This window comes from Trematomus bernacchii, unplaced genomic scaffold (assembly GCF_902827165.1).
Source record: "Trematomus bernacchii unplaced genomic scaffold, fTreBer1.1, whole genome shotgun sequence".
NCBI lineage: Eukaryota > Metazoa > Chordata > Actinopteri > Perciformes > Nototheniidae > Trematomus > Trematomus bernacchii.
The window spans coordinates 17,314,667-17,423,833 of NW_022987564.1; the positions used below are offsets into that span (position 1 = coordinate 17,314,667).

The 109,167-nt window shown below is 40.0% G+C and overlaps 3 protein-coding genes across 3 annotated transcripts; 1 reads left to right on the top strand and 2 right to left on the bottom strand.

The window, feature by feature from the left end:
* Window positions 1-16,708: 16,708 nt before the first annotated feature.
* col11a2 (collagen, type XI, alpha 2) lies at window positions 16,709-66,984 on the top strand. The gene is given in 66 exon segments (XM_034125265.1): window positions 16,709-17,116; window positions 28,435-28,596; window positions 30,040-30,250; window positions 30,441-30,603; window positions 31,362-31,484; window positions 35,443-37,008; window positions 38,311-38,424; window positions 40,005-40,214; window positions 40,989-41,042; window positions 41,764-41,805; window positions 42,129-42,191; window positions 42,326-42,400; window positions 42,652-42,738; window positions 42,988-43,044; window positions 43,222-43,275; window positions 43,462-43,515; window positions 43,890-43,943; window positions 44,384-44,437; window positions 44,596-44,649; window positions 44,762-44,806; window positions 46,194-46,247; window positions 47,121-47,165; window positions 47,267-47,320; window positions 47,402-47,446; window positions 48,828-48,881; window positions 48,995-49,039; window positions 49,150-49,203; window positions 49,353-49,397; window positions 49,618-49,671; window positions 49,822-49,929; window positions 50,538-50,591; window positions 50,681-50,734; window positions 53,041-53,085; window positions 53,463-53,516; window positions 54,032-54,076; window positions 54,183-54,236; window positions 54,790-54,843; window positions 55,164-55,217; window positions 55,336-55,533; window positions 55,672-55,725; window positions 56,006-56,113; window positions 56,246-56,353; window positions 56,483-56,536; window positions 56,653-56,706; window positions 57,128-57,235; window positions 57,379-57,432; window positions 57,543-57,596; window positions 57,806-57,859; window positions 57,982-58,035; window positions 58,156-58,263; window positions 58,415-58,468; window positions 58,639-58,692; window positions 58,787-58,840; window positions 59,565-59,618; window positions 59,899-60,006; window positions 60,125-60,178; window positions 60,376-60,537; window positions 60,655-60,708; window positions 60,835-60,870; window positions 60,992-61,045; window positions 61,511-61,796; window positions 61,899-62,011; window positions 62,830-62,898; window positions 63,118-63,354; window positions 64,267-64,296; window positions 64,298-66,984. Coding segments are annotated over 66 exon segments (6,876 nt in total). The 5' UTR covers window positions 16,709-16,998; the 3' UTR covers window positions 64,415-66,984.
* A 1,634-nt stretch (window positions 66,985-68,618) lies between these two features.
* hsd17b8 (hydroxysteroid (17-beta) dehydrogenase 8) lies at window positions 68,619-73,274 on the bottom strand. The gene is made up of 9 exons (XM_034124173.1): window positions 72,860-73,274; window positions 71,709-71,911; window positions 71,468-71,584; window positions 70,372-70,467; window positions 69,916-70,001; window positions 69,731-69,815; window positions 69,270-69,312; window positions 68,925-68,999; window positions 68,619-68,837 (listed from the first exon to the last, which is right to left on the bottom strand). The coding sequence occupies exons 1-9, from the start codon at window positions 72,903-72,905 to the stop codon at window positions 68,818-68,820; spliced, it is 771 nt and encodes a 256-aa protein (XP_033980064.1). The 5' UTR covers window positions 72,906-73,274; the 3' UTR covers window positions 68,619-68,817.
* A 23,609-nt stretch (window positions 73,275-96,883) lies between these two features.
* brd2a (bromodomain containing 2a) lies at window positions 96,884-108,665 on the bottom strand. Its single transcript, XM_034124330.1, is given in 13 exon segments — window positions 96,884-98,924; window positions 99,498-99,626; window positions 100,995-101,314; window positions 101,604-101,866; window positions 101,976-102,164; window positions 102,312-102,440; window positions 102,606-103,058; window positions 103,060-103,101; window positions 103,195-103,394; window positions 103,561-103,702; window positions 103,883-104,020; window positions 104,276-104,582; window positions 106,841-108,665. Coding segments are annotated over 13 exon segments (2,475 nt in total). The 5' UTR covers window positions 106,873-108,665; the 3' UTR covers window positions 96,884-98,793.
* Between the last annotated feature and the right edge of the window lie 502 nt (window positions 108,666-109,167).

A 109,167-nucleotide genomic window follows, 5' to 3' on the forward strand; every position in this document is an offset into this window, starting at 1 on the left:
TCTTTCCCCCTCTAGAGGGAGCACTGACCCCTCCGTCCTCCAGGGTCTCCACCTCCTCCCTTGATAACAGCTGCTGGATGGTGAAATTGTCCTCCATGGCATCCACGCCTACTGAGCACACCTTGGCCAATGAGGAAGCAGCAGAGCTGAGATCAGTACATTTTAATAGGTACATTTCACCCTGAACCGGTGGCTCTATTCCCTCAACTGCTTATTTCAATGTTAAGAAAGACAGGAATGTGGGTATGAGCTTGCATCTGTGTGGCCATAGTTAGAAGCTGCTCTCTCTTTCTATATCTCTTTTTTTCTGGCCCCCCCTTTCACCACCTTCAGTATGTCCCCTCCCTCGTCTGTCACAGTCTGTCCTGATCAACTCTTCTTCCTGGTTGCCATGAGCTAGAACGTAAAGCCCTTGCTCAGCTTAGCTCACTATTTAAGGCCTGCATACATCTTAAGTTCCTAACTTTATTTAAGTTGTCTAGATCTTGATTTACTGTATCATCAAATGTAATTGATGTCATGTTTAAAGCCTGTTGTTAAAGTTCTGCTAACCCAGAATATGTAATGATTCAACCCCAGTTTTATCAGGCAGATGCTTGTAATGTCCATGGCTGTTTTTACTGACAGAATGAGAAAGGTTCTGAGTGTCATTTATTCTACAGAGGCTTTGTTAAACTTTGGTTTTAGGCCACAAAATAGATCCTTTTTTTAAAAGCCAAGCTGTGCTTCATGTTCAAATGAATCAGTCAATCTTCATATCTCAAAATGTCACCCTTTAAAACACACTTTTTGTCCAGTTTTGGTAAAACTGGATTTGGAAGACAGAACTTCATGCAGAATAAGCAGTACTTCCTCTGTGTTATGTGCGGTTGGTCGAGTAATAGAAACACCAGAGTCTTTTGGCCTCTCTTATTTTTGTGTTTTACTGAGCAGGCCAAATCTAACTTGAGTGTAAGGTTTAATTAGCTAAACTCTTGGTTAATCTTGTGCAAAATGGTGGTTAATTTGCTATAAAACATGCATTTGGTTACCATGGCTTGAATAAGTAGACTAAGTATAATGAGGTTGAGGTTAAGCATCACTTTCCATGTTTCAGATGTCTGAGCCAAGTGTGCCACTGTGGAAGCTGCTCCTGTAGTACCAGCAGCTGCCAACAGAGGGGGCAGGCACAATGAGTTTTCTGTTCAGCACCAGGATCAGCAGCATCAGTTTTAGAGGAGACTATAAAGCCAGACAGTAAGTTGCCCATTATGATTCAGGACAGTAATTGCCAACATAAGTTGTGTTAAGATTCCAAAATAAGATCATCAATAGTAAGATACTATTTCTCACAGGATCACTTGATGCTATGAAATGTAATGATTTAGCTGAACACCAGTTGATTATAGTTCATAATTTAGACACCTAGTGGTCTGTTTGAGTGCCCTCTTTGAACTGTATTCTGTCGTGCTTCTTAACATTTCTCAGGCCCTTAAACCTTTCTGCCCTTCTCTCTTCATTTCCCATCCTTCTTTTCCTGACTAATGTTTCCCTCATCACAATCTTGTCTCACCTTCTTGTAGGTCTCACTCTTCTCTTTCACTTTCAATTCTTCTCTCTTTGATTCTGTTAACCCTTCAATCCCTTTTTGCAGTGTCCTGCCCTCCTATCTCCCCAGTCTCCTTCTGGCTCTAACTCTTCCTCTCCTTCACTCCTGTTTCTTCACCCCACTCCCTCCCCTCCAGCGTGTGAGGGTGAGCCCTACAGAAAGACACCTTTTATCCCTGGGGTCAAATTCCTCTTCATTTCTGCTTCACCAATGTCAATTTTTACCGGGTGAATGTTATTACTGTGCACCGAAAAACAAGCCGTGTTTGAAGTCATTTGCCAGCATCGCTGTGGTGGATCCTGTTTGGCAGAAATACCCCACACATCGCGTTCATACCATAGACTGTATATATGGTTCACACACACACACACACACACACACACACACACGCACGCTTGCAAACTCTCTTGACAGGTAAAATACCAAAATGGAGGACAAGATGTCAGGTGTGTTGGATGCTCAGTTATTTTCTGTTCTAGGTAGGAAGATAGACCTCCACAGTTAAATAAATACTGTAACCCCCCCCCCTCTGAACTTCAGGGTTGCACAAGTTTCCTTGGCTGTGCAAAAGAGAACTTACAACTTCAAAAATGTGTTTTCTTTGTAAACTATCCGCAGTCTGCCAAATAAATTGGGAATTTGTACCCATAAGAAAAATACAGGTACCTTTAAAGAGGCCCTTTTATGCTTTTGGGGAGTTAAAATCCCAAAGTTTCTCTTCCACACACTAGCCCCCTGAAAACACCTCCATTGGACTCCTTTGTTATCTTCCGCGACATAGTGACATCACTATGTAACAGTTGCGCTTCTATTGGCTAGCGCTCTAACACATTGTACGTGATAGGCTAAGGTGCGGGACATCTCTAAGTGGTTGACCACACAACACCAATCACAACAGAGCCGGCCAACTAAACATTCAGACCAGACTGGGCTCTGGTTTCAGACAAGAAAAATAAAGCATGTAAACATGTCACAGTAGAAGCCCAATATACAAATATGAAACTGAAAATTAGCATAACAGAGCCCCTTCTGTTATGTAATTCACATTACAGTCAGATTTTTTAAGTAAAAAAAAAACAACAGCTAGCTTTCTGACTAAAATCATCCCCTACTAAGTGTGTAAAGCGATACAATAAAGACAATATTTCCATGTTTGCATGCATGTTGGATTAAAGGGTCACGTCTGTTGGTTGTCCAAATTTGGATCGAATTCACATAGTCATGTCTCCACGGTATATTTATCTTTTTATAAATGCCCGCTTAATTGTACAGCTTGTTTCCTCTGTAAGGTCCAGACTGTGGGGATGGGAAGAACCTTTGGAATGACTAGTGACAACATTTAGGGAAGCCAAATTACTGGTCAGCCAACTGTCCCCATGTTCTTTCAGCTGTAATGATATGCTCGGTTTGGGATATACACAGACCAGATCTGAGCCAGGGTACACTTAGACGACTGAGAGCGCCTCCTGAGCAGAGCTAAATCTGGGTAAAACTGAGAATGGGTCCCACACAAGGTATATCATTCTACATTTGCTTTTTAATCACAGGAACATGTCAGATGAAAATATGTCAGACTCAGATATTTGCGGAACAAAATGTTTCAGAAAGACATAATCATAGTGCCACACATAACGATACAGAACTTGAAAGCAGCTACATCTACTTGCATTTTGTGGTTCAAAGCTTCAAATGCATCGGCTTGAGCATATTGACATTTTGCATTTACAAATTAAGTGCACTAAAGTGTCAAAGCATATATTATTAAACCAACAGAAGATCCCAATTATATTAGACTCACACGATGAAGAAAAAGTTATTGTAGTCACACGTGTGGGAGAGTTAGAAAAATCTTTAATACCGACCCTGTCCAAATAGACAGATCAGAAAAGTTGGCGTTCAAAATATTTGTATTTGATTTTTCGATACTTTACAACTATCCTGCACATATTGCAATCAAACCTGTACTCTTTCTAATAGCCAGAAGTTGGCGACTCCACTTGTTGCAAAAAGAAGGCCAGATGAATAGAAGTCTATGAGAAAATGATTCTACATTTCACTTAATTAATTTCCTCAGTAAACATTGTCCTGTTGAGTTTATGGCCTCAATGGCTAGTTTCAAGTCTTCTTCATCACAGCATGATGTTCATTTAGTAAATGATGGTCCCACTTAATTTAATAGATGATAAAGTAGGGAAGGCTTTAGGGCGCGACAACCTTGTGATTAACAGGTCACCACACCATGATGTCCATTTTGGCTGCCTTTCAGAGTAGTTTTTTACTGCATCAAAGTTAATTGTAATTTTTGTCGCCTTCTGTTCAGCGTAAGGTTGTAATCCACAATTTTGTTACACTTCTCGATAAAAAATTACAAAATGGCGCCGGCCAAAATACTAATCTCCCTTCTTCTAAACCACAGTTGCAAAGCAAACACTGACATCATAGTTACTGACCCCCTGTCATTCAAACATCATATCATGAATTTAGCACCAAAAAAGTATTATGTTGTAGGGCAGGTCAGCATTTCACAACATTCAACAGCTTTAACAACAAGTCTTTTGTGCGTGAGCATAGCATAGTGCCACCTCTTGATTTCACTGTCATGACAGGAGAGACTGGGCAGTCAGTGTGTGTTGATTGCAGAGCTTTTGTCTGTGTGCCAGGAGTGAACGTGAGAGCGCCCAAATGTGTCAGCAAGAGGAAAACTGTAGAGAGGAAAGAGACGTAGATAGGAAGACAGAGAAAGGAAGAGGGAGGGTAGTATTTTCATTCTGCATCACAGTTATTTATCCTGCCATCTTGGCATGGGCATGATTTGTTCGTGCAGTAATTGCCCGGATGAGACTGAACAGAGATGAAAAGCCCTTTAAAGGCTCATCAGAGGAAAGACAGACTGGAACGAGCTGATGGCCAAAACAGCTCCAATTGTTTCCCCTCACCTCATTAACACTACTGCAGGCCTGCATGTTCAGCTCCTGTTTTGGGATACAATAATTAGCTTTTATGTTCTTGATCTTTTTCTTTGAGCTTCCGTCCCTGGGACAGCCTAACCTCACCCCCACTCAGGGTCTTCACATCCTCCTTCTCACTCCTTTCATTTTCTTCCCTTTTGAACCTCTTCCACTATTATTGTTTGTCTTTTAAAAAATATTTGTTTTGTTCTATATTTATTTATTTATTGAATTATCCTCGGACATTTTTCAGGAATGCTCTGTTCCCACACGCAGTTAGACCCATTTAGACATGGAAGCTTCCGAGTACACAGTCAGATCCATTGGTCACTGAGCAGCTTTAACTGGAGCATTAGGGGTTCGACTTGCTAAAGGGAACTTCAGATGTGTTTGAAAGGGCCAGCGCTGATCTTGCACTTTCTCCAGCCAGATGTATCCTGCCCCTACCAGTCCGGGAATACAACTGGCTACTTGCCACTCAAATGCCTCACCACACCTAGTTGCTGCATGGATATAGATACACATTTAATTCAGTGTATTTATGAAACAACTCAACAAAGATCAACAAACTTCACCAACACAATTAAAACTGTAGGCGGTTAATGCTTTCTCTTGATTATTTGATGTATTGTTTATGCAATTGAGGGCTAAAGGTTACCCTTCACTTAGGTTGTTATTACACTTCTTTATATTGAAACACAGTTTTTGAACACAGTTGCTCTACACATAATTCCACAGACCTAATATCAAACCAATCCAAAGTGTTTGAAAGGCTCCGATACCAACCCCTCAATACTGTCTATGTGAAAGATAACCTTTTGGGCACTCAATTTAAATGTTTCCACTCCTACAGCATATTGGTTCCCATCCTACAACGAGCATCTTGTTCCATCACTCAGCCCTCTTTCTACCACCTCCCAGGTGTCTTCTTCTCTTACATGTCCTGAGCGCTCTTTCCTCCTCATTCCACTTCGTCTTCATCCCTCAGTCCCATCTTCCTCATATCCCAGGCTTCTCTCTGCTGCACTACTGTACCCAGAGAGAGGGCCCTGGTCTCAGCAGCTTCCTGTCTCACAAAAGACCCCTCTGTTTTCCCCCTCTGTGTTTCCTCCGCTGCCACCCCACCCCCTTCCTCAACACCCCTGTGGTACATTCCCTCCCTCTCCCCTGGTGCATTCCTTATTGACCTCGGCCGGCTGAGGAGTCCCTCTGTCAGTGTGAGAGTGGAGCTGAGCCTCTACTCATCTGTGGAGGCATGAGTCTACGCCTTTAAAAAGGAGTTCACCTTATTCCCATTACAACTTTCTTTAGAGAGTTGATAACAGGACACAAACACAAAGTTCAACACAGTATTTTAATAAAAACATCATATACATAAAAGCATTTTTAAGAGTACCATATGATCATTTTTCATTGCACACCCAAAAGTGTCACATGACAAAATCAACTAAGAAACTAGTCTTTAATGAAATTCAGCTTATGTGTGTCCACTGTTAGAACACACATGAGAGCATATAGCTGCAATGTTATACACCGCAATTAATATGGCGGTTAAGCTCTTGAGCAGCTGTTTGCTTGATGTATTACAGGATAAGATTTTATGTCATTGAAAGTGTACATGTATACACACTTCAAATGTGTATAAAAAAGGTACATATGTTAAAACAGGAGTAGATATATCGTATTTATTTTGTATCTATTTCCAAGCTTATGATATTTTATTTACTCATCCCACAGATACAGAAGTAACGCTGTGTTAGATCAACTCAAACTACACCCCCCAACAATGTTACATCATACCAAGTATAACACAGAATATAGTTTTATAGCACAACATTTCTATCCTATGTGTATTTGAATGATTGTATGTGTTGCTTCTGACTGAGCACTGTCTGCAGTCACGCTTGTATCAGCTAATCTAACATCAGCACAAACATTATAATCCGACAGTTCTTTATTGTGCACTGCTATTACCCTATTACACTGCTATTACCCTATTACACTGCATGTTGCTGTGGCTTCCACAGCCCCAAAGCATAATGCTCTAGTTATTCTATTTCTTGCCTCTGTACTGTTGATATATCCCTCACAGTGGACAGACAGAAGCAGTACTACTACCAGAGCTCAGTTGGGCAGCATGGTGTGAAAAAGGTTGTGGCGGCTGCTCTGTTTCCTCCACACTTCTTTGTAATGGTCAGGTATAGCACGGTATCACTCTATCGGCAAAAGGACCCAGCTGACCTCCGCCTCGACCTTACAGTGTCCAGCTGACTAGTCTAGGTCACAGCCAGGCTTCACTGCCCTCTGTCCCTTCACTGTTTCACCAAGTGAATGCTTTTAATGCTTCACATACCTGCTGCTTCTCCTCTTTCATCCCTTACAATGAACACACAACACACACTGGTTCTTAGTCAGAACCTTCTCTTCCTAAAAATACCTCTCGTTTTACTTACACACTTTCAACATGAGCATGTGTGGTGGATTGAATTGCCTGACTGTTAGGATATGTTCTGTGATGGAGCAGTGTCTCTCCAAGAGGAAGTTGATTGTATACTAACAACCACATCCAATTACTCAGAAAATAAATATGTGATAACTAACCCACTAACATAATGTTGTATAATAATGCAGCAATCTTAAGACATTCTGACATCTAGTCAGCCAGTTATGTGTTATTCTTTTTAAAGTTGCATTTTCGTGCTTAAGGATTTTTAAAAGTGGCCTTCCACTTAGGATTCTGGATAGGCTTGAACTTTCCCGACTAGATGGAAAGTCCATTTATGTCAGCTTCTGACAGTCAAACCACAACACTGACTCACTGACTCACTGACTCACTCACTGACTCACTGACTCACTGACTCACTGACTCACTGACTCACTGACTCCAAGTGGATAAGTCGCGGGAGTCCTGATGAGACAAACCATTATCCTGATTAAAGCTTTGAATTTCTCTTGGTTTAAAATGGTTGGTAACATTTGGGATAATCTTATAACATAACTCAACAAATTATCTAACATAGGTCTATATTTCTTATTATTTTTTACATTTGAATGTGGAAATGTTCCATGTGATACTTTTAAATTAGTTAATATGACTCGAATGACTTATTTTAGTTTAGAATTGAAAATAAATTAGATAAAAACTGGAACAAGATACGTTTTCAGATTTTAAGATTTCTTATCGCAACTGTCATCCCCATTTAATAGATATAATAGCACAGGTGTAGGGGGAAAAAACTGTTTTATCACAGCCATCATTTCATTATTAGCAGTTATATTAGAGTCAGCTGATGCCGCCCATGAATGGATGGAATATTTGTATCTGCCCCCATGTTCCAGGTGTGTCATCAAAACAGTGTTGACCCATATAAGGAAGAGAAAACCACATTAATGTAATCTAATATAGTCTTTGAACAATATAACCAACACAGAAAAGGCGTTGTTCATGTGAACTTCATTTAAACTGAGGTAACCTTTGCTCAGTCCTTCTGAGGGAAGTCTGCTGTGAACTTACTGTAGCCCACTGTGTGCAGGGACAGCTGTTCAAGTGACTTCATTTGTGGAAAAAGCTGCGACATTTAAGATACAAGTATGTGGCTGTATTAAAGACTCCAAAGTCCCACCCTGTGTTAAAGTCAGTAGGTCAGTAACGATTCTTCTGTCCATCCACCTTTTCCCTCCCCACCTCAGTTTCTTTTTCAGGAATCTCCATGTGTAAATACCGTTTGATCCCTCCTCCCTCCCTTTTGCTCTCTCTCTCTCTTTCTCCCTCCCCTCACCCCCGTCCTCTCGCCCCTTCTTTATCAATGGCCCTCATTCATTCCCTCTCACCCTCTGCATGCCTCTGTGCCCCCCACCACCACCACCACCAGTTCTCTGCCCACCCATCCTTCCCCCCCCTCCCATCCCCTCTCTCTCTATTCATTCCTGTGATTTTTCCTGCCTGTACCTTTCCACGGCCCGAACGACCCCTCCCTGGCAGCCGTTTATTCAAACCTCCAATCATATCTCCTCCATCTTTGGTTTCATTTTGTGGATTTTGGTATTTAAATACAGATCCAGATGTGGTTATATCATGCCTAAATGATATTTATCGGCATTTATGATTTAAACAAAATGAATTGCCAGTACTTGTAGGCACTCTTCTTATACGAGCTTCCCTGCTTTAAGTATAGCGAATGTATGTTTTGAACACATAAATATAGTATAAATGATCTTTGCTACATATATACGTTCCATTATGTTGACATTGTGGCTCAGTCTAGCTTCTCTTTCTGTCCATGCCCCTTCACCAGTCATTCAAATTGCCTTTTATTAGTACAACAATTATAGCCATCTGGGCAAATTACCTTTTAACAGTGAGTAATTGTGCTCAATTGTGCAAATCACCCATTGCTATATTTAACAACAAAGGGAAAGGAAGCTGTCTTCAAACTCTCCAGAAAAAGAATTGCTACGAGTTGAAATCCACTAATTAAATGTACACAAGAAAAATGCTGAGAATGTAAAATAGCACTTTGCGTTTTGTTCTAACTTTGTTCAAAAAGACTGGTACATTTTGTGAAGATATAATGTGTGCTCATAAACTCTCGCACAAACACACATTGTTTTTAAATCAGTTGGCATGCAAAGTTCAGAGCTCACCCCACAGAGAAACACACACCCATAGGTGCACCCTTGCTATGCCTCCCCCTCCCTCACGTTGCCCCTTAGTCACCCCTTGTCCTCCCTCCTCCTCCTCTTCCCCCCTCCTCCTCCCCCCCCCCCCCCCCCCCTCCTCCTCCTCCTCCTCCTGCCTATTTCGAGGTATGTGGTTAGCTGGGTGTGTTCGGTGGCCAGATTCAAAATCACTGAGCCATTCTCTTTCTAAATTCCCTTCTTTACCTGGCTCCGCTCACCTCCAGCAGCTTCCCCAGGAGGCCAAGCAGAGTGTGTAGTCCCCCCCACACATGTGCACACACAGTCTTTGACCCAACTGTTGGAGTGTATAAGCCCACTCCCTTTCTCCGTTTCCTCCCAGCCGAGCCCCTGCTCTGATCTATTTCAGTGTGTTGTGGCTAGCAGGGTGTGTGTGCACTTGCAGCCCTGCCCAGTAAAATACAGACTTTTCAAGGAAGTCAGCAATATAATATGGCCGCTTTATTGTAATTACAAGGTTCTCCTTTTGGAAATAGCGCACCCAGAGAGCTGCCCACAGGCACTCGCTGAGTCCGTCTCCGAGAGCTATGCCATCTCTTGCTATGCTTCTTCTACGCCCTTCTCTCTGCGTCCTTGAATACTCCATGCTTGCATCGACCCAGATGTTCCCCCACCAGGCGGCTTTATCAGCTGCACACCCCCCCTCCCCTCTTTAACATTGCTGCCCTTTGAGATACCATTGGACTGGATGCAGTGTGGGGAATCAGTTTGCCGGGTGGCCCTGCTGATGGAGCATCCCTCAGGGAAACCTTGTGGTCCTGGGGTTCTTATAACCCTCAAATTACATCCAAGCTAATTATAAGGCTTTATTAATTCAAATATGGCTGACATTGAGCCTTAATGGTGTAATTAAAGGGTTCACATTGACCTGTAACACCGTTTTTTGCACCTGTCTTCTCATGTCAGGATATTTCGCCTCGTCGTAACATCTCAACACCTTCACCTCTTGGTAAAGTGGTCACTGGGATGTGCCTTAAGTCTGTTTGAGGATGTTGAAGTCATGCTGTTGGTGGGGGCATACATTCAATTCCTCTACTTTGGAATTTGCGGTACCTTCATAATGTGGATGCTCAGCAGATGTGAGGATTACACTGTTGCTAGGGCAGGGTTCGCTTTGTGCCGTATTAGGTTAAGGGTGTGGGAACTGTGGATGAAACATATTGGAAACTATAACTGTGCTAGACAAGATTTAAAAGCTTAGTACATCCATTTCAAATGCTTTTACAGAAAAGTAATAATCACCATAGTAATCCAGCTACTGTAATATTGTGACTCTATGGCAGTGTATATATTTTAAGTACTAAATCAAAAGTCTACTTGCGAATATATACACAAACTAATTCCTCCTTGTGGTGCTTATTTTACCTGGAAAATGAGAATTACTTCAGGATCTGAAGAAACTATCCCTTGTGCCGTCAAAGGTATGTTACAAGACTAGATAGAATTTGACGTCACTCAGACAGTATTTGTAGGTGACTGAATGTCTGTGGATGCAGGACTCATGATAGGTCATACTACATGACACTACTTTTAGCAGTCATTTTTGGAATTAAATAACTATTTGAACCCAACCCCAGTATTATCTTTCTGCAAATAAATATGATGCGCCAGTTAGAGCATCAATGAGGTTCTTGGAAATACTACTTGGTTCCTGCTGTCTGTGTTTTTATGTTTTTTCCAGCTTGCTCTCCCAACGTTTAGTCCTGTCACCTTCAAGGATGCACAACACGCCAAAGGAAATGGAAGCAAGCCACAGGATCAGAGGGAGAACAAGTAGGCACCTGCTAAAGCACCTGTTGTGAACCTCTTAAGATAGAAAAACACATAGAGTCTTAGTTTGGATGTCAGAGTAAGCAAGACTGGATGATTGTAAAGATGATACCGTTTTGTAGAGAGATCAAAGCAAGAGTAAAATACCTATACTTTCATTAATAATCCTATTTTTATTACATATACAACCATTGAATAACAACATAGAAGCATGACCATATTTATATTTTATCATCTGATTATTTTCCTTGTGAAATCCATGGAGCTTTTTTATCCCAATTAAAGGACTTATGGCCAAAAATTGAAAGACAAATAAGACACCTTGGACAAAGCCATTCCAAATGTTATATGAAAGGTAGGCAATCTTTTAAACTTTCGATTCAGTGGTAATAGTTATATAGCCAATAAAGTCACATAGAGGTTTTTTTACACCCACATGACGTTTAATGATGTATACATTTTAATTAGACGCTTAAACTTCCTATTGAAAATCCCACATATAAAACTCTTTGGAGCAAAACACCTGCTCATTATTGTTTTGGTGGAACTATTCCCTTCTTCAGTGATAATAAAAAACGTATTTATATTGCATGATTAATGCATAAGAGAAAACACAAAGTGCTTTTTCATAAATGCAAATAATCATTCTAGGTATAATAAATTCAAGATGTGCGTGCACACACATGCAACGTTTAGCACAAACACACACCGCAGATGTCTCTTGGGGTGTCTCTTTTTACAACATGTGGCATTTGCTTTCAGAGCACTAGGAGGCCAGAACCAAACAGTGTGTTTTCCAAAAAACACTCGATCCACTGTGTCAAGAAAGCAAAAATAAAAAACCCAGAAATGCCACAGTGAGAGAGCATTTCCTGGACTTTCTGATTTATTACAGAAAGTGAAAATAACAGTGTAGTGAAGCTACAGTGTTTACAGAAGGAGGAACATGGCTCCAAACTAGGCATTCAGGTACAATAAGGGTTCTTACGGTCATTAAAAACCTGGAAAAGTCATGGAAATTCAAAATGCTAATTCCAGGCCCTGGAAAAGTTATGGAAAACAATATTTTTCCCAAAGTCATGGAAATGTAACTAAAGTTGCATCAAATCAAATCAAATCAAGTTTTATTTATATAGCACATTTTTAAACTATTTTTGGTCGAGCCAAAGTGCTGTACATATAATAAAAATACCCTACAGTAAAGACACTTTACAGCAAATACAACAGCACAGTTTGTTCAGAATATCAGTATGAGAAAAACGACACCCTCTGTCCTTGGACCCTCACATGAGGGTGTGTATAAATATAATTTATATTTTATCTAATCGCCGAAATAGTAATACTATAATGATAATAAATACTGTATCGTATAGTAATGAAACGTAAAATGACATTTAACTGACGAGGTGTTTTGCTGGTGAGAGATTTTAGTTGCTTTAGCCTGTAGAAGCTAGTAAGCCTACTATTTGATTTTTTTAGATAGGCACAACATGTTTTATACCTTATTTTCCTGTTCCATGTTAAAATAAACCATTTTCAGTGGTATCGCTGAGAGAGTAATTTTTTTGGTCAAGGGAAATTAGGTAAAGGTCATGGAGAAGTCATGGAAAAGTAATTGAAAATAAGATAAGATAAGATAAGATGGTGAAAATGTGAACCCTGTACAATAAATGACAACTTCTGAGTTTAAAATTGTTGATACTACATTTTATTGCATTAAATGCTCATTCATTTGGTTCGTTACTCTCAGATTTCTGATATTTTTAGCATTCCTGCTGCTCCGTGACCCCTATCCTTTTTTCATTATTTTAACTTCCCATCAAAGAAATACGCTGAGTTTTTTTTTACATCTGAGAACGAGATTCTATATATTCCTTAGGGCTTTCATATAGTTATATATAGGCGTAGAAACTGCCCTGTGTTCCTTACAATTCCTGATAATTGCTATATGCAGCAGCTTAGTTGATGGTTTTCGATAATGATCACACAACAGCCGCTCCTTCTCATTCTAGTGGATCAAAGCTCACCCATATAGTTCCTTATGAGAAAGTACTATACAATTTTCTTCTTTTGGCAGCATTGAATGCAAACTCATAGGCCGCACATTACCGCTAAACAGAGGTAAAACATGGCTATGGTACTTTAAGCATGTCCCTTTTCTGATTCTCTGGAGTTTAGTATGGAGAGGACATTTATTTTGGGTAAAGAGATGGTGGAGTCAGGCAGCTTATGAGCCTATTGGTCCAAAAATAATCCCACAACATATACAAAGAAAAGAAGGCAGCGCCTGCAGAAACCTGGAGAGGGTCTGTATCTGGGTTTATGGTAAATATAGCACCGTATTTCAACCAATGTACAATATAATGCTGTCTGTGGCAGGACATCAAGCTGATATCCTTACATTTAGCCCTTTACAAAAAATACAAATGTTTCACCAATTCTTATCAAAGCCTGCAAAACTGAATGTAGAAAATAAAACTTGCCACTCGTAAAAATAATGAAATCGTTAAATTAGACACCCAATTTTAGGCAAACCAAAATATGATTAAACTGTTGTATTGAGTAAAACGAAATGTTTGTTTTTTTAACTTCTGATGACAACATTTAATTACAGGTCTGAATCTGTTAAATCCAATTAATAAAAGCTACTGTATCTAGCCTTTCAGTCGACTTGTTCATTTACATTTACACAACTTTATCCACCTGGTTTTACTATTTGTGTCACTTCATTCTAAAATAATAGGTTATAGTGTTAAAGCCACTGATGATGCTTAGTTAATGTCTTACCAGATGTTCCCTGTCACTGTAACACTCAACGACTGCCACAGTAATGCTACAGTGACACAAATGTTTACATTTTAATGTCTACTTGGAGCATGTTTAAGTTTAGTCTACTACCTTGTCAACTCCAAGTGAGGTCCTGTTTCGATTTCTCTCCTAGCAGGTCTCTTGCAGTTACCCGAATACATTATTGGACTTCTGTTTTGGCCTGACACTGATGATGCATTCAAAAAAACGATTAGATTGAATGTGCTTGGAAGACACACTTCTAAAATAACACACTGATTTCATAATAGTAAAGCAATTCAATACTTTTAGTGAACAGTTTGCATTCATAAAATACTCTTTCAACCTTTCAAATGTGAGTACTTCAATTATGTATCTAACCTTATAGTAGTTTACCTGGTGTTGGAGAGGTGCCGTGTCACAGCTGAGTGTCTCATAAGAATGCTGTTGCTGCAAAGCCACTAAAGTCTTTATCGCTGAGGGTCAGTGTAGATAAGACTTTGATTGAATAACTCCAATGTAAATGTAAAGAACAATTCTAAAAGTTTTAAGAGGAGCAACCAGTCTGTTGCATGTCATGTGATCTATATCAATTATATGAAAATAAGATTAATTTAATGTACATCAATTGGACACACATAATATGTTTAGCTTATCATATTGCAAGTCTGTTTTGTTCAAATCATACGCAAGCCACATAAGGCTAGGTAAATAGGAAATATATTTTCGGCCCTTCAAAATCTTTAGGGATATATTTTCTATGTTATGGAAAATAGCTACAGAACAAGTCTCTGTCTGTAATCTCATCAGAATATATTATATTTGTATATAATGTAAGGTAATAGTTCCTTCACAGTATCTATTGCTACTCAGCACTAAGAATGAATGATACTCAGGGGAGTTATCATGTAAATACCACAGAATGCAAACAAATCACCCCCCTTTCCCCTCAGAGACCCAGACAGAAATAGGGGGAATGGAGGGTGGTAGAAAGAGTGGATGCTATAGACAGAGCATCAGGGGATAATTATGGTTAATTGCTACTCTCTGCATGTGGAGTCTGCATTCAAAGAAAGTGACTAACTATGGGCTTTGTGACTATAGAAACATTTAGAAGGCAGACGGCTGGGCACAGGGGAACGCTTTGAAATATAGGAGATGCTATTGAGTGTTTATGACAGGTAGGGATATGAAAGTGGCTTTGAAATTATGAAAGGAATGTCTCTTCTAAAGGAGGTTTGAAGTTTATGTGACAGTGGTTTGATATCTTCTCAGTGGCAAGAAGAATCAGGGGCTTGAAATTGAAAATGAAACCTTACTTGTCATAAATGTGTTGTTCATATTGTTTGTTAACCTTCAGGTTATCTCTTACTGACAAAAGCATGTTTCATACAGTGCAATAGGAAAATATTGCGATAAACTCATAATCCTGCTAATACAATGCAGTACAATAATATGACAGTCAATACTGCTTTTGTATCTTCTAATGTTCAGCTATTGGGTCCGGTATATCCTAGCCAAGAAAGATGCCAGATGATCTATTTTGGGCTACTGTAGAAACATGACTCTTTTAAGAGGACCCTGCCTTATGTAGTGGTCATTCTAAACTACTAAAAACGTGATTATACACTGATAAAAAAAACATTGTTATGCATATTATATTCCATTTCTGCCAACGGATCCCCCTAAAAGTTTAACTTAGTTCATCTTAGTTCATTTTTAGTCAATCCAACTTTCAGTCACCATCCTGCTGCCTTTAAACAAGAACTACATTAGTATTAAAGCACAGCTCTCCATTTGCAGTGTTTTAAGTAGCATTTGCTAAAAAAAACACCAAGCTCAACTGTTGTGAAATCATTCAGCTTTTTTACCAGACAGTATATGTGTGGGTTGCTTTTAAATATGCATGCATAAAACAATCAGTAAGGTGCCATGTTTCCATCTGTAGGTCTACTAAATGTAAAAAGAATAAATATAGGAGAGAAATGATTGATAAAAGCTGACTTGGGGTTGGCATGCAAAAGTTGATTACACACTACACACTGATTTACAAATTACTCTTTACTCATGTCTGTTTTTCTTGAGCCTTTCATATCTCTCTCTCTCTCTCTCTCTCTCTCTCTCTCTCACACACACACACACACACACACACACACACACACACACACACACACACACACACACACACACACACACACACACACACACACACACACCTGAGCTGATGCTGCAAAACAAGGCCACGTGGGACTGACCAATCAGGACGAGATGAGAGCTTCTCAGATTAGATGAAAGGGGCGTGGCGAGAAGAGCGGACAGAAGCCTGATTGGCTGGCCGGACTCTCACTCTTCTCTGCTGTTTCAGCGAGGTGAGCGATCCTGTCTTTTCTACCCGAACTCCCCTTCATGGTTTATAAAACCTGGCTTTTCATGCCACAGATACTTATAAAGAAACAAAAGAAGGAAATAGACAAGGTAAATATTTTTTGTTCTGCAAGCCGTTTTTAGTGAATTCGGATTATTTAGACAGAGAAGCGTTATGACTGACTGCTGTACATCCAATGATTACCATTAAACCACCAACTCTCAGTTTAAAAGAAGGACGCAATTGTTGTTAGTGTGGGGTTGAAGTATTTGCATAGGCCTATCATTAAAAACGTGCAGTTCACACTCAGAGGCTCCTCCGTGCACGTATACGTACGTATGCCGAATGCGCAATTACGCACGCCCTTTCTCTCCCTCTCCTCCTTTGCCATTCACTCTCTCTCTCCACACACACACACACACACACGTTCTCACTCTTCGTGAGAGTAAGTGTGTAAGTAAAGAAGGAAAAGAGAGAGAAGGGGAGAGAGAGCGTGATTCCAGGTCTCTCTCTGCTGCTCTCTCCACTTTGGGTACTCGTACCCAGTCTGACTCAATGGGGCTTTAGCACTAAGGGGTTACACGTTAAAAATAAAATATATTTTCACCCCAAACCCCATTTAGTGTTTAGGTTTCGTGCATTTAGATAGTCAGACATAGGTAACTCATTAAGGAAAGTCTCCGGGAGAGAGGCAGCGACGTCTCCAGAGGCGTGCCTTTTTGTCTGTCGCCTGGCAGAAGGTTCAGTCGGGTCCCTCTCGTCGGCTGGTTTTCTGTGAGAGGATAACTTCCACCATATCCTACATTTACAGCTCAACCAAGCGGGCAAACTACTGCAACACTATGGATACTGGAGATTGTCCCTTCCGGAAGAAACGGAGACCATGGCGCATGGACTTCTCATCCTTTGCCTTGGTAACCGTGGTGCTCGTCGTATGCCAAACGACCGTGGCTCGTGCAGGTAAGACAGTTTCTATTAGAAAGATGTTTATAATGTGTTCTTAAAGACTTGCTTAAATTATTTGGTGACTTATAATGTTGTTTAATGTTCCAAACCTTGTCATTATTCGCTGTCTACTTGGATTTACCTTGCGTAATACCTCATCCATTATTGGCTATTTGCGCACCTGAGCTGTTTCTTTAGATTTTCCCCGAGAACTGTGGTAAACATTGGCCCAGAAGCAATGGCCCACAGTATTTCAGATATATTTTGCATGCACTTGCATGTTAAGAAGTTTATTTATTTTTCATGTTGGCACTCAATCAACTTCCTAAAGAAGTGTGACTTGTTTTCTTCACAGGTTCATAAAGGTTTTTATGAATGGACCATGCTAACGACCATTTGGAAATTGAGTGAAATTAGTTGAGACATAAGAATAAGTGATGCGAGGCACATCTAAGAGTCCAATAATGGGCCAATGGGCACTGCGTCTATCCCATTAAAACAAACGAAGAAAAATAGTTATATGAAAATATGTTGCTATTGCAAATTAAGCTTTTCTTTTAGGGAATGGTGACGGAGTAGGGTCGTTATAAAAGCATGTTAATTGCGTTTCTCTGTAGGAAAACGTAAGTGCGTAATTATGGTTTGAATTAAGTTTTTTATTTGGAAATCATTTCCTCGGGCGTCTCCCCTTTCTGCGTGCCCAGAGCTTGCTGACAGGTGTCATCGATTGTGCCCTCAGCTGATTTGTTTGGGTATCCAGGTGCTTTTTCTGTCATTTGTTGACTTTTCCCATTTATCTTAAACTAAAAACTCACTACTAAGAATCCCTTTCAGTTTTGAAATGACAGCTTATTTTACACCACACTGTGAATATCTGCTTCGGTTGCATTATTAGAAGTTCGGTCGAATTGAATATCCCGTAATGAAATAATATGTGTTTTGCAACTGAGTGTAAACGGGTCCACGGCAGCACTGTGTGAGGATGGCAGTGTTTACCAGCTCACCCTGTGCACCAGTCCATCCATCACTGCCTCTGCTGCAGGGAGGAGGGATTTCTTCACCAAGTTTAGGATGGCTCAATAAGCCCATGGAAAGTTGATTTTAAGTTGTTCTCCTACCTAGTAGAACAACATGTTATGTTTGTATTCGAGTCATACCGAGTATGACTTTAAGGAATGATCTGTATGTGCTGCAGTTCCCTGACGGACCTCTAGTTGTCTTTAGTTATTTTTACCACAGAGAATCCATTGATTCACCTGAGTCCAGATCAGTTCAGATCTGACAGGAGGCTTATAAAACGCAATGCCACACCATGTCAATGAATATTAAATAATGATCATTAGTACATTCATAGGTGCAGCCACAGATATGTGAACATTTCGTGTTTGATTATAAGGTGTGACGTTTTTGTTAACCTTTTATTAATTATGACTCTTTTGAATATCTTACAGAAGGGGAACTGAACGATTTTAACACTTGTTATATGATAATAGCTGGTTAAGTAGAAGCAACGGATGACTGCTTTCGCTGATAGAAACATGATGTCAGGTTTAACCGTTTAGGTTTTGAGAAGTAAATTTACTTCAGAAGTTTCAGTGGACAGATGGATCAATGGCTCTTTATTCCTCTTGTGGAGAGCTTGCGGGGACAGCTTACGGACCAAGGGGGCTTTTGTAACATAAATTGCCCCCCTCCAGTGTATTCTTTGGCCCCGTTTCCAATTTCAGATTGCGAGAGGCGATTGCACCTTCCCGTCGTCTCCCGTGTGTATTTTGGAGGCGGAAGTCTGAGACATTTTTGCTTTTTATGAATAGGTTATTATGCGGCGGAGCACCTCGGTCACAGGGCTTTGGGAGTGAAAGCGTCCAGTGTCTCCGTGTCTATGTGCGCTTTGTACAGTTCTGTTTGTGCATATGCGTCTGTGAGCTATGGATGTTTTTCCCAGTTCTGGGTGTGGAAATGTATGCCACATACATGTGAATGTGGCTCTGTGTCCAACACCTTGTGCAGGTTGTATTTCCCATCTTAAAGGATGCCTCTAGAGGCGCTGTGCTCGTTTGCTTATTGCTTGTATACTTAAATCATCGGACCTTGTGATAATATCAGAGTGACACAAATACACTCACGTGCCGCGTTTTGCACAATAGTTAATGCGCATTGGCTAGACGGGCTGAACCACTGCGCGCGGTGCGTCTGTGTGCGCGTTCCTGTGCGCGCAGTGCGGTGCGTGCAGTAGCCCAGATGTTAGTGTAAACTATAGCTGCGCCCCACCCTGCCAGTGAAAGACTGATTTAGAGAAGAAAGTGGTCAGGATCTTTCATGTTTATTCTGTGTTCGCTGGGAGAATGAGGACTAGAGAAAAGGAGGAGGGATGCATGAAGCACCCAGAGAGCAGAAGGCCCCAAAAGCCATGAAAGCAGAGTTTTGTTCAAAGGAGGAGAAAATCAGAGGGCAATATTGTCTTGACATGGATGTTCCTCAGCCTAATTTCAAAGCTGAGCCCTCCTCAAAGGGCAGTCTGTCTCAGTTGGCCAAACATAACTTAACCCTGCTCTGGTTCTCTCTGCTGAATAGAGTGTCTATGTGTGGCGGGGGAGCAGGCGTTTGACAGCTCATTCCTACTGTATGGAAGTGTGTGGTATTTCAGGCTTCTGTTGGTCATATGTGACCCAGTCTGGCAGCTTTAACCATGTCCCTCTTTATTTTTCCTTTGCTTTGTCATCATTTTCCCATGGGCCCTTGTGGCTCTGGTGATTTACGTCAATACTCTTCTCTTGCTTTTAGCACAGACCCTGTTGTCCAAGGTAGTGTCCAGTTTGATCATGTTGTGTACATATTTATTTTATATTTGACTTTCCCCTTCAAAATTAATTGTAGCTGCTGATCTTGCATAGCATTTTTTTGCCATCAGTTAAGTCTCCCAGGCAGAACTTACTCTCATTTGGCATTATAATTCTGCCTCCTTTTCCAAGATTGAGAAAAACCACAGCCATAGCTCAACCATAAATGTATCCATGTGTAATGTATTATGGCTACGTTGGAGGTGGACCTCCGCCAGGGAGAACAGGCTGCCTGGGACACTGAGTTCAGGGCAAAATCTCCACCATCTGAAAATGGCTTGGTTTTGTCTTAAAGTTGGTTAGCATGTCATTAATCTAATTCAGTTTAACTACTATAAACAGCTGATGGTTTCAATGAATTTAAATGAATTAGAAAAAGTACTTTTATTTTCACAGAGACTTCTTCGTGTGAAAGCTGGTTTGAATTCCACACAAAAAGTCCTTTTTAGAGCCACTTGTTAAAACTGTTAAATGGTTCAGGTATCCTTTCTTTAGGCAACTGTGACTGTACACTATCAGTCTCTTAATGGCCTTAACCAAAGCTAAATGACATAATTTGCATATAAGACCCAGACTGTGGTGTTAAAATTAAAACACACATAAGTCAAAGCTATGATACACATAAAAAACGTCTGAGGCCTCGGTTCTAAACCATGACATCCCCTCAAACTGGAAACTCGTAAAAAAAAACGTTCTCAGACAAAACCACTTTGGCACTGCAGACTTAAAGGAACAAAGTGAGTTGAAGATAGCTCTTCCTTATTTTCATAGGTGATGATTTAGTGGTTGGTGGGTGTGCGTCCTTCCTCCAAGGCATACTGTTCTAGCAGAAAGATGTACAAGGAGGGCAGGAGAGTGTGCCAGCTTTATAATGACAGGCTGTCTGCATAGGATGCTATTCCTAGTCACTGTTATTTCACCAGTGTAGGAGGGACCAGCTGTGTGCCTTTACATTTAATGTTAACGTACAACTCTACCAGATCTTAATACAGTCTATCCATTTGAAAATAGTTTAAATGTTAGGTAAAGATAGTTGTTTTCCTAGAATGGGATAAGGCGTAAGCATTACTCTTCAGTCTATATTATCTAGATATATATATAGAAGACAAAGGTAATTGATCACTGTAAAGCATGTACCTCTTTGCGCTATGTCATAACTTATGTGGGACTGTTCGAAGAGACCTTCTCCATAAATTCCCAATTAACTAATAATATAAGTAGCATACGACATCTTAGTTTTATTACCTGTTTCTTTCTGAATAAGCTCACATAATGTGGCCTTTCCCAGCATGCATTAGCAGGAGGGGAGGGAGACACCCTGGTGAATTAGGGGTGTACCATGAACAGTGCCCTTACTAAACTTAAGATATGGATAAATCATGCAATATATGACATGTGAATGAGTTAGTGCTGGAACAAAGACTGATATACATTACAAGGATAGCAGGATTTCTGTTATGAAATACCTGTGGGGTTTTTAAATTACACAATATAGTTGTAAGACATTGGATTTAAATATCTAGAAAAACATTAGGTTCATAATTAGTGTTGCGTTTTTGTAAGATGCACACACACACAACACATCACTCTGCTTTCAATCTTCTCAGACCTGTTTTTCTCCAGCCAAATAACATCTGTAAATCTCTCTGATGTGGGGATTTCCAGTCTGAAAGGTGTTGCTATAGACAGCGATGATGATTATTATGGGATGCTGACTCACTGCTCTCACTCTTGTCTTTATTATAAGTCTGACATCCGACTAGACTCTGAGATAAATGTATGTATTCAAAAATATTTTGTCAGTGCTAGTTAGATCTTTTATTTAATGATAACATATAGGTTGTGCCGTACACTGTTTCAAATATTAGTTTGATTAACTGTTATGATTAAACCAGTAGATCGGTGCATGGACATCGAGTAGTATCTTTAAGGTTAATAAAACATGTTGTGAAAAGTTTATTTTACTAGTTTTAAGCTATTATCTATAAATGATGTTGAATCATTAGCACTGCTTAGCTGTCCAAAGGCACATTTACATTTTCTGAACTGTTATGTACAGTATTCATGTTTTTAAAATCTCTACTTTTGGCAGTTTAAAATCCATTGTATTGGCAACAGTAACATTTAATATAAGTTGAATCTAAATAAAGTTACTATTTCTCTGTAAAATATTTAGAAAATCAAATTAATAATGTGTTCCTGTAAGGTTTTGTAAACTCATTGCAGTCAGAGCTCACTCACATGAATAGGATTAAGACAGGTTTCTCATTTGCCCCGGCCCTGAGGTCCCGTGCAGGGCCTTGTGGTGTCAGCATCCACCCTCAGGTCCAAACTAAGACTGTGGCCTCCATCCCTGAAACCACACCACCCCCAGAATGATACACGTAGCAGTATGAGCGCAGCACAGACTGGCACAGACCACATCATGGAACACAGGGGACAGTAGAGGACTCACCAGGGAATATAGAAGTAAATACACAGTCTCTGAACTAAAGTGACTCATAAACCTTATTCTGGTAAATTAGCGCTGATTAAAGCAGGTGTAAAAACCTAAAAGTCACACAAGAAACAAAAGCAAAACCAGGAATCTCATGATAGATGATTGAATGTATATTTGGTGTTTGAATACTTGGTGAATTAGCAGCGTGTTTAGTGTCACACTGAGATTTAACTCACAGACATCCAGCAAGACTTCTTAAAGTTAGTTAAGTTCTCAGTTCCTTAAGAAAGCACACCTGTAACCTGCTTTTCAGATTGCTGCGTGATGGAGGAGGTTGTTGTTAGAATTATTACAAATTGGGTGTTTGATAGTTTTTCCACTGAAATGAAATTCTCTTAACTTCTTCTCAATCGCTTTTCCCAGGGCACGAGGCCTTTACACAGCACAAATCAGTGCTGTCACCATATGGTGCTTACTTCAACATCTTCAATTTGGCAACGCAGACATTGTATTTCTCATCGTAAATCAAAAACCCCCATCAGTTATTCTGTTTAAATACGTTGCAGCTCATTTTCAGTTTGGACTGCAAAAGCTGTTAATGAATGAATGTGACTGACTGTAACTTCCCAATTAGTTTTAGAATTAAAAAATATCTTAAAATACTTGTCCTTCAGGTTTACATGGGGATGGTCTAAAACACCTGTGATGGCAGGATCTCCTGTAATTAATAGGTCAGGATTGCCCTACAATAAATTCATATATCATAAAAGATAGTTTGTATTTTCTTTCATTGTGCGATACTTCTATGATAATTAACCCCACAGTGACAAAGCAAACCCTCATTTGAATCCTTATAAATAATGTATGGGTACTCATAATGGATTTTCTGTCTGTGTGCACGAGGCATTATAAATAAATCGTAACTACAGAGCACCATGTTGAAAATTACAACCTGCAGCAGCTCGTACGCCTAGCAATCGTGGTCAGCTGGGAGGATGGGCACACAGCTGGTGAGTGAGGAACAACTGGTGCTTAGTTTACGCTTTTCAGGTTTTAAATAAATTCAACTTTCTGAAATATATGACCCCAAACATCCTGCCATCTTTGTTTATTCTTCAAAATGCCAGGAGACTCAAATATTGACACAAAAATTGGTGTTCAGATGAATTTGTGCAGCTGTGTGTGTTTGTGTGTGTGTTAATACGCAGGTCAATATTGCATGTCCCTCTTGCTCTGTGTGTCTAACAATGTGCTTGTTGTGTAGAGGTGAGAGGTGAGGGGTCAACGTGTCAGCTGGAGTGTGTGTCTGGTATTTGGCACAGCTGTACCAAAAGAGGAAAGGGCATACGTGCACACACATCTTTACATATCGTGCACACTGAAATTGTCCGTATGGCAGACAGTCTAGGGCAGAAAATACAGACTTTCTTCAAAAGTAAACTGAAAATCACAAAGCTGCCACCTCACACAGGTCTAGAGTGATAGGTCTGAATGTGTGTGTAATTTATTCAAGTTTCAACATAGAAAAAATTGCACAGTATTTTAATATATCACAGAAGAGTGTATTTTTCAAGCTCAAGGAATAAGAATATATAATATATTTATTAAATATATATGGAATATCATAATTATATGCTACCTTTAATGTGAATACCCTTTTCTTATTATTAATATGTGTTTTTTAAATGCTTCATGTGGTCTAAATGAGAAATGAAACAAGCTGAATAACCGTGTGAGCGTTATTGACCAGTTATTCTCATTGCTGAGTGTGTGTCCAGTGTGTGTGTGTCAAGCTGTTTGTATTCACACAGAAGAGGTGTGTGAGAGTTGTTTACCCTGTTAACTGACAGTATGTACAGCCTCTGCTTTATAGTCATTCATCCAGTAAGCATTTGCACCTCTCACTCATGTGAGGGTGTGACTTTGATTGCAATCAGTTTTAGCTCCATCTAGTGGTGATAGAGGGAAACTACAATCATGCAAACGAAAAGTCTTGCAGTTTAAGCATCACAAGCCCTTCTGCAGTGTGACTGCCACCCTGGGTATCACATGTGTTTTCTATCAGGTTGTGTTAGGCTGGTGGTCTGCATGTTTGCTCAGTTGTGGCTGTGTGGTTCTGAGTGGGTTAGAGTGTAACAATGATTGCATTGTTTCAGACCTGAGAGACACCTGTTGCAAACATACATGCAGTAAGTACAGTGCACCATTATACACCAACGGCATATCATTATTTTTGATTATATTTATATATATATATTTTCAGTGGTTTGCATACTACCTCAATGAGAGAATCAAACACTAAGAACATTTTTACTTTATTCAGGATGTACGAAAGTCACCCCTGGTGTTTCTGAGTTTCTTGAAATGTTGGTAAATTAGATATATGAGCTATATATTGACCATAAGCATTGATTTGAGCTTTTAAATACTGCAAAGAGTTGTTCAAACTTTAAAAAAATATACTGACACGATTTCAAATGTACATATGCCTGCACATTTCATCTCACAATCCCTTTTTTCAATTTTGAAGGTGTAGTTTAGTTTAGCTGTTTGCACTACACTAATACAATAAATGAAAATGTTTAGAAAGAAAAGTCTGTACAAGATTATTCCCCATATTTGAAAAAAAAATTCAATTAAATCTCAAAAACATCAGGTAGAAGTCATGAAGGCTCTGCATTAGTGTTATATAATCAGTGTCACATATACTTTACATGGTTTTGTATTTATTTTAGCAGCTGTCAGTGGGAATCACCGGCTACTGTAATCTCTGCCTACAGCACCTGCCTCCCGTGTTTCCTGTCTTAATGACTGCAGTGTAATTGTCCCGCGTTCACATCAAAAGAGTTTAGCCATCTGTGAGCGCTTATGGCAAGAGAGGCCGATGGAGCAGGCCGAGGGTGAAAAAGGAAAGTAGAGAGAGAGAGTTTGTTCCCCCTGACTTTCTGTTTTTCTACCTTGTTTCATATTTGCCTCTCCTCATCTCGTGAGGTGTGTCGCTGCAGTTTGTCCTGCCCCGGACAGTGTGAGTGTGCACCTCTGTGGCCCCGCGTGTTATTTTTGTGGGTGTGTTTTTGTCGTGATTGTGGTCCTCCGGGCAGGAAGGGCCCCGGCTGCAGATGTGAGCGGGGAACAGAGCGGCACATTGTACTGGGTGTACTGGTGGGGCTCGGGCTGCAATCTGATCCAGTATCCTGCCATCACAGAACCACGCTGTCTACTGTCACTCCCTGACCTCCCCCAAAACACACACACACACACTGCACCTTTGCCTGAACCTCTCTCTCCCTCCTTTCCTCCTTCGACCTCTTTCTCATTCCCAGCATTCCTGTGAAGATGTGCAAACGTTTTGAAAAAAGTGGAAAACAAATTCAGTGCCCTCTAAAAAAAAAGTCAGGAAAAACATGAAAAAAGTGTATTTCTTTTCTTCTGTCCTTTTATAAAGGTTCCTGTTTTGAATATTATAACATTTGATGGACTAACTAGACATTGACGCCTGGAAAAAAGCACAACTCTTGAACAATTCTCCCTTTTTTCTACCTTTAATAACTACTCATTTCTGCCTAAATCTACTGTTATTAGGGACGTGTGTGTTAAGGATGGTTAATGTAGCATCACAACACCACTCAATCCAACACACACTTTCTTTCCTCCTTGCATATTGCTTGCTCATACATCCATCTTCTCCCCATCCTCTTCCTCTTTCTGCCTCTGGTGTCGAGTGACGTTAATTGCCTGTGGTCTAGACACCATGAGAGTAATATGAACACACCGTTTGCTCTGTCTGAATACATATGACCATCTGTGGGTAACTGTTAACTCTGAGAAACTGGGTGTCACCTAAACACGAGCACCACTGATGCGATCAGTGTGAGTTTCAGGACAAACAAAAGAAAACTTCAAAATTGAACCCAATATAAAACATCCTCATTGGCTGAAAATTAAGTTAGTTGCCAGATTTATAAAAAAAATCATGCATGTTAGTTTCTGTTTTATTATAAAGTGCTGTGAGTCTTTGATTGTGGCTCTATATGTTGGTTTCTGATGACAGCTGTGCCTCCTGCTGACCTTTGCACTTTACAGCATTTCATGTACAAGTAGTTATTATAAAGTATGTAACAACAGTGGCCCAAGTGGTAATGGGCTCCCTGTGTCATGTATATGCCTTTATATGGTTTTATATGCACTTGTATGATTTTTCCATACCTGTAAATGACAGTTTATTAAAGTGGCTGCTGAATGAAAGCAAATCGGTAACTTCATAGGCCGCATCGCAGGAGGGCCCGGTTGTTATATTTTCTTTAGAGCTGTAGCCAATGCATCACTGCCACCATAAGTTTATTATGAGAAGGGCCATAGCAGGGCCGGCTGTAAATGAGTTTAATTGGCTGTTAACAGCAGAGTTCGCTCTCTGGAGCACCTCAAACTCAGGAAGGCTAGCCAAGAAGAGGGAGGCAGGATAACTGAGTTAGGGGAAATATGAATACTGGGTGATGTTTCAAACCATAGGGACCCATCAACATGTTCTAACTGTCTATGATGACTTTGAATTACATTTAGATTTGGGTTATCTGGCTGCAAAAAAAGAGTTTTAACAGTTTGCAAGCATTCTATTTTGAAATCTTGGCAGAAGTCATGCATATTTGTCATTCCATCCTGACAACAGGGTACATCTGCTCGGCAATTTGGGAGAAGTTACACCATAAAAATGTGCAGCATAAACAACCCATTTTTGAACAAATATCACAAAAAGCGTGATACTGAAATGTATAAAGCAACACACAACAAGACTGAGCAAAAGTGTTCGCAACGCATGTGACATCCATTGTTTTTAAAGATTTAACTCCTGTGAAATAAGTGCTGACAAGTATGTCAAACTAAATATATTATGTTTCAAATAATCAGTTCATTCAATTCAAAACAATAATAAAGACTTAAGAGGACTTTTTTTTAAATATATCTGCAAAATTAGTACCCGTGACTTTGATTTTCCTTCTTCCTCTGTAGTTTTGCTACTTTTTATTTCTATGTAATGTATAGTATCCCAGGAAATGAAATATAACATAAGAAACATGGCTGCTTTAATCCAACTTGTCTTACAGTTTCGTTTTCCTGCAGCCTTGGTGGTCATAAAGGAAATAAAACCCTACATTTCAGAAACTACAGCCATACATTTCAAACTGAAACACACAGACTGACGCAGTGCCTTTGAGCAATGTGAGAAAGCCATGGAGGTAAACCCCAGTGCAGACTGAGGGTGGAGAAACAGACCTCAGCGTGTGAGAGTGGAGACAGGATGTGAGGCTGGGCAGTTTGTGTGTGTATTTGTGTACACTGAATACCTGGAGTGTGTGTGCACGTTCTGTGTATGTCATGTGAGACTGTGAGATGCTTGTGTGTCCTCAAATATTCACCTGCCTCAGCACTATCACGTCAACAGCCACTTGTTGCTTGATAAAAGTGAGCAGAATAGAGGGAGCTGTCTGCGCTCAGACTTAAACTGAGCTGAACTGTATGTGGCTTGGACTCTGGCCAGCTTACTTTGACACAGTGCTTCCTTTCTTACGTTATACATATATACAGTGGTTTCCATTGTGGACATCCCCTGTACCTGCTCCTATATCGCATTAGAGCTGCAAGAACATTTAAGATGACTTGCAAGATTCACTTTTTTTTTTATCCTTTGGGCAAAGTTAGGCTTCTGCAGCTGCAAAATAATGGCTGCAATGACAGATGAAACTGACCTCAACAAAGCAAAAGTATAGGAGTACATTTAAAGGTGTTGAGGTTTACAGGATGGTGGGCCTTCTGAGGCTTTTGCAGAAAAAGTAGTACATATTGAATGATTAATGAGTAATAAATTGTGTTTTCAATCAATGTGTATATTCTGTATGTCCCCTCCACAACTACAGAAAGTGCTAATGGCCAGAAAAAGGTGTCAAAGTTAGATCCTGTATCGATGAATGCATGTAATCGACTGATGTTACTTTACTTAGGCTTTACGTTTTGAAATGTAAAACAACATTTAATGGCAGTATTTCTCTCTTCCTCAGACCCAGTGGATGTGTTGCGGGCTCTGCAGGTTCCCTCTCTCCCTGAGGGCGTGAAGAAAGTCCCCGGCTTCTGCGCGTCCCGCCGCTCCGGCACCCCCGACCATGCTTACCGCATCAGCAAGAAGGCCCAGATCTCTGCCCCCACCAAGCAGCTCTTCTCAGGTAGGCTGACAGTCCCGTATGGGGGGGATTAGATCGTTTGACTATATGGAAATACAGCATTTCCAACATATTGAAAACAAGTTGAAATCTTCATTTCAATATGACTGACTTAAAGGAGTACTTTATTTTTGCATTTTCATCATGTTGGAGGACTTCAAGGAGCTCCAATCAGAGCCACGGAGGACATCATTATATGTTTAACTGGCTGAATACTCCTGATTAGTAAACTAAATAATCCCTTTTGCTCCATTTGCTAATGTAATTATGCATTTATTTGACAGAATTGTTTTATTGGAGAGCAACTGAATGAATAGCTGGCTCTTTATTTGATTGTTCATTATTTTTGTTTCCTCTTTTTAACCTTCAAGTTCAAACGTAGCTTTATTGCCATGACTGAAATGAGGTACAATATTGCCAAAGCAGTAAGGTTTACAATATGAGAGCGAAGTATGTTCTCAAGGGAAAAAGAAGAGAACAAATGTTAGGCTATGCAGTTTACTCTGTATAATATAATACAAATAAAATCAAGCTATTAGAATGCAGTAATGTATTGTTTCCCTCAGGCTAGTGCGTGCTGTGATCATATCTTTAAGCCTCCCTTGAAATGTCATTGTACATTTTGTAGGTCTGATAGTGGCTCAAATATGTAACATATGTATTTTGTTTCTATAAAATGTTATTTAATGTTATTGTTTGTTTGTTTTAAACATTCATTCATGCATGTCTTTTAACAGACTTTTTGACTTTGTAGTAACAGTAAAAAAGGACAGGATAATCTTTATATTTCACATATTTACGATGAATTCCAGAGTGCAGAAACCTATCATTATAATTACAGGTTGCTACTTATGCATTGAGGTATTTTAAACTCAGCTCTCTTGGGTTTAGTGAGGCTTTGGTGCCCCGTGCTAGATTGCTCATGGATATAAAGCATAATTATGTGTTGCAGTGCAGGGGTTGAGTGAAGCCAAAACAAAGTAGCTTAAGGATACTGTCTGACACCCTGGAGTGAGGAGCAATAAAGAGAAAGTAGCACTTATGTGGTTGTGAATAAATCCTCAAAAGTCAATGTTGATTTCAACTCATTTTCTAAAGTTTAGTCTTCCATCTCTGCCCCCCTGTTATTATGTGTCTTTATCACCTATGCCCTGAGGGAATAACACTGATGTTCTGAAAGCACTTTCTCCTGACACAGATCCCCTTTAGGCTCATCACTCATGACCTTTTTCGCAACATACATGTATTATCTTGCACGACCATATTCCTACTTTAAACCATGATGAATAAATGTTCTGGTGCACTTCGGTCAGCTTTTCTTTCGGTTACTTTCTCTATCATTTGCCTCTTTCTTATTTTCTTCCTGTCCTAAAACACTCACCCCATGTTTATGATCTAACTCTCTCTTTCTTTCATTGCCTCTCTCCCCCCTTCCACCATCAATAGGTCGATTCCCGGAGAACTTCTCCATCATGGCCCTGGTTAAGGCCCAGTCTGGTCTCCAGGCCTTCCTCCTCTCCATCTACAGTGAGCAGGGCATCCAGCAGCTGGGTATTGAAATGGGACGCTCCCCTGTTTTCCTGTACGAGGACCAGAATGGCAAGCCAGCTCCTGAGGACTACCCGCTGTTCAGAGGCGTCAACCTGGCTGATGGCAAGTCAGTAACCAGCAACAACCGGCTTGTGACTGGTTGAGATGACATGTTTGGGGTTATTATAGGGGTGGGGCAGTATGTGTGAGAGTTGGAGTGTATAATGTGGTTTAAGGGTTGGTTTGAGACCTATCTAATGAGGCCTGTAGTCACAGTACAAATTTATTCGCCTTCGCTTCCTCCTCTTTGTCTCTAGGTGGCATCGCATCGCTATCTCTGTTTCCAAGAAAAATGTGACACTGCTGCTGGACTGCAAGAAGAAGATGACCCGCCCCCTTCCCCGCGGCAACCATGCAGAGGTGGACACCAACGGCATCACAGTGTTCGGAGCCCGCCTGCTCGATGAGGAGGTTTTCCAGGTAAGGCCATTTTTTTTTGGATAACCTGCGAGGTACGCTATTTATGGTTTAACTGATTGTTCTACGCATAAAAAGTACTATCTTTTAAGTAAAGGCAAGGCAAGTTTATTTATAGCACTTTTCAACACAAGGCAATTCAAAGTGCTTTACACAAATGAAAGACATTAAGAGCATAAAACACATTAGAAACATTAAAAAGCAAAGGTACCGCAGCATCCGGACTAAAACCACCAGACTCAGGAACAGCTTCATTCCACAGGCCAGAAGACTGTTAAACACCTGAACTTTGAAACAACATCCAGAACATTCATCTGGCTGCTACTTAGAAATTATTTATCTAATATATCATATTCCAATCACTTGTATATATACTCTTATTGCACTATTTCACTATTTCACTTTTTTACAATTTTTCTTTTTGTATTTACTATTTACTATTTACGTGCACTATTTGTTTCTGTTGTTCTGTTTTATTGTGTTGCACTGTTGGAGGAGCCTGTGACCTAAGATTCTCATCGTCATAACTACACTGTAGCTATGTTCGTATGACCAATAAAAGCCTTGAACCTTGAACCTTGATAATAAAACATGAATAACACAGGTACATGAATAAAAGTTATAGTGCAGTGTAAGATGTGAATAATGAAAAGTAAGTCAAAGTCAAATAAAACATTAATGTTATATTTTCCTCCATAGAAGTTTACATAATGCCCAGTAATAGATGATGCAGCTGGGAATCTGTTTGTTTTCTTCCATAGGGAGATATCCAGCAACTGCTGATCGCCTCCAACCCCCAGGCTGCCTATGACTACTGTGAGCACTACAGCCCTGACTGTGACTCCCCGATCCCCAAGACCCAGGCTCAGGACCCCAACACATACGTGAGTAACACAGCCACAACACAAGTCCATCCACAGACTTATGAAAAACAAAATGTGGTCGTTCACACGTATGAAACTCTTTTATCGGCGAGTTGATCTGAAAACGTTCCCACAGGCTACAAAAACTAGCCTCTACATTTTTTACTCACACACTTTCCCCTCTCATTGAGGTAACTGGAGAGGAGGTCTCTCAGTTGTTACATTAAATATTAATCCCATAGCTCTAACGAGACTACTTACTAGCATTTAATACCGATCTAATAACCTAATAGTGCTAAGCATTATGCTTACACAACTCATCCCTAAAGTTGTAGGCTCATCCGATAAAGCAGACCAAACATGATCTGTGGACTTTGTTTTCCTTTTCTGTGGCACGTTTCTCAATAATGATTCACTTGGAGAAAGATAACCTATTCACGGTGCTTAAATAATCTTAGTGTTGTCGTGTGTAGGAAAAATAGAAGATCAATTAGAAGAAGGCTCTCTAAATAATGTTCTAAAACATATTTGTATGTGGAATTAAGAGAGTTCATCCGACTTCTATCATCGATGTCACTATAGACATTTCTGTGTCACTTCTCTCAATTCCAAGGACCAAATAAGTGCAGTCTTTCAAAATGTGATTTGTGTTAGGAAAGCTATACTGCATGAGAAATGTGGTCTAGGAGTAAAAGAAAGGCCACACTAAACGCACCTGTCCTCTGAAAATGAAAGAAAAGTCCTCAGGTTCAGTTTGCTATCTGTTGATGTCATCAAAGTGCTGCTCTCTCTTTCTGTCTTCCTCACGCATCCCCATCGTTAGCAACAGTTTGTATCCATCCACTTTCCTCCTCACCTCCCTGGTCTGTGTGTCCCTGAGGTAAAGAAAGAAAAGTAGAGGTATGGTGATATCACACCTTTGGGCACATTTCCACCATCTTATTGGAGAAACATAAGCTTGTATTGTTACAGCAGTGGATTAAATGTTACTTTTTTCTGCTATGGAACACAGAAAGGTAGGGGAAAGAGGATGATACAAGCCAACGTGTCTTTCCCTCATTTGTTCCCCCATGGACTGAAAGAAAGAGTTCATAAAACAAGCGAACAAAGATACATTCTGATTGGTTCTCTGGTTACATTGAGACATATAGGCATATGACATGGAGATGGCTTAAGGTGGAGCCTCTTTGCTTACTGAGACTGGTTGTACACATTACATACGTCATAATCATGCAAGCTCTCTCCCTTTTTCTGTCAAAAACACACTGATATTTGGGATTCCCTGACACCAGCTGCGTCACATTAGCTAGAGTAGCATCCGCATTCATGCATCCAAAGTACATGATCTTTATTTTATAAGCCTGCATTACGGATCAGGCAATACAATAATTGTATCAGTCACTGTACAGAGCTCCAACACTTTGCGTCCCAAACCCTGTTGATGCGGTTGAAATGACTGCTTTCTGAATGAATATAAATCTGTGTGATTTTATTCATTGGCTTCACCCATTATGGTTTTCTCTTTCATCAAGGAGGTCTGTGCATTTTTTACTCCTTCTGATGAAGGGAAAATAAAAGCTTAGCATTTTATTTGTATCACCTTTGCTGTCTCTTGCTGTCTATCACCATGTTTTATTTGTTCCCGTCCCGCTGCTTTACCCTACACTCACCCCTATCCTTTTTACCTTCATTTATCTGGCGAACCCCTATACACCTCTGTGTGGAAATCCACCCCGCCACCTCTCCATGCATTCCTCTCCTTCCATCCCTCTTGCTTTTATGTCCCCCTCTGCTATCTCATTCTTCCCTCTATCCTTCCTCCATCTTTCAATCCTCCCCCATCTCTCTTAGTACTTTGATGAGGAGCAGGATGACCATGAATACCCCTATTATTATGAGGAAACAACAGGCATTCCCTCCTCCTCTGCGTCCCCCTCTCCCCAACTTGGGGCCCCCAGTCAACAGGTAAAGAGGGAGCACGAGAGAGGGAAAACACCAGCGGGGTTATGGAAGGGAAGGATAATGAGAGAGAGAGGTATTGAAGCAATAACTGAGGATTTATCAATAATATAGGTTTAGCTTGCCAAGTATTTGAGTATCAACCAAATTTGTATTACATCTTCCCTAAGATATTTGGTATAAAATCTACATTTTCACTTTTAGCATTTCATATGCCTCTCTCATCCCTCATCACTCCATACCTCCTTTGTTTTATTCACATTTCACCTTTTCTTTAATCCACATTGACACAATCACCTCGCTTCCACCGTCTCCGTCACACAGGATTACCTTTGCTCCTTGTGATTATTTTTGTCCTCATGTCATTTACATGTTGTCATATATGTATGTGTGTTCAGATGTGGCCAAGTGGGGGCACGAGGGGGGTGTAGGTGCAGCTGTGTTGTTACACACACATGCAAGCCTTTTCTCACATTCCTCCAGTCTGCACTCCTTCATTATATATCCTGTGTTTATGAACAGGTGTCACAAAATGTATTGGAATATACAAGTGCAAAGATAACAACAGAGCATAACATATATGACACATAAAGGGTCACCTTAAATAGGTCATTTGTTAATCAGATAAAAACAAAATGTATTTACCTGTTATTGAGATTACTTGATATGAATTTCTTAATTTTAATTTGTAGATCTGTTGAAATTATAATATCAAACTAATGGATTACATGATTATTGGGAGTCCCTTTTTTCTTAAACTGACCTTGGTCTTATAGCCTTTGTAAATAACTTGTGTTTTTATAAAATATGAATTGTACCTAACTTCGTCACACGATGGGTTTTAATTTGCTTATCACAGAAAGCATCAATAAATTGACTTGCTTTGTGACGGCAAGACACTTTTAGCATTCATTCGACTACACCCAGCTTTTCAACAGATACCTCAACACATGAGCACAAAAAGCACAGAAATATTTGCAATACGATTTGACCAGGGCATGTGTCTGTATTGTCTTGTTACTTGCATGATTTCTTAATTATCTTAAAGGATGTCACCGCATGCTTGTACTTCTGGGTCATCGGTTTCCATACACATTTTCCAGGCAACATGAGAATGTCAATGCACGTGTTTTTGTCTTGATATAAGAATTCATAATTGTACACCTTACCTCAGTATGGTATACAAATGACACACATGTAGCCAAAGTCTCTGTCTTTAAGAATGTTTGTGCTCTTGCATATTTAAGGTGTTTAACTCACAATGATGGACATTTCTCTCTGCATACTATATTAGTCGGGTGAACTTTTTGTAAATGAAATGTTCATTTGCATGTATTTTCATTATAACAGCATGACTGGTTCAGCAGGAATGAATCATGTACTGTTGTTTTCATTTTTTTGTGTTATGTTACTAACATGCATTTGCATGCTCCCCTGGCATCCATATTCCCTCTTGCATAGCTTAACAAGCTTCGTCCTGCAGTTTGACTTGTCAGTGCATTATACAGTGTGTGTATGTGTGCGTGTGTGTGAGTGTGTGTGTGTGTGTGCTTGTTTAGCACCAGCTTCACCTGACCAGTCACACCCTTAGTGCCTCTGCCAAACCACAGGCTACAGTTCATATTAGCGCAAATATGCTGCTTTTTAATTTAATATTGGGAATGGCATTACTGGAGAAATCAGCAAAAACCATAAACCTCTTAAAATGTGAATTTTGAATTTTCTTATCCAGCTGTATTTTTGTTTACTGTTTTAAAATGTGAATTAATCCTCAGCTGTATCCAGTAATGCCTGTACAGTCTCAGTAAATCATCCAAGCCTTGGCCATCTTAATGTCATTGTTTCTCAAAACATCCACTCTTGTCTTTCTCTCTCCTTCTGTCCATCCCTTGTTTGTGCTTTTGATCCCCCTCCCAACCCTTCCGTGTATCTTTGTCTTCCTCCACTCTCTCTTATCATTATACACTTTTACATACTAAACACCATCCCAACCAAAAAACAAAACAATCACGGATATTAGAAGAAGGTGATCAATGGAGAATCCGTCCCCACTAAATCCACTCCTGTCAAACCAAAACCAGCTCCTGCTAAGCCAGCCAAGACTGTTCCATCCAAACTTGTCGTCAAGTTGCCTATGCCTGCCAAAGCTCCCAAGACTGTTGCAGCCAAGGCAACCAAAGCTAAGCCCTCCGCAGTAGAGATCCTCTTGTCTAAGATAAAACCAACAGCAGCAGCTAAATCTAAGCCCGTAGCTGCTCCAGCTAAGAATGGCAAACCAACAGTGGAAAAGAAAGCCAATGGTGCAGCTAAAGCCAATGGCAATGGAAAAGCAGCTGTAACAAAAACTAATGGCAATGGTAAAGCTACAGCTGATGCCAAGCCAGCAGCTCAGGCCAAGGTGAATGGGAATGGCAATGGCAAGGTTGTAGCTGAGAAGAAAGTCAATGGTAATGCAAATGCAAAATCTTCATCAGAAAAGAAAGTCAATGGAAATGGAAAAGCCACTGTTGTGTCTAATACTAATGGAAACGGCAATGGCAAAGCTACAGCAGAGAAGAAAGCCAATGGAAATGGCAAAACTACTATTGAGGTTAAAGAGGTTAAAGTCAAAATTAATGGCAAAACTGAGAGTAAAGTCAGCGGTGAGGCTAAAGCCAAGGCCAATGGCAAAGTTACTACTGTTGTAGAAAAGAAAGCTGTTGGTAATGGTGCTGCAAATCAGGCAAAAATTGAAACCACTACTAAAGTAAAGACTGAAAAAGTTGTCAAAGTAGAAAAGACCGAAAAGACTGTGGTCATTGCACCTAAAACAGGCGCCAAAGTAGAAAAGACAGAAAAGACTGTGGTCATTGCACCTAAAACAGGCGCCAAAGTAGAAAAGACAGAAAAGACTGTGGTCATTGCACCTAAAACAGGCGCCAAAGTAGAAAAGACAGAAAAGACTGTGGTCATTGCACCTAAAACAGGCGCCAAAGTAGAAAAGACAGAAAAGACTGTGGTCATTGCACCTAAAACAGGCGCCAAAGTAGAAAAGACTGTGGTCATTGCACCTAAAACAGACACCAAAGTAGAAAAGACCGAAAAGACTGTGGTCATTGCACCTAAAACAGGCGTCAAAGTAGAAAAGACCGAAAAGACCGTGGTCATTGCACCTAAAACAGACGCCAAAGTAGAAGCTACTAAGGCACCTAAACCGACAAAAGCAGCAAAACCTGATCCTACAAAAGCACCAAAACCTGAACCTACAAAAACAGTGAAGCCTGTGGCCACCAAAGCTCCAGCTGTGAAACCTCCAGTAAAGGAAGTCAAAGAGGTCACCAAAGTGAAAACTGTTGTCACCAAAGTCGCTCTGGTCAAAACAAGCGTCAGCAAAGTTTTGAAGAATGTGATCGAAAAGATTACCATCCAGAAGAAAGTTGCTTCAACATCTGCCCCTGTCCAGCCCACTCCACCCAGACCTACAAAACCGAAGGTGGCGGTGGACAATAATGTCAAGTCCCTGCACAAACCATTCCCACCGTTTGGCAAGACTATGCTGGGTGGAACTTCAGTCCCAGCGAAGAAAAATACCAACGGTTATCAACAGGTACAACAAGAAGGACCATGTTTGGGTCAGAATGTCCAGAGTCGTATGTCCCATCTGTCCCATCTGGTTGCCAGAACGTTTCACCATCTAGGGTTTGCAACTCGTTTGCAGTCTTTTGTATGCATAGTTTCATCTTTAAATAGGTGGCTTGCAGTGCAGATGTTGAGTTAAATCCTGGATGGTGGACAATCTGGTCATCAGAATGGAAGTTGGTTCATACCAAGCTGGGTGCCTTCTTATATATCATATGATCTTTACGATTGCCCCAACTTCTCCATATGATATGATACAGCGGTGCACATTGAAGCATGGCTTATTGTACGGTTTCATTGTTCTTTACTTCCCTATACTTCCTTCAAGCTGTTGAAGCTGGATCTCAGGAACTGAATACGCAGCACTCCACCTCTTTCTTTTCGGGGAAAACATTAACGTACCGGTGAAATGAATGAGCATGGATTTCTATGGCACAAAAACTAAACTTAAGAAAACACAAATACTATCACATTCTATACACAAGCAACACAACAAACCTCCTCTGTTACTCTGTCATTCTCTCCTTGTTTTGTTAGTTTTAAGTACCTGTGTTTCTCTCTCCCTGTCTTTTGCCATATTTTGTATCAAATACGAATAAAGCAGCCTCACAGAAACTAAAAAGCATGTGTGCTTTTGTAGAAGTTGAACTTCATGAAATGTCTACTCTATTATGACGCTGACCTGCTTTAAGGTTGAGGGACATTGTGAGGTTCATGGTAATTAGTGGGTTCTGGGAAATAGATGTAAAATCTGGAATTAACTGGATTGTTTTCTGTGAGGCTGCTGATTGTGGTTGTCTCTCTGTTTTCTGGTCTTGGGTGAAACTAAACATCCCAAAGCATCAAGTGCTGATGTTTTTATCTGAAGGGATGGATAGAGGCTCTCAGTCCTACTTCCAAAAAGAGGAGACTTCAACCTTTCATGAATATTGGCTTTGTGAACTTTAAAAAGTTGTTGACCAATACAATAAAAATAAATCTCAGCAAAGTAGACTCAATGACTCCCTAAATCTTGCATATGGCAACATTTATAGTTATTGAGATCCTGAAACCTGACATTTCTTTTGTAAAATGGATCTTTACAACTTTAAAAATGTGAGTTGCCACTAAAAACGTTTCCTTCAGCACTGGCAACCACAGTTTTATGACGTGTTCCATTTTATTCTTTTGACTCATAACTTACAAGCAGAATTTGAACTAACCGCGCTCTTCCGTTCAAATCTGCTTATTTCCTCCCTGCAACCCAATTCCTGTCAACTTGACCAATCAGGATGTAGATACTGAATATTCCGAGGCTGGCCACACCCCTACAGAGACTGATTATTACTATGAGGAGACGGTGCCAGAGGGTGAGGTGATTGGAGAGGAAGAAATCCCTGTACAGGTAAAAAAGAAAATGACACACTGGTCGGGTCACACAGATAAAGAACAATTAAATAGTCCAAAAACATTTTATATCAACTTTATAATTAACATACATGAAAATTATTGATTTCTACAGATAGATTTTCTTTTTTGCCCAGTAAAATATAAAGAAACAGAAGTTACCGATTAGCCCACAGTGACAAATACAGGAACAAATCAGCGCCTCAATACAAGAGACCTCCATCGCCAAAGGTAGAAGACAGTGTAACACTTGTGTGGTGGTGAGCCCAGTCTTTGTAGTTTAACCAAGTAGTACAACTCCGTGTCTCTCTTCTAACCGCACATCAATGTTTTGTTGGCCCTGATGCCACATAACAAGAAACAAATCTTTGTCAAAGAGAATGCATGACATTCATCTGCTTGTATCATCAAATATTCTTACGTGGCTCCTTTTCCCCCCTAACAACAAGATTCCTGTTCTCATCTCAAGGTATTCTGTTGATCAGGTTGTTATCTTGACATAAGAACAAAAATCTTGTGGAAAAATGGATCCGCATAGGAATATTCGATATGCAGATTTAACCAAAGCAACAAAGGGAGATGAATATAATGCATTCTGGTTTGAGAGAAAAAATTAACTGAACTAAAGAATACAGTAGTTGCTGTGGCTAACCTTACAGCCCTAAACTATATCAGAATTTGAGAATGAGTTTCTCAGTTTTGATCTGTTTCTCACAGTTCACCTGTTTTTGGCAATAAACCGTATTGTCTTTATAACCGTTTAATCATCCATGTATATTAGCTGAACTTGATGACTTTGTTTTGTTTTCCAATGTTGACGCCATGAATTTTTTGGTGCCTATTATAGAAGGGTTTATTTTACGACCAAATACGCACATTTGTTTGAGTTGAAAACTCTTTTTGTATGAGGTAACGGTACAGCATTATTCCACTGGATTCATTTGTTTTAAAAGCACCCATGGTAAGTAAAATAGAAAATAACATAGTTTTTGCTTTGCTAAGCATAGCGTATTGCAACTTGTTTTCACAAAGTGCTTCATATCAGTTAAGTGTGTTAAGAGAAAAGGCAAGCATGACATTGAGATTAATAGTGCTTTTGCATTTCTCTCTGTCTCAAATGTGAAATAATATATTTGGAGAAGTCCCTCATCACACAAGCTGATAAGGATACGCTTTGGTGAAAACACATACTATTATAGTCTCAATAATAGATCATTAACAGGAGATTTGAAATGTCAGGAAAAACCTGCTAATCCGTAATTCAACTGAGAAGATCAGACTGAATTTACAGCATTAAGGGCTGAAAAAGTCCCCACAGCCTGTCAGATGTCTTATTTCTGTCCTTGTGTCACTGTTTATTTGCAAAAGGTAAGACTCACTTCTTTCTACATATGCCCTCTTCTTCCACTCCCCCTGTTGTTTGCTTCTATATTTCTCTTTTCTTTACTAACATTTCCCCATCATACCTTTCTCTCTTCCTTCCTTCCTTCTTTCCCTTGACTCTCTATTTTCCTTCGCTTGATTCCTCCTCTCGTGCCCCTCTATCTATCCTGTTGCGCCTCTGATAAACCAAACCAGCCCCAGGTGGAGACCACGTTGCTGGGAGAGGAGGTAGATGCCACCAAGGCCGGCGGGGTGCTGGAGGAGCCCTTCACTGAGGAGTATGTGACTGGGGACTTGGGCCTTAAGGAATACGACTATTCCTACAGGGACTACAATGAGCCAATACAGGAGAATGGAGATGCCAACATGGGCCCCGCCCTGTCCGCTGTGACAGATGAGGGAGGCGTAAGTCGTTTTGCTCCTGATGCAAAAAAAACTACAAAACCAGTTTCAACCAACTCTGAACACTTGTCTTGGTCAAATGTTATTCAATGTCCTCTCAAATGACTTGTTTGAGTCTCAGGCCATTATGGATAAACATACTTTTTTAGGTGCCTGGAAAACTCAATCAATCACGGAGAAACATGTATTTCAATGTGTTTTAAATACCTAAATGAACAAGACAAGTGCACAAATCAATGGTTGAAATTGGTTTTATTCTGTACGGTGTATAGTGAGCAATTCAGCACCCTAGGAATAATAGCTATTACCATGGTAGAAGCTATTGGGGTTCCTAATAAACATACCGATAACTTGAACTATTGTGTACACTGCATAAAGAGGCATTTTGAAGTGCAGCAGTAACCGATTGCTGCATCCTTTTTCTAAAATGCCATTTATTGCAGTGCATGGCTTCATTAAGTGCTGCTAAGCCCAGATGATGATCAATGCTAAGTAATGGACCAAAAGTGTGTAGAACTATTGAATCATCATCATCATCATCATCATCATCATCATTTCAGCCAAAGCTTATAACTCTATCAAAAGCAAAACAGGTTTTTATTTTATCATTCTATTTTCTACACTTGCATATTAATGTGGTGAACTATTGTGGGCGTCTGTATGTATATGTGCACCTGTTGTCAAAATGCATGCGGCCAAATCTGCATTCTATGAGTGTGTGTGTGCATCTCTATACTGACTATGCTGTGTTGTTGGCTACATGTGTGTTTTCCTCAGGCCGCCGTCAGAGGACAAAAAGGAGAACAAGGAGACCCTGCTGTCTTGGAGCCTGTGAGTTACTTATTGTCTTTACCTGAGCATTTGATTTGAACTCGATCATTCAGGGACAGAAAGACAAAACCTTACCAACTCACTTTCCCAAGAAGCTCCAGGGGTTCACATCAGCAGCCCTCTTGTCATAATCTTGCTTGTCCAACTCTAGAAGGTTTTGCCACATCTATTTGAGGGTGTCATTGAAAGCCACACCTACTCTGTTAAAAAACAAAACAGCATATAAACATCGGGCTACCTTACATATCTTTGTCTGTTATTTTAATTGGCTGTGACCTACATTATAAACCATCTTACTGATTTCCAGTTGGGAGCTTGACAAATTCCCTAGCTTAAACAGCTCGTCATTCAAGTTACGGTAACCATGTCCATCCAAAGACTAAATGACAAACCTTAGCCCGTTGACCTTGCAGTAAAGCCACAACACATTTCCATTTGTCATCTGAACTGATTCATGTATTTTTCCTTTGCATATTTTACCTTATAATAGTGTCATTAGTTATTATACATTTGATGTAGCTGTTGAAAATGAACAGATCCCCACAGTAGGATCCACATGTTTTCTGCTTTAAAAAATAGCACTACAATTGTACTTTCAAATAAACAACAGAGTAGCCTGATTGCAGGAATATTGTATATTTGCACTGATCTCCATTGTATGTGTGTCAGGGTTTTTTTGTTCCCTTTCGTTACATTTCTAACTTTATTGTGTATTTTGCAGGGTATGCTAATTGAAGGACCTCCCGGACCTGAGGGAGCTGCTGTAAGTACATTGTGTTTATTTCCTTGTTTTTTATTCTAAAGACATTTTCCGGCTTCCAAACATTTACACGTCTGTAGTTTACTCCTTTAGATAAGTACCTTTATTCTCTGAGCTCAGAGTTATGTTGGCAGTACTGTAATTTGCTTCATGCAAGTATGAGGTAACATCATAGTCGGTACACTTCTTTTTAAAAGGCTATGATAATTACCATCATTTGTTATGTTCGGCACCATTATCACGCTGTGCTTGACGCTGAAATAGAATATGACAGCCTCATCGAGTCCGAATAAGAATACTCAAGTTCCCCTTCCCATCTCCTTCAGGGTCCTACAGGCCCACCCGGCTCTTCTGGACCTCCTGGCTCTTTCGGTGACCCCGGCGAGAGGGTGAGTGTTTCACTTTATCTGAAGAAATACAGGTTGGTAGTGTCTTTGCACTGGTCTGTGTAAAAGAAGTGTATTTAGCTTCCACTCTCTCCTTGAACCTGCCATCTTCACCCCTCCCTCGCTACATCCTGCAGGGCACTTCTGGTAAGGCTGGGATGCCTGGATCTGACGGAGTCCCTGGACCTCCTGGAACATCTGTCATGCTGCCTGTGAGTCTCCCTAATCCTTTGAAAATGTATTAGAAATGTCTGAATATGAGTGATATTCGCCCCAACGTTTGCATTTTGTGGATACCTTTAAGATTTAACATTGGCCCTTGTTCAATATTATTTTAAACATTTGTATCATCATATTTAGATTTGTTTGTCCTTATTATTAGTTAAGTAATTCAGCGTTGTGTTGATAAATGATATTAAATGTATCAAACACTCACAAATGTGTGTTCTTCTCCCTTTTTCAGTTCCGTTTCGGTCAGAGTGGAGGAGAGAAGGGTCCATCCGTTTCTGCACAGGAAGCCCAGGCAGCAGCCATCTTGTCTCAAGCCAGGGTCAGTCCTCACTTTTACTTCACATTTCGTTTGCCTCAAGGATCCTATCAGTTGAGTCTTGACACTTTGACATTGCCAGGGATTGTTGCCTTTTTTGAAAAACGATGTGGCCCAAGGTGTATAGCATGTGTATGCACATATGACTTGGTAGACATAAGCCTTTCTTTGCTATATATTTAAATGAAGGGTCATCTTTTGTGTAGCCGATTGCCTCCATGATCATTGATTTTGAGATGTTACTGTCTCTAGATGGCTCTGAAAGGACCTCCTGGACCAATGGGATACACTGGACGCCCTGGACCTTTGGTATGTTTGCAATCATTGGGACCCTTACCTGTTTATAACAAGAGTTGGTGTTTTGTTTACATTTTCAAGGATTTTGATCATATAATTCTCTTAATTGCAAAAACAGCTTTTTTTGTTTTTTTTGTCAATATTGTATGATGGTGATGGTGATGGTGATGGTGATGATTTCTGTTTCAGGGAAACCCAGGAAGTAATGGTCTGAAGGGAGAAGGTGGAGACCCCGGTCCTCAGGTAAGAACATCCAAACAGAACTCTTGTTTCATATCAAAGTTATATCAGTAAGATAGTTTGTATGCAAAATCATGTAATGAACTCTCCTTTTTACAGTTACTGCGGTTATAATTAAACTTATAGTACATTTATACTCAGCTCAGATAAAAAGACCACAGACATCTAATTAAATAATCCATTCTTCAGGGCCCCAGGGGACCCCAGGGTATGATGGGACCTCAAGGCAAATCTGGCAGAAGAGTGAGTATGACAAATGTCTGGTTTTCCTTTTTTTTATTGTTGTCTAACCCAAAGTTAAAAGGGCATCACTTTTACCTTTTTTTCTCCGGGGGGGCTCAGGGGCTGCTGAAATGTATATTCTGTTATAAATGGTGTAGATGTTTAAACAAATAACAAGTGTGTCATCAGAATGTGTTACTTCCAAAATCCTCCAGAAAAGGTTTTGTCTTATGCATCACAGACAAGGAATCATCTATTTTCACACCCCTCCAAAGTCTTGTTTAGGATCTCCCTGTCTGTTAATACCCTGTCAAAAACCAAACAGGGGTTTGTGGCAAGTGGTACAACTGTGTCTCGTATACGGAAGCCCCTTTAAAACGTGTTCTTCCTCACAGGGCCGTGCTGGAGCTGATGGAGCCAGGGGAATGCCAGGAGAGTCTGGAACAAAGGTACGCTTTCTCTGCTGTCAGTCCTTTATGGAGATTTCTGCTATTTGTTTGTAGCTGAAATTACATTGTGTTTAAAAGTCAATGAGTTAAAAGATAGGGAAAAAATCTCGACTGATGTCATTTAAGTGTAAATTCACACAGGCAGTAACTGTGGTGTTTAGATGCATGTAGCTTAATTATTTTTATTATGGTGAATTTGTGTAAATGAACAACCTGGTAGGCTTCACAAGAACACGATAAGGTCAACTTGTACTTGGTCTTGCTGGAACAATAACGTCCATTGAGACGTCTCACATACTCTTGTACCCCAAAATCACAGCTACTGTACAAATCAAACTTTGTATTATGAATGCATCAAATCCACTTGTGATGCATTGTTACATCTACTACAATGCAGCTATTAGTCCTAACACGTCTTTTATAATGTTTGTCTCTTTCAGGGAGACCGTGGTTTTGATGGCCTTCCTGGTTTGCCCGGGGACAAAGGACACAGGGTGAGTCCAATGCACATTACAATCAAAATGTTACATACAATTCACACAGTAATTGAATTAGTAAGGATAAGTATGAGATTCGAATACTCTCTTTGTTTGAATATCTGTTTGTTAGCAGCTTTATTTTGTTTCCTCACTCTACTTTTTCTTCTCCCCAGGGTGACACAGGATCATTGGGGCCCGCAGGACTTCAAGGAGAGGACGGAGAGAGGGTAGGAAGATATGAAAAACATTTTGTTAATGATTCCAGGCACCCCTCACAACATGTCACTCCTTAATCGTAAGTAATATTCACATCCTTGGTGTGTCTGTGTGTGTTTCCAGGGAGACGACGGAGACATTGGACCAAGGGGTCTCCAGGGTGAATCAGTGAGTGTTTCCATGACAACATCTGATTTTAAATCTCTCCCGCTTTCCCCTATCTCTGTTATAAGCAGCATCCCAGAATGCATCTGTGTATCCATCTGTAGCACTTCAGTTACCTTCACACCTGCTGTTTCTCAATGATACCTGACGTAGTTATCTTCACTGTTATTATGTTTAAGGCAGTGATAGTAGATGCAGCCAACTGCTGCCAGGATCACAGGTTTATTGTGCAATATTTCTAGAAAAACATTATTTGTTTCTAATGACTATGTTTGGATCGTACTTGGAACTTCGTCAGATCAGAATGTTTAAAAAGTGGAAAGCACACCCATATGTATACTTCATGATAACCAATAGGCAGACCAGCTCTATGGTGGCAGGTGTGGTTCTTCCCCAGGTTGACAGAACATCCAAAAATAATTCAGTTAACAATTCCATATATTACAGAGAAAGATGTATTGCCATACTTCTAAATATCTGACATATATATTATATGGAAACAGAAGATACATAATGTGCTGTATATCAGAAATGACATCGCTGTTTTTTCTGATAGCCGTGCACTATGTGAGGTTGGTATTATGTATTGTCCTTAACAAGTAAATACCATCTTTAGACTGAAATGTAATTGGATGGTTGTAAACTCCTCATTAATAACTCAACGCCATGAATAAGTAAGAGTAAATAATTACATGGTCAACATTCTTAATGTAATCAAATACATTTTGCACGGGTTGAGCTAATAAAATGATCCTTTTATAACTCAGGTACCCCATTCAACAACAAAAACATGACCAACCCATACCTAGAACTGGCCTGATGCCTTCTATAATATAATGGTGTCTGACAAATAAATGAAAATCTTTTTTCTTCACATCAAAAATGAAATGATTGTTTGTTGGCACACACTCAAGAATGAAGCCAAAGCCATCGCCTGGGCAACCCATTTATTTGTATCCACCCACACACCACCCACATGAGGACAAAACTAAAATAAATTATTTGTTGTGTTATTCATCATTCTTTAATTAATAAAATGCCCATTTCTATAAATACCCTAATTCAAAATAATAACTCCCTTCAACAGACATTCTTTTTTATAAAAGATAGTGCGCCATTTTACAAATGATTACAATCAGTCAATATAGTTTGTTACAAATGTATGTTATTTATCAATCAGTCATCATTACAATATATTAAACAGTTTACTTCTGCGTTTTAATTTGTCTGTTTATCCCAATGCTGAAATTGCTGCTTTAGTTATTGGCTTAATATTCTATATTGTGATTTATTCTAGAATCTAATAGTTTAAATATATCATTTATGACTTTGATTGACTGACTAATATTGGCGTGTCTTTGTGTGTGTGTGTTTTTTCGTCTCTCTCTAGGGACCTCGTGGTTTGCTCGGACCCAAAGGTCCCCCTGGGATCTCCGGACCTCCTGTGAGTAAAAACTATTTTGAACCACATTGTGGCGCTGGTATATTTAGTAGCATTGTTTTATCCATCTGTAACCACTGAAAACCCACGGCACCTCCTGAAACAACACGCTGAGACCTGATATAGAGACGGGGACACCCAGTGATCTAAAAATGTAACATGTAATGTTCCCACAATCACCTCAAAACAAAACAAACACAGAGAATCACACAGCATTTTGGCAGCCAAGTCCCAAGTATCCATTTAACACTTTGTACTAGAGTTGTTTGGTGACAGTGGTTGAGGTCTGCCCTTAAAAGAGCACTGCACTGATTTAGCATGGCACTGAGATAACATGGTCTGACAAAAGCAGAACAACCAAACACATTGTCTATTCCATTCCACACATTCTTCTTCCACAACATTTCGTTTGGAGTTTTCGGTGTGCTATGCAACAAGCTCGTGCTCACTTCTTTTTAACTCTACACCTTCAAACTCTTCAGCCCAAATCAACTCTCCCTCGAGATGTATCTGACTTCAACCAGCGCCCTCTGGACACACGAAAGGCTTTATACAATTGTATTCCACAAGACCTGTAAACAGACATTTATGTGTAACATTGGGAGAGTCCCCCTTTAAGCAGCAAGCTTTAAGTACCTGCTGATTCCTATAAATCTAAAGATACACGCTAGCATTATCACCAAAACCCTTCGCTGTAAGTGACATTTAGCGAGTATACTTTCCGCTGCAAATGTGCGTGGATAGAAGCCTTTACCATAGTGAGTGAGTTATTATTATTGAGGTGTAATTATATTGTGAAATATTTGTGTTAATTCGTGACAGATTCTGTTCAGAATTCCACTCTGATTTTTCCTTCTCACCCTCTTTTCTTCTCAGGGTGTGCGTGGAAATGACGGGCCTCACGGTCCCAAAGGAAACTTGGTCAGTGTTGGTCATAACTTATCTACCATGTTAACATGTAACCATGTTATTGAATCCGCAGATGATTAATATCAGCACCCATTATTCTTCCTGTCTCTCAGGGTCCCCAAGGAGAGCCAGGACCTCCAGGTCAGCAGGGAACCGGAGGAACTCAGGTGAGACAGCTGGGAACGCATATGTACAATTAACACAGTAATGTTGAGAGTGAGTATTCATTCATTCATTTCTTTTTGCAGGGAATGCCCGGACCTCAGGGAGCCCTCGGACCTCCAGGAGAGAAAGTAAGCAATACAAAATAATATATATAAAGTGACTCTGGATCAAAAATACAGAATGATACAGGAAGTAAACTCAGTTAAAGGAAATACATTAAACAATCAACATTTATAGAATAGAATCATCAGGATAAACTCATTGAGTGTACATTCTTTAGCCCCCTTCATTCATGATGGAGAGAGGTACGTGAGTGTGTCCAAAAATATGTAATGGCAGATTTTCAAGTATAAGCGATTTCTGAATTAGTTCATGTATTAAAAAAAGCTATTCTATTCTGAAAAATAGATTAGATATCTAATCACGTGCACTGTGCACCCCATGGTTCTTGCATTGAGAAGGAGCAGGGTTGCTTGCTGATTATTCTTTAATGATGTCTGTATGTATTGCCGACTTTTAAAGCAGCAGTCAATTTGTGAAGTATGCTCATTTGCTTTCTTGACAAAAGTGAAATGGGGTTAGGGTGTTTCAATCAGGAGAGACGGTTTTGATGGAAGAATACATATTTATTGCCAGGAATAAACTAATGAATGTAATGGAGTTTTGGCGATTAGGCCCCGTTGTGCAGGAGTATCATTCGGGAGGGGAGAACCGATCCGATGAAACCCCCCCCCGGGGTCTAGACACTGGTGGTGGTGAATGGATGGTTAGGTCCGGTCTGAAGGGGAGGGGCTTAGCTTGACCCTGGATTCAGAGGGACAGGAGGTGAAAAGGAGTGGAGGAGGGTTGCGTTGAGTCACCTGGAATGACAGCTGTCAGAGGGGAGAGCAGATTTAAAAGGTTTAGTGGAGCGCTATGATAGGCTTGTGAGAATAGAGCGAAGTGATTGGTTAAACTGTGGAGTGACGCCCCCGATCACTTATTGAGAGGAGAGAGAGTAGTAACATGGAAATAGTAAATGAATGAGTAAAGAAGGTCTTCCTGGTTGAACTTGCACTGAGCTTCATTAGAAGGATAAATCATTAATATGTCCACTAAATATGAGGCTAACGCCAGCAGCTGGTTAGCTTAGCATAATGTTTCAAAACAGGGGAGAAGAGCTAACCAAAAAGATCCACATAGCAGCACCTCTAAAACTCACCAGTAAACACTGCCCCGGTGGTAGTAGCCAAAAACTGTGAACAATTCATTATATTCAAATGACATTTTCTCTAATGTCACATTAAGCATAGAAAGAAAGTGGCTACGGCAAATGTTACACTTTATGAATTGGAGAATTGCAGAATGCTGATCCCTGATCTGTGCAGCCATTAAGATATCTGGTTAGCTTGGTAGCTACAATGTTTTTGGCACAAGTCATTCTTCTCATAGTGTTTTAGGACAGTTACCAAACAGTTACAGGTGCAGTCCCAACACTCTCACTCATGACCACCTTGTCTTCTCTTCCAGGGACCCACAGGAAAACCAGGTCTTCCAGGAATGCCCGGAGCTGACGGTCCTCCTGTATGTTTGTCTCTTCAATTTTAATTTAATTGATATCATTCAAATGTAATACGTTGAATACACAAGCACTGGATGTCCTTCCTGATGTCCTTCATGATGCTTTCACTTTACAGGGTCACCCAGGAAAGGAGGGGCCTTCTGGCACCAAAGGAAACCAGGTGGGTGTCAATCATATCCCCATCACACCAGGTCCCTTCCAGCTAACAATATATATTATATTAAGGTATTCATTTTCTTAATTTGCCCTTCTATTTTTGTCCTTCTCCAGGGTCCCAACGGTCCCCAGGGAGCTATCGGCTATCCTGGCCCTCGTGGCATCAAGGTCAGTACAGTTGATTGTTTTCAGTTAGTCGTGAGCACACTGTTTTTTTTATTGTGAGGTTTTTATTTGCTGTTTAAATTACCTTCAGATTTGAATAGTATTATAATGTAGAATAACAGTGTATTGACCATGCAATGTGTTGATTGCAGGGAGGTCAAGGAATCCGTGGACTGAAGGGCCACTGGGGAGAGAAGGTAAGTGATTCCTGACATTCAAAGATTTCAAGACACTCACAAATTATCTTGATTGATAAAACTTGATTATCAATTGTATTATGTCCATTTTTCATTGTCACAATAGCAAGGTATTAGAAAACAAAACAGCCATGGTCACATCTTCACAATCTAAAATATCATAAGTCTGATTACGATATTTAGCTAAACATGTTCTGTATGTTCTTTTTCGTGTTTCTAGGGTGAAGATGGTTTCCCTGGAATTAAGGGAGATTTCGGTGCCAAGGGAGAGAGGGTAAGATGCTTTGATTGATCAGTTGATTTATACAATAATTTATGGATCTTAATTGTCATTTTTCTATAAAGGCCATTTTTCCTGCGTTATTACTCTTGGCCTATTTTCTGTTGATTTATTCTCATATTTTGCTTTGTCTCCTGCTGACAGGGTGAGCTTGGAGTGTCAGGGCCCAGAGGAGAGGATGGTCCTGAGGGGCCAAAGGGTCGCGTCGGGCCCCCTGGCGAGCTCGGACCACTTGGATTGGTTGGAGAGAAGGTACATCCAGTTCAATAAGGACACAATTACATGATTGCTCTCAATAATATGAGAAAAGTTACTGATTCTTAGGGGAATCGTTTCCTAATGTATGTATTATTTCACATAACATCACGCATCAAGTAAATGTGTCCTCTACTGGATTATAGGTGTTTCGTTTAGCAAGTGCCAATTCTTCCCACATATTTACCCAAGTAGTCCCATGTTCTTTAAATAAGGTCAAGGTCATCTTTATGATCAAATATTAAGCAGGAAACCTAGCTGTGCTGCCCTCTTGTGGTTGTCCAAGTTTATGCATTTAAGTGGAAAAAAAAACATTGTATACAATCATTTATAATTACAATACGTATAAGTCATTTATTTGTACTTAAGTGTTTTTTATTCTTTGTGTGAGTCTACTAAACCTTTGACATTTTGCTTTATAAATGTTATTGTATGAGCTCCCATGTTCTCTTCTTATCATGGCACATATTTCATTATGAGCTAATCAACATTAACAGTCTTGTAATGGGATTTTTTGTGTAGCAGTTTGGTAACATTTAAAAACAATTACAGATTATGTGCTCACTCTTGTTAAATGATCATGATTAAAAATGTCCTCATTTCAGGGTAAACTTGGTGTACCTGGACTTCCTGGATATCCCGGAAGACAAGGACCCAAGGTAAGACAAAAACACACGCAGCATCAACCATCAGACACTTTTATTCCTCAGTATGGTGAGAAACAGTCCTAATATTTATTTGTATTTAGGGATCTCTTGGATTCCCAGGATTCCCCGGCTCAAACGGCGAGAAGGGAACAAGGGTAAGTCAATGCCTCATTCGAAGATTTTTCTTTTTAATTTAAAGGGGACCTATCATGCAAATGCATTTTTTGATGTCTTTTATACATAAATATGTGTCCCCGGTGTGTCGGGGAACTCACGCAGCGTCAGAAAATAAAACCCTTTCTCTTTTCCTCTGTACCCAAATCTTTTAAAAACGGGGGTACAACGAGCGGATACAGATTTGCTGCCGATATTACGTCAAATCGGTGGCGGACCCACAGAAAGTTGCTATCAGAAACAACGCCTGACGTGTTTTGGACGTAATCTCGTCTTTGTTTACATTAGCAAGCCTCGCTAACACTCAGAGCTAACCTGTACTGAAGAGCACATGTGTTTAAAAAGCAGGAAATAAAAAAAGGAACTCACCTTGTGATAAACCTGCAAGAGAAAAAGCATTTGAGCTCCATACTGTTTCAGAAATAATCCTTGATGTGGTTTAGAACAGGATGGCGTTTCATCACAGCAGAATTTTACTTTATCTCCGGTAGAATTCTGATCAGGCATTAGCTCCGCCTCCTCTTTTTTTTTTTTTTCAAGCTAAGAACCCAAAATCTGCGTTTCTCTAATGTGGCTTTCACACCAACGCGGTTCCAGGAACGGTTCGGAGCTAGAGCCTGAAAAGCACAATTTTTTCCTGTTCACACCGCCTCTGAAAACCCGGTGCTTTTCAAGCACCAAAACATTGTCAGTCTAGAAGCAAGAACCGCATACGTCACGCTTACGTCGGAGGCAGGGGCAGGTGCAGGGGCGGGATCAACCTGAGCAATAACAGTTTATGGCGAGTAGTACGGCAAATGAAAGTTGTAACAAGCAGTAGCGCTGAGCAAAGTGACTAGAACGCAACCACACACTTATTAAAAAAAAACACACTTTATAAAGTCAGGCAACACTAACCAGGCTTAGTGTGATTCTGTTTCTTTGTACCTTACTTTGACCATCCGTTCGCTGTTATTGATCATTGTGGAGAGCAGGCAGACGTTTTGTTTTGTATTATAGCAGCTATCGGATGGAATCAATGCATGGGCTGCACAGGTTGTCATGACTCATGTCCGACTATCACAAGTAGAATCATAATGAAAAATGCGCCGGTAAAATGTGCCGGCTTATGCCACAATAGGATAGCAACAAGTAGTCAAGATAGTCAGTTTAGCTTTGGTTGCTATGCTAACATCACCCATTTTATACCAGAGAAACTTTCATAACAGCTTTGTGATGCCAAACAGCGGGCAGCACTGCAGCGGTCGGTAAATGCTGCAGAAACACATTCATAAACAATGAACCACGGCACTCTGGAGAAAAGTACAAGGGTTGAGAAGTAGTTATTTAATTGAATCTGGCTTCGTATGATTAAAAGCAACACGATCATCGACCCGACGCCATTGGGGAGAAAATCAGCGACGTAAACGGTGACGTCATGACGCAGCAGCGGCAGCACCAGTCGGGCTCTGGGCGGTGTGAACAAAACTGGGGGCTGAAAAGAAAAAACCGGTTCCGAACCAGAAAAGCTCCAGCACGGAGCTAGAACGGGAACCGCGTCGGTGTGAAAGGGGCATAACAGGGCTGCAAAAGAGGGGTATGAGCAGTATGAGGCATGGCTACAATGGGTGATCTGTTTGGTATTTTAAGCAAAAAAACTTCACAGACATGTTTTGTATAGATATGGCCCTACAATATATTTTTCCAATATAGCATAATAGGTCCACTTTAAAAAAAAAAATTCAAGTGGAATTCACTGTGTGGAAGAAAGTAGCTGATTGATTATCTCTACGCATATCTGTCTGATGTGGCATCTTAACTTTATTTAAAAAATGTAAAGCGTGTTCCTCCCTGTTTTCTTATGGTCTTTTTACTGTGAAGAGCTTTATTTTGAATGATAAAAATAGATATTGTTTCTGTGATGACTGTTCACATAAAAATGAGCTACTTTCAGTATCTAGAGAAAGACTTGAAGAAGAAAAAAAGCTCTTTAGTGAGATCTGTAAATATTTAATAATTCCTTATGCGAAGATAACATTTGTAGGCATGTTTTTGCTCCTTCTTTACATTTGTTGTACCACTTCTAAAGCATTGTTTATGCAATGAGATGTATGTATAATGGTGGGGTTTTAATTAAAATGTGGAATGGGCAGAATGTTCGGCATAACAAAGAAATACTAAATGAAATGAATGAATGATATGCTAGACCTATTTCCCCTGTAGATATAGATGTTGTATAGTACAATAAAGTATTGTATAGATCATTTCTGCTCGGCTTAGTCTGTATTTGTTTTCTGTTTTTCTTCAGGGTCTTGCTGGCAAATCAGGGCCAAGAGGACAAAGAGGACCAACGGTACCATTTTACATTTATTCATCTAAATGTTAGGTTTTATTGCAAAAGGACAAATGTCTTTACTCTGTCTTCAACTCAAGATGTTGAGCAAAGATGGACAAAAAGTGTTTTTGTCTGTTTGTGGTATTTAAGAATAACTTAGCACTGGGTTGAAACACACTGCCCTCTCCAGTTGAAAGCTGAAACAAGTTGTGGTTTCTTTCTTTGCTTTGTTGCACCTGTAACCAGAGCCACCAGTAATTTCATGGAGTGAGAGTATTCATTTATTCTTTAAGCACTGATTTAATATGATTTGATTATTTAACATCAAGGTTATCTGGGATAGCATCATTTCCATATTGATTCTAACTTATTCTAATCTCTTTGTGTGCGTTCAGGGCTCCAGAGGGCAGAGAGGACCGAGGGGCGCCACTGGGAAAGGAGGAGCAAAGGTTTGTCTACGCTGTGAATTTCTCCAGATTTCAGAATGAAACTGTGTCTACAGGTGCATTGTGGGTGTCATTTTCATGATTTTGATAAAGATTATTGTTGATGATCATGTCTTGTTATGGACCATTGTCTATTATTCACTTATCTGCCTGGAACAGTCCAACATTCAAACCTCATCGTAAATGTGCCATTGTTAGCCAATGAGCTATTCTGTAATCTTTGGGTAGGTTATTACATTTTAGTGGCTGGATAAGGTCATCAATTAAGTACTTCAGTGTAACACAACACAATACAATGTGGTACAAAATAATGAAATAAATATATACATTTATTTCAGACGTCGTAGAAGATATATAAGTGGCAGAAGTATAATTATTAGTCATGATTGCAAGTTTTGTTTTGCTTAAAGCCATCTTTCCATTTTTTGTCTTAGTTAGCAAAAGATATGAACAAATTGCAGTTTGTTATCCAAAATATTATATCTTATTAACTGTGTTGTTGTTTTGTTTCTTGTTAGGGAACGTCAGGAAGTGATGGCCCTCCTGGTGGTTCTGGAGAGAGGGTGAGTTCCTAAACTTCATCACACAAAGACATTTTAAAGATTTTTGTAACACAATATTGAGAATTGCTATATGTTCTGATCATATCCTATCTTATCATCTCAACAGGGATTGCCTGGACCTCAGGGAGCCAATGGTTTCCCTGGACCAAAGGGACCTCCTGTAAGAATATGTTTGATTTAAAATGTATGATAGATAATAGTAATAATACATTATTTAGATGCGCCTTTCAAAGCACCCGAGGACGCCTTACAATTCAGAAAATACTCTTAAAAACTGAACAAAAGGACAGTAACAGAGATGTTTGGCCACTCGTTAGAGAATTGTAGTACAGTGTTACAACATAGTGTTGTGTTTATCAAATCAAATCAAGCTTTATTTATATAGCATCTTTCATACACAATGGTAACACAAAGTGATTCACAAAAACGCATAGACAATTCACAAATAGAAACAATACTAACCCCCCATAAAAAAAAAATATATATATACATTTATATATATGTATGCATACACACTGTATATATATATACATACGTATATACATATATACACATAAACACATACAAACATACACATTTCAACATACACACAATACAAACAATTCAAAGAAGAATGAAATATAACAGGTTCATGTTGCCTCTTTTTCTTGTAGTAAAAGCTCTTGCATGTTGGATTAAATGAATGTTAATGGTTGATTGGTGTTTCCTCACAGGGACCCCCAGGAAAGGACGGGCTGCCTGGACACCCTGGGCAGAGAGGAGAAGTTGTAAGTTGTCTTTTTTACTACTCTTAAAGATAGATCAGCTGTTTAAGCAGATGCAATTCAGATTCTTCCCTGTTTCTAGTCATGGCTTTCTTTGAGGATGCAGCAATTCCAAAATATACCTAAAGAAGGTCAAACAGACTGAAATATTTTGGGTTAGGGTAATAAATGTACAAGCAGTAAGCACCCATTCTCATTTTTAATCACGGATGCAGTCACTCAGAAATGCTATTTACCGTTAGCTTCTGATGCTGTGGGGAAAAGTATGAATAATTTGTCAAATAAAAGTAGTTTTTTTTGTTAACTGAACTTCTCTCCCTAAGGGTTTCCAAGGTAAAGTGGGTCCACCTGGGCCTCCTGGAGTCGTTGGACCTCAGGTGAGTTTTCCCATTCTTGATGCAGAATGTTCCTATAATTTATACAGTTAATCAACACAACTTTTCTTCTCTTTTCTTTTTTCTCACAACATCTTGTTTCCTATCTGCATCCTACCAGGGTCCATCAGGAGAGACCGGCTCCCTGGGCGAGCGCGGCCACTCTGGACCCCCAGGTCCACCTGGAGAGCAGGGACTTTCTGGTCCCTCAGGCAAAGAGGGCACCAAGGGAGACCCTGGACCCACCGGAGGCCTCGGTAAAGACGGTCCCGCAGGACTGAGAGGTTTCCCCGGAGAGAGAGGACTGCCTGGAACCCCTGTGAGTATGACCACGGGAAATACCCATCATGCTTATTATTATCATTATTTTAGCAGTACATTTACCTTTTAGATACAAATCCCTTGCATTGTTGAGGTGAAGGATTACTGCTAAATCCTTTCTTCTGTTTCCTTCCAGGGAGGTGGAGGACTGAAGGGAAGCGAAGGACCTGCCGGACCCCCTGGACCTGCTGTACGTTCAAAATCATTCTAACACCCTAACCCCAATTTACGGAATAAAAAGAAAACAGTGATATAGTTTGTCCACTCAGTTAAAATACTAACAACAAATATTTTAGGTTATTTTGAGATAGGAAATATGTATTTGTATGAGTTTCTTGTCCCCTTTATTGTGGGTTGTCTAATATTTCAATATGGGTTGTGGTTATACCATGTAATAATAATAAAATACTCAGTCCACCCATCTAAAGAATGAAGTATTAACTTGTCTTTATGATATTGTTCCTGCCTAGGGGTCTCCTGGTGAGAGGGGACTAGCTGGCACTTCTGGACCTGTTGGACCTCCTGGCAGACCAGGTCCCCAGGGGCCTCCTGGAAGCTCTGGAGAGAAGGGAGTTACTGTGAGTTTCTGGAAATATTCAGTTGTGCATTTAACAAAACATTCTGAATAAGATTCCAAAGACATTGTCCATCCAGTCAAAGACAAATGACCAACAATTGCTTGTCCTCTTTGTTCTATTCCTCCTGTTCAGGGTGAGAAAGGCCCTATTGGCCCGGCCGGTCGTGATGGAGTGCAGGGTCCCGTGGGTCTGCCCGGCCCTGCTGGATCACCTGGAGTATCTGGAGAGGACGGAGACAAGGCCAGTAGCTCTAAGACTCCAAAACGTCCTTTTAAAAATCACCATTGTTACCGTAGTATTCTACTATGAACAGGGAGCTTTGTCTCAAACGTGTCTCCGCTGTAACGTGATGTGTCTTTGTTGATGCAGGGAGAGGTTGGAGAGCATGGACAGAAGGGCGGCAAGGGGGGCAAAGGAGAGCATGTGAGTGACACTGACCTCCAGCAAGCCCTAAGATGTATTTCTGGTTGGAAATCATTTGTTTGAATCACTGCTGTTTTGTAGTTTTGCTCATTGTTTGTATGTTTGTTTGTTGGTAGGGTCCTCCTGGTCCACCCGGGCCAATGGGTCCTGTCGGTCAGCCTGGTCCTGCTGTGAGTACAAAATGTCATTCTTTGAAGACAAAACAGACAGTTTGCTGTGCCAGTTGGTTGTACGTGTTCCTCATTGTATACAAATGTATTATACTGCATTTGGTGCCAGTTTAGTTTACTGTTAAGAAAAGGAGGTTGTCAAACTCTAAGTTCTTCTATTTATTACAAACATTGAGGTTATGAAATACATAAGCAGGGGAGAATTTTCCCAAGACAACCACTATTGTGTTGCAGCTTTTAATGTAAAATATGAATATTTAGCTAAATAAGGAAAACTTTAAACACTATGCAGATCATTACTGAACATTTTATCGCGAGTCTTCAAGTCAAGTTTTCAATGTATAGATGAAGTTTTCTGCGAATGTATTGTTATCTCTTATTTGATCAAGCTTTACATCTGTTTTCTTCTCCTGTGGTGCAGGGTGCTGATGGTGAGCTCGGAGCAAGAGGCCAGCAGGGGCCGTTTGGAGCTAAAGGAGACGAAGGAACCAGAGGATTCCCAGGGGCCCCAGGTCCCATCGGACTTCAGGTATCATAAAAGACTTCAATCACTTCATCCAAATTGTTATTAAATCTGTATTAAAGACTTTATTTTGATAATCTTTTTAGCTAAACCTTTCTGCTAAGTTGCTAAGCTAAACGTATTCTTTGTTTGTCACCTCTGTCCCGCAGGGCTTGCCAGGACCACCAGGTGAGAAGGGAGAGACGGGAGATGTTGGACCTCTGGTGAGTTTCAGAAATACATAACATCAATCATAATGACTGCTTCAGTAATTAATTCCATAAAAATACAATCATAAATGTTGATAAAAGCGTGAGCCTCCTTGTGTTTCCAGGGTCCTCCAGGCCCTCCAGGACCCCGTGGCCCTGCTGGACCCAGCGGTGCTGACGTAAGTGTGATCAGCTCTTATTTACAAAATGACAACAAATATTGAATCTACAAAACAGCAACATTCTTGGGTATGGTTTTTGGACAACACTTACAAACCAGTTGAAGTAGGGTGAACTGGTTATTTACTAGTCATTTTTAGGTAGGTAAATAAAAAAGTCGCTTTTTTCTGATGATGATTGTTCAAATGAATTGTTTTTGTTTTTTTAGGGTCCTCAAGGTCCTCCTGGTGGTTTGGGTAATCCTGGACCTCTTGGAGAGAAGGTACATTTAACTTACTTCGAAGCATTATTTCTGCATGAGTTTGATAGTTTTCAAATGAATAACACACTGATATCATTTTAATTTGTCCTAACACCTAAAATAAAATACTGTTTGCTGCATAGGGAGAGGCTGGTGAGGGCGGACCACCTGGAATTGGAGGAGAGCCCGGAAAGAAGGTGAGCGGTTGAGTGTCTGACCCTAACACCTGCTGGATCACGATATCGAGAGACTGTGGATTTACTGACTAGAACAATTGTATCAATGAGTTAACATGAGATCTGTGCTCCTGTCGACAGGGTCCCCGTGGAGAGCGTGGAGAAAAGGGAGAGTCCGGACAACCTGGAACATCTGGACCTGCCGGAGGACGAGGACGAGCCGGAGATGACGGGCCCAAAGGAAACCCCGTAAGACACCCACCATGAAACAAACACAACCATTCACACAATGATTGACACAGAGACTCAAACGATTCTTCTTACTCCTAATCGTAAGGTCATAAAATCTGATTTTGAACTCCATTGTTTAAGTAGAGTTTTGTTTTGTCTCTAATGTCAGGGTCCTGTTGGTTTCCCTGGTGATCCTGGTCCCGCTGGTGAGCTTGGACCCAGAGTGAGTACCCTGTTTTGAAGAATACAGCATTCTGTTATTTTAGTTTTCAAAGCTATGTTATGATGTGACTGCGCGCCTCCAACAATTCCGCTTGTTCCACACACTTGTTGTCTTTTGAACTTAACTGAACATAAAGGAAAAATGACTAACCCTGATATGCTTTACTTCAGGGTCAAGATGGTGCCAAGGGAGAGAGAGGAGAAGATGGTGAACAAGGAGAATCTGTAAGTCAAAAAATGCAACAATGCAGATATGTCAGTTAAGTGTAATGAAAGTGTCTCAGGGTCCTCAATCTGCTGTCTTTGCCTCCCAACGCAGGGCTCCCCTGGACCTTCTGGTGAGAACGGACCCCCCGGCCCCCTGGGAAAGAGGGTAAGGTCACCAACCTCATTTAACGTGCACCTGTTCCTAACACAACGTTTTTAAAAGTGCACAGTGGCTGTCATGAATTCAATCATGCATCCATTCTGCTGTTGTATTGTGATGTAGAGTTATGTCAGCCTATGTCATATGCTTTGAGAATTGAGAGACAAATAACTGCGATACAAGATATTATTGTCATTTTTTAAATAAATGTAGGATCTCGTAAAAATTCTATCATAATAATGCAAGAACATCCGTTCAAAGATAAATTATCTTTTATTCTTAAGAATATTCACATTGGTGTTGAAATGTGAAAATATATATATATATTCTAAATAAATAAAAAACGAAATACAACCAAAAACTATTTATAAAATGGACTCTGGCTCTGTTTACAAAATGGCCTCTTCTCCACATTGCCCAGGTCTGATAATAGTAGCCAAAACCCTGCTGTTTATTCTGGCATCATGTTACCTAAAATGTTGTGACGTCAACATGTAAAGAAACACGCATGTAAACACAACAGGCAATAAGGAAGCCAGCTTAGTATATATATTATTGATGTAATATATAATTTACAATAAGATGATAACATGACTATCAAGACAGGCTTATAGTACTTGGTAGAGCTTCAGTAGTCTATATCGGTTTGTTGAAAGGCTATATTTGACAGACAAGTAATTCAATTTGATTACAGAATATAGTCGTCATTTTTGTATTCATCTTTTTCCAGGGTCTTGCTGGAACAAGAGGACCAGAGGGACGTCACGGAGAGAAGGGAACTAAGGTGAGTCCAGAGCCTTTATCTCCATTATTAAGCTCCCTCTCTAACTCATGCCAATCAATACAAATATACTGTCAATGTACCAAATTGGCATTAGATCGCTGTCACACTTCCCGGTAACGATCATTTCCGTCATTGATCCCAGGTGAAATCACATACTCTGCCTTTTGCCTGAGAATATATGTATTTTTCTCTGTGATATATTTATACCACCAGAGTTGAAGGTAATGCAACAACTTTTTAAAAGATGTTTAACCATCTTTGTTGTCATCATCGTTCACAGGGAGACTCAGGTGCTGTCGGGGCCCCAGGAAAAACTGGCCCCGTCGGCCCTCAGGGTCAACCAGGAAAACCAGGAACAGAAGGTCTCAGAGGACTCCCCGGATCAGTGGTCAGTAAAGAGTTGGATTTCATTTTGTAGACACAAAGCCATTTCCATTAGTAGCAAGTATATTTCATATCTGTTGGATGTCCACCACCTTCCTAAAGTGTTTCTAACTGTGTTTCAGGGTGAGCAAGGAACTCCAGGACTTGCTGGACAGAAAGGACCAGCTGGACCTCTTGTAAGATCCAAATGCCTTTTCGTTTTTGTGTTTACTTCTACTCTGCACTTGGACATAGAGTGCATTCAGTGCCCTTCTCGTCCAATACTGCCACTTCCCTCTTCCTGTCTTCCATCTCTCTCACCCTCTCTCATCATCAACTGTTTCTTTTGTTTCTGATCTCCTGAACTCTTCCTTCTCTTCTTCTATTCCTGCAGGGACCTCCCGGTTTGCCTGGCCTTCGTGGAGACCCCGGTGGCAAGGGAGAGAAGGGACACCCAGGTCTTATTGGTCTCATTGGACCCTCAGGAGAGCAGGGAGAGAAAGGAGACAGAGGTCTTCCTGGGCCTCATGGATCTCTCGGATCTAAAGGAGAAAATGTAAGTCTGACCTCTTTATCTTTCTTATCGAGGGCCAGATCAACCAGCATGATTGACCTTCAATTGTATTTAGTTGTTCTTTATCTAATGTTAGACATGTCTTGTGTTTTATTACAGGGAATGGCTGGAGCCTCCGGACCCTTCGGCCCTGCTGGTCCTCCTGGTCTGCCTGTGAGTGACTGCACTTTATGTCCCATGAACATCTCATTTCCTGTTTCTTGTGCCCTAATAAATGACAGCAGAAAAACACTCAACAATGGTCACCATCATTAAAATAATGCCTCATATCTTTTCCAGGGTCCTCAAGGTGTCAAAGGCGCCAAGGGTTCTTCTGTGAGTATACTTTAAGGATGTTTGTACCTAAAAAATGAAGGAAATGTTCTACAAAAAGTTAATGAACTGGGACCTGTTGCAATAATGCTTCTTGAATCTTTCCCCTCTCTGCTGTGTTTAGGGAGGATCTGGTGCAAAGGGAGAAAAGGGTGTACAAGGACCTGCTGGAGCCCCTGTAAGTACTTATGTAAATCACTACTTTGTGTTGGGGAAATATTTTCCTAGACCCATAACTTTGACCCAGTTTATCAGTGTTTTGTCTTCCTGTTCCTGTCTGTTGGCGTCAGCTGATAGAGGTGTTATTGTTCCTGGTTGATCTTGTTATGCACAATGTTGATTATTCAGAATCAGAATCAGAATACCTTTATTAGTCCCACAGAGGGGAGATGTACATTGTTACAGCAGAAAAGAGCCAAAGACAGCTTAATGTAAGAAGCATGCATAAAAAAGTATTAAACAATTATAATTAAAAAAGTTACACAATTTACAAAATACACATCCTGTAACAGTTCTGAGTATTAGCAGCCAGGTAGGCTATATATTGCACAGCTATTAACGTCTCCATTGTTCAGAAGTTTCCATCATACTTTGCACCTCAATGTTGATTGCCAGCTAATTGATTATGATGTTCACTCCACAGGGCCCACCAGGAGAGGTCATTCAGCCCCTGCCCATCCAGAGGAGTCCCAAGTCCAAGCGCTCCATCGACGCCAGCCAGATGCTCTCTGAAACCGACTCAGAAATGCCTGCATCTGACGCCACTGGCGCTGAGTTCCTGATGGGCAGCGAAGGCATGGAGGAGATCTTCGGCTCTCTCAACTCACTGCGACAGGAGATCGAGACCATGCGTTTCCCTCTGGGCACCCAGGACAGCCCCGCCCGCACCTGCCAAGACCTGCACCTCAGCCAGCCAGACCTCAAAGACGGTAAGGGGATTGTCCCACACAGTAGAGATAGTTCTTAACTTAACTGGAGTCTTAAGAGATGTAACAGATGTTTTGACCTTGTCTCTCTGCTGCCCCCCTCAGGAGAGTACTGGATTGACCCTAACCAGGGCTGTTCCAGAGACTCCCTCAAGGTCTTCTGTAATTTCACCAGCGGAGCAGAGACGTGCCTGTACCCGAGCACGAGCATCAACTCGGTCAGTCCAGCAAATCAGTCTCCTAAAAATCCTGTGAAATGTAAACACTAAGCAAGTTATAAAACCATTAAACTAAACAGTATTAAGAGTACAGTATGTTGTATCAGACCCCCCTCTTTCCAGAGCAGGGGTGTCCAAACTACGGCCCGGGGGCCAAATGCGGCCCGCGGACCATTTTGAATCAGCCCTCAGCAAATTATAATATAATATATCATTATAAGTATAATGGAATATGGCCCACACCTGAAACTTGTGCTTGTCTTATATTGTACTTCTTAAATATATATTTAAAACATATATTACACAGTAGAATTAATGTGTTAATAAGCCCACTTTTCAAATAAATTCAGTCAATTAAAGTTGGAAACATTTTCTAACAAATTTAAGTTGATAAGAAAAAAGCCCAATAACCTATTTGTATAACAAGCTTGAAATACACCCTTCCTATTTCTCCTTATTATAAGCAATCTGAAGCTTTTGTTTTAAGGGATGAGATGCAACCCTGTTTGTAACAGAATGAATGAAACCCTATGGAGAGCTTTGATGTAGGCTGTTTTTTTCTTAAGGCATTTTCAAGTATCAAGCATAATTTACCTATATTTGTTTGATTTTGCTAACTTATAATTGAACTTATGAGGCAATATACTGTAACTCACCTCTAGCGAGTGGCCCAGCCCTTCATATATTTTTCTGTATGTGGCCCTCGGTGAAAAAAGTTTGGACACCCCTGTTCTAGAGACTCATTTTCTTGGCTGTTCTTAATTTCCCACATAAGCTGTATTTATTTGTATTGACAATGTTGACATTTCTTGCGGCAGGTGAAGATGAGCTCCTGGGACAATGAGACTCCAGGATCCTGGTACAGTCAGTTCACCACTGGTAGTAAGGTTAGTAACCATCTGTCACATTAAGACAGATAGCAAACCTTGTGTTTATAGTAACAAAAAAAAGAATTCTTAACTTGATTACCGTGTATTGGTTCTCACAATCTGTCTTCTCTTTCTGACTTCTTTTCCCATCCTATTATCTGTTTTCCCCTCCTCAAACGCCCATCAAATACCTCCCCTCCCCTCCTCTTCACCCTGCCCCCCCCCCCCCCCTACCAGTTCTCCTACGTGGACTCTGCTGGTGAGCCGGTGGGCGTGGTCCAGCTTGGCTTCCTGCGTCTCCTGAGCGTTCAGGCCCGCCAGAACCTCACCTACCACTGCCACCGCTCAGTGGCCTGGGCCGACCGCAGCGCCAAGAACAACCACAACCGGGCGCTGCACCTCCAGGGGGCCAACGACGAGAGGCTGAGCTACGAGACCAGCCCCTACATCAAGGCCCTGGTCGATGGCTGCTCTGTGAGTGACACGGAAAACTGATGATGTCCTGTTTAACACATATGAATGATTATTGGTTTACAATGTAGAATATCTTTAAAACATGAAATATTCCATGCTGCACTATATAACAACAATAACAACAACAACAACAATAACCCATTTCTGAACAGTCTGCCATTCTTCTTTTCCTATCAATTAAACTGGCTCTCCCATTTATATACAATTGATTTGTAATGCAGTCACCGCTGCCTAGTAAGCCGGTCGAATCCCGAGCTGGACCAATATTTCAGGCAATGTCCACCCCTCTGTCTCCCCCTTTCATCTCTTAACCTCCAATAAAGGCCCTCTTAAACAAAAGAACACTTGGTTTGCACTGTAGATTGATCCCTCCTGTGTTATATCCCTCCTAAACATCATGTTTCAAAAGAAAATACATCACATTTAGAACATGATGAAACTATTTAATAAGACCTTGAATGTTAATAGCCTCACAGGGCCCCTTACCTTCCTCTACAACCATTCAACGTGCTTCTATATTTGGTTATTAACATTTGAGAATGAATAAGTTGACTTCCTTCACTTTGGCATCACAATAAAGTGCACTTGAAGTATGCATTTAGCTTAACTTAAGACTCTTGAGAGTTGCCTTATTTTGATCTACTGGATATATTTTTCTTGAAATCACACAATATATGTTTTCATTTATTTGTAATCAATAATAAAGGATAATCTGTAGTGATTTTCAAGCATCGACAACCCGGATCTAAAGTGCATCAGTTATTATTTGTAACTCTCTTTCCAAGTTGTTTAATTCAAAGTCGTGATACACAGATGAGAAGAATGACAATTTCTTTTCTGTATTCACAACCATGGCTTGTGTGAATACTTTGATACCAGTTTCTGACCGGTGTGTTTCTTCTGTCCCCGCAGTATCGTAAGGGCTTCGACAGGACAGTCCTGGGAGATCAACACGCCCCAGGTGGAGCATCTCCCTCTGCTGGATATCAAGGTGTCAGACTTTGGGGAGAGCAACCAGCAGTTTGGCTTTGAAGTGGGACCTGTCTGTTTCCAAGGCTAAAAACACACACATACACACATCATGCAAAGAACAACACGTGCAAATACTCACGCACACACACATGCACTTAGAGACACACTTATATATAAGAAACATACATGCCCAGTAATTTGTAAATTCACTTGTAAATGATATGAAACACACACACAAACCCACAGACACACACACTTACACACATGCTGTTGTGAGACAAACACGCCCTCACACTCACGTACGTGCCTGGGGAAAGCAACATCCTCCCGACAAATAATGGACGTAAAAAAAAAGTAAAGAGGAGAGAAGAAGAAACAAACTCGCGGAGAGGAGACCATCGTTCGGGGCGCACGGCCGCGAGAAAGGAAGAAAAAACCAGGAGAGTTCTTCGGAATAAAACAGTGTTTTCTTTACCAGCAGCGACAGGGGCCGGCCTGAGAAAGAGGGCAAGCCGGTAGCCTAAGGCCTGAAGCCCCCCGTCTCCGACCACCTCTCACTCTTCTCTCTTCCCCGCTGTCTCTCTTTTTTCCCACTCATCTCACCTGCTCTACCTCCCCCCCTCCTCTTCCCGAAAAAGGGTCACTCTTGGACATTATTTAAATTTCTTTGATTCCGCGTTCCCACTGCGAGCAATGTGTTTGACAGTCACTCCTTTAACAATAGGTGCAAGACGCTCCTATGTAGCTGTCTGCATCTACGCTGTTTCAGCATCGTGGTTTTGGTTCACTGCTTCGGCCTTTGATCCTTTAGTCATTCGTATAGAAAGTTGCTCAGGATTTAAAGTTTTGAATCAACTTTTCATCACTTGCCATTTAGCCTTTTGACTCATGAAGCAAATTCTAAACCAATGAAAAGAGTAGAAACCAAACTCTGTCTGTTCAATCACAGCCAGTGGTCGCAAAAGTTCATCAGCGGCTCAGATCAATCTTTCTTCCTAAGGTCTAACTCATCTGGTTGTCTTATTGTGAAATCCAGTGACTTGTCAATCATGTTGCTCACAATGAAAACACAATGATCTCCCTAGCTTTTATCTACACAGAAAAGAACCAAAGAATTAAAGCCACCAGTTTCTACCCAGAAAAAAGGAGAGAATTAACCAAATGATACCAGCTGGCTGTTTTTTGTGTATTTTAAGCTGCCACTTGTCTATTGTAATATTCTTTTAATGAACACCTCGCAGTTTTAATAATCAAATGTGATTCAGGCCAATATAATGCAATCTTTCCGCCCTGAGAGCAGCAGAAACTTTAGTTGGATGGTTCACCTCTAATAAAGCATGCAGTGAGGCAAGACAGAAGATCCTAGATCAGTGAATAAAGCCATTATTTTGTAAACTGTGCTGAACTTGACACTATAGTAATTGCATGTTACTTGTGCTTTTCAAAAAGAGCTGATTCTTCTTCAGATCCAGGATCAGGCTACCAGGGTCGCTACCACACACCAGTCCAGTATTTGCTGAGTCACTTTCTGGGTCCTTTGAATATTGTTTTCCATCTGATTTCTCATCACAGCTCAGAACATCGTCAGGGTTTAAATATGTATATGAGATGAAAAGGTCCCGCCTTCTTTTTCTTAAACAGCAGTGAATAAAATGCATGCCTTACTGAAAGAAACTGTGTGGCAAGGTGTTACTTATACCAAAGCATAAAAGTCTTAATATTCACTTTGAGTCCTTCATTTTTCTTCTTTAGTCTCTTTCCATGAAGCTTTAACTGGGGAAATGTGCATTACATTACATTTGTACAGAAATAGTGATATTCTATTGTATTTATTTAAAAACAACAGGGTGCTTTGAAATTAAAAATACACGGACCACCAAATATTCCAGTCAAATGTGGTATATTTCATTGTATTTATTTCCTGTAGTGCCTCACATGTTAAACTCACTGCCAGCCTGAGTTATGGTGCTTCTGTTCACGCCCTGTCCAAACTCCTTTTGTAGAACCAAAGAATCTGTGGCCATATGTTATTGTAATATCCCTTTATAGTGTTTTCAACGACTGTACTGTGCTGTTACATTTTGCTTCCTCTGTAATGATTAAATGGTGACTCTCCAGTTCTGTCACATTTCCGTGTCGTTGCTACTGTTTGACTGGTGGTTCCTTGGTTTCAGGCTCAGATTATTGCGTAACAGGGCTTTAAATTGCAACACAAGAACAGTTTACAGTTTAAGCTGAAAATACTCTTCTGATCTTTGACATGTCTATCTGAGACCACAGCGGGGAGGAGAAAGGTTGTGAGAGGGTGGAGACAGCTCTGTTAGCCACCAGTGGATTAAAAGTGATTCATAAGAGTATTGTTTATAAGTATAATGTGGCTATGGGGTGATATCATACTAGTTCTGTTTTTTCTATTTGTCTTTTTTTACTATAGCAGGGAAACCGGGCGGGATGGCCTAAACCTAAAAAACGAAACAAATCTGACCTTGAGGTTCTCCAGAGAGAATCCCCTCAAATATTTGTTTTATTGTGTTGAAGACAAATGTTTCAACATAAGAAATATGGTGCTGAAAAGAGAAAAAAGTATTATTTTATAATGTGTGTAAGTAATTTTTAAAAGAAGTCTTGTTTCTGTAATATATCATCTTTTAAAAAGAGCTGCTTGACTCTTGTTTTTCTTCCAATGCCCCGTCATCTTTAGTTGTTGTCGACCTTTTTGCATTTGTTCAGGTTCTTTAGAAATTACAAGACAATACATAATATTCTGTTCAGTGGACAAAACACTGCGGAGCCCTGACAGGAGGAGTGTGTCAGGTTATAGAGGACCATTTGTGTAAAGCTTATAGGTACATTGTGACACCTTACAAATGTATCTTAAATGCTACTGCTGTTAGAAAGATGTAGCAATTTGATGGAAATATCAGAAGTTAGATGTGAAAATCAGATGAGAGGTAAATGATATAGTATGCCATCATTTATAATATAGTATAGTTGAGTATAGTCAAGTATATTATAGTTTGTGTGCTGCAAATACTTCATATCATAGTATCAAGTATTTCTTTAGTATAGAAAAGTGAAAAATGTCATAGTATAGTGTTCCATAAGAACATCACAATACAGTATATGAATAGTATTCTATTCTAGGACTTGTTGACATGCTGTACCTGAATTTTCTTCATATATCAACAAACTATGCCGTTCTATGATATTTTCCGATATATATTTTTTTCACATACTATCTCGTTTTTTATAATATTTTCAACATACTATTCTATTTGTTTTTTTCTGATATTTTTTACAAACTATACATAATATAAATGTAACACGTTTTTAAGGATATTTTCAACATTACATTCATTTGACACACTTTATGTTGTTTTTCATTACATTTTTGGACAAAGGTTTCAATGACTTTTGTTCAAAATACTACACTATGTCGTTTTTTATAATATTTCCAACGTACTATACAATACCATTGTGTTTTTTCTGAAAATTCCGACATTCAATGTCATGTCGTTTTTTTCTCATAATTTCGATTCACTATAATATTTAGTTTTTTCTGATGTCTTCCTCATAACTGTTTCTTTTTTACAACATACTATGTTATGTTGTTTTTTCATATATTTTTAGCATACTATTCTGTGTCCTTGTTTTTGGACACACCATACTATGACTTTTTCCTGATATTTACAGCATATGGTACTATGGTGATTTTTCTGATATTTTTGGTGTACTATTCAATGCTGTTTTTCTGATATATTTGACAGACTCTACCATGTCTTTCATTTAAATACTATAGTCTGACATTTATTATAATTTTATATATTTTCAAGTTATTATACCATTATGTCGTTTCCGTTATTCTTCAAAATACTAGAACATTAATTTGACACACTTGTTTGTTTTGATATTCTCTTTTTTCCAAAATGCTATACTATGTTGTTTTTTATGATATTTTCGAGGTACTATTCTATGGCATGTTTTAAAAATATTTTGGACTTACCATAGTGTGCTTTTATTTGATGTTTACGGTAAACTATGCTGCGGCGAAAGCAGATGAGCTCATTATCAGAGTGGAGCGCCCTTTAAAGAGCTCAGCGGTCCAAACCCTTTTCAGTGCTTTAACCTAAAGTGTTTCCATCACCAACCTACAGAGGATCAGAAGAAAAGCTTTTAAAGCACAAAGATAATCCTGAGAGGCTCAGAGCGGTCTGAAGATCTTGAGTAAGTTTGATTCCGGTCCGCCCTCTGAGCGGGGTTAGGATGAGAGTTTAGGACAGTGCAGGCATCTGAAGGCTTTAGTTAAACACTTTATTCAGATCTTTCAAATCAAAATACAACATTCTGTACAGAAATATTACAAACAGGTGTTTATTGGCACAACCGGAATTTTAAAACATAATTATCAAAATAGTATCATTTTCAACATTTAAATTAACTACGAAGGAACTGGCCTCCCATTGGTCTTCATCGGTGTGACAGACAGTCCATTTATCCAATGAAGAGTCCACCTGACAAAGAAAGAGCACATGTTGAAGACGATGAAATGACCGGAGAGTTTTTACAGAAACAGCTGTGAGAGAACTGAGTCACACCACCTGTCACTTCCAGGCTGACTCCGGTGATGTATCGAGAGTCATCTGAGGCGAGGAAGGCACAGACATCAGCGACCTCTAGAGGAGGACAAAGAGAAGGCAGGTCAATCTACATCCCTGTACTTCATTTCACTTAACAGAACAAAAGAATCAGAGGTCTGGGGAAGTTAAGAAGAAAGAAGTATTTACAAAAAACAGCATTTCAAATGGTTTTGTGTCCAACGGTAAAACCTTTTTCTAGTTTAGATTCATGAGCTTAGAAAACTTCCTTTACAATCCTATACAGTGAAATAAAGACTGAAGGTCTGCGGTGAACACACAGTGATGTTAACATGAGTCAGCACTGACCTGCAGGCTCACCCATTCTTCCCAGAGGCACCAAGGATTTCATCTGAAACACAATGAAACATGACAGAGCAGATTTAAGGCTGTATCAATAAAGGTATTTTGTATTATCTTATCTGGAGGGAGGTCAAAGTGACTGCATTGTAAACTAAAATCGAGGCAAGAAATGGGTTTACTAAAAGAGGTGTTTAGTGTTATACACATATTTTGACTTTATAATAAACAATCAGCGATACCCTCTTGGCTTAAATAACAGTTTGTCTTTGGTACATCTTGGACATCAAATGGCTTCACTTGTTGAAATGCACAAAATGTAATTTACAGCACAAAATAGTAGTTTTATAAACTGCATAGTAATCACTGTTCAGAATTACTACGGGAGGTTCAAATCTGAGTCAGGATTTTAAACCTAATAGATGAAGTGTTATTTAATCTGTGTGTTCTCGTGCGTGTGTGTGCGTTACCCTGCTAATAACTTTCTCTGGAACTTTATCTGTCATCGGAGTGGATATGAAACCTGGCAGCACACAATTACACCGAATGCCAAACCTGTAGCAACGGACAAAGAAAGCAGATTATTATATTGTATTACTCTGTACTCACCATCACTGTGGGTCAGGATGTGTTTGTTGCTTCAGGCTCTTCTCACCTGCTGAGCTCTTTGGCCGCGGTCCTGGTCAAACCCTCCACTCCTGCTTTAGAGGCGGAGTAATTGGCCTGTCCGATGTTTCCCACCTACGAGCATTAAGGAAACCGACACAGGGATACAGTGCATCAAGTTCAGCATCACTTAAGGTTTTGTTATGGAACATCAAAAGGTCAACCCCCCCCCCCCCCCCCCCCTCAGACAGGACTGAACAACTCATTAACCAGCTCCTAAAAAAATCGTCTGGCATCCCTACTTTATTTAAGAATACAAATATATGCTTTATAGATTTCTGAAAGTGTATTCTTGTGCTTTAGAAAACTGCTATAAAAGTTTAGAACCACAATTGCCACTAACCTGTAGCTTTCATATTTGGGGACGATTCCACTGTCACTTTTATTGTTTTACCTTTCTGGATAAAAAACGTAAAGCTACTTATTAGAGAGGCCATGCTCCCACCTTTCCCACGATGCTGCCCACGGTGACGATGGATCCTTTGGGTGCTCCGCAAGCCACCAGAGCCTGAGCCACGGCCTGAAGGACCAAGAAAGAACCCTGGGAGGGATGCAGGGAGGGAAGTGCATTTCACTTTCATGCTCACTTTCACTTTCATGCTGTGTAAAACAGATTTGACTTCACTGAGAGAGCGATGAAAGGAACACTACAGAAGATGAGCAATTGTATTTCAATCTCTCACTACGAATTACCTTCCATACTAGAAGAACGGTTTTTCTCGCAAACCTCCACAGTGAACTCATTTTGTTAAATGGGAAAGTCTTGATGAATTGTTATCAATCTGGGCCGCTTTAACTGCGGCAAAACTTTATGAAAACATTAGATTACCAACTCTGATGCAGTATAATACAAGTCTCCCTCTTTTAGTCTCAGACTCACTACATGCATTGTTACTTAAACCATACCTTTGAATTAGAAACCAACTTTTTCTACTAATAGTAACAAAATAAAAAAAGCCACTATATGTGACAAATACAGTAGTATTATGTCTAGAGTGAGTATTGATGTATTAAGATAAACTATTATTAAAGTTGGATGCACATAAAAATATATATATATATATATAAATATAAGACTGCTTTTCTGCTGCCAAGATAATAAGAAAAATAAGGGTAGTTCCTGCCTGGTGAGGTCAGTCTGATACAAATTGGGCATTAATAATGAAGCTAGCTAAATAAATGAAAAATGTTTTTAAAATGAAAGACAGAAATGTTGTTATTTATTTAATAAAATGTTGTCTGCTGTTTTGGAAACTGCATTGAGGGAAGAGAGATCTTAACGGATCTCTGGAACATCTAAAAGACTCTACCGACCCATAGGAATATATATCGCTCTTTATTGGTTAAAACTTTATTGGAAAATTAGTGCTTTTGATCCTGTAATGATCCTGCAGGAATGATCACTACATCTTTCCAGTGATCTGATTGGTCAGTAGTCAAACGGTTGAGAGGTTTCTATCTGAACCTCTAAAGTTTACCTATATTTTAAATGAGTTAACTCACTAACCTCTACGATAAGCTTTGCGGTACAGGCTGCGTACCTTCAGGTTGACCCGGATGACATTGTCAAAATGATCCTCGTCCATGTTGAGCAGGAAGTCGTCCTGGGTGATGCCTGCTGCGTTCACACACACTGACGGAGGCTGAAAGTAGTGAGTCTGCAGAGGGAGAGCATTGACTGTTAACAGAAAAGATAGAAGGGGAAAATTGAATGGAGAATGTTGCAGCTTGACTTTAATTACATTTGTTTTGTGTTGATTGTTTTTGGGCAGTAGTAAACACCTGTATTCTTGTGACAAGATTCTTTACACTCTCTTTTGAAGACACATCCACCACAGCCGCCATGTGACCCTGCCCTCTGAGGTCCCTCTGCAGGCTCCCCAGGGTGTCATGGGCCGACTCCTCGCTGATGTCAGCGACCACCACGGAGGCGCCCTCAGAGGCGAGGCGCTGACACACCGCCCGCCCGATCCCACTGCCTCCTCCTGGGTGGGGAGAGAGCAACAGGAAGTCAGAGCAACACCTGAGACGGACAGCCTGTGTCGACCAATCGAGGCACTTTTATTTAGATGTGGTGTGGTGTGCAGGAGGAATAATGTGTGTGCCAGGACTTCCTTTATCGAGACATTTGATTGGGAAAAGGTCAAAAGTTTCCCATTTTACAATACAGAATGTCCTGGCCTCCATGTTCAAGCAACATCAATGTGCATGTCTTGCTTTATGATATTGACAACATTTATTGTTGAACTTTAGTGACTTTTTTTGTGTATTTGCACTTCCTCCCTAAAAACTAAATAAACCCACGTTGATTTTTATCAACGCTGTCTGTTGTTGTAAAAGACAAATGATGCTTCAGCTTTTACATTTAACCTGAAATGACTACAGTCTATGAACCACTTAGAAAATGAATGGTAGGATAATCTGCTTCACTGTTTTTTTATGATCTTTGAGTGTTGGATTTAGACAAAACAAGACTCAGGGAAAGTGTACTCATGTTTCACTATTATCAACAATTTGATCATTCATAGAATTAATATATAATTAGTAATAAATATGATTTAGAGCCACAGTCATACTTTGGCTCTATATTGAAATGACTGATGTAATCAGCCCTGGGCCAGCTGGTAATCCTCATGGATCAGAGCTAAAATGTAAATAGGCAAAATCAAAACCCAAGGGCTCTCTAACTAGTTATGAGCCAAGAGAAACTTATAACAATTTACTTTAAACTTCACCAGGGTTATTCGGGTAGTTTACCTTTACAAAACAGTTGCACGTAGCAAACATTTGGGGGTTTAAACAGTAAAACCAAGTGAACTGACGCCCGAGACTAACGAAAAACATAAAGTCCTGCAGAGATTAGCACACTTCACGTATTACTGTCTGTACCTATTAATACACGGTGAATGAAGAAGGGGAAATTATAAACATACCAGTGACCAGTGTCAACCTTGATATGAGTCTTGTGGCGGCCGCCATGATGGGTTTGCTTCCTTTAGGTAGCCTTAGATTAGCCTCAGTTTGTTGCCTCTCATGTTACTTTTGACTCAAGTAAAGTGCACAAACCACAAACATAGGGTTGTATCGACCTAGCAAAAGTCAACCTTAAAAGTTAAATAACAAAACAAAAAAAAGTCTACAGGAAGTTTGCAGCGGACTGTCACTGACCTGACGACGGACGTAAAAGAGTCACAACAAACGGCTTCCGGGCGGCTTTTACAATATGTATCTAATAAAAAACAAAAATGACAACATGTTGCATCGTGAAATGTAAATAGAATAGCAGTTGCAACCTTAAATTGTGGTCACTCACAACCATACACTGTGGTCACAGAGCAGCACATACAGTTACGTCAATTGTAAACGTTTTATTTTGAAAGTATTCTTCTTCTTCTTCTTCTTTTCTTTAATGGCGAATCGCTTCCACTTGGAGCATATATCGCCACCTACTGTTGATTTATTAAATGTTTATACTAAATCCTTGTCCTCAGACCAGTGCTTTTGAGGAATTTGAAGATCAGCTTGTTTGCTTCATTTCTTTATTTACTTTCGTATATTGACTTGAAATCCATGTCCTTGATGTTGAGTTGTTCCAGTGCAGTTTTCAGAATGAGTCTTTGTCTGTTATAATCCGTGCAGCTAAAAAATACATGATGTATTGTCTCTGGTTGTTGGCAACCATCACAATTGCCATTTGGATGTTTTCCAATCAGATGCAATGATGAGTTTAATCCAGTGACCCAATTTTATCCTGCTGTTAATGCTCTGTTCTCTTCTACTACTCCCCCAAGTGCTTCCCATTCCTACTTCCCTTGGTATCTGGTATAAATGTCTTCCTTTGGTGTTACTGTCCCATAGTTTTTGCCATTGTTGCTTGATAACAACTTTTGTAACAGATTTTACTTCTGCTCTACTGATGGGTACCATAATATCAATCTGGTTTGCTTTCAAACCACATTTTGCCAGTTGATCCACTACTTCATTCCCTCTAATACCCACATGCGCTGGAACCCACACAAATTGAACAACAATTCCCAGATGAACTAACCTAAACATAATGTGTAAAATGTCATGTAAAATGTCATGTAAAATATCCTGACGACATTCTGAAGAGAAGTTGTTTATACTCTCCAGAGCTGCACTGGAGTCAGAGCAAATGACCACTCGCATTGGCTGTATTTCTTCTACCCACTGAAGTGCTAGTGAGATAGCCATCATCTCTACTGTATATACTGCGATGTGATCACTCGTCCGCTTTCCCACTTTGACTTTTAATTCAGGAACATAAAATGCACAACTAGTTTGACCATTTTCTGGATTTTTGGATCCATCAGTAAATATTTGTATAAACTGCCCATATTGTTCATGTAGAACAGTATTCACATAAGCCTGTACATTAATTTTGTTTTTCATTGAATGTATCCATTTCAATAAAGATAAATCTACTATAGGTTGAGGTAGCAACCATGGTGGAACAGCTGATAACAACACCGTCGGACTAATATTCCATTCTTTAACTTTGAATTCCTTACATAATTCCGAAACACAAACACAAAAACTTTCTTTTTTAATTTTGTTACTTTCCCAACTTGTTTTTACAGTTTGTTTAGTAGGGTGAGTATCTTTATGGCCCTGTAGATTTGCCCAGTAATTAACAATTAACTGTTTTCTCCTCAAAAAAATTGGTATTTCTCCACCTCTACCTGAAGTGCCGACACTGGTGTAGATCTGACTGCCCCACAGCATATCCTTAGTGCTTGTGCCTGGACTCTATCTAATTTTTGAAGAGAAGAGTATGCAGCTGAACCATACACTATTAGTCCGTATTCTATGGCTGATCTAATTAAAGCTGTGTATACGTTCCTCAAAGCAGCTTTATCAGCCCCCCACGTAGTGCCTGCCAAGCACCTCATAACATTTAAAACCCTTTTACATTTATCTACTACTTTATCAATGTGAGTACTCCATGTGACTCTCTCGTCTAACCATATTCCCAGAAATGTAAATGTCTTCACTTTCTTTAGTTCTTGTCCATAAAGTTTTAACCTAACCTCCTCACCTATCCTTTTCCTCGTAAAAAATAAAGTTTCAGTTTTTTCCACCGACAATCTAAACCCCCATGTCAGAGACCAGCTTTCAATTTCCGTAATGGCTTCCTGAATCTTACCTACAATATAATTTACATTTCTGCCCCTTTTCCAAATAGCTCCATCATCTGCAAAAAGTGACTTACCGATATCAGATCCTACTTGTGTATATATATCATTTATCATGATAGAAAACAAAAGATGACTAATTACACTCCCCTGTGGGGTTCCATTTTCAACTTCATGCCTTCGAGAATAAGAATTGCCAACTCGGACTCTGATGGCACGGCCAAACAAAAAATCCATAATCCAATTATATACATTACCTCCCAGACCCATAATGTCCAGTTTTATTAATAATCCTTCCTTCCACATCATATCGTAAGCTTTTTCCACATCAAAGAATACAGCTACAACACACTCCTTATTCGCTTGGGCTTTCCTAACTTCAGATTCCAGGCACAGCAGTGGATCTAAAGTACTCCTCCCTCTTCTAAACCCACTCTGATAAGGAGTCATTAGTTCATTTTTCTCAACGTAGTATGTCAGCCTTTCTGTTATCACTCTTTCCATAACTTTACACAAGTGCGATGTCAGAGCTATAGGTCTATAACTGCCTGGACTAGTTGGATCTTTCCCAGGTTTTCTAATAGGAATAATGACAGACTCTTTCCATATTATTGGCAGCTTCCCTTTCTCCCAAATCTTATTATACATCTCCAACAGCTTTCCTAATGCAAAATCACTTAATTTGGTCAACATTATGTAACATACATTATCTTTCCCAGGAGCAGTCATTTTACACTTACTTAATGCTCTTCTCAACTCTTGAATAGAAAAAGGTACATTTACAACACTCTTCGACGAATGTCTTTCTTCATATACATTAGGATGTTCATCTAACACTTCCTGCCTCCTGATCTTACCTTCTTCTGTCAAATTTTCCGAAGAATGAACTTTGACAACATTTTTAGCTAGAATTTCTGCCTTCTCCATAGGACCAGTGGCAATTTCCCCTCCATTCTCTAACACTGGCAGGTTACTCTGCTGTCTAATTCCCCTCATCTTCTTAATCATTCCCCATACTTTATCTAATGGCGTAGTTCTCCCAATACTTAAACAGAATCCTCTCCAACACTCCCTTTTTGCTCTTTTAACAATTTTCCTTACCTGAGCCTGCCTTCTTATATTCTAATAAATTGTGTAATGAATGTGTCTTTCTTAGCTTTCCAAACAGCCTGATTTTGTTTCGGATTGCATCATTACATTCTTTGTTCCACCACGGTACCATCTTAACACATTTACTAAGTTTACCAGTTTTATTCCCAATAGATTGATTAGCGCTTTTAATTATATTTGAAGTAAATTGCTCATTTATATCATCAATACTTCCTGCCATATCAATCTGATCAAATTCATTATCACACAATTTAGCAAACATCTCCCAATTTGCTTTAGAAAAAGTCTATCTCATGATACCGTCTAGCTCAACCACATTACTTATATCAAACTTGATTATAATCGGAAGATGATCACTCCCAATACTGTTATTTGCCAATACTTCCCAACTGCTACCAGAAGCTAATTCACTTGTTACCAGAGTTAGATCGATCGCATACTCTGTTCCATCTCTAAAATTGAGTCTTGTACCTTGCCCATTATTTAAACAAACTATTTCCTTTGCCTCCATTAAGTCCTCCACCACCTGTCCGTTGTAATCTGTTGATCTCCCTCCCCACATTGTATTATGTGCATTAAAATCACCACACCATATTATTTCATTTCCTTGGCAAAGACTGTCTAATTCCTCTATTTTGAGTTTATTACATGGATTATAAAAATTCAGGACACTAATATTCCTTTTATTAATCCAAACTTCTACACCCACTATTTCTAAATCATGACTGTTCTTAAATGTTAGCCTACTATAAGACATTATTTCTCTGATAAAGATTGCACATCCCCCTCCCTGACCATCATTTCTATCTTGTCTTATAGCACTATATCCCCCAATTATGAAGTCCAAATGAGTCTTCAGCCATGTTTCTTGAATACAAATAACGTCTGGTTTTTCTTTTAACTGATATATATAGGTCTTGAATTCTTGTCCATTTGCAATAAGGCTTCTAGCATTCCACTGCAGAATGAGAAAAACCATCAATCTACTGTACTCACTAATCTGTGAACCATCATTATTGGGGGCTAGCATATCATGTATCATTTCAACCGTTATATCCTTTATCCCCAAAAATTCACCTGCTGCTTCCACTATTGTTTTCAGTCTTGACCTCTTTTTTGTTTGTTGCAAAGCAACATTCACCACTTTTCCAATAAAGGCCACATATTTGTACTTATTAACAATCAATGCATCCTCTCCTATCACACACTTATGTGAACACTTTGTGGAGCTTTCCTTTGCCTGTGGGAGTTTGGGAAAATCTTTTGAAGAGAATATACTTGCTGCTACTTGGGATTTCCTAGCTATGTTTAGTGATACCTTTTCTGTTGCTTCAGAATATGAGACTTTATTTTGCACTTTGTATCTCTGCACCTCCTTGGCCTTTTTCTGCACTTCGCAGCCCTGATACGCAGCACTATGTTCCCCACCACAGTTACAACATTTCACCTTAGCACCTGCAGCACAACTACCATATTCATGTTCCCCCGCACATGTTGGACACCTGGGCTTAGTTGCTTTGCACTTGTCTGCCACATGCCCAAACCTTTGGCATTTAAAGCACCGCAAAGGTTTAGGGATGAATTCTCTTACTGGAAAGCTCATGCAACCGATCATTATCTTCTGTTGAATTGTTTCTTCAAACTGAAGAAGAACAGACAAACTATCCACTATCTTACCCTGATACCTAGTAGGAAGACGCTTAACTACAGACACTTTTCCCCCTTTAATTTCTTTCTTGAGTTCTTCTATGCCGATTTCTATCGGAACTCCACTGATAACTCCAAGTATTTTCCGATTTGCTCCAGGAACATGGCATTTAATTCGAACTTCATTCAGGGTCTTCATTTTCAGTAACTTTTCCTGTTGTTTTACATTCATCATTTCAACCAACATCCGTCCTTTGCTCAGAAATCTTGCTTGCTTTATCGATCCAATTTCTTTGTGAATCGCTTTAGTCAGGGCCACTGGATGTAGCTTAGCTGCGGATTGCTCACCAAACTCCACAATCACTTTCCACTCTTCTTTCTCAATCCTTTTCTTTACTTTCTTCAATTCATTCTGCGAATCAGATTCACTAAGACTGTCACTTGACATGTCTATCTTCTTTCTTGAAGTCTTTTTCCTTACTTCATTCCATCCTCCATCTCCTTCAGATGCACTTTCCATATCCTCCTCTCCAGGGCTCAAAGACGCCATTCCACCAGCTGCTCTCCTACTCACTCACACCCCATTTTGAAAGTATTTAGCGGAAGTGTCGCAGTTATAGAGAGGCGCAGTCCCTCCCTTTCCGGTGGATCTCATAGGACCTTATTTCGGGAAAATTATGTATTGAAGTCGAGAGAAAACGTATCTTTCGATCCCGTTTGAATTGTGCCATGAATTACACATATGATGTTTGTCAATTTAAAAGATAATTTTGCAAGTAAAAAAAAAAGTTTTGTAAGTAAGACTTTTTTTGTGTGAAACCGCTCAATGAACTACATCTCTGGTCTCGCACAACAACACACGTCACCAAGATGGTCGTTACTACTGTCTTGCCAAAAAAGGGATTGACTACCCTCACTATCACCCAGCTATCATCACCACAATGAAACACGTCCAGAAGAATGTCATGCAAAGCTGCCTGCCTGCCTTCCTTCGATTCTCCCTGAACTGCCTGATCTTTTTAATGTTCAATGTTAACCATTTGTGCAGATAGCATGAAGTAGAAAAGATCGGCGATGCTAATGTAGCGTTAGCGTTAGCATTTCTCCCCCGGGGGCATCCGGGCTTAAATGGTGTATTATAGAATAATCACACCGGTGTGACAGTACTCTTCAAAGGGTTCACGAAATATGACTACTACTCTTACTGTTTAACATTTTGGGTTACTTAATGTTACTTCATGTTAAGGCTAATAAAAATGACAAGGCTAAGGCTGTAATGCTAACTAACGTGCTTGCTACTATCTAGGTAGCTAACTTGATCCAGCCACTCCTGGTCCTTTCATCAGACGGGAAGCGAAAGAACGAGCAAGACCCATTGCTGGTATGATTACAACCTGGTACTAAGCACACAGGCATCTTGTTAAAGTTATCTTATCTTAGCTATCTCTTTAGTGGAGGAAAACAATTATGACATCAGTTATGACATCACTCTGGGATTTGTAGTCTTTCTAGTTGCGTATTTTTCATAGTCTTATATTTCAACAGTTTTACGACAAACTGTGACTTTTTTTACATGGAAAGGATTTTTTAAGATTGACAAACATTATATGTGTAATTCATGGCACAATTCAAACGGGATCGAAGGATACGTTTTCTCTCCCCATTTACTTCAACACATAATTTTTCCGAAATAAGGTCCCATGGGTCGGAAGTAGATGGGCGGGACTTCGCCTCTCCATTGCGATCACCGTCTTGCTAGTGCGTTGCATGATGGTTAGTCATTTTGTCCAACTTGCTCTGGAGGCTCGACTACATGAGACGTTGAAATCTCGCGGGACAAAGACGCCGGTGTTGTGTCAAATTATGCACCCCCGTCGTGAAATGCACCCCTTGACATGGGAACGCGCATTTGAACGTATAGTCCGCTATTCTATGTTGTCTTTTTGATGGTTGGGTTATCGAAACCTGGATTTTGCATTCATTCGTCACTTATTTTTCAGTTAATCTTTTATTTAATATATGTTTTTATTTAATTGTGACGTCCTGTCTGTATACTTGTGCTTGTACTTGTGCTTTACAATGTATTGTTTATTTTACATCAAGTGCTTGAGGGTGGGATTAATAGAAACATTTTTATTTTGGGGGGTGCTTTTTATGAACAGCCTGGTTGCCACGATATGCACCCCTTATCTCTGACAATAAACGTGTCACATACATGAAACGTGCTCCATTTATTGGTACTAGTCCTACAACTATACCCTCCAAAATGCTTCAGGGTGGGATTAATAGAAGCATCTTTTTTGGGGGGGGTGCTTTTTACGGCAGGCCAGGGGGTGCATTTCACGACGGGGGTGCATCATTTGACACAACACAGGCAGCCTTGAGAGCGAGGCGGAGCAGTTTCTCTCCACGAGCTGCAGAAGCGAAATGCTTGATGGGAAACGACTTGCTGGTATATTGAGCTGAGCACTCATTGGTGGTGTTTACCCCGTGCTGGTGATGAAACTCTCCAATTGGCTCCGTAAAAGTTTGTTGTTGTTTTGTGTCAGTTTTACGTCGCCACTTCCATTCACATTTTTCATCATTGTTCCACAATGTTTATCATCATGAAATTAATATCTATATATTATGTTATACTATACTTGCACTGCTTACCGTTTTCATACTTTATATATCTTAGCATATTCATACACACTGTTAATACTGTTCATACTGCTCATAGGCTACTGCAGTGGTTCTCAAATGGGGGTACGTGGACCCCTAGGGGTACGTTGGAGTACTGCAGGGGGTACGTGAGATTTATTTTTATTTGAATGAAAAAAAAACACAAGTAATACATTTAAACAAACTACTAATAGTAGATTAACTACTTTATTCAAAAGTTTACAGTAATTCTGGAAAATAAAATGGGAAAAATAAACGGGGTGCTCTCTTTTCCTCTCTCTCTCCTGACAGCCCGTCAGTATCAGTCTCATGCAGCTGACTGAACCTGTAATAAGTGACCCGACAGTAAAGAATACACATTTATAACTAGTATAGCTAGTTCCAGAGCAGATAAAATAGCTAAGTGTGTTAGATCTTACTCTTAACGGAGCGTCCACACAGCAGCAGAATATGAGGAAATGACCTGCGGTATGTCTCTCCCAGCATACACGCGGTTTGATTGGAGCTTCAAAAGTTCAACATTGCTCAACTTTTGAATCCTGAGATGCCTGGAAATCTCCGCTCTGCTTCCACAATGCAGTTCGGCGAAAAGTGAGGCAAAGTGACGTCACCCCATTCAAAGTGAATGGGCAGAAGCGTTGGAATATCTTTTTAACGCTGCTGTGTGGACGGGCCGTAGTGTGTGTTTTGCTCTGCTCACCGGTCCGTCACAGCGGCGGAGCTGTGATCCGGTAGAGCTGCGTGTTCTCCGTCAGCAGCAGCTGATCCTGATCGATCTCTCTCTCTCTCTGTCTCGCGTACGGCCGGGTATAGCCTACTTCACTCGCGTTTATGTGATGTCCAAATGAATCCATCAGATCTAGCTAGTTCTAGTTAATTATATGACTGCCTGCTTATCAAAGGACACCTAAACAATAAGCGTTGCTTGGCAACGGGGTGTGGCCGCAAAGTATAGCTCAGCATTATCCATAGCAGGCATGGGCAAACTAAGGCCCGCGGGCCATATACGGCCCGTTGGGCTTTTAATCCGGCCCGCCGAATATTGGTACAAAATTGTCCAAATAGTAAAGACTGCATTAATTTAGCCTTTTTCCTGCAATACCCAGCATTTCAGCTGATCCCACTAGATGGCGCACTCTAGACACAATTGACCTTTGCCAGATCGAAGAACCAAATACGTCACGCTTACATTGGTGGAGGGGGTCAAGATTAACCTGAGCAATAACAGTTCATGGCGAGTACAGCGAATACAAGTTGTAACAAGCAGTAGCGCTGAGCAAAGTGACTAGAACGCAACCACACACTTATAAAAAACACTTATATAAAGTCATGCAACACTAACCAGGCTTAGTGTGATTCTGTTTATTTTACCTTACTTTAATGACCATTCGTTCACTGTTATTGACCATTGTGAAGAGGCAGACGTTTTATTGTTGTTTTGTATTATTGCAGCTATCAGATGGAATCAATACATGGGCTACATGTCGCCATCACAAGTAAAATCATAACGAAAACTACGCCGGTAAAATATGCGTGTAGAAAACGGCTTATGCCACAATATGATAGCAACAAGTAGTCAAGATAGTCTGATTAGCTTCGGTTGCTATGCTAACATCACCTGTAGAATGCCAGAGAAACTTTCAAAACAGCGTCAATTCATACTGAACCACATTCACTGATGGAGATGGGGGATATGTATCAGCTGCTTGTGTGACAGTCGGACAGTGAATACTTTAAAGCGGCCGCTGCCGTGTGAGTTAACAGTATAAACTCCGGTGCACGAGCAGCACTGCAGCGGGCGGTAATGCCGCTGAACCACATTAATAAACAATGCACCACGGCACTCTGGAGAAAGGTATAAGGTTGGAGAAGTAGTTATTTAATTTAATCTGGCTTTGTATGATTCAAAACTACCCGATGCAGTCCTCTATTGATGTTGTTGTGAGCGGTGTTGCGGAGAAAATCAGCGACGTAAAACGCTGTGTGGGTCATAAGAAGGCACGTAAACGGTTACGCCATGACGCTAACGATGACGCAATGACGCAATAATTCACCTTTGAACCTAATTCACCTTTGAACCTGCATCTGTAACGGACCGTCCACACAGCAGCGTTAAAAAATCTTGGAACGCTTCTGCCCATTCACTTTGAATGGGGTGACGTCACTTTGCCTCACTTTTCACCGAACTGCATTGTGGGAAGCAGAGCGGAGATGTTCAGGATTTTCAGGATTCAAAGTTGAGCAATGTTCAACTTTTGAAGCTGAGGTGGAAGCGTCAGCCAATCAAATCCCGCGTATGCAAATCTGACAGTTCAAGCGCTAGCCAATCAAACCGCGTGTATGCTGGGAGAGACATACCGCAGGTCATTTCCTCATATTCCAAAAAATGGAGGAGAAATTAGCGGTAGGGAATCACCCGGTGCTTTATGACCAGTCCCTATTTACCTACCGGGATATAAACCAGGGGGAGCCAGGCATGGAGGGAGGTGGCAGAGACAGTGGTAGGTTTTCGCCTGTTTGGGGAGTTTATATCCAGTTTACTTTGGGCTTTTTTGCTTCGTATGTCGGGGGCGGGAGATTCATGTGATTGGTTGTTGGTGCCTTGCTCGCAAAAAATCCCCAAGCTTCAGATACGCCCACCTCCAAGATTTTTTTAACGCTGCTGTGTGGACGGGCCGTAACAATGAGTGGACCAAAGAAAAGAAATGTTGACAATGAGTGCAGAGTGTTTAATGAGGAGTGGACAGCTAAATATTTTTTCACGATCTGCTACTGGCCCGGCCCGTCTGTCAAATTGTAAAACTCATAGTGGCCCCCAAGCCAAAAAGTTTGCCCACCCCTGATCCATAGGCTATGCTTATATTGCGGCTTTCACACCAGCGCTTTTCCCTTTCTAGCTCCTAGCTAGAGCTTTTCTGGTTCAGCTCCGGTTTCCCTTTTCTGCTCTCGCTCTGTTCACACCGCCCAGAGCTGCCGCTGCTGCGTCATGACGTCACCGTTTACATCGCTGATTTTCTCCCCAACGGAGCTCACAACAACAACAACAACAACGGGTCGATGATCGTGTTGCTTTTAATCATACGAAGCCAGATTAAATTAAATAACGACTTCTCCAACCTTATACTTTTCTCCAGAGTGCCATGGTTCATTGTTTATTAATGTGTTTCAGCTGCATTTACCGACCGCTGCAGTGCTGACTGCTCTTCCACGGGAGTTTATTCTCCCGTTAGCTCCGGGTTAGCTCACACGGCTCTAAAGTATTCACTGTCTGACTGTCACACAAGCAGCTGATACATATCCCCAGTTCCCCTTAAGTGAATGTGTGTCAGTCTGAATTGACGCTGTTTGGCATCACAACGCTGTTATGAAAGTTTCTCTGGTATAACATGGGTGATGTTAGCATAGCAACCGAAGCTAAACTGACTACTTGCTAAGCCGTGTTCTACAGGCACATTTTACAGGCGTATTTTTCATTATGATTCTACTTGTGATAGTCGGACATGACAACCTGTGCAGCCCAAGTATTGATTCCATCCGATAGCTGCTATAATAACAAACAAAACGTCTGCCTGCTCTCCACAATGATCAATAACAGCGAACGGATGGTCAAAGTAAGGTACAAATAAACAGAATCACACGAAGCCTGGTTAGTGTTGCCTGACTTTATAAAGTGTTTTTTTTTTTATAAGTGTGTGGTTGCCTTCTAGTCACTTTGCTCAGCGCTACTGCTTGTAGGCAGGCATGACGAGACTCTTCAGTCGACCCATGTTCAGGGGAGGTGGGTTTAGTTTCCTGCACGCCTCGACGTAAGAGAGACGTAAGCGACGCCGCCTCTAGCTCCGAAGCTCTTGCCTCTAGACCGACAATTTTTTGGAGCTGGAAGTGAACCGCATTCCGGAGCTATGAGGCGGCGCCGCTGCGGTGTGAACAGGAAAAACCGGTACTTTTCAGGCTCCAGCTCCGAGCCGGAGCTGAAAAAGCGCCGGTGTGAAAGGGGCATGTGAGGGGTCAAAATCCCGTCTGGCGGTTATAGGTATAAATGCTCATATATTTTTTTCTCTTCATTCCCCACGCCCCAAAATAAATAAATAAATATACCAATTTTAGGAAAAGTAACGAAGTTTGAGCAGTGTGGGTTTTATATTAATAGATTTACACATATCAAAACGCGAAGTGTAACTGCGGGTGCCTCCCTGTCACCGAGAATGACAAAGATCCTCAGTGAAGCACAAGCCCATGTTTCTCACTAAATTGTAAGTACAACTTATTAAAAAGATCAGTTAGTGTTATTGCATGATGTTAAAATTGGTTTGCCATGAATTTAGTGATGGATTGTAAACATTTGAAATGTAGCATTTAAGTGTTTCTCAGTTACAAGGTTGTTGTTTTAATAAATCAGACACTGATGGTGCAGCGCTGTACTGTACCTCTTTATATAGGCATTTTGTCCCTAACAAATAGTTGTTGCGCTGATCAGGGGGTAATTGGCTGACATTGTTTTTCAAAGGGGGTACATTATTGAAAAAAGTTTGAGAACCACTGATATAGAGAACAGAGATGCTGTGGGTCATTGTGCAATCATTAGGAGTCATATTCCAAGGAAAAATGATACTGAATTCATGCTAAAACAATCACCAAAGCCAAATGAGTCCACGCATCATGGGTGTGAGTGTTTTTATCAGTTCTGTGGAAGTCACACACCCTGACAGAGTGACAGTTTCATTGGAAGAACATTGATAAAGAATTGTCGTGCAAGAAGAAAAAAAGGCAGGAATGTACAACACACACACACACACACACACACACACACACACACACACACACACTGCCCCCCATGACAGTTGCTGCAGCATTTGAAAACCTTTGATCACATACAGTACCAGTCAAAAGTTTGGACACACCTTCTCATTCGAAGGTTTTTATTTATTTAGAATATTTTTTACATTGTAGATTAATACCGAAGACATCAAAACTATGAAAAAACATAATATGGAATGATGTGGTAAACATAAAGGTGTTAAACAAACCAGTATATGATTTATATTTTATATTTTTCAGAGTAGCCTGCAACCTTGGGCTGCTGTGCTCTCAGTGTTTTGTCTCCCTGCTCCTGCCTGTTGGCGTCAGCTGATAGAGGTTTTATAGTGCTTTATCTTGTTATGCACAATGTTGATTATTCTTTCAGAACTAGCTAAATACATGGGTAAAGGTTCTACTTGAGCCCAATTTGAATACCATAAAGAAAGTATAAGCCAGCTCAAGCTAAATGTCAAATGTATTTAATTAATGTACAGTTGTTTTGATTTATTTTATATTAATAGAGTTGCACATATTTCAAAACGCGAGGTGTAATAACTGCAGTTGCCTCCCTGTCACTGAGAATGACAAAGATCCTCAGTGAAGCACAAGCCCATGTTTCTCACTAAATTGTAAGCACAACTTATTAAAAAGATCAGTTCAATGTAACTAATGTCATCTTAGTGTTATTGCATGATGTTAACATTGGTTTGCCATGAATTTAGTGATGGATTGTAAACATTTGAAATTTAGCATTTAAGTGTTTCTCAGTTACAATGTAATTGTTGTTTTAATAAATCAGACACTGATGGTGCAGCGCTACTGTACCTCTTTATATAGGCATTTTGTCCCTAACAAATAGTTTTTGCGCTGATCAGGGGGTACTTGGCTGACTTTTTTTTTCAAAGGGGGTACATTATTGAAAATAGTTTGAGAACCACTGGGCTACTGTGTATATCTAGTGTATTCATACCCCTCACTGTTTATTCATCATTCAATTCATTCTATATTTTATTCTGTAGATTGTGTACATTACTTTTCACTTTACTGCTTTTTGCACTCCTGGTTAGAAGCTAAACTGCATTTCGTTGTCTCAGTAATCTGTGCAATAACAATAAAGTTGAATCTAATCTTGAGCAGGAACAAATGTATTTACTTAGTACATAGGCTATCTGATATTAACGATTATACACATTTGTGCATTCTTTATAAATACAAACTGGTCAAGACCACTGACGGAAGTAGTTTTGAAAAGTAATAAGTGGTTCTGTATTTTGCATGTAGGATTCAACCCCCCTTGTATTGATTTGTTTTAAAATGAACAGACACTTGAGTCATTCATTTGTAGTGATATAATAATTGTGGGATTTATATTGCATCCACTTCATCTGCAACCAAGAACGCCAACGCAATTTCCGCCATTGCAAACCGAGTCAAGCCGACTCCGAGCTGTCCGACTTCAGGCGAGCTTTTTGAGACCTCCCCCGGCTGCAATCGGCTATTCTCGTCTACTTTCGAGGCGAGCCGCAGCTCATCTCAAACAAGCCTTTTAACTCTAACTTGACACTAGTGGTGTAGTTACTTGTTGTGGCCACCGGAGGGCATCTCGATTATGAATACAGTCAGTGTAATACTCTGATGTGGTTAAAACAGTCCATGAGTTAAAAGCTAAATAGTGGTGGAACAACTGAGATATTCGGAGAAATAATAAACAAACCGTAGTATTCTTTATATAGGGAATGAATACAGCAGGAGTGTTATATAGTCCAAATCAGCGCGCAAGTGGTAGAGTTGTAACCATAGACTGGTTGTAAGGTTGTAACATTGTTAGACGCCTTGATATTACAGTGACACGTAAACACTGCCCTCCAGTGGAAACACTGCGTTACTACATATATTTAGTTTGTTTTATTTTTGAAAGTATTAACCGGATGTATCACTATGTGTCACTCATTGTGGCCACAAGAGGGCAGGTTTTTCCCAGTTTGTCCTCTTTGAACTATTCAATCAATCTTTATTTCAGACTCAAGGTCCATATCACATACAAAATTACAAGATACACATCAATAAATAAGATTAAAAAGCTAAACACAAAATAAATCAAAACAAACAGATAAAAAACATACAATCAGTCCAATTACAGCTAGCCACACATGCTCACTGTCTGTATAGGCTATTGCGCCAATGTCTCCAAATCATGGAAGAGAACCTAGTAGAACTCTTCACAGGGTTAATTAAAGTCGAGATAACATGATTGTCAGAGTCTTCTAGGCGATACATGAATTTGTACATTAACTTTCTTAAAAGGGCTTGACAGGTAGGTACCCCCAAGTTAACAAACAGCTGGCTAGCACTGTGCCATCTTGGTACCCTCACCAGCAACCGTAAAGCATCATTGTATGCAACTTTTAGTTTTTGCATGCTTCTAGCCTTGTAGTTACTCCACAATTGAGCCGTCTACAATGGTGTACAGAAAGCTTTAAAAAGTGATACCTTGACATCTACAGAGCACTTGTGAAATTTCCGCATTAATATGTTTGCCTGGGCATGTATAGTTTGCAGCATTGTCTATGGATGTCTTTGTCGTCTGTAAGATCATCAGAAATATAATGACCAAGGTACTTAATCTCACTGCACACAAGAAGAATGTTGCTACTGAGAATAAAATTAGGAAATACAGCCTTTTTATCCTCTTTACTTCTCACAATCATGATGCTACTCTTCTTGGCGTTATACTTAATATTAAAATCAATGCCATACTGGGAACAAATCCTCAGAAGCTGTTGTAAACCAGCACTGCACGGGGAAAAGATGATTAAATCATCTGCATACATAAGGTGGTTGACAACAGTAGCACCGATGACACAGCCAGTTTTACACAAGTTCAGTTTCCTAGACAGATCATCCATGTACAAATTAAACAACAAAGGAGATAAAATCCCACCTTGCTTGACCCCATTACCAACATAAAAATGTTCAGACACAGTATTGCCCCACTTCACCTGCATAGTCTGATGTGCATACCAGAAGGCTAAGATCCTTATTATGTACTTGGGTACCCCTCTCTGGCACATTTTGTCAAATAATTTGAAATGATTCAGTCTATCAAATGCCCTGGAAGCATCAATAAAACACAGAAACATGGTGGAATTATGGCTTCTATATTTTGCTATAATGTCTTTTAAAGCAAAAATACACATATCTGTGCCGTGTTTTCGTTTAAAACCAAACTGGTTGTCAGCTGTGGTAATATACCTTTCCAGCTTATCCAACAGAATTTTCTCCAACACTTTGGAGAGAATGCTAGCTAAAGCAATAGGTCTGTAATTATCAATGCCATTAATCTTCCCAGCTTTATCCTTGATGACTGGCACAAGTATTATTATTATTAGTACTATTACCTGTATATATATATATATATATATATATATATATATATATATACAGGTAATAGTAACATATTGTGACATTTCCTAGGATGTACAGTATATATGTATATATATAAAAATATATATATACACACAAACATCCTGAATATATGTATATATATATATATATATATATATATATATATATATATATATATATATATATATATATATATATACTATTGGAACAGAGAGGCCAATTGCTTTATTTTTGCTGTAAACTGAAAACAATTAGGGTTGACATCAAAAGATGAATATGAGACAAAAGGTCAGTATTTCAGCTTTCATTCCAGGTATTTACATCTAGATCTGTTCAACAACTGAGAAGATAGCACCTTTTGTTTAAACACACCCATTTTTCATGTGAGCAAAAGTATAGGAACAGAGACTTAAAAAGTGTGAAAAGTGAATAATACTTGTATTTAGTTGCAAATCCTTTGCTTGCAATAACTGCATCAAGCCTGCAACCCATTGACATCACCACCCTTTTGCATTCTTCTTTTGTGATGCTTTTCCAGGCTTTCACCACAGCCTCTTTTAGTTGTAGTTTGCTTAGGGGGGTATCTCCCTTCAGTCTCCTCTTTAGCAGGTATAATGCACGCTCAAAAGGGTTTAAGTCTGGAGATTGACTTCCACTTCTTTTCCCTGATAAACTCCTTGGTGGTTTTGGCAGTGAGTTTTGGGTCGTTGTCTTGCTGCATGATGAAGGATCAGTTTGGTTGCATCACTCTTTAAATTGGCAGACAAAATGTTTCTGTAGACTTCTGAGTTCATTTAGCTGCCGCCATCCTGTGTTACATCATCAATGAAGATCAATGAGCCCGTCCAGAAGAAGCCATGCAAGGCCAAGCCATGACATCACCTCCACCGTGTTTCACAGATGAGCTTGTGTGTTTGGGATCATGAGCAGATCCTTTGTTTTTCCACACGTTAGCCTTTCCATCACTTTGGTAAAGGTTCATCTTTGACCCATCAGTCCATAACACTTTGTCCCAGAACCTTTGAGCCTCGTCTCTGTACTTTTTGGCAAATTCAAATATGGCCTTCCTTATTGCTAATGAGTGGTTTGCATCTTCTGGTGTAGCCTCTGTACTTTTGTTCCCAAAGTCTTCTGCTAACGGTGCATTGTGATACCTTCACTCCTGCCCTCTGGAGGTTGTTGTGGATGTTTCTTTACAGTTCTCACGATGTTTCTGTCATCAACTACTGATGTTTTCCTTGGTCTACCAGTTTGAAGTCTGATGCTCAGTAGTGCTTGCTTTCTTCTTAATGAAATTCTAAATGGTTGTACTGGCTATGGCCAATGTTTGTGCAACTGATTTTCCATCTTCTCTCAGTTTCAAAATGGTTTGCTTTTCTCCCATAGGCAGCTCTCTAGTCTTCATGTTGGTTACACCGTTTTAACAAAAAATGCAGTCTGCAAAACCCAAGGCTAAAACTGAGAGCAGACATGCAGTGCTATTTATTGTTTGAATAATCAATGTAGCAGGAGACATGGGCCACAAAAAACACCTGTCAGTAACATGTTCCAATACTTTTGCTCACTTGAAAAATGGGTGGGTTTAAACAAAAGGTGCTATCTTCTCAGTTGTTGAACAGATCTAGATGTAAATACCTGGAATGAAAAGCTGAAATACCGACCTTTTGTCTCATATTCATCTTTTGATGTCAAACCTAATTGTTTTCAGTGTACAGCCAAAATAAAGCAATTGGCCTCGCTGTTCCAAGAGTTTTGTAGGGGACTGTATAGGTACAACAGAAATAAAAAATACAAATATAATTGTAATAAAAACTTCATAATTCTAATAAAGGTTAAACGATTCAACCGGAAATTAGTCTGTTAGCTAAGCGTAGTCCATTGTAAATAATAATTTTTATGTTGTTTTGTTTACTAAGCTGACATTAAGTACTGTTAATATCTATAAAGAAAATGCAGGGTTTTTTAATTTCACTGCTCTTTTAGCTGACATTTAACAAATGCAGGTACATTTTTAGCAGCTATTCATACTAAATCAGTTGTCCCTCCCCCTGGTGCCAGGACCAACAGATCCATCTCTAGGCTCAGCAGCCCTGTCCCCCCATAATGCTGAACCTGAACCAGCTTTTCTCCCAATTGAAGGAGGTGAGCAGCATTGTGTTGAATGCCATTTAACATATCTGAAGGGAGACTGGAATACAAAATATATATATATATATCAAAACAAAAAGCTAACATCTCATTTCAATTATACATTTCAAACACAGTATTTTTCCACATATTTAAAGGTATGGTAGGTAAGTTTGAGAAACCGGCTCGAGATCGCTAGAATTTGAAAATACACAACCGGAGAAAATCTGCCACTTCCTTATAGAGCCCCTCCTCCAACACACACGAACGCTCACATGACCAATGAGGGCACGAGATAAGTTTGTGCACAGATGGAAGGCTGACAGGCAGGTAGGCCATCCAGTTATTTTAGCCAGGCCGGCTAAAATGATTGGTCGTGCTTGTTACAGCACTATGGCTTCCACAGATGACATTTTTTTATGAATTTTTTGTCAAAGCACTTAAGATATTCATTGCTATCGGGATGTTAAGAGCATTCCATGGAATATAACAAAAAGTGTATCTCGAGCCGGTTTCTCAAACTTACCTACCCTACCTTTAAGTTATATTTATTTGGATTTATGCATTCATGTTGAGAATGTTCCATTAAAAAATGTTAGGCATTTACACCATAAAAGATGACTATTGAGATCTATTGTCAGGAATGTTAGTCTTATATCAAATAGTGAATTCTACTGCAGCAGAATGTTGCACGTCTGCACAGTGTTATATTTTCACAGCTCAGTGTCAGTAAATATTGTGCGGTTAGTATTGGACTACAAGATAGATGCAAGCCTGTACAGGTAGAGTTATTTAAAGCATAAATGAGTCGGTTGGGTTCTGGAGGTGTGGTTACAGCAATTGTGCTTGGTTGGCGTGGCCTGTGCCTGGTGGTGGGGCCCAATGTGATATCTTTTCATGGGGCCCAAAATCCCTGGCGGCGCCCCTGGTTGTGTGAGTGTATGGCCAGAGGGCAGGACCTATAAACACATTTACTACCCAATAGCATTGTGAGGCTGAACAAAAGGACCTTTTGACTATGTAAATGTAGTCTTTTAAAAAAACAAAAACATTTACTGACTTTTTTGGATAGCTTAAAGTAATGTTGTAAAATTACCACCGGGGGCCTTACAGGGTTAAGGGCTATTGTTTATTGTTATTTACTTTAGGATGTTTATTTTTAACCAATAATTTAATTTAAAAACTCTTATTTAAATTATGTGTGTCTCTGTTTTCCTGAGAGAATGAGCTCATAGTGCTGCTGATCACAATAAGCTAAACAGTCTGTATATTGCACTACATTTGTATAATGTAAGCTTCGTTGTTACTTTGCCTGTGGGAATAAGAAACAAATAGTTAGATATACTGGATATTATTTGATCTATTCCACCACTAGCTTAATCCCAAATAATGTAGAGGTGTGTTGTAGGTGCCTTAAATAACCCCTTATTTTATAGTGAGATGTATTTTTATGTTCATATAATAGTGATTTCAATGCCACCCCAAAATGATCACTGGTTCCATCCTGGCCACCCCACTGAAAATGTCCTGGCTCCGCCACTGCATTTAAAGTGGGGGGTTGCTAATAAAAAGCTAATCTAAAAAGCTGTGTCTTTAGCTGGCGTTTCAAAATGTCCACTGAGCTGGCCTCTGATATGTCCTGGTAGGGTGTTCCACAGTTTGGGGGCGCAGTGGATAAAAGCGGCCTCGCCCATTTTATTTTGGGGGACTTTAGGGATATTTAAAAAGCTGAAGAGGACCCCAGGGCTCGTCCAGGGACATACAATGAGAGTGACTCTGTGAGATACGTGGGTGCCAAACCATTAAGAGCTTTAAAAACCAGTAAAATAATTTTAAAATCAATTCTAAAAGACACTGGCAGCCAATGTAGTGCAGATGAAACAGGAGTAATGTGCTATGAGTAATATATATATATACAATACATACACAATACCTAGCGTTTACATACATTTATCCAACTTGAAATCATTCATGAATAAAGTGTATCTTTATTACCAAATTCTTCAACTAGTTTGTCTAAATGAGAAGACTGATGAAGTCTGATGACAAAAGCATAAGGTCAAACACAATTATTCCAGGCTTAGTTAAAACAGCTGAAACAAGCTTTCGTGGTTTTTATTGATCTAATATACACCATGCAATCATATACATGCATATGTATTTTGTTGCATATAAAACTATAGATTTACCAGTGATGGGTTAAATGTTTTTTATGAACATAATTTCAAAGTCAACACATGTTGCATGAGGCCGACATTTGGCAGTAGTGCAGTTATCACTCAAACGCCAGTGGCTGTCTTTTTCTGCAGAACAGGAGAGAACTCGATGTTTCTGACTGAGCTCTTTTGTCTGCCAACAGTTGATCCTGTTGCTTAGTAACTTCTGACTGCTCATCTGATTTCCACAGTATTATCCTGCAAGAGGATTTCATGCAAAGGGAGCACTTGCACTAATGAAAATACAAACAAGTTCAACACATTCTGTTCAAATACAAGACAAACTAAAGAGATATATTATATTTATTATATATTGTGTTATAATCTTTCATCAAAACCTTATTTTGTACAATATATACAATGTACACAGTATTAATATATACTGTATGTACAGTACACCATCATATCTACGTGGCACAAGATGCACGCTGATATAAAGTACCAGTCAAAAGTTTGGACACACCTTTAAATTCGAAGTTTTTATTTATTGTTATGTTTTCTACATTGTAGATTTATACTGAAGACATCAAAACTATAAAAGAACACATATGGAATTATCTAGTAAACAAAAAAGTGTTAAAAAATCCAGAATATGATTTATATTTTGCTGGCTACTGCATAATGCTGTGGTAGCCATGCTGGTTAAGTGTGCCTTGAATTCTGAATACATCTCCAACAGTGTCACCAGCAAAGCCCCCCCCACACCATCACACTTCCTCCTCCATGCTTCACGGGGGGAACCACATGCAGAAACCATCCGCTCACCTTCTCTGCGTCTCACAAAGACACGGAGGTTGGAACCAAAAATCTCAAATATGGACTCATCAGACCAAAGTACAGATTTCCACTGTCTAATGTCCAATCCTTGTGTTTCTTGGCCCAAACAATTCTCTTCTTCTTGTTGTTCATCCTCAGTAGTGGATCTTTGTAGCAATTGGACCATGAAGGCCTGATTCACGCAGCCTCCTCTGAACAGTGGATGCTGAGATTGTCTGCTACTTGAGCTCTGTGATCATTTATGTGGGCTCTAATCTGAGGTGCCTGTTAAGCCCCGAGCCTGTTTTTCAGGTTTCAGGCTCGAAAATGACATGCCCAAAACAAATGACTACAACTTCACTTCTAAAAGGGTTATATGAATAATTTCTTTTATCAAAGCAAGGTTACATCTGTGAGTTGGATGTAGAAGTGTCAGAATCAATATAGATTTTTCTCAGTCAGAGTAAATTCAGATGGAACATAGAAAAAAAAGGTAAATTCTTACCTCCGCCTACAAAAAACCCATTACTTATAGTGAAAACCACCCTTGGATGATGGGTTAGTAGACTAAAAGCTTTAGGAATCCAAACTATAACATATAATAAGTACCCTGTGTCAAGATTGAGGCAAAACAAGTTAAATTTGACCTTTTTAGAGAGGTTTAGCAACAAAAAAGTTCCAGGCGGAATAGGCTTTCGGCACATTTGGGTATATCTGGTTCCATCAGTGCCATTTCACCTTTTTCAGGTACCAGACTATAAAAATGATGTATTACATTGAATTATCACCATAGGTATTCATTCCATTCAAAGAAAAAAAATTAAAATTAAAAAAATTAATAAAAAATTAAAAAATTAAAAAAAAACTTTTTTTTTTTTTTTTAATTTGTGAAAAAAAAGAAAGACCCGCCGAGGGGGGCTTTGGGGCTTAACAGGTTAATTTGCGGTTCCTGAGGCTGGTAACTCTGATGTATTTATCCTCTGCAGCAGAGGTAACTGTTGCTCTTCCTTTCCCGGGGGGTCCTCATGAGAGCCAGTTTCATCATAGCGTTCGATGGTTTTTGCGACTGCACTTGAGGATAAATTCAAAGTTCTTGACATTTTCCGCATCGACTGGCCTTCATTTCTTAAAGTGATGATGGACGGTCGTTTCTCTTCACTGAGTTGAGTGGTTCTTGCCATAATATGGATTACAACAGCAGTCAAATAGGGCTTTCCGCTGTGCACTAACCCTACCTCTGCACAGCACAACTGATGCTCTCAAACACATTCAGAAGGCAAGTCATTCCACAAATTGACTCTTGACAAGGCACACGTGATGAAGCTGACTGAGTGAAGCCAAGATGTGCAAAGCTGTCATCAAGGCAAAACGGGGCTACTTCGAAGAATATAAAATAAAAATCATATTCTGGATTTTAAACACTTTGTTGTTAACTAGATAATTCCATGTGTTCTTTCATAGTTTTGATGTCTTCATTATTAATCTACAAAGTAGAAACAAATAAATAAAAAACTTCGAATTTGAAGGCGTCCAAACTTTTGACTGGTAGTGTATGTGCAGAGAGATGTGCTGACAGCAGAGACTCAAACACATACAGAAGATGCACACAGTATCATAATAAATGCAATGCAACATCCATTCATGTCTTTACGTGATGCCAGCAAATGTCATAAAAAATGTCAAACACCAACTTTTAATGTGGCAATAGGTAAGAAACGCTGCCTAATTTTCAGCCCCACCCCATCTCTGTGATCTGCCCCTCTCATGCAGGTGTGTGACAGCAGTTAGGGGCAATTGGTACAGCCCGTGCAGGAAGAAGAGAAGGGACGAGGTGTTTTACCTCACCCACAGCAGAGAGAGGGGATGCATCTCAGCGGGATAAAGGTGGGGGACGTTGGAAACTTGTCTTTTCTTCACTGGAACAAGAAACAGGAGAGAAGTTTACCAACAGTCCCTCTAGTCCAGGGGTGTCAAACTCAAGGCCCGGGGGCCAAATCCGGCCTGCGACTTCATTTTATGTGGCCCCGCAAGAGCTTGCAAAGAATATAATAAGTGTATTATACGGTTACATGCCACTTTACAGAAGCAGGTTTCCCATAAACTACATGTCCCACAATGCATCTCGTTTTGTGACATGCGCACTGAAGAGACTTGCAATTATTTGCCCTGGACTTCTGCTTTCAAACGTAGTTAGTTATTACCCTATCCGATAATAATCCAATTCAGAAGCAATAATGTAATATAATACATTATTTTATATATATATTATATATTTATATATGTATATTTATATAGTTACAACCGGCCCTTTGAGTGCAACCATGATGCTAATGTGGCCCGCGATGAAATTTAGTTTGACACCCCTGCTCTAGTCATATAAAGTCAAGTACTGTGCCTGAAACTCATAACTTTTTCTTTGTCATGTAATCTAGACTGAGCCTGGTTGGGTTTTGAATATTTTTGCTCGGTTTGCTACTGATGAATCAGCAATTTAAACAACTCAAATGAGTTATGTGTGGCTGAATACAGACGATTGATTGAGCTTATAATATTCAGAAGGTCTGAGGACACTAGCTAATATTTGATAAAAGAAAAGAAGTTACTTAAAAAACGAAATAAGTTGTTTATTTATCTTCATTTATGTTCTAATAGGCAAATTAAAAAAAGATGAATTTGGCCACTAAGAACCAGGTTGAATCATCACTTCTGTCCCTTTAAATTAAAAACTGTAGCCTACATTCAGTAACAGCTTTTTATTTGTGTTAGCATTTAGATGTTTTTACTAATATGTGGTATTGTTTAATATAAGGGGCCGATAACTGACAGCCAGGAATCATAAACCCAACAGGAAGTCAGCCATTTCTTATTTTATGTGCTACTTTTGCACTTTTCAAGAAACTTATTTGAACTAAATCCTCCGACAGCTTCAATGCGGTCAAATCAAAATGTGGCAAGTACCTTCATAGGACCTTGATAATCAAAATCTATTTTCTATCCGTTTCACTGCTTCTGTATTTTTTAAGCTAAGCCCACTGTGAGCAACTGCAATTTATAAATAATATACCCGCAGTCAGTGTAAAGATGAACATGTAGCAGTTTATTTGAGTACAGATGAAGTTCTAAAATGGAGTCAAGTACAGAGGTGTTTTGGACAAACTTCATGAAATTAGAATTGACAACTGGAGTGTTTTGTTTTACAACAGAAGCCCAAAATAAAATATTTGTTTTACAAAAGAAAAAAAAAGAAACAGCTGGACAAAGTTACTGAAGGAAGAACAAAAACATGCTCAAGATTGAGATTGTATGTACACTTCTAAAAACCTGACATTTACTCTGTGCATATTTTGTAGAGTATACCTCAATTTAAAAGCTCTGATTACCTTCAGTATTGTGAAAAAGAAATCTCCATTCTAGTTCTTGCTAAAGAATCACTTTCAAAACGTCTAAAACTCCAATTTTACGCTGTAGGCGACTTTAAAAGAACATTAACGACACACACCTTACCCAAAGAACATTGTTTAGTAGAACCACCAAACAAACAGTGCATTGTTACTCACAATAAACCAGATGTTGTGTTCACTTGTTAAACTGTCTGCGGCCACTTGCTTGTTTTAATCATCCACACTGGTTTTGCTTTAAAAGAAAAAGAAGAGGCCAAAGAGGAGAAAACGTTGTCCTCCACTAATGATGCTGGTGAAAACTTTCCAAACAATTATATTCACACAAATAAGTTAACTTACTCTAAAACAAAAATCAGTTAACACAGAAATTAAACTTTAAGCTGCCATAGATCTTAAAGGCCAAATTGTTATAAGCAGTTTGGTTTGTATGACACCGTGGTGCGAAGAAGTGATGACCCATGGGGAAACCTAACCAAAATGCAATGTTATGTAAGAACCAGCAAATCTGTTTTCATACAACCTCAAATCTCGTCAGATGTTTTTTGACGTATTCAAACTCAACATGAACACCAGAAGAAATCAAAAGAACCAGGATGTTATTTGGGCACGGGTGAATGGACAAGACACGTCCTCACAATTTATTCGCAGATTGGTCACAAGGAGAAAAAAAGCAACATGTTTACAGAGAAATAGAGGGGAAAAAAGACAGCACACATGGGAACAGATATACGTTTGTCTAAACTCATGTCATGAAACTATGTCACATTTCTGTACAGTGGCCGACCATCTCAAACAAGTGCATGAGTGCACGAGTATGCAGGTGTTTGCCAGCTCCTCTGTATTGCATGCATTCTGTATTTTACTGAACCAAGGTGCTTCTGCGTGCAGACAGATTTTCAACGCCTGCGTCAAAATGATGAGGATCTCACACATGCAAACTCATAGATGACACATTCATACACTCACTCACACACATTCATTGAGTTTCCCCTCTACCCTCTTTGTCACTCAAGAAAAAAAAAACTAAACAAAAGCTAAGACACACACCCGCACTACTTTTTCTTTCCCAGAATGAGGGAATAAATTAGCTCCATAAAATGCTTCTTTACAAAAGAAAAATAGATATTTATATAACTGTACATCTTATCTATACAGCATAAAGACAGGGAGCACAAGAAGAAGGGAAATTATCTCCAGAAATAAGACAAATTCTGGCTCTAGCACCCTTATCCCTCCAACGCATGCGTCGCTATTCTCCTTATTTTTTTTTGCAGGAGATGGTGCGTCCCTCGCTCTGCCCGAAAAAGGCCAGTTCTCCAGAGAACGGCACGACTTTACAATCTCCTCCTACTATCCATTCCCAACTGTGCTGTGTCTGGGACAGGGATGGACGCATGAGCGCAGGGTAAGCTCCATCTCCCTCTTTCTTGGTTTGATACTTTGAGGCGCAGCAGTTCTGCCCGTCTCGTCTGATCCGTCCTGCGGCTCCATCGTCAGTAGCTCTACTGCAGTTCAGTCCTCTCAGTGGGAAGCAAATTACCCAGGGTCCCTTACATGACCCTGTCATACGGAAACACAGGGCCTCTCAGCCAGAGTCTGAGTCGCTTGTGTCTGAGGATGAGGAGGAGGATGATGATGAGGAGGAGTCTGAGGAGGAGCTGCTGGCGCTGAGACGTGTTGGCTGGGTGTTGTGCGGCTCCGTTACAGGTTTCTCTGCTGGAAAAAAATATTAAATATGTTCAGACAACATAATTTCAAACGTTAAATATTTTAATGCGTAAGAGAAATGCTGCAACTATCTGATAAAGATGTCAAATGTTGAGATTCAAGACTTCCTGAAGACAGTTTAATACCCTGAGACAAAGAGCATGACATTAAAATATCAGGAACAGCAATTTAACACAATAACAAAATCAGGATAGCAGCCGAACTTCAACTATAAGTCGACTGATTAATCATGGGTAAAATAATCATCAACTCTTTGGCTGATCTGTTAGTTTTTAAACTGTCGAGGTATGGTAGAGAATGTTGTTCAGTCTCTCAAATATGGATGTCAGGATTTAATATTAAATAAACAAATATTTTTGGGTTTTGGACAAAATAAATGTTCTACAATTTCATCTAATTTCAAATCCAGAAAAGAATCGGCAGATGCCCTAACTTGCATTTTTATGTTTGATTTACCAACATCAGCCATTCGAAGAAAAATATGTATCATATTCCACTTTCTTTGTGAAAAGCGGTAGCTCCTAAATACTATTAAATGAAAACGCAGTGAGGAAAACTTACGTTTGGTCTTAACGGGCTTCTTTCCGGAGTTCAGCTGACCGCTAACGTCTATCAGCCTTCTCTCCAGCTCCATCTGTTTCTCCAGAGTGATCTCTTCCCGAGATTTGCCAGCAACGTTGTTTTTACTAGCTGCAAAGAAACCAATAGGAGACAATATCCATAAGATGACAGTGCTTTACTACAGTATCAATGATCTACAGCCTCCACAGAATACCATTTCTGTCCTGATGTTCTGATTTTTTGTTTACGGATTAAAAAAGTGATAAATATTTATACTTCTTTTCAAGTAAATTAAGTATCAAAGATCTTGTGAACATTGTGATCAAAACAGTTGTTTAGCCTGTTAAGCCCCATGCCCCCAAAACGCAGCATCTTGCAAGAAACAGCATCTGAGGGCTTCTTAACATTTAACAAACTATGATTGTGTCATATCCACTTAACGGGAAGAAACTCAGTGACGATATGAACCATTTTTAGTCAAACGAAACACAAGTCTAACGCCGAGCCTCTGAATTAGCCCTGAGCGAAAAAAGGCTAACGCACTTAACACAGAACTCACGGTAGAAACACTCCACCACTTATCGGATCTGCATAAACAAGACATCAGCGAGCAAGCTGAGATTCCACAGATTCCAGAAATATAAGTATCATCACTGAGCGACCAGAACTCGCAGCATGGGATACAAACCCAGACATCACACAACGTAGCTTTACGGAGCAAACACCTTAATAGTCTTACCTTTGCTGTTGTTCTGATCAAAAGTTGTGTTCAATGGCATCAAAACGATAAAAACGCTGCTGAAGGTTAATCCAATGTGTCTGTGTCACTTTGAAATGATTACTGATAATCCATCTTCATATTTACTAGTTTGAGCCTAGGTTTCAGTTTTCAGAGCGTAACATAGCTTTCGACTGCGTGCGCGTCACTCTCACTCCTCAATGGTAACGTGTGTGTATATGGAACTTCCCCTCGTTTCTATTGGCTCTAACTGTTAAAACGAGGTGTCAATCACCAAAATCGACCAATGGGTTCCAGAGAAATGACAAATGCACCCAAATGATCCCAGGTGTTTTTTGCTAAACCTCTCTAAAAAGGTCAAATGTCACTTGTTTTGCATCAGTCTTGATACAGGGTACTTATTATATGTTATAGTTTGGATTCCTAAAGCTTTTAGTCTACCTTACCATCATTCAAGGGTGGTTTTCACTATAAGTAATGTTTGTTTTTTGGACGGACACAATAATTTATATATTTTTTTAACTATGTTCAATCTGAATTTACTTTAAAATAAACAAATTCTATATCGATTCTGAATTTTCTACATCCAACTCACAGGTTTATCATTACTTTGAGAAAAAAGATGATTAATTTACCCCTTTTAAAAGTGAAGTTATAGTCATTTGTTCTGGGCATGTCATTTTCGAGCCTGAGGCCTGAAAAACAGGCTTGGGGCTTAACAGGTTAACAAATATGCATTATTTTGGGCTTCTACTAACCATATGGCTTTCTGGGTTTTTTCCTCAGACACGTCATGACGTATCTCTCCAGCTCCCGCAGCGTTGACGGCTTCAGCGTCTCAAAGTCAATCTCGATCTCCTCGGGGTTGGTGTCTCGGAGCGAGGGCTCGCGCGACTGGATGATGTAAACGACGCGGCCCAGCTTCTCTCCCGGCAGTTTGTTGATGTCGAGGCTGAGTTGGCGCTTCTCATCATAAGACATGGGGGCCGTCTCCTCCTCCTCGTCTGAGTCGTATTGGCTCACTATGGGCTCGTGGACCGGCTGAGGCACGCTAAAGGTCATGCCGCCCTTTTTGGTTCTGATGAGACAGGAAAAGGAAATGGAGGGAGAGCATGTTAAAAGGTGACTCTAGGCTTATTACAATATATACCTTCAAATTAAAACGTGATCACTAGCAAGCAGATTTACATATTTTACTTGCAACTACAATGACACTGTATATAAAAAATATACATCAAGTAGCAATCGGTCTTATTCATCCCTTTGGGGCTTCTTTTCAGATGTCTGGGGCATATTCTAGACGCAACAGATGCAGCATCATGCCACACATATGATTCCACCATCGTCCAGCAGGGGTCAGTACTCACTTGCGCTTGTTGTTTTTCTTGCTTGCTGCCTTCTTGCCTGATGCTACAGGACCTGATGTTCCTCTGTTGCTCTTGGATTTTGGGGTCTTGGTGATCTTAGGGGTCTTGGGCGGTCTAATGGGTGTCACCTCTTCCTCTATCTTCCGATGCTTTTCCTTTTCTACCTTTTTCTTCTTTTTCTTGTCCTTCTTATCTTTCTTTTTTTTGGGTTTGACGATGGGGCCCTGTGAGAGTGCAGTGAGCTGCTCGTGTACGGCTTTTAGCTGAAGAGAGAAAGAAAGACAGATATGTTATGATTACTGATGAAAAGGCATATGAAAATGATTGAATATGTTGTGTGTGTCACGCGTGTGCAAACACTGGAGTACAAACCTGTTCCTGCAGCTCTGCCAGCCGGTTTGCCCTCTCCTCCTCAGAGTCAGAGCTGGGGCTGCTCTCGCTCTCACTTTCACTGCTGACCTCGCTCTCAGATGAGGATGAAGAGGAGGAGGAGGAAGATGAGGAGCTAGGGGGTGCTGGTGGCTCGTCTGGCATCTTAGCAAAGCAGAACTCAAAGACATCCTAAAAGGATTAAACAGATGGTGAGGATCAATAATAAAAAAACAAGAACAGTGATGATTTGAGGGAATGAGAAAACACAAGCAGTAAAAATTGAATTATGTGTTAAAAGGAGTATAAAAAATAGTATCACTGAAATAAGTGCATTACCTGCAGCTTTCTGGCCATGCCCACAACATCATGATCAGGAGGGTTGTACTTGTAGCAGTTGGAGAACATCAGTCTAACATCAGCAGAGAACTGCTGGGAGTCACGATACTCTCTGCTGTCCATCTTCCGCTACACACAATGAGAGAGAAGGAGATTTATAGGTACATTCTAAACTTGCCAAAAACAGTTCAAGTTAATCTTCCCCATACCACAACAGATTTCCTTAACTTAGACCAAGAAAAAGTGCTTCTCTGTTCTGAAATGTTAATAATTAAGTGTGTTTATGGTGACTACCTTCATAGTGCTGAGGTCCATGGGCTGCTTAATGATGTCGTGGTAGTCGTGGAGACCAAGCATTGAGGCATCGACAGGTTTGTAGAACGGCCAGGCGTACGCTGCATGCTTCTTTGACAGCAGATCCTTCAGGACTCCATTGCAGTATCGCAGCTGGGGATTCAGCTTGCTGCGGCGCACTGGTGGTGGCACCATGGAATCTGGCAAGTCCTTCTTGGGGGGCTTGATGGCTCGTCCACTCACTCCTCTCCTGCTCCCAGATGCTGATTTGCTACCCATCATTACAGTTCCACAGCCCATACCCATACTCATGCCCATGCCCTGGTTCATCCCGAGGCTGGAGTTATGATCTACCCCAAGTGAAGTGAGGGTGAGCGGGGAGTTGTGCCCACCGCCCATCCCCATGTTGATGCCACTGACACCCATGGTGCTCATGATGGGCATGGCTACAGGGGGTTGGGGTGGTTGTGTCTGCTTTCCTCTTCACACCTTTTTTCTGTGAGGAAAAATAAGATGTATGGGTGAGTCGGGGAAACACGTTTTGTGTATGGTCTCCATTAATAATTATCGATTAATTTACTATCGTTACCTTAGTGGTTGGCTGTGTTGGAGGAAGACCAGTAATGGTGGGGATGCTTTGTTCAGTTGTAAGAATAGGGGGCAGACTTTTGGTCATGTGTGTCTGTGGGGGGGTGGAGAGGATGGAGTCAGGTGTTTCCGGAGTGGGCGGTGAGTATGCTGACTGGGAAACAGCCGGGACCTGATGAGCTGTAGTCACTCCTCCGGAGACTGCAAGAGAGAGGGCGAGGATAAGAGAACAGGAAGGAGTGAGATTGCAAAAAAGATTCAATTAAAGTTGTTTATACATGTCTTTATTTTTTTTAATAATTGGCTAAACTGTATGTGTGAGTATGGCAGACTTGAGATGCCTGGTTTGATTGCCTGCTTGCATTACCTCTGCCTTTTCGGCCAGGTTTTCCTGGTTTGATCCGCCCTGTGGGAGAAGCTAGCTCTAGTTCTTCCTGGGGCATCTGAGCGACTTTCTGAAGGAAGGCCTTCTCCAGAGACTGAGCCATCAGTACTATGTCATCTGTAGGCTAAAGAGGGGGGTATAATGATTCTGACAGTACAAAGATATACATGCTATTACATATAAAAAATTCAATATACTGAGTTTTGCATCTTCACTTTCAACGTCGGCCACATGTAAGAGCAAACAATAGCAGCTGGCATGAAACATAATCTTGTTAGTGCCCCAGGCTCAAACAAAGTCTTACCTTGTTATAAATGTAGCAATTGGTAAACATGGTGTTGAAGTCCTGCATGCACTCACTGGCACTGCGGTAGAAGTAATTTTCTAGTCTCTTCTTTATAGTGCCCATGTCCATAGGAGTTTTGATGATCTTATGATAGTCCTGAAAGGGGTCAAAAAGACACTTTCAAGATCAGAAACTTCTTTAGTGTTAAATAAATTAAATAATTAACATTAAATAAAATCCGACACAGTAGATTTCACATGGTAAGATAGTCAATTGTATATTAGTGATGGTGAAACAAACCTTTCAAATGTTAATATTTAGGAAATGCTGTGAAAAATGCTGTTTTATAGAAATAACCATCCCTCCTCTTAACAGAATGCAAGTCTTGTAATTACTAGTAAGCACACTCACAGGCAGGCTGAGCTTGGCCGCATCTACGGGTTCATGGAAGGGCCATGCAAAGTGGTGCCTCCACAAAGACTTGATCAGGACTTTCTGTAGGAACTGAAGTTGGTTAGTCATCCTCCCCTGCCGGTGTGGGTCTTTCACCATGGGCTGTGGGGGTCCTGAAGACATCAAATGACTGAGCGGGGGCATCCCAGGACTCTCAAAGCCCTCATACAGAAGGGAAGGTTTTCTGATGCGTTTTCCCGCTGTGCCAGAACTCTGGTCCATCGTTGTGACTCCCATTATGCCAACCTCAACCCCGACATGGGAGCTGTAGAGAGCAGTTGAAAAAACCAATTAACTACCTGGAAGGTGTGCTACAGGACTGGTATGTCTCCAATGCTGAACTGTTTGATGTTCACCTTAACAAATTCATTAATAGTAAAACTTAATATCCAGGTTCTAATTTCCCAGTATTAGCAGAAACATATATGCCGTATATTTATTCCCATAAATACTGTGGATAACACAATGAATTAACGTGCATGTCAAAATGTTGTCTTGCTGGCATATTGTGAGTTGTTTCAAACTTGACTAATCTTTCTTTGCCTAAAACACTCACAAAATACAGTAATAAGGAAATGTACAGCCTGACTACCACTCCTTCCGCTTTGTCTATCAATAAAAGCGGCAGTAACTCCTCCCTGTTGACATGTGGAACAGGAAATGCCAATGATGTGTTATGATCGATAATACAAAAATGTATTATCCATCGCAAGGTTTTACAAGCCATTTTGTCACGATGAGTTAACATCTTGCTGTGTTGTATGCCGTACTGGGATATTGCTAGCCACTGCAAAAGGGTAGTTGTTATAAAGGTTGTTTCCATAAGGAAAGCATTAGAATGCTCTGATATTATGGAGGGGAAATATATATTTAACAGATTTTTATTTTAAATCATGTGAATATTGTGCTGTAGCAAGTATTAAGACCTGTGTTACTACTATGGGAAGACTGACAATTTCTAAAGCCGCTTTGTATTGATACAAGGTGTATGACATGCACTTGCAAGTAGAGTAAAAGGCCTCATCCCAGTTCTTCAGAGTCGCTGTAGTTCTACGAGGAAATGCTCAAAAACTCAACAGTATACCTGGCTACCTCCCCTGGTAGTTATGTTTAGATGTCAGGGAAACTTTCACTCCCCCGATGTCAACAGCATGAACTCGTATAAACCTTTAGCCTAACAAAACTTTAAATGCAAAACACTCTTAAACAACTAAATAGTATTTATATAAAGTTGATCTTGCTGGTTTTGGTATTGAAGCAACAGGTAGTATTCCTGAGATTGTATCATGTGAGAAAAAGTACCTACCGGGGCAGGTGTATGCTGTATCACCGTATTCCATACATCTACTCATTGCACTAAACCACTGTTTATAGACAGATATGGGCTCCTCAGTAAAAGGTTAACTTTGTCATCACAGAAGGGAATTACATATGCAGAGATGGCTGTAGACTACAAATAAAGCGTTAATTTATCTACACTCTTTCAATTTTGTTGGCAGTTTGTTGACAGTCTTTTTTGAATAATACAACTTTGGGAAACACATTTGACAGTTAGTGTACTTTATTATTTTAAAATGGAAAGTGACCATGTACATAACAATAACAACACTAAAAAAAAACATATTTCACGTTAGCTGAAATGTAGTTAACAAAGTTAGTTATTAAATAAAATAGGGTATATGTCCAAGGAAATAAAAAAAAAATGAGATTCAAGTACAGTGGAGTTATGTTATAATAATGTGAAACCTAACGAAAACCTCATAATCAAAGTTGCTACCTATTTTTGAGTGACATTGAGAAACGTAACCAGGCAACCAACTGAAACAGCCAACACACATGGGTGGTTAACCCTTGCATAGTAATGTGTCGTCGTACCGTTGATCACAACAACCACTGCCCGTCACATGGCTACAATAACAAACTAGTTAAAATCGCTAAGTTATCGTTGTAAGCACACAACTCTGACTCTTATTGTTTTGGGTAAGACAGCTTATGCTCGTCAACACTATGGTGCTGTTAGCAGCTCGTATAAAACATTTTACGGTCCCAGAGGTTACGTTAACAGTGTTGAGAGCGTGTCATGTTAGAACAAGTTTAGAACATTACGCTTGATTACAAACACTACCTACAAAAACGTTGGTCGGGGTTTCAGGCACTGTTCTACAGAAAATGGGTTTTGGTCTGTAATGCTAATGCTAGCAATCTTAGCACTGCAGGGCAGCGGGAGAGAGCGGCCAACGGCTGAGGCGCTCAGAAGATGGCGCCGGCGTAGTGCGAACAACAGTCGCAGCTTGTTTCAAACCAAACACAATTATAATTTCCTCGCCATTAATGCATCTTCTAATCCATTTCAAGACCAGCTAGACCCTTCCTGTAGCATATTCGTTTGTCTATTTCCCTTTTCCGGTCCTATTACAGCAAACACAAGCTGACAGCAACGACATTTTTTTAGATAAAATCATAAGAAATGTTTATAATATTCCCTCTGGTGGAAAGCTGAGAGTCAATTTTACCGGTAGATACCTTTCAAGGAGCGGGTTAACGGCCATATCCATCAGGATGGATCCGGATTCTGTTTTTAGCTAGACTCAGACCTGGATCCGTCTCTGTTCGTCAGTTATCTCCGCTCCCCGCCACGGCGAACTCCTTTAATCAGCTTCGTTGAAATGGCGACAATGCGACTACACCCGTTATTTTATAGACCAACCGTTCACCCTATTGGATAGACTACGTCAGCCTACTCACGCCCTCTGAATTGCTATTCGTTGCCTACCACGTCAGTCAAAGTCACCACACCCCTAGATACTGACGCGTCACTGACACTCTTTAGGGCCAACCTATTCGCAAGTTTCTTCTGTCCGTCAAAGATAGAGAACAATACCATTGGCCCAGCCTATTCTGTAATGCAGAAATGCTGTTGATAAATGGCTCCTCAATTTAATCCTGTACAATATGTGAAGCTACCGACACCACCCTCCTCCTTCTCATATTACATTACGTCAACGTGTGCAAAACGACAGCGGGGATTGGTCAATGGGTTTGTAACGCGGGCTTCTAGGGTAAATACCAAGAAGCCCATTGGTTCAAGCGCCAGGTCACGCGAACCCCATAAGAGCCTCTCCCACGAACTCTATGCTTAGCAGAATATCCGCATTTCTGTCTTTAACAAGAGTTGCACACCCGCCATCTTAAGTACAGTGACACATAGTAATATAATATAATTCGTTATAATAACTACGATAAAACATGAAGGAAAACGTACAAAATGCTACACATATTGCTTAAAAGCACGAGTATAATAAACAGCGTTCATCTGTTGCAGAAAAAGGCCAACATTTTAGAGGACAAGGCCTCCATGGCTTACAAAACGCCACCACATTACTAGGATCAAGTCCAGAGCCTAAAACTTCTGACTGCATGTTTAACGACGAAACTATAGCCCCTGTTTACCTCAACGACTAATAACAACACCACACCTAGACAGGATCATAAGAACTACCAATATCCATTGAATGACACAGCAGTTTTCTCATTGACCTCAGACCACATTCATTTGATAAAAGTATGCTAATGCTGCATTTACCAAACGAATAAGACAATCCCACTGACAAATGTGTTAAAGCATTAGGAATTAAAAACGAAAATCTATGTTGCAGTTTAAAAATGCTAATACCATGGCTGGTATTTCAAAGTAAACCAAAAAACAAGATCAAATCAAAATCATAAACAGACGCAAAAGTTACTAAGACTTTTGATCTTTAAAAGCGACCGACACTATCTGGACATTTCAACAACCACACAAAATGGTTACCTAACCACATGCCCCCATCCCCCACACCAAGGTTACAAATTCCCCACAATGTCACTCAAATAAACTAGTAAAAGAAACACCATGTTCTCGAAACGTTAAATATTTCTACAGTTCTAAAATGTAAAATCAAAGTAGATTCAGTTTAAAATAAGTCACATTATCAAAAAGAGATTGTTTCAAAAGTACGACATAAAAACCTTAAATAAAAAATATATATGAATAGCGACTGGTAGATCCCAAAATAATGCGAAACTTTCTTCAAATAATCTTCTTGTCTTCCACCTCGATACTTTTTAACCAACACATTTCCCTCAAACATGTCCGCCTTCTTCACCGATCCCTGCGCTGGGTGGGGGAGGGGAGTCATGTGATGAAATAAGGCTGAGCGAACGGAATCAAAACTTCGACACGAACGCATTAAAATTATCCACATGGTGCATTTTGCTATAAAAACGTACCCTCCATAAACACATCCTGTGATTTATACAAATGATAAGGCTCAGATTTCGGGATAAAATTGGCAAAATACCCGAACAAAGAGCATACTTTCCGCTGGATCTGGCTCCCTCCGATTGGTCAAGTATGGCCACGTGACAAAAAATATTTTAGTATCATTGATTGTGGTATTTTCAAAGCTTCCTCTATTGTAATCCATGTATGTGGTCGCAGTAATCCTGAATCTGAATCATGTGTAGTTTCTCAGTTTGTCTCAAAAGGGTTAGTAACGTCGGTTTTCTCCTGATGAAGATTGCTGTCGAGCTCAGTTGTGTTGCAACACAAAGCATTGCGCATGCGTCCCTCCCTGCCATGAAGACCCATTGGCAACGATGCACTGAATACACGAGGCTGATCCAAGAGCAGTTTCGCGTTTTTTCATATGATATTCAATTGGGTGTTCCCTGGAAAGGAGGGGATCCAGCTGCAGAAGAACTGACGAGTGTTGGCTTTCAAATTAAAGCAGGAAGAAGTCGGATAGATAAACGCATACGTCTCTGGTTGGGTTAATGAAAGATGCTTTTCAGAATGATCATTGTTGTAG

Coding starts and splice junctions, on each gene's coding strand:
- hsd17b8 (XM_034124173.1), bottom strand. CDS start 72,905: ATGGCGGCCGCCACAAGACTCATATCAAGGTTGACACTGGTCACTG. Junction 69,313..69,730: donor CAGAGAAAGTTATTAGCAGG/GTAACGCACACA, acceptor ATTGTGTTTCAG/ATGAAATCCTTGGTGCCTCT. Junction 68,838..68,924: donor AGTCAGCCTGGAAGTGACAG/GTGGTGTGACTC, acceptor TTTCTTTGTCAG/GTGGACTCTTCATTGGATAA.